The sequence below is a fragment of the Lepidothrix coronata genome, unplaced genomic scaffold (assembly GCF_001604755.1).
Source record: "Lepidothrix coronata isolate B3197 unplaced genomic scaffold, Lepidothrix_coronata-1.0 Scaffold353, whole genome shotgun sequence".
NCBI classification, from domain to species: Eukaryota; Metazoa; Chordata; class Aves; order Passeriformes; family Pipridae; genus Lepidothrix; species Lepidothrix coronata.
In genome coordinates this window covers 29920-164335 of record NW_016690533.1, presented here as the reverse complement: position 1 = coordinate 164335, position 134416 = coordinate 29920, and the positions used below count along the sequence as shown (strand labels likewise).

General features: G+C 41.9%; 5 protein-coding genes across 11 annotated transcripts in view; 4 read left to right on the top strand and 1 right to left on the bottom strand.

Moving 5' to 3' along the window:
- The first annotated feature begins 25925 nt into the window (after positions 1–25925).
- Positions 25926–26985, top strand: XCR1 (X-C motif chemokine receptor 1). Its single transcript, XM_017838702.1, has one exon. It carries the CDS (start codon positions 25972–25974, stop codon positions 26983–26985), a length of 1014 nt encoding a protein of 337 aa, XP_017694191.1. The 5' UTR covers positions 25926–25971.
- A 7465-nt stretch (positions 26986–34450) lies between these two features.
- FYCO1 (FYVE and coiled-coil domain containing 1) lies at positions 34451–80455 on the top strand. 6 transcript variants are annotated; one of them, XM_017838709.1, is made up of 19 exons: positions 34451–34536; positions 43888–44070; positions 45599–45705; positions 46737–46862; positions 50469–50575; positions 51454–51597; positions 52323–52416; positions 52810–55440; positions 56337–56429; positions 57467–57585; positions 58499–58666; positions 59097–59246; positions 60696–60901; positions 61248–61392; positions 70514–70597; positions 73505–73600; positions 74633–74843; positions 76114–76223; positions 76636–80455. In XM_017838709.1, the coding sequence occupies exons 2-19, from the start codon at positions 44016–44018 to the stop codon at positions 76709–76711; spliced, it is 4722 nt and encodes a 1573-aa protein (XP_017694198.1). In that variant the 5' UTR covers positions 34451–34536; positions 43888–44015; the 3' UTR covers positions 76712–80455. The 6 variants fall into 6 exon arrangements, with proteins under 6 accessions (XP_017694198.1, XP_017694199.1, XP_017694197.1 ...); XM_017838710.1 differs by lacking the exon at positions 34451–34536 and adding an exon at positions 35077–35302; XM_017838708.1 differs by lacking the exon at positions 34451–34536 and adding an exon at positions 35077–35458.
- Positions 80456–85027: 4572 nt separating this feature from the next.
- On the bottom strand, positions 85028–96113 carry CCR9 (C-C motif chemokine receptor 9). Its single transcript, XM_017838697.1, has 3 exons — positions 95937–96113; positions 86681–86741; positions 85028–86205 (listed from the first exon to the last, which is right to left on the bottom strand). The coding sequence occupies exons 1-3, from the start codon at positions 96111–96113 to the stop codon at positions 85028–85030; spliced, it is 1416 nt and encodes a 471-aa protein (XP_017694186.1).
- Positions 96056–134416, top strand: part of GLB1 (galactosidase beta 1) — a 42476-nt gene continuing 4115 nt past the window's right edge. Inside the window, exons 1-15 of the mRNA XM_017838715.1 lie at positions 96056–96165; positions 105650–105819; positions 113068–113218; positions 113527–113587; positions 114415–114509; positions 115779–115959; positions 117151–117209; positions 118101–118222; positions 118320–118360; positions 118798–118910; positions 121856–121930; positions 127200–127289; positions 128574–128687; positions 129635–129766; positions 133737–133976. Coding sequence (XP_017694204.1) covers positions 96112–96165; positions 105650–105819; positions 113068–113218; positions 113527–113587; positions 114415–114509; positions 115779–115959; positions 117151–117209; positions 118101–118222; positions 118320–118360; positions 118798–118910; positions 121856–121930; positions 127200–127289; positions 128574–128687; positions 129635–129766; positions 133737–133976 — 1698 coding nt within the window. The 5' untranslated portion in view covers positions 96056–96111. The remainder of the gene's footprint in view (positions 96166–105649; positions 105820–113067; positions 113219–113526; positions 113588–114414; positions 114510–115778; positions 115960–117150; positions 117210–118100; positions 118223–118319; positions 118361–118797; positions 118911–121855; positions 121931–127199; positions 127290–128573; positions 128688–129634; positions 129767–133736; positions 133977–134416) is intronic.
- TMPPE (transmembrane protein with metallophosphoesterase domain) lies at positions 96066–103029 on the top strand. Of its 2 annotated transcripts, XM_017838716.1 has the most exons (3): positions 96066–96165; positions 98194–98343; positions 98818–103029. In XM_017838716.1, exon 3 carries the CDS (start codon positions 98906–98908, stop codon positions 100220–100222), a length of 1317 nt encoding a protein of 438 aa, XP_017694205.1. In that variant the 5' UTR covers positions 96066–96165; positions 98194–98343; positions 98818–98905; the 3' UTR covers positions 100223–103029. The 2 variants fall into 2 exon arrangements, with proteins under 2 accessions (XP_017694205.1, XP_017694206.1); XM_017838717.1 differs by lacking the exon at positions 98194–98343 and having other exon boundaries at positions 96072–96165.

Sequence of the window (134416 nt, the reverse complement as noted above, 5' to 3'; positions counted from 1 at the left end):
TATTTGTATGCCTGTGTACAAAGAGGTTGGGTGAGATTTTGTGACCATGTGAGACTTTTTTTTGTCATCAAAAAAGTATATTTAGTTGACTAAAATACCTCTGAACGTTACAAGCTGTTTGGGAGTAGGATTTCCCCCTCCAAATCAAGCAAAGAAAAATAAAGAAGAGTCATAGTACTTTATTCTGACAAGTTTCAGAAAAACATTGCTATTTTTCATTTTTAAATGTGTCGTTTCCAAATATAGCTTTTTTTTTTAAACAAAACCTCCTTTTCTAACTCTTCTTCCTTGAAACTGAGCAGACTACAAAGCTTCAAACATTTTCCAGTAGAACTGAGATGTGTCTCTTCTGCTGATAGTAGGCAGAAATTTTTATTTTTCTTTTTAGCTTGGTCAGCAAAAATATTGACACCCTCCACCAAGTGGAGTTGTGTTACAGTAACAAAGTGCTTGTGTCTGCAGACACGTACAAGTGTGCACAGGAAAAACCGATTTGGCATTTTTCTGGCTTTCTCTCCTGCAGCAGATGCTCAGTGCAAAAAAAAAAAAAGGCTATGAGCCAGAGAGTCCTCCAAAAACTGTTGCTGAGTTTGTATAGGAGAAGCAGCTGGAGGTGTTTGGTAAGGTCTGGACCAGCTCATTCTGCTCCACGCTTTACTTTTCACTGCCGGCACCAAAGCCACAAGGATTATGGCTTTGACAGCTGCAGCCTTGCACAATCGCTTAGTTTCACCCTAGCAGAAATCTCTGCGTTGCAAAACTCCCAGCACAGTAACTCATTCAATAGTGGTGTCAGCAGTGAGTGGAATTTTCTCACTCATGCTTTACAACAGGGTAATTGTGGGACAGAAAGAAGTAAACAAATATATCTCTTGCATGTGTAGTCTCTGAGAACAAAAATCTTCCCCATCTGTCCCTTACCTGATGCTTTTTTCCCCTCACCCTAGAGCACTTAGATTTTTAACCCTTTGCTGTCTCGAACCTTCCATTCACCACTGCATGGGAACCTCTTAGATTTGCATCTGACCGTGCTTTGCCTAAGGAGGGAGAACAGAGAGAGATGCAACCAGTTAGAACAGAAAAATCACAGAAGACAGGGCTGCATGAAACACTGGGAGATCATATGTCCCCTGTCTTGAAGGCAGGGGCAGTGTCCTGTCCCACTGTTACTCTTGCTATGCTGTTGTTCAGCCTGTTCCTAAGCCACTGCTTTCTCCCCAGCTTCTCCTTACAAACCATCCCAGTGCTTCTCCAGACTCACTGCTAGTAAATTTGTCTTAATACTTAATCTAAAACTCTCCTGGTATAATTTGAGTCAGTTATTTACCGTATCCATGGAGGAACAATTACTTCTAGCTGTTCTAAAATATTCTAATATCATGTTTTCCTTCAATCTTAACAGCTCATAATCCATATTTTTTCCTTTTAGGTCATGCTTTCTAAATTGTTAAAACTAGCCACTCTTCTTTTTTGGTGACTGTCCAGTTTTCCTTAATCCTTTTTGCATTACAGTGCCCAGAACTGGCAAAGCAGACTGAAGATTCACTTGCCTGGGGTAGCTTTTTCCTTTTGCAATCATGTAGCACTAGTGACTCACAGTTCTCCTATGCTGCATGTCAGCCCCAGATCCTGTTCTCCAGAAGTGCTGCCCTCCCGATACTGTGTTTGTGGCCTCATCTGACCCTGCCCATGTGCAGAAGTGGGCATTAAGTTGTACTTAATGCACTGCAGCCCATCACTGCCAGGCTTTTTTGCCTGTCAAGGTCAATTTGAGAAGCCATCCTGTTCACCAATATGTTTGCACCCCTTCCCAAGGTGGTGGCATGTGTAAAAATGGAAAAATCATGCACCAGACCTTCATCCAGAGCAGCAAAGAGAAGCAAATGCTGGTCTGTGCCAGGGCAGGGCACAGCCCTGGATGCAGGATCCTTCTAGGCAGCTCTCCTGTCCAGCAGTGATTGCTCAGGAGTTTGTCTGACCACCTGTGCACCCACATGAAAGTTGTTTCAGGTGCTCAGAAAGCTTGCTAGCTCTGAGATATGGGATACCACTGCTTTGTCTGGCTGGTATGAGGCTGAAAATGAGGCTGGTTTGACATAGCTGCCTCTTGGCAGATCAGTATCAGTTCCTATTCTTTTTGTTTTCTTGCAGCCAGCCTATTGCTTCTAGTGCTTTCCAGCAACTGTAATTACACTGACTGGCACATAATTCCCTCTCTGGCACAAGCTGGTGGTTCCCCACCAGATTATCAGGGCTTCCTGTGCTGTCTGTCTGCCCAGTGCTCACCACCAGACCTTGGCACTGACCATACTGGCTTGGAGCAAAGGTGACCAGTAGCCACCACCACTGCTGGGTCATCCTGCACCAACAGCATCCAGCTGCAGCTGCTCCAGCCTGCCCAGCCCAGCCAGAGCATAGCTCTACTCCTAGCACCCAGCCAGGCAATGCCAGTCAGAGACCACTGAAAAGCACAAAAGACCTTCCTGCTGATGCTCAGGACTTTCTTTTCAAGGCTCATTGGCCCTTCAGGTGGGAATTCTGTGAGCTTCAGCACAGAAACCAGGCAGGATGCTTCCCACCACAGCCATGCTGTCTGACCCTGTGCAACACTTTTTGTTTCTGTGAATGAAGATAAACCAGATGCTGCTTGGGCATGCGTAAGGGCACTTAATTAGCTCCTCAGTTAAACCTGGCAGGGTTCAGGCTTGGGACCACTATCTACCCTCAGAGAGCAGCAGCAGCAGCAAGTGGTGCAGACCACCAGAGACTTGTTCCCAGGTGCAAGCCCAGTGCCTTCCCGCAACTGGGTGCCAGTGGTATTCCTGCAAGGGGTCACTGCCACACTGCAGTGGCTGCACCACTTCTGCCCCTCAGCTGGCCTCAGGTCATGCCATTCCCGTGGCTGTGAGGAATCGTGGGGCCTCAGGATGGGAAACTTCTCATGTGGGCACTGGTGCCCATGTCTGTCTCTTGAGTGCAGCTTCATTTTTGCCACAGGAGCCTCCTGTAGAAGCAACTCCAGATGCTTATCAGATTTTAAAAGGAAACCAACACATGAAACCATGCTCTTAAAACAGGGAAGTCTGTGTGGTTTAGGACTGGTTGATGACTCAGGGACCCTGGATTCAGCCAGCCAGCCACTGGCATGCTGCTCTCAGCACAAGAGCAATCACATACCAAAATCTGGGCAATGATCCCATCCTGCTGATGCTTCCCATACAGACCACAGTGGCTACAATCTCAAAGCAGGCATCTGCATAGCATTGTTCTGTCTTTCACATCTTCCTTTAGGCTTCTGCCCTCACCAGGGACATGAAAAGAGATTTTGCTAGGGTAACACACACCTTCTACACTGCTGTGGTCTGAGAGGAGGTGTGAAAAGAGCTTGGCAATGCTGCTGATAAATCTTTATCTGAGTTGCTGGTAAACAGGAAGCTGATGAGCAGCTTTATTATTTTTCTTGGGTTTTTAGGTTCTTTTGTCTGGTTTTTGTAACTATTCTTTTTCATTTAGTTCATCTCATAAAACACATTTTTTTTGCCACCTTTTGCAGGAAATGTGCAAGATACCCAAAGTGTTGAAAACCTCAAGGTTCACTCAACCCGCTCTAGGAGAGATGGTGAGTCAAAGGGCCTGGCAATGAGGGCATCATGATGGCATTGGCAAAAGCTGGAAGCTCATGGGTCAAGCTCACAATGGTGAAAGTAAGGCTAAAAGAGCAGAATACAGACACTTAACACACTTTTGTGCAGTGATTGTACGTTCGGCCTGGAGGGGCTTTTTACTGGTATCAGAAAGAAATTTCAAAATTTGCTGGTTGAGACAGCCAGGGACATAGGTCTCTACAGAGTTGTAGCACTGGTAGGCTCTTGGGAACTCATTTTCAACACCAAAGACACACCCTGTCCACACCAGGCACATCCACCATCCATGCCACTGCAAACAAGCACAGCTGCTGTGCTGAGCCATGTGTTGTGGCAGAGGGAAGGCCAGTGCTCAGCACCTCAGCATGGACCCAGCAAGTCATCCAGACACATCAGGAGCAAGCAGGACAGGCTGTTTAGCAGATACCCCCCGCTTGTCCTAGGCTGATGGCAGCAGTGCAGGTACTGAACCTGCAGGGATCAATTCTCACCATACTCTCTCCTGATCTTGCATGGTGCTGCTTGAGAGAACAAGCAAGTAATCAAGCCCCTGCTGCTTACAGAGAGACATGCCAAGGTTTGCCAGCAGTAACACTGGTTGAAGAATGGGGAAGTCAGGGGGAAAAGTGAGGCAGAGGGGAGGCATTCCTCACACCACAGCCTGAGGCTGCAAACGTGATTTTGGCCACAGCGCAGCTGACCTTGCACTCACTGAAAGGAGTTTGCTTTTTGCATCAGCCCTTCTTGCTCCCTCTTCATCATAGCAGCAGGGAGGATCTCTTAGGCTAGTCAGGGTAAAACAGAGCTCCTGTTCCCACCACCTATACCATCCTCCTTTCCTGTGAGCTGGGGATGGACATGCACAGCTCAATGAAGATAATAGATACAGCCCAAAATGTTTTGAAAAATACCACATCCAGCAAGAAGTTGGGTTGAAGAGCAGGAGGAGTCAGTTTCCGGCATGCAGATGCATGGTTCAAGTTTCCTTCTCATTGCCAAAATGCAGCTTCATGTTTCTCTGGTGTGGGTTTCAAATGAGTGGGACAAAACAGATGAACTTTTGCCACTGCATAGCTAAAATCTACATTTCCTTTTATGACACACAGATTTTCTTTTGCTGACTCTTTTCTGATATCCTCCAATAATTCCAAGGACCATCAAGCCTTCCTACCTTATAAGATGGTAGGCAAAAGAGTAAAAGGTCAAAAGTTTCATTAACCTTTTAAGGATCTTTCTGAGCAGGACCTAACTCAAGACCAGCTTTTATAGACAGGAATAATGGTAACATGTGTACATTTCTTGGACAGAGCAAAGGACATCTGAGAAATCCCAAAGCCAAGAGTGGAGACGCAATGCTCTAGGGAATCTTAGAAGAAAAAGAAAGCTCTTGAATTAATCTCAAATAAGGTCCAAAACAACAACAGAAAAAGTGTTTTGGGTGTTTGTATTTCCTTAACCCAGAGTGCTCTCTGCTTGCTTTATCTTTATTCTATCAAATATGTGTAAAGCCAGTGATTCCAAACTTGGGAAACCCTTCCCAGTGTTAGCTCTCTTTAAAGAAGAGCTCAGAGCATAGGTGGGGGCAGCCAGCACTGGGAAGTCTTTGCGCCTCACTTTGCCAATGATAATCACTGCAAGCTGGGATGGAACAGAACAACCCTCCTTTGTTCCTGCTATGTCTCATTTCAGTTTGGGAAAATTGAAAGCAAAATTAAAACGGAAATTCTCCTCTGTAATGTAACAAAATAGATCCACAGTCCAAGGCAGAAAAGTGAAATCACATTATAAAAAAAGAAAGATGCATAACATTTTGGAGTTTTCTTTGCCCTTTGCAATGTGAATAATTATTCTGATAAGACATCAAACAGCAGCTGACCACATATACTACAGGAGGTTAACATTTAATGTACTTCCCAGTGCAGCATGCTATTAAAAAATATGAGTGTGCTCCCATCATGATTTCACTTATGCCCTCACTGTTAAGCTTGGTTTAAAACACACCTTTTTACTCCTCTATTGCACAAAAGAAGGAAGTGAAAAGGACAATTACATACTTGTCTCCAGGCTGTCTAAAAATCTGTGACAAAAAAGGGGTCATTAAATCACTTGTGTTAAAAATTCAGCCCTGGGAATCATCTGCAAGCCTGACATCCAGTCTTGCTTTTAATACAAAGTTGGTTTTTAGTTTATCTTATGTCTAGAATCTTAAACTATGGTCTGAGGGTGCTGATGGCCAGCAGGATCATACAAATGTCCTTCAGGTGTTACAGAACCATATCAGAAGTAGCATTCAGTACCCTCCATCAAACTTCTGATCCCAAGGGTGCTTGGTGGTCCTCCAAGAAACTTTTCAGCAAATAAATTTAATAGGCTTTTGGGTATGCACACAACCAATAAAAAACTTACCTGGAAAGGATTTGGGGAGGTTGGTCTAATGAAACACAGCCACAACTACAGTTAGCACAGCTCCTGTTTCAGCACGACTGTGCTGTCCTGAAGCATGCATTACGAGGGGCACAGCAGGGAGGTCTGCCTGCTCTGGCTAAAAATCAATCTAATGAAAAAAGAAAGGGCATCCAATCTTCCAGCAAGCAAAAAGGTTTCAGCAGCATCAGCAAAGCCACTGGCTCACTGTGTAGTGCAGGGCTGAGCAGCAGACTGTGGGGAAGAGAGGCGGCTGGGCAGGCAGCTGCTGCCTGCTGTTGCCCTGACATCCCACTCTGGCTCCATCGTGCCTGCAGTGTTGTGGAGGGTGCACTGAAAGAGGAGGTTTATCTGTGGTGTGAGAGCAGGAGGCAGGGAATTGCTGCTCACAGAGAGAAAATCATGCTGCCATAAAAAGCAGCTGGTAGTCAGGGACACACAGGTCTTACACTTCATTTGAAGTGTTGGCAGAGACATAGACAGGTGAGAAAGGATCAGCCCTTTGGCTGTCACTAAAGTGTGAAGACACAGCACCTGAGCTGAAAACATCCCCAGTATGCCTGGGTTTCAAATCCTCTCTCATCTCTGACACAGGCACTAGGAACTGGATTACAGAAGGTGAGAAGCACCGCAGAGCTGACAGATGCACCAAGTCACCGTCATCCAGAGCCATGGGTGCAAAAATACAGGGATCAGCCAGGGGTGAAGGACTGACCAACTTTCAACATAGTCACTTCCAAGACAGTGCAAACACAGCTGCAGGAGGAGGAGATGTGCAGCAGCAGTCAGGCTTCCCAGAGTCCGAAAAAAAGAGGCAAGTGTCAGAAGGAAAACAGCAGGCTGTCCTAAAGATAAAATACTGCCACCAGTCAGTCCCCTTGTAGTAAAGCGCCAGATTTTGGGCAAGTTTTCCTCAATGCTGGGTAGGTAAAGCAAATTCCCATCCCTGCGAGCATTACCTACCTCCCAGCTCGGCTCTGCTTCAGTGTCCTCCTCCTCCTCAGCCAGCAGCACACACTTTAGTGTGATCCGTGCAGGAGCCCTTGAGGGAGCAGCTTTCAGTGCTGCAGTGTGGGGCAGCAGCTGCTGGCTCCTGGGACTGTAGGGATGCCCAGATGGCGGGAGCTGGAAGCTGGCATGGGGACAACACTTGTTGCCTTTGGGCATTGAGGTTTCCCCCTTACCAAATAGGCAGATACAATCCAGTTTTCTGGAGAGAGCATTTCTGTATCTTTCAATATATGAGGGCTGTTGCCTCCCTGACTGCTGCAGCTGTCACCCAGCTTCTCTGTCTCTAATTGTGAGATGGGGTCCTAGAGTGCCTATGGATTTCACGGTACACCATTAAAATGGGGAAAATGTTCCATGTTGGAGCAATGCCGGAGTAGGAAGCACAGTATGGGTTCTCCAGCTCACACAACTACAAGTTAGGTGTTTCTTCCCCTTACACAGCCTCTTTCCCTGTGTCCCGTTTACCACCCTGAATAGTCCTTTTGTCTCTGCTGGACGCCACCACGGGATATCAGGGGCAATCTCAAGCAGAGGATGGTAAAGGGCATAAAAGTGCCCCAGGAAGAGCAGAAGGAGGAGGGATACAGACAGCATATGCTGATGGCACTTCTGGAGTTCACCAGCCTCTGCTGCCCACAGCCCTCCAGCAAGGGATGTCTCCACAACACGACCTGCCAGTCCACTGAGCACAGCCGTTCCCCTGCCAGCTCCTCACTCATGCACACAGCTATTTGTCTGCTTTCGTTAACATGGGTTCAGCAGAGGGGTCAAAGAGATCTTTGCTCCTCTGTTCTGTCATCCCGGATAGCCTGTTAACCATGAATTGCAAAGGCAAAGATCTGAAATGAGCAATGAACTTGGACAAAGAAAGTGAAGCAACAGGAGGACAAGCTCATGGCATGTTGAGGAGAGATCTAGGGAGGCCACAGGCAGCCATTACAGGGCAGAATGGGCAGTTGCAGCACTGATAAGGAAACAGAAAGCAGGCAGTGAGGATGAACATTTTGCATGCTTCTTAACCTTGGCCACACTTGAGCAGATCTTTCTTTTTTTGTGCCCTGAGATGCTCCAGCACCTCTTCCTCATCTACTGCACCACGCTGACCCAAGGAACCAAGCTCTGCTGCCAGCATCACTGGCTGGGCATAGAACTGGTCTTCTGCAACCAGCTAACCCTTAATTTTACTTGTGGTAAACCGAGAGCAGGATCTGGCTCCAGAGCACCTGGTTCCCCTTTGTGCAAAACCTTTTTGACCGTGTGCCCTGACTTCCATTTTTGGCATCACAGCTGTGTTGCTGTCTGGCTCTGCAGAGCTGGTGACATGCTTTCTGCTCTGCTACCAGCAGAGTTCCACCTCACATGCTCTCCAGGAAAGAGGAGAAATCTTCCAAAACATACATACTTTCTCCCATTGCCCTGTAGCTCTCCAAAGTTATGCAGGCAAAGTACTATGAAGATCAGACTTGCCCATGGTGCTCATCAGAGGACAGGGAATCTGAGCCAGGTCATGGCAACCAAGGGTGCAAATAATCCTGTAAGCAAGTCAAACTCCCCCATCTACCTTGGACCAAGTTTGTTGTCTTCCTGCCTTGTACCTCACTCTCAACTGCTCGTTCTGCAGTGTAGTTTCTTGGCACCCTTAAGACATGTTATTTTCTCCAAGGAAGTGTTAAAAAATAAGCTGAGGTATCTCACGAAGAGATGAATTAGGGAAATCTTTGCAGGAGCTTTCCCTTCTAGGGACAGTTTCAGCTCACACCATCACTAGGATCCAGTCACAGCCCCAAAGATGAACAGGACATGGAGGCCTCTAGCTCTGATCCCAGTGGTCAAAATTAACTGAGGAGGAAGAGATGGGACAACCTGAGGCAACTACAGCAAGGTCTGTGCTGTAGCATTGCTCTTGTTTTGGAGAGTTTTCGAAAGAGCCAACAAAACTGGTTTTCTAAGGTAGTGTAAATTTGCTGGACTTGGAGCCAGCATCTGGCCTGAGGTCCTGACTGCAAAACCCATCCTACTTAAGTGTCTTGAATGTTCACCATCATGCATTAGACTCTGATCGTCATCACAACGCAGTTTGTGTTGCGGGCACATAGTGCAACAAGAAGCAGAGGTTGCAAAACAGCGTGAGGAAAGGAAAGGGCCAGAGCTAAGATTGCAAGGGAAGCACTGGAAAGAGGAAGATGCATTGTGGTCCAGATTGTCCCTGCCCACGTTGCCCCTGCCTGGTTTTATTTTTGAAAAAGTAAAATTAAGAATATATATTTTTGTTCATCATAATAGCTCCAATTCCACAGCAGAATGCCTGTTAACTCCTGGGTAATTCTCCTCCCTTTTAATTTTTCCTGTTGCATCTCAGCAGATCAGAGAACCACAGGGTTAAATTTACCCACAGGAGTGCACCACTGACCACAGTGATTTGTTCATTTTCCTTGTCCCACAAGCAGAACTGATTGCAACCCCAAGAGGTTTTAATGGGCAGGTCGTTCTTACCTAAGGTTTCAATTTTGTGGCTATCATCAGGAAACTGTGATTTGCTGAGAATAGTCTCTATTTTCCAATCATCTCCAATCCTGAACTCCAGCCAGCAGAGGTTAAGGTGTCCCTAGTGGCTGAGCTACCCAACCCTGCAGATTTGGAATGGCCTAAGACCCTCCATAGGGTCACATTGCTCAAGGGTGCATGACCACCTTCTGCAGCCCTGCTCTGAGAGGTCTGGGCAAGCTCCCAGACACCACCCAGAGCTGGACCACCCAGGCTCCCATGACACCCTCTCCTCCAGAATACCACCTTGTAAGGAGCCATCCTAAAGAAGAGGGGCTGGTCAGATGTGTGAGCTCTGGGTGCAGCTGTCCCTGTCTACTATTATCAGCCCTGCATGCACAGCCTTACACATCCCAGGAGGGGCAAGAGAAGACACCCCACTGCAGGCACCATGTGTATTTCAGCCAAGCAATCCACTCTATCCTGCAGAACAACCTGTCCCATCACCTGGGTAGTCACCAAAGGCCAGGAGCAAGAAACCTTTGGCACCAAAAATTCAGGAAGAAAGATTAAAATAGTGTTTTCAAATCTAATTTCATCCCCAGTTTATTTAACTGCCCAAGCAGAAGAGGAGAGCAAAAAGGGATAAGTGAAATATGTTTTTGACAGCAACCCATTGCTGCACTTTGTCAGGTCCTCCTAATGACCCCTAAACAGAGTACAAGTCAACTCTGCCATCTTTGGCACCTGGGGAAAATAGATGGGGGGACAAAATGGGGAAATTGCAATATTTCAGCTAAGTCTGTTTCTCAGTTTCATGATGACTTCAGTAAAAGTGCAGGAAGCAAACAAAAATGTACTAGTCTCTGCTCCAGGAACATGCAGTTATGCTTTGACTAAGTTTCTAGAAAAGATGAGTAGAGTATTTTTTCTTCAAGACAGTTTAAAAGCAAGTTTTAGAGAAACTTGTAAATGGTTACACTGAAGGTGATATAAAAGGCTTATATTAATTTAGTTTGATGGGAGGAAGGCATGAAGCTGATACAGAAATACATGAATAGATGAAACCAGATTTAAATCAAACTGAGATTTCACTTGCATAGTTTTGTAGTGCTTTAGCTAGATCAGCTCATAACCACCCATTTTGTGTATGGTTAGACAAAGCTTCATAACTTTTTCCCAACAGTTCAAATTCCTGTCTCTGATGGCCTGTGCTAAAGCAACAAAGGGGGGTGCTCAGTGATTGCTGGCAAAGATAGGCACCAGTTTAAGCTGTGCAGCTAAAACCGCATGCAGAGACTTTGAAGAAGGAGAGTTGCAGAGGCTGCTTTGGTGGTGTTTTTTTCAAGATGTGGCTTTATTTTTGACTGGCTCTTTGTAGCAGGAGAGGTAAACCTGCAGCCGTTTTAGGAGATTTGTTCACTCTCTGCCTCAGCTGTACTGGGATTGAGAAGCCTGATTTTAATTGGAGAGGTCCCTGCCTCCCTAGGGTCAAAGCTTTCTTCAGCTCCAAAGTGGAAATAAACTCAAAACTTTAACAAACATGCTTTCTTCAAATCATTCCTTTGCCATTTGAGGTAGAGAGATATTAACAAAATCAACCTACGCTCAGGAAAACCACTTCCACGATTAGTCATACTTAATCTGCCAGATATCAGAAGATCTCTACACTAAGCTGTAGAGCTTTCAAGAAAACCAGAAGAGTCAAACCTGCCGTGTGCTGTGGGCACAGGCAGAGTTTCCCCATCTTTTTTCCTATATTTAAATTTCTGAACTTCCATTACATCTGATAAGGATATACAAGCCGGAGTGCAAACTTTGTCATTTTTCCTCTGCCATCATTAAAAAAAGGTAGACCTTGCTCTTTCAGCATGAAAGAGCAGAATTATACCCTACTGCTCAGACACCTCCAGGAACAGTCCCATAAAATCCTAGATGAAGGATCGAAACAAAAATACCTAAATTTTGTTTTGTTGGTGTTTGTAGTGGGTTGACCCGGTGTACCACTAAAGCTGCTCTCTCAATCCCCTCTGCAACTGGACAGAGGAGAGAAAATACAATGAAGGGTTCATGAGTTAAGAGCTGGGAGAGGTCACTTACCGATCACCATCATAGGCAAAACAGACTCAAAGTGGGGATATTAATTATATTTATTACTAACAGGATCAGAGCAAAAGAGTGAGAAGTAAAATAATCTTAAAAACACCTTCTCCCCACCCCTCCTTCCTTCCAAGTTCTACCTCCTCCCCCCAGTGGTGTAAGGAGACAGGGAATGGGGATTATGGTCAGTTGTTGTTTCTGCCACTGCTCAGGGAGAGGAGTCCTTCCCCTGTTCCCTTTGGGGTCCCTCCAACAGGGGAGAGTCCTGCACAAACTTATCCAGTGTAAGTCCATCCCACAGGCAACAGTTCTTCATGAAACTGCTGTCCTGTGGGTCACTTCTCTATGGGGTTCAGTCCTTCAGGAACAGGCTGCTCCAGTGTGGGTCCACCACAGGGCCACAAGTCTTACCAGGAAAACCTGCTCCAGCATGGGCTTCCCATAGGGTCACAGCATCCTTTGGGCATCCACCCGCTCCGGCATGGTCTCCTCCATGGGCTGCAGGGGGACAACCTGCTCCACCATGGTCTTTACCATGGGCTGCAGGGGAATCTCAGCTCTGGTGCCTGCAGCACCTTCTCCCCCTCCCTCTGCACTGACCTTGGTGTCTATATTGTTGTTCACATGTTTTCACTCTGCTCTTCCCTAGCTGCAATTGTCATCTGCCCAACAACTTTTTTTCCCCTTCTTAAATATGTTACCATGAAGGCATTACTATCACTCCTGATTGACTCGGCCTTGGCCAACGGGGGGTCTGTCCTGAAGCTGGCTGACGTTGGATCTGCAGGTCATGGGGGTAAGCATCTAGCATCTTCTAACAGAAGCCAACCCTGTAGCCCCCTTCCCCCCTGAAAACCTGGCCACACAAACCCAGTACAGTGTTACAAGCTGTGACGTGCCACTCAGTTTGGTAACTAGATATTCACAGAAAGTATTTAATTGGTTTGTCTAATCTCTCCTCCACTTGAAGTCCAGTTGACTTCTGGCAGAGTTATTTACTTGTTATCTTAGAAGTATCACTGTAGCCAAGGGACTGTCCTTACACAGTAGATGACAACAGTTAATGACAACAGTTTTGTCATAACCCTTTTACCTCTTTCTGCTTTTTCTGTGTTCTTCTATCACTTGCCTTATGGAGATATTTAAGAACATCTTTAAGAATAATTCACTAATATTTTTAATAATTTTAAAGAACGTCAAGAATAATTTATTTCTTATTATAAGAATAAATTAGAGTATTTTAAGAATTATAGTGTTAATCAGCAATGTGGATACGCCCAGGTGAAACCCAAGATAGGGCAAGTATCACGGTGTCTTTGAGAAAGGGAACATTGAAACCTAATTATCATGTTATCAGGTTATGTGTTTTTTATCAGATAGAGTGTGAAAGTGGCTGTTGGTGGGGGGGCTGTAATGAAAGGACATGCTATCTTCTTATCTAAAATTCAAGCAAAAACATAACACTTTTGTCCATCAGGCTTGGGCAGGTGGTGCCTCTCATTTGAGACTCCTTCTCTTTGGAAACTCTGTGAGCAAGATTCTCCCAGAGAAGCTTCAGGCAACAATTTGTCATTCCTCCTGCCCAGGGGCAAGTTGCAGACAAGGGCAGCGAGGCACAAGGATGCATGGCTTGGATGCTGGAGCAAGGGCACCTTGCACCTCCCACGGAGCCAGGGTGGTCTTCACCTGCCTGAAGAAGGGGTCCCCGCTCCAGAGGGTGCCATTCTGGCCTGCCCAAGCAGAGGCGATGGGGCAGCACCCACCCTGAGTCAGCAGCATCTGCCACTGCCCAGCCACAGCCCTGCCCTGTCAGCCTTGTGCATGGATGAGTCACTTCCAGCAGGCTTCAGGGAAGTTGTGGGGGTGGGGAGCATTTAACAAATATTTTCAGCTGGAAAATAAAAATAAATAAAAGAAAGAAATAAAAAAAAGAAAAATGTTGTGAGAAGTCAGCACGCAAGATTTCATCTTCTAAATGCAAGGCCTGCCTTTCTTCACGTTCTGCCCTTGCGGTTTTGCTTGAAGATGATGTTTGCACTTTGAGAAATGAGAACACCACCGGGTAATTCTGCCTCCCCCCATGAAACAGCTTGCTCCTAAACATATGGGTGTTTTTCTCACTTTTTCAGTAAGAATAAACCCCAAATATTTTCATTTCAAGTGTACCTGAAAATACACTGTTGCTGCCGAGGTTTCAGTGCAGCTTCAGAAACTGAACCATAAATTACACATGCAGATACAGCTAGTGCTTAGAGCCTCTCATGCACCTTCCAGGACAAACTTGACTGCCTGGGGAAGACCATGGCCACCAGAAACATCCTGGACAGGTAGTTTGAAAGCAGCAGTGAGGGAGGAAGTGAGTCAGCAGCAAGACAGCCAGCATTAGGCTGGTGTGATGGAGTTCCAGACTGGATAGGAGATTAAGTCCTGCAGAGGCTCATTGAGAGTGACTGAGGAGAGTAGGGGAGGAATGAAACTCACTTCCCTTCCAGGAATGTCTTTATGGAGGGAACGAGTGTCACACACTAACAATAACTCCTACTAATCTCTGAATGTAAAACCTTAATAGGTAAAATTCAAAGCTACACCAATCCATGGAATTATCACATTTATTATTGAACAGTAGCTTAAATTTTTTTGTAAAATTGTAAGGTTCACTTGTAGGTAAAAATTCTTAAAATCCACTGTAGCCCACAACAAGCAGCAGTGCACTTTTTCAAGGAAATTCTGGGCAAGGGATTGAGAAAAGCTGAAAAATCTGACTTGTAACAACACATGTGCTGCTTGCATTGTCCCTGCCTCAGTGTTCACACACACTAGACAGAGGCAATCTGAAGGCAGCAGGGAAGAGGAGATGAGACAGCATTAAGATGGCCAGTCCCAGGCTGGTGTGATGGAGCTTCAGACTGGATGGGAGACCAGCTCTTGCAGGGGCCCATGGAGAGAGCCTGAGGGGAGTAGGGGAGCAGAGAAAGAAAGATCTTATCCCAACAGCACTGATGAAAAGCTTACCACCAGCACTCCAGTGCCCCATAAACAGCACAAGGGGCCGGGGCTTGCCTACAGCCACGTGTAAGACTCGATCAAATCTGGTTTCCCAGCAGCCCTGCTTATCTGCTGCTGGTGTAATTGTGGATGCATCTGCCTGCTGAAGAGCAGATGCTCATCTAATACTCCCTTTGAAATAGAGCTGTGTCTATCAGGGGACCTTGGGCTGCTGAGGGAAGGCAGGGGTTAGCCCTGTTCAAGTGTGCCACCTATAGCAAACCATCACCACTGCACACAGCCTGCACCCTGCACCCTGCTCCCCTCTGCAGTCACTGCAGACACAATGGGTCCAGGGCTCTTGTCAAATCTGTTGGTCCTACTGCGAAAAAACAGACAAATCTCTTGGCTCACAAGCCTTTTTTTTTTTCTACAGCTGTACTTACAGATCTAAAAAAATCAATAAAATCTATAAAAATGCTGCAAAACTTCAACAGACACATATTCATTAACCTGGATAGACCAGCATAGTACTGCTGTTGAAGGGCATGGGCAGGGTGATTTGTTGCCAAACAGGATGGTTATCAAAGCTAACAGCCCAGTAATCATTCTGGATCTTAGGGTATCTCCCACAACGTGTATGCGGTCTAAGGAACTACGTTATACCTGAAGCCATAGAATCATAGAATGGTTTGGGTTAGAAGGGACCTTAAAGATCACCTAGTTGCAACCCCTCTGCCATGGGTAGGGACACCTACCATTAGACCATGTTGCTCAGGGCCCCATCCAGCCTGGCCTTGAGAACTTCGAGAGATGGGGCATCCACAACTTCTCTGGATAATCTGTTCCAGTGCCTCACCATCCTCATAGTGAAGAATTTCTTCCTAAGTCCAGGGAGGCACAGGTACCGTGCTACTTGCTCTTACACTTCATATTCTTACAGATTGAGAAATATTTCTAATTTTATGGGCACTGGTTTTATCTTTTTTATGCTTTTTTTCCTCCATTTATTTCCACAAAATTATTTTTACTTTTATATGATTTAAGTGACTCAGCTCCCTGATTTGCTGTTTGTTTTTTTTTCTCAGCAGAAAGACAACAGAATATGAATGTGATTTAAAAAGGACAGGTTGCCATCTGCTAGGAATCAGAAGGGCTCTGTTCAAGTCAGGAAAAATGCTACCAATTTATTTCATCTGAGAAGCCCCTAATAACTGCCTCTTAATGGAGGAGACGCCCTGGAGTTCCTCCAAAAGCTGCAGTTAGTGACTATCATGATCTATCCCTACTAATTTATTCCTTATAGTCAAGGCTCAGTTTTTGTATCCTGGATAATGTCTGCTACAGGCTGAGAAAAGCCCTTATCAGCAAGACTTTACCTGCAGCAATAGACTGTATCTTTTGCTAGAACAAGAGACATTGGTGGGAAAAGCAACAACACAGTGGATGGAGAGCTGAGCTGTTTGATATCTCAGTCATAGAAGAAAACCTGAAAGTGAAGGACTCACTGAGATGCTTCTACAAGCAGAAAAGCTCTCCAAGTTTCTTGGTTTTTCATTCTTTGTCAGCTGGTTTTCAAAAACTTCCTTCTGCAAACCTCACTTTGCTCATATCAACCACCTAGTGTTACCAACAGCTTTATACAACAGCAGCTTGCAGTAGGGGTCAGCAGAAGTTGGCCTTTTTGGTGCTGTGGGAAATTCCAAAGTAAGGAAGAATTGCAGTTTGTTTCAGGAATAGAAGTGGTGGTTTGTGACAAAAAGAAACAAAACATAGAAATTGCTCTGAAATAATGCAAGTTTTAATTCTGGCTGAGATGGGAACTCTCACTTAGAGCTGAGGTCTGCACTTCCAGCCAGTTCTGGCATCCAGAGCTGAACAGGGGGCTTGGTGGTGCAAGGTCCTGACCCCCATTAGGGCAGAGTTACACAAGAGCTGAAACAAAGCTCAGGAGTGGTTCATGAAGTCTCCTTGCTTCATTTTACATGGCCACGACAGAACAGGGCTTTGGCTATGTCTTCCAAGAACGACAGGCTGCTGCAGAGCCCTGGGACCAAGTACTTTGCATTGCCCAAGTCCTTCATGTTTGACTGCCTCTTGCCCGGTGAAGGAGCAGCCTCTGCAGGCACACTGTGTGGTTTTGCAAATGCATGCTTGGCCCCACGAGCACCATGCAGCCTCACAAGTGTCTGCTGGGAGATGGGCGTTGAAGGTTTGCTCTTTGCACTGCAGTCAGCTCAGCTTCTGGAGAAGAGATGCCAACAAGTACGGAGGTACCTCTGGTCACTCAGGGTGGTGGCTAAACTACATAGCAAAATCCAAGAGTTTCGTCTCTGAGTCTTAAAGCCTCTGCAGGGGAACCTAAAAGCCTTGTCCTTCCTGGAGTTGAGACACCAGGGGTCTGATTCTTTGGACTGGGAGAGGGTAGGTGGGATCACATCCCAGTTTTGAATAAGGAAACATATTTGTTAATTCTATGTCCAGAGTGGATTCGTCATGTCATCCATGGATAATTAACCTGAATTTCCTTCTGAATTACCATCCATAAATGTAATTAAAATCTGTTTTAAGAAAGGAAAATTTGAAAAGGGAAAGGATACAAGGGGGCTGTTTTATAGATTATTTCACCTTTACACAAGCCTAAAGACTCGTGCTAACAGCTCCTCATTGTCTTACTGCCTTCAGCTTCTTGCCTTTAGGTTCTCTGCTCTTTAAGTTGAGTGAAGGAGTTGGCCATACTTCTCAGCTCACAAACTTGAATTTCCTTGAGAGACACAACAGTGGTTGTTTAACATGGTTGGAGCATAATATGACTAAAGAAGAAGAATATGCCTCTGCCAGGCAAATTGAACAGAATAGATGGCCTGAGCGACTGGAGCTGTCTTCAGGTAAACATAGTGCAATCTAGGAGCTAGGGAACAGTTTTGGGAAGAGCATGCTAACCCTTGTTGCATAAAGTATTGTTTGCCCTCATTGCACTTACCACAAGATCTTGCCAAAGGACAGAGGTGTTATGAAATGGCTCAGGAACTGTAATATTAAGATTTTGTCTCAGTTTACCAACGCTTCATGCACAGACCTCCTGATGTTACCTCCTGCTGTGGAATGCAGGCTACAGCTGACTTTTAGCTAAAGAACCCCTTATCTGGGTGGAGTTGCTGCTGCTGGCCATCTGCTTGCTCATACTTTGGTGCTGAAATATGTGCACACAAACAACATAGTGTGGCAGATAGAAATGTGCAGATGCCTTCTGCAAAGCAGTAAAGAACTGCGAGATGCCTCTCGTAACAACAGCGAATCTTCAATATAAGGAAATGAGCAAAATGCTAGAGAAAAAGATGTCAGAGTATGAGACCAAGTCAGGTCTAGCAGGATCCTAAGAATTGCTGGGCTCGGACTGAAGGTTTCAGCCAGCTGTATTTCAGCTCAAACCTTTGAAAGGAACAGCTGTGCTCACAGGGGTAGCCAAGGGAAAGGATTTCTGTTCTGAAAAGCCTATTGAGAGGAAAGCATGCACTGAGTCTGTCTGCCAGGAGATGGGTCTCACCTGGCGGCATGGACCAAGCACAGTCCAGGGCTATCTGAACTGCAATCAGTGCAGGATCAGCTTGAGAAGTCACTGTTGTTGCAGTTGTTCTGGGGAACTGGGGGAACCCATGTCTTCCCCTCTTCAAATGAAGCTTTGCAAATCCACCATGCCTGGGCTGTGCCTCTGGCCTGTGAGCAGACATGGCACACCAGGAGGAAGTTGCTGGTGTTTGGGGAAGTAGTGGCTGAAACAGCACAGGAGTGTTTTCGGTTGTGGTCAATTGTTTCTGGTGCAAGCTATTAATTGCCTCATTGTTAATGTAAACAGTGCTCTGAATGTACTATGTTTTGTAGGGTTTTTTTATCAAATATGTTTTTTTTTGCTTTGACTCATTAGACAAAGAGAGTTGGGAAACAGTGGTTGTGGTTTGGAAAGATCCTTGCACAAGGAAATTCCTCCTGCTCTGTCTTCTGTAGAACTTAATTTTAATTATGAAAAGCTTTGCTTTCCACAGTCAGTTTTCTTTTCCCAAAGTCTGACTGAGCCAAACCCATCACTGAGCCACTTTCCCACCACCGTTTGAGATGCTGTCAGGTTATCAACCCAGTAAAGCCTCAGACCATTTCTCTCTCCCGTTCTCCCTTGCAATTTTTTTTTTTTTAAAGCTGTTGTGCTCCTGACCACCCCTTATTTCTCTCTTTTCTCTGACTCCAAATTTAACCCAAAGAACAGTCCTGGCGTTTGGTTCTCTTCAGAAGCAGATGGTGACCAGGATCAAAGAGAATATTTTGCAGCATACAATCTGAAGGAAATGAATGGTCAGCGGTGAGCAGAATGGTTTCTTTTGTGTTTGTTTATTGTTTCATCTGGTTTTCTAGTATCAGCGTCTTCACAGGCTGCAGTGAGAAGTGGCAATTTTGGGGGCCCAGTAATTCAGTAAGGGGTAGCAGCAGAAAGAGCAGCAGAGCAGCAGTAAGGTATGCTCAAATGCGCTTTATCTCCATGGCAGGTCCACAGCCTCAAGAAGACTGTGCCAAAGATTGCCTCATCCAAGCTGCTGTCAGACCACTAGCAGCTGCCACCTTGAGAAAAAGCAGGGACAGCACAGCAGCCAACAAAATTGACCTAGTGACAGAAAAATGCCATGATGTGACTTTCTTCATGTTGAACCACCTCTGGGCACAGGAGATTGCTCATACATCAGGTCTTAGTCCTCACAAGAGCTGAAGTGTGTCCATTCAAGAGAAAAACTAGCAGTTCATACTGGTAGAAGAGGGACCGTCATACAGCCAATGGAGAGTGGGATACAGTGGTGCTTTGTTCATTGACCTGGCTGCAGCCCTTTGTTCTTCAGTCTCGCTTCTGCTTCTGCAAGAAAAGGCTCCCCTTCACTGTCTCAACTGAGTGCCACGCTGTGGGAAGTGTGCAGCAAGGGGTCCCAGCATAGCCAGGGCTGTCCACTGGGAGAGGTGGAGACCCATAGGGTGATACCCACTTGTGTCTGGGTGCCAAGGAGCATCCAGGATCGAAGTAGGCAGTAGCTGAGGCCAGCAAGTACCAATAGGGTAAATAAGGCAGACTCAGCTCTGTGCTGTGCTGCAAACTGTAAGGGATGTGATGAAGGAAAAGCAAAACAAAACTGGTTACAAAGCAGTGACATACACAGTTATGTTGTTTGCTTCCTTATGCTACACCCAGCCTTTCATTTTGTGCAAACATGGCACAGTGGGTAGCATTTTCTCTCTTTCTCTTCTTTCTCTCTTTGGCTAAAGCCTTATGACTTTCCTGGACTTTAGCATCAGAATGGCTTACAAGTGTAAATAGCCTGATACCAGCAAGCCCATTTCATAGTCAATAAAAACAGAGATGGGCTGCACTGCAGGGATGAGGACAGCCTCTGTGACAAAGCCAGGCTCCTTGCAGCAGTGTTGCTCAGCTCTAGAAAACACACCTCCTTCTGCCTGCAACCACAGGCTGTCCCCATCCCCTTTCCCCAGGTCACATCCCAGGGCTGCAGTCAAAAGCGTGGCCTCTGGAACAGGGCTGCACTCCCTTGTACATCCTGGTCACATCAGTGGCTGACAGTGTAGTTTCTGTCTGTTTCAGCGTCACTCCTGCACTAATGGGCTCAGCAGGAACACTGGAAATCCCATTAAAGATGTGGTACATAAATTCTCTAGACATATGGCTTATAATCCTTCTGAATTAAAAAAGGTGCATATAGCCTAAATACACCAGTAGCAATGGAATTCTATAGAAAAATACAACCCTGTTCTTCATGTTGTCTCTGAGCCATAAAAATGAGTTCATGAACTTTATATGGAGGCTTGAGTTTTGCTAAACTTTAGAGTGAAGACACGTGACTATTTCTCCCAAAATGTGTTGTGCTCCTTTGTCTTAATAGTTGTCTTTATTTTGCTATTGTAAGGATTTGTGAGAGAATAGAGCCAGCTTCTTTACACACATTTTACATAAAAGACTTCTTATTCAGCTTTAAGATTGCTATTTAAATATAGTGTAGTGTCTGGTGAGATCTTTTAAGGACAGCCCTTGTCTTCCAGTACTTTGTCAGACGGATATATGTAGACCTGCACATAGAGAGACAAAAGTGGGTGGGTGGATGTCAACATTTTGTTGGCAGAAGAAACCTGCAGATATGTTCTGCTTTAACCAGAAAAATAAGAAGTGGATTTGCTTGGTTTCTACTGCCAACAAACCCAGCTACTAAGAACCAAAGTGATGCTCTTTTCACGGCCAAATAATGGAACATTTATATTCTCCATGGAGCAGATGCAAAAGTGATATGTCATGTCACTGCTGTCTGGCCTGAGAGAAACAAGCTAGTGTTCAGTGCCTGCCAGGAGTGTTACTATTAAGACAAATCAGAATTACATGTCAGACACAGGGATCAGTGCAAGCTCTTTGTTTGCAAAAAATATACTGTAAGATCTCACTCATCTACACTGTAGAAACAGACAATTTCTCCACTCAGAAAATCCCAGGAAGCTCGTTTTCCATTTCCTCACAGCCAGTTATTACCAAAAGGACTATTTCTTATCATCCCTGGGACATTCGCCTACTCATCTCCACATGAACTACCAGTAAAAAAAAAGCCAAACCCTACCTGGCTGCAAGAAGGAAACTATGTTCTCCTTTGCACCATCCAGCCAAATTAAGGGGTTGGATTGCTTCTCGCCCTTGCCCTTGGGAACATGGGGAATACCCAGAGCTGGAACCACAGTGGCACAAAATCTGTTGGAGGAAACCACAGGCAGGATACCAACCATCCTCGCTTCCACACAAGCCTCCTTGGCTAAGGTTGCTCCAGTCTGTGCTTTGTTGTACAGCTGCTGCCCAGCTGCTGCCCAGCTGCTGACACCACATCCTTTCTGACCAGCCTTAGTGCCAATAAAACCTACTGATCAAATAGATATGGGGTTGTGGTTTCATTGTCACGCACCACAGACCTCCAGATCATATACTCTCACTCCAGCACCTCTTAAGGGGGCACAGAGGACTACATTTGTGCTTTGGTCCAAGTCTACATAGCAATCATGACTTCCAGGACTTTGCTGTCCATGTGACTCTGAGACAGATACCAGTCATAGTTAGGGTAGCAGAGATATTAATGTGTTTTAGCTTCCTTTAAATCAAATGGCTTCTCCATTAATCTGTTTGAAAAACTAAAATCTCTTCCTACCAGAAAAAGTCACATTTGGGATTTTTTATTCCTATCCCAATCTGGAACAAGAGATTGGCTAAGGAAGCAGCTACCAGATAAATTCCAGTTTAGGGGAACAGAAATTTATTTTCTGAGTCAACCTTTGTTGTCTGGGTAGCTAAAGTGCAAACCAGCCTACAAAACCAGATAACTTCCCCCCCGCCCCGCTCCGAGAAATCTGGAGAACAATCTGTGAAGTGCAGATTACTTTTTGAACAAAGTGAGTAACATGCCATCAGTGTATGCCTTATGGTAGGGGGCATTATTTTCCAATTAAGATGAAATTAACCTCAATTTGCCTGTGTAAATGCAAGGAATCCTCTTAAAGGGGGCTGTCTCAGCTTCCTCTGCCTGGGGAGGAGACTGGCATAGAACAGAGTGAGGGGTGATGTGGCTCCTGCTAGTGCCTCTCTGACAGTCCCTCAGCTGACTGCAAAGTGAGCAGACAACTCCTCCCAGCCACTCTTTCAAATGCTCAGTTTGAAAATGAAATAAACTGATGAACAATATGTACCTTCAGCTGATGGAATTATGACTGAATTTTCAAAGAAAAAGAAAATTGAACAGGCAGCCACTAATAATATCACTTCCCCATTTCTGTATTAGAATCCTTTGTTTTTTTGTGATGCCCCAAGGCAAAGCACAGCACTGCTAGAAAATGAAGGCTTCTGGAAAAGCAGTTTTTCTGGATAAGAGGGAAATGAATGTTGAATGCCTTGCTCTTTAGAAGGGCAGGAATGACTTTAAACTCTATGATGTGTTTTTCCTCTGTTCCTCTTTGTCTTGACAACAGAAAATAAGGTAATTGCCATTTTTCAGCCAACTTCTGCTCTCAGTTGTACCATAATATATACAATGAAGACAGTTGCATGATTTGTATTTCCTGTTTGACGCTAACAGGTTATTAGCCTGTTGATCCAACCACATAATTTTTTATATCCTTCACATTATCTTAACTGAAAATCCATGCACAGTAGGAAGGGGGAATTAAAATACAATAGAGTAAAAATACAGGGTTTGATTCCAGGAGTTTTGAGGTAAAAAGGAAAAGATCCAAGTGCCTTAGGTTTCTGCAAGGTTCTCCTTACCATTACTGACCTGATGGAGGGTTTCCCAGTTGGTATAAATGTAATATCAAAGCCCATAATCCTGATCAGCCATCAAGGAGGGCTGATGCTTTGTAGGCTACAGCCTCCATCTGTAATTCCCTGGAGCCTGTACCAGGCAATATGGCACAGCATGCTGTATCTATCATATAGATCAGTTATAACTGAGCACAAAGTGCAAAGCTGTGTTTACCCTGAGAACGCTGAGCCACTTCCAATGGCAAGTCAGCAGTGAAGAGGTCTTGCCTGCACTGGGAGCACAGTGCAGAGGTATCATGCTCCGGGCAGCCCGACATCACTGTGAACAACCGAGTGCAACATCTGCAGGGCCTGGCCCTGCAGCAAACAGGAAAGAAAGAGACAGTTTGAACGATTTCAGGTTCCTCATTGGATAGGAAGCAAGGAGGAAAGCTGAGGACACCATCTGGGAAAGGCACAATAGTTGAGGGAGAAAGAGCAACAGCTGAGGTAAGCAGAGGCATTACCACCTCTCCAAGAGTGAGCTGTGGAGATGATGCAACCTCAAGAGGGCAAGGAGTTGGTGGGCACTTGGAAACTGAGGAGCTGAATGCGATGGTGGATGTTGCAGTGCATCTCAGCCTCCTCCAGGCTACCTGGATGTCAAGGTGGTGAGATCTTGGCAGCAGGGTCTACACCTCGCTGTGTAGCTTTGCTCAGGCATGTCAGTAGCCCTCAAGTTTGTCTGCAGACTGACTGTTCAAATGCCTACTGTCCAGATTTATGGGTTTGGCAGTGACACTGAGGGAGAAACCCAAGACAGACAAATGAACTTGTTTTGTGAACTGTGGCATTATCCAAGAGCTAACTTTGTGGCACTGAAAAAGAAGCATTTTTCTACTTTCTCTGGAAATGCTGGACACAAAATCAGAGGGAGGACACTTGTCCTCTTGCAACCATTCCTCTGGTTTCTCCCAAAGTGCAAGACAGAGACTTTTGAGTCAAGTGGGTAAGATGCCAAGGCACACAGAGATTTGGAAATGGAAACAGCAAGAGTTTCTGACAGTTTCCAGTCACAGCTAGGCACCTGCCTTCCTAGACACTCAACATCAGTGCTCTCAGAGAAGATGGACACAGGAAAATGGAGATTGATTGGACTGTAAGAACTATTTACCATCTCCTATCATCTGAACTGTGAAGAAAATAGATGGGTTGATACACTTGTTTTATTTTGGCACTTAACTGTTACCTGACATAATCTCAAAATACCTTTGCAAAATGGTTCTTTCTCCCTTGCAAGTGTTGCTCAGCTCCTGAAAACAAGCAGGAGGATGAGCAATGCTCCACAGCAGATATCTGGTCTCTAACCACTGCCTGCCTTCCAGCAGGGGTGAGAGGAGCAGAATAACATGGGGTGATGTGGGACAGGACATGTGCAGGTCAGAATAACTCAGACAGAGGTAGGGAGTAGGGGCTGAGGTCTTTGTGAGAAAGTTCCTGTGTCAGGAGCCAGCAGGAACTGCAGCAGAGGCAAGGAGCAGCCCAGCAACTGCGCTGTTAACTGTGTAGCTCCTGGCAAGTGGCAGTCCTGCTCTGGGGCTTACTGTCACTGAGTGGCCAGCATGGGAGGAGAGTGTAAGTGGGGAAGACAGTGGTCAGTACTGTCATCTCATCCATGGAGCACCTTAACAATTTGTAAAGGGGTTTCTTTTCTCCCTTAGGACTGTTGCTAAGGAGAAGTCATATCCCCCAAGCTGAGCTGAAACAGCACATGATGACAGTCAGGACCTCAATCTAACCTATGTATTACTTAAGTGTCATCAGTACTACCAAGTAAAACCAGAGAATGTGACTGCCTTGACAAGGACTTATCCTGCATGCCTGAAGATTGCAGCATGGGGCCAGAAGCGTCTTTCCAGTTAGGACTGTGAATCTGGTGGCAAATGTTTCAGGGTCATTTGCTGTCACAGTACTGAGTCCCACACATCCCTTGCCTCCAAAAGTGTGTGACCACATCCCAATGGATAGATGGCCCCTGGACCTGTGCTGCCTGTGCTACGTTCTTGCTGAACTGAACCACCTACCCCCATGTATGGCATTAAATTAAATCAGGATCCAAACATGGTGCTGCAGGTAAGCTTTCATCTGGGATAAAGTGAATTTAGACTTTGAACCATTGGTTGGAGCCATTATTGATTTTTCTGGACCTATTTTTTAGCTTAATTTCATAAAGAAATGAGGCTACTGTGACCGTGTATATTCACCTGACTGTATGCCATCTTCTAACAGGAAGGCAGCACCTCCAGAAAAGGGGTTTGATGTGATCTTTGCTCCTGTTGCATCCTGGAGAGTCAGTAGGCCACAGAGATGCACAGAGAGCCCAGTATGATGATGGTTCTGCCAAAGCTTGGAGATGTTTAGATATCAACAAACCTCAGGACACAAAGCTGTAAGAAACATGGCTTTTCCCATTCGTAGTGCTTACTTGTTGATACTGGTACTGCTCAGATTTTTAGGTTTATGCAGTGCTGAACCTCGATGACAAAGAATCACATATACTGTGAAGTGCTTAGGAGTTTGATACCATTCCAGAAAACTGAAAAAACAGTAGCACATTTGAAAGTCTTGGCACCTCAGATATTTACATCAAAAAACGATGCACCCTCATCCTTCACATGATAGAAACTTAATAAATGACAGTTGTCACCAACCATATTGGTTCAGAAACATCTTAGTTTCTGACTTCTTAAACAATTAAGATCTTGATGTTGCTTTGAAGGTAAATTTTTTGTATCTATCTGGTCATGCTCTAGTCATAAGAAGAAATGAGTCCTTCTTCTCCCAAAAACAGGACAAACAAGGTAGTTTCACTGCTTCTTTTTCTATCTTAAAACAGAAGCCTCCACAATTGGAGTTTAGTCATTGGATTCATTTTCACGAAAGGTTTTTTTGGTTGTTGCAGTCCTGTGAAGTAGCTGCTGGACAACAGCGCAAGATTTCCACGGACAAATGGATGAAGAATATTATTCAGCCAATTTAGATGATAATTACTCATATGAATACACTAATGAAAGCAATGTCTGTGAAATGGGTGACTATTTCATATTTAACACCCATCTCACTACCGTCTTCTACACTCTGGTATTTTTGCTCAGCCTGCTAGGAAACACTTTAGTGTTATGGATCTTACTCAGATATGAAAACCTTACATCTTTAACAAACACCTTCATCATGAATCTTTGTGTCTCTGATTTAGTCTTCTCCTGCATGCTGCCTTTTTGGATAGCGGACCAGTCTTTCGGATGGATTTTTGGTGAGTTCCTTTGCAAAGCGGTGAATGCTGTTTTCTCCATTGGCTACTACAGCGGTGTTTTCTTTTTGACTCTCATGACTATCCTGCGGTACGTATGTGTAGTGAACCCCCTTTCAACTTTGAGATCCCAGACACGGTGCTACAGTTTTCTGGTGTGCTTGGCTGTTTGGACTGCTAGCGTATTAATTGTGGTTCCCGAGGTGATTTACACCACAGTGCAAGAAAACTTTGAAGGGAACAGGACCTGTGATTATGCTGACTGGAAATGGAAAAAGGTGGACATTTATCTGAGAAATGTACTCTTCCTGTTTTCCTTTGGAGTTATCGTATTCTGTTACTTCAAGATACTCATAATCCTGCTCAGAGCAAGATCTCGCAGAAAGCACAGAACTGTGAAACTCATTCTCATTATTGTGGTGGCTTTTTTCCTGTGCTGGGCACCCTACAACATCCTCAGCTTTCTGATTAGCTTTCCACCATCTACTTGTCAGTATGCAAGAGATTCCATTCTTGCCTTTCACATCAGCCGTAACATTGCTTTCTCCCACTGCTGCCTCAACCCTGTGCTCTATGTATTTATTGGAGTCAAGTTCAAGAAGCATTTGGCACAGTTATGCAGTCACTGCTCACACTGTGGCAATGGTCAAGTCTCCAGCCCCAGGATCCGCTCTCAAGGTAAATTCCAGCATGAAGGTGCGTCCATATACTGAAGCAAGACCTAACTATTAGGACTACTCCTGGAGGAACTTTCAGATTTTGCATGCCATATGGATAACCTCTAATTCTTAGAGGCACTTGCCTGAGAAAGACACACAAATTTACTCTTTGTAAACATTCTGTGTATGGAAAATAACAAAATGTATTTGCAGTGGGATGGAGAGCTGAGAATGCTGAGAAATTACTTCATTGGCCTGTAAATCTTAACTTTAAATTTTTTGCACAGTGAGATGGATTTTCTCTCACTTATACTCTGTTTTTAAAAGAAAAAAAAATTGCCTATTCTTTTGGGCTCTAAAACATCAAGTTTTAACATAAATATTGTTGCATATCTCTTTCTTGCCAGACTTAAAATACTTGGATTGTATATAGCAATGGACATATAAGTATTTTAATAGCTTTTAATGCTTTTCAGTGCTTATCAGTGCTAAACTCATTGGACTTTCTGGAGGGGGCTTTGAGGATTAACTGTCCTGACAATGGCTACAAGACCTCTGAATTTCTGAAGTTCTCAGTGCAAATGTTCTTTTATCTTTTGGTAGACAAATATATATATAAAACTAGATCAGTATAAAGGCAGTATTTTGAGTCTGAAATGGAAAGTTTGGGAGAGTCCTAGAAGGAACACAAGCTGTTAAGAAGACACTTCAGTAAGGTACTAGTTTTCCTCCTGTTACTGCTTCTTGCTGCAGGATTCTTCCAGTCTTTGAATACCCCCTTCAGGTGGTTGCAGCAGATTGACAGCCCATCTCCTGAGCAGTGCAGGAGCATATTTGCCTTTAAATGCTCTTTCCCTCCTTTTCTCCCTTTGCAATGGTACTGAAAAAGAATTAAACTTCTATAGTGCAAGAACAAATGGCTTCATAAATAGCAGGATAGAAATAGCTTGCTTTATTTGTAAAATTAATGTTTGGCTATTTTTTTTAATGGAAACTAATATTCTTCTTCCTGCTAGCTCAGTAGGTCTTTCTTCCCCAGGGAGGGTAACATATGGTGTGTACTCCAGCGTAGCTGAATGACAAAGCCCCTGGAAACCAGAATATTTCATTTCCTAGCATTTGTATAGAAAGCCAAGGTAGTTTTGCTGTGGTATCAAGCAACGGTTTGGCAGTGGTTCTAAGCAACAATTTGGCTTTTTGGGCATCCATCTTAAAATGTCTGTGTTCTTTCTGCACTATTTCATTTGATCTCTAAAAATCATCTGAAGCAGACTGCAGATTCTTCACAGCTGTTCTATAGTTTACAAAAAGCAGAAACTCAGGTATGCCCATAGTACAATATCCTATTTATGAGTAAATCTAGAAGCAATAATACCTAAGGAAAAGCCTAAGAATGGGGCAAACATATATGACATAATCCCAAATAGTCTTCCTAGGGCTTGCCCATGGTTTCTAGTTTGTGCTTCAGTTTACTTGCCAGAACAAAGTGATCATATTATGTCCCTTATCATCAGATGAGTCTTTGTGAACAGATCAGTCCTGGTATCCCATTACTACAGTTACAGACTAAAACTTAAAAAATTAGAGAGGTTACTAATTAACACCACAGGGGAACTCACTCGTTCAAACAAACCACAGAAAAGTAGAAGTTGTCATTTTTGCTGGCTATGGTAGAGACTTGCCTTTGGATCTTGTCTCCTGATAAGAAACATTTGAAATTAATGTGGTTGCCTCTATGCACTTCAAGAGACTTTGGACTGGGGACTCAATAGCAGAGATAACCTATCGAAGGACAAATGAGTCCAAATTCTTCTTCTGTTCTAGTAAGCCAGGACCACTTCACAGGCACCAGCAAAGCTCTACAAGACGAAAATACTGTGACCACGAGCATAAGAAGGAAGCATGGAAGACTGAAATTATCCTGCTCTGCCCAGTTTTTAACAAGTTATTTTAATCTATTTGTTGCTTGAGTATATTTTGTTACAGTGTATCTGAGCATGTAAAGGGGATGCTTAATATTACCTGACTGTATTGCTGCCATAACCAAAGTCAGAATGTGGATATTTTGCCTCCTGATATAATGAAGTGGTACTAATAAACATTCAGAAATTCAATGTACTTACTACATTGTAAGTATTGTTCTCAGCCTTTGATAACTGTCTATTATAAAAAAGTTATTTTTAATTGAAGAAGTAATTATGAATTTTCATAGCTTAATTTGGCTTGGAAGATACTTTTTGAGGTCATGCACTCCTCCATGCTGCTCACAGAAGTTTTGTCTTTCCTGTCAGCAAAGGTTACTCAGGGCCTTGTCTGGTCAAATTCTCAAGATCCCTAAGAACAGGGACTCCATAATTCCTCTGGGTCCTTGTTCCAATGCTTAACAACTCTTAGGGTGGATTTCTTTCCTTTTACATGAATAAAATTTCTTTTCCTGCAACCTGGTGACATTGCATTTTCCCTTGCCTTCTCTCTGTCTTCGCATTATGTAATGGAAAAGAGCCAACAGATCTCCCCTAAGCCTTTTTTTTTCCTGGGACTAAACATATCCCAACCAATCTAGTCTCCTCATACGTCATGTATGCCAACTCCCTGTAAGGCACTTGGAGCTGTATCCACCGTCAAGTGGAAATCATGGCTAGGCTTCGTGAACGAAGATTTGGGAAATATGTTGTTGCTCATACACATATGCCATTAAAGATTTGTATTACTAAAGTCACTGGATATGTCTGGGGATTGGCAGTCTGTGCATCTCTCTCCTTCTGGGAATTCCAGATGCTTGGAAAAAACAGACTGTTCTGGATACAACATCATGCTTGGGACCTTGAATGTTTAATTTCAATCAATCAACTATTATGTGGTCTGAGCAAACGCAGAACAGAGAGAAAGAAGTTTGTGAAATGAAAAAGGAGAAACTAATTGCTTTTGGAAACCTATTTGGGGAGCAGTGTCACATTGAGCAGTGACAGTACTACAATTACCGTATAGTGTCAGGGGTGCCCTTATGCAGGATGGCACCACTAACCCTAATTTCAAGTTACAATTAAATAGATATGCTCTTGCTGCTCTGGTTAAGTACATATTAAGTTCCACCCAGCGGGAATGGCAGAGCAACAGCTTCTCTCACAAGCAGCTTAGCTGGATTAGGCCCTTCCCTACCTGTATTTTTGGCAGGTTAACACAAAACTGACCCTCATTGCTATAGCCTGTTGGAGCTCCCACCTTCTGTGCAGCCATGGGAGCCTGTATCAGTCAATGATCTGCCAGCAGGGAAAATCCTCACTGGTAAGGATTAAGGCAGGTAACCAAATTAATCCTTTCCATCACTAATGCAAACTGTCTTAAACAAAACAAGCAAACTTAAAATCTACACGTTTAAGAAAGCATCCTACTCAAATCAATGATAATTTTGCTTTTGCAAGAATCAGACTCATAATATGTGCAATGCATTGGCAAAGCACAGCACGCACTTCTTACTGCCAGAAATATTTTCACTGAGAGTCAGGATACCTTCATTTATATATAATTTCCAAACATTGAGTTTATTGAAATCATAAATAAAATTCTATTTTATCTTCTCCTTATGGTTACTCAGCAGTTTAAAATGCCCTTGCTCATCCAGTGAAGCAAGAAACCAAGAAGAACACAGGAAAGTGTAGGGAGTGGAGTACTCTCTCCATATTCAGGAACTGCTGAGGTAACAGAACTAAAATATTTTTGAGTTTGTTGAGTTTGTTTCATACCTCCAAACAATGCTGCTTTATAAGGTCAAGTTCTGTTTCTTGATGGCGGTATCATTCCAGTCACCATAATTAGCTCTTAATCTCCTAAACATTAGTGTGCTCTTTATCCGTGTGCCATCCACCTACATGCACGTAGGGGACTTGGGTTCATTTAAACTGCACAGTTCAGAGTCCACATCCTGGCTCTCCCATATCATTGCTGATTCAGCTGAATCAGCACCAACAGCTCAAAATCTTGGTAGCTACTTTGTCCGCACAGGAGTGAAATGCAGCCAGCCCTAAGTAGTGATAACTGCTAAGCCCAGTGTGCTCTGGTGGATTCTGGATTACCAGACTGACCTGATATTAGCAGAATACTCCTCCAAGCTCCTCAGCCATCTTGTCTAAAATGCCATATTTGCTTCTAGAGGTTTTCCAGAGCTTTGCTGTTTCTTTTTATGTTGTCTGTTTCCAGCTTTACACCTACTGACAATTATTTGTCCACCTATTCAAAACAGAATGCAATCAAATGCAAAAAGTGCTTCCAAAGCTTTCTCCCCACAGTCAAAGAAGGTCTCTGATGATGAACAGCAGCCTGTTGTTCAGTCTAGCTACAATGGTATGTTAATCCACTGAGGGTGACCAGGGAAACTGGGAGTTTTCCACTCTCATAAAATACCTCAAGCGCCTAGAGGAAGCAAAACCCTCTCCAGTCATTATATAACATCAACTAACTCTTTAAAAACTCTAAAGAAAATATGTAGCACATGTAACAATAATGTGAGACGGATGGAAAGAATGTATTCTATGGACACATACTCCGAGACCATGATGAAATATTTCCAGAATCTACTATCCACAGGAGACCATATTTTTTTTCTGTTATTCCTTGTTTGGTTGGTTTTTTGTTTTGACTTTTTTTTTTTTTTAATAGATCCCAGTTATTTAGAAGGTTTGGTAAAGACCTGCTCTAGTCAATGAGGTACCAAAGTGTTGCCAGCATTAAATGGTTGATGACAGTGTATGATTTTTTCATCACAATTAAAACTAAAGGATTCTATATTTATTTGCAAACTTTGTATAGAAATAGTGGCATCTAGTGAAATGGGGAAAAAACCCCCACCCAAACCCAAACCCAAACCAGCCAACATTCAAATTGTATTTTCAGAATCACTCTCAAAGAACTGCATCTAATGTTAGATTTAACTTCTGATGTCAGAAGTCAGTTTCAGCCCTGAAATATTTATCTTGGCCTACATTTCAGCAATATGGAACAGAACGTAAACACGATCTTTAAGGATCCTTAATATATGTTAAGCAGCAATTTAGTTATTTGAGTTGATTGAAGTGGCTACCTCTCTTACATTCCACCGAGTAGTGAAAAGATTTTTCCCAACAAAGGCTTTACTTTTGCTAGGATGACTGACATTGCCTTTCCCAAGCAAGTAAAATTGATAATAATCTCCATCCAGCTTACCACAGTTTATGAAGAAGTTATTAAATAAATTTTATCAGAATAAAAATAAAGGAAAGCATCACACATGGAGCAGATAACGCATTTTTTTTCTAGTGCAGTTTCCAAAAAGGAAAAATCTTGAACTTTTTTATTGCTAAGAAATGAGAAAATATAGAAAATTATAAGGAAGTGTTGGTCAGCTATGGACCTAGTTGGAAACGGCATATTTTCCACTGAAGAAATTGATGTGTATGTAAACAGGCAATGATTCAATAATTAATGTCAATAATTAAATATTTCAGAAAGTAGTTTGTCACTACATAATTAGAAGGAGGAACAATTCATTCTAATTGATTAATTTTAAATGAAAAGTAGAATTGCACACTGACTTTTTGAAAATATGTTAAAAAAAATCCATTGCAGTGAAATTATATGGGATTTGATTTACCATTATTTGCATCTGATGACTCTGAGATTACTTTTGGAAGACAGCCAGTTGTCTACAGATCAATGGAAAACAAACATTTGTTTTCAGTAGGTGCTCCTGGCACTGTGCTGCATGATTCAGCAAAGCATGCCAAGAAAATTCAGCTTGAAGGTTCCTTCCAAACTATGCAAGGCATTCCATTGCATTTCACAAGTCATGTGCCCACAACATGTGAAGCCCTATAACCTGTATTTCTGAGGACATTAAAATGCTTTTGAGCTATTCAAAAACTATACATTAGATTAATCACCAAAACTTAAGGTCACTTAGTCATTCTTCTGCATGGAGGATGAAAAAGTGAGGATGATGGAAACCATGTACAATGACTATGTACAAAACGTATTTCCTCAAGAGTCTTGAAAATGGGATGCTTTGATCTTATGGCTGCCTAAACTGAAGTTCATGAAACTAATAAAGTCACAAGCATTGTGGCAAGAATTGATGACAAACTGCTTGCTCACAAGTTTTATTTAAAATCATTCATTTACCAAAGCCATGCAGAAAAAAAACCAAAAAAAAACAAACAAAGGAACTTAGTTTTCCAGTACACTTCAAGTATAAAACCAGCAGAGCCTATTTCAGATGCTGTGAAAGAAATGTCCTTTCAGAGAATCATATGCCTTATGGGAGGGTTAAAATCTGAAGAGGGGAAACAGTCTGCTTGTAGAAGGAGCTCGGTGCTAGGAGATAGTGTGCTGGGAGTGTTAGGAACCCCATGCCCCACGTACCCCCCACACCCTGCCTCAGAAAGCACCCTCTTGTTCCAGTTTCAAACTCGCTTTCTCCCAGTCTTTTACTTTCCGTGGCCTTTATTAATCCCTACCTACATCTTTCACAGAATCACAGATGCATTCACATTGGAAAAGACCTCTGAGATCATCGAGTCCAATCTTTGACCAAACACCACCATGTCAACTAGACCATGGCAATAAGTGTCACATTCGGTCTTTTCTTAAACATTTCTGGGGGTGGTGACTCCACCACCTCTCTGGACAGCCCATTTCAGTGTCTAATTACCCTTCCTGTGAAGAAATTCTTCCAGATGTACAATCTGAACCTCTCCTGGCGCAGCTTGAGAGTATATGGTCTTGTCCCTTGATCTTATGGATGAGGATTTTCCTTCTGCCAGCCAACAAGGGAAGAAGGGGGAAATCTGCTGCTAGATTTATTGAACCTGACTTTCACATTTGCTTCAGTTGTCCATGCAAAGAGCTTGATGAACTCATCTAGCAAACCAGGAAAGAAAAAAAAAAGAAAAAGAAAACCCATCCATATTGAAGAGTCCTAAAAGCAAGCAAAAGTTGGTATTATATTAAAAAGTTATTGTATTAAAACAAACAACCAAAAGTTATCATATGAAAAAAATCTTTTCGGTGGTGCCTAGCAATAGGATGAGGTGAAATGGCCATAAACTAAACCACAGAAAATTCACCTCAACATGAGGAAGAAATTCTTTCCACTGAGGGTGGCAGAGTACTGGAACAGGCTGCCCAGGGAGGTCGTGGAGTCTCCCTCTCTGGAGACATTCCAAACCATCTGGATGCGTTCCTGTGTCACCTGCCCGAGGTGACCCTGCCTTGGCAGGGGGGTTGGACTGGGCGATCTCCAGAGGTCCCTTTCATCGCTAACAATCCTGTAATTCTGTAAAAAGCGACCTTGTCTGAGGGTACCAAAACACACCTCCTGAGAGGAAACCACCCCAACCCTGCAGCTGTAGCCGAAAGGAGCGATTTTTTCCCCCTACAGCCACTTAAACCCCTTCTGTTTTCACCACAGACCTTTCCCCCCACGGCCTCCGGGAGTCCCGGGCGGGGCTCCAGCCACCGCCCCGGGGGTGGGGAGGCCCGTCCAGCGGCCTCACGGGAGTTGTAGTCGGGCGGGGAGCGGCGGAGCCTCACCCCGGGCCGCCTCTCCGCGACATGGCGGCGGCGGCCGCGCAGGTACCGAGCGACACCTCCCGCACAGCCGCCGGGGGAGCGCGGCGGGGCCGGGGGGGAAGAGGCAGCGGCTGCCAGAGGGAGCGGGGGCGGGGGGGAAGTAACTTCAGCGGCTTCCACTTGTTGCTGCTCGGAGCTGGGTTTCGAGGGGTGGAGCCCCGGAGGGGAGAGAGATGCCGGCGGCCTTTGGGGTGCCGGGGTCGGCCTTGTGGCGGGGTGAGCGCAGGCAGGGCAGGGGCACATCAGCCCAGGGTGGGCTCTGGTTGCTGGCCTGGGATACCCCTCGAACGGAGATTCCCCGGCCCTCAGGGGCACCGCCGAGGCGGACGTCGGCCACCAGCCAGAGCCAGTGCCCCCAAGTGTCATCGTGTCCACCTGGTGAGGGATGACTTTAAACCGACATGAACACCGTCCTGTTTTCTCCCCTCCTGCGGCTGTAGGAGGAGCGGAGTCACCCTGCTGGAAACCAAACACCCTCCCGTGTCCGTGCCCTCACCCCGCTATAAAGTGCTGACAGGCAAATATTTGCCGCTTGCCCCTAATCCCGCTTTGCCCTTGTGTCGGCAAATCTCCGGCGGATGGAAAGGGAGAGAGTTTTGCTGGCACACGGGGCGGCTGGGTCTGTCTCCAGAGCAGATGCCGGGGTTGCAGCCTCCTCCTCCGGCTTATGTTGATCCTGGTAATCCAGAGTGAGCAAGGAAAAGGGAAAAAAGAAAGGTTTTAGCGAACTGGTTGTCCGCCGCTTTTGTGCTCTGGATTCTCCTCGGTGGTGAGTCCTGCGGTGGTGAGTTGGACTGTGGAGGGGCTGTGCTGTGTTTTGGAAGCTGGTGAATTCCTTGCTGCTGCAGCTGCCTGTTCAGGAGCTCAGGACCCGGCTGTTTTCTGCCTGGGTCATCGCACCCACCCTCCTGCTGATGTTTGCAAGGTTTGTTTCACATACAGAGTTGGTCGGCTGCAGGTGTCACAGTCCTGGTTCTGCTTCTCACTTGAAACCAAGTTTAAATTAGTTTCAAGTTTAAACAGAGGGAGCAGTACCAGGCCTTTGCCTCTTTAACGCTGAAGATCGAAAGTGGGTGTTTGATTTTATCCAGCTCAGACTTCATGCACACACGAGGCAAGCTAGGATGAAACTTTGAGGGTAAAACATGTTCTCTGTCTTGTCAGGAACAAGGCAACATGTTCTTTCTTGATGTTTTTCTTATTTTCAGTTCTGACATGGTGTTTCAGAACATGCGGCAGAGGAGATAAACTGTCTTGCAGTAGTGTGTTTTATGTTTTCCAGATTTTATTGTGTACAAGGCAGTTTCCTGTAGTCTTTAAATGATCCTCGTGGGAGTGTTTGAATTTAAAAAATGTGCTAGATAATCCAAATAGTGTCTCCAAACATTCACATTCAGAAGACTGCACTGCAGTTAAAAAGTTGTATTTAAGATGCTTTGGTGCAAAACAAGTGATAGCCTATTTTGCTCTGCTTGTTGTAGTAAAGACAATGCAGAAAGAATCGTGTCCTGCAGAATATACCACCTAAGGAGTCTTTCTGCTGTGCCTTTTGCAATCAGATATGTCTATCTCATATTGGCCTCATTAGCCACCAGCGTGCTTGTAACAAATGTGGATAGAGCCTTCCTAAATCTTCGTTCACGAAGCCTACCCATGATATTTGACAGCATTTGTTGTAAACATGGTTTCACTACTTCTTCTGAAGAGCCTGTTAGTTCGTTATGGAGTCTAATTTTCACATATAAAAGAGTCTCTTATGTACACCATCTGATAACAGTGAGTGTATTGTATTTGCAGTCCCTCTCTCCACTGCTAGAGGGTTACATAAAAGGAATAGGAATTTGTCCTAATGTCCTGGAGGCCAGGATCCTCTAAGACTTGTTCTGTGAGTGATCCAAATCTAAACAAACAACTAGGGAGAGAAAACTCTTAAAGATGTAAAGAAAACTATGTAAAATTGTGGAAATTATGCGATGCACTCAAGGAAAATAGTGCTGATTTTTTTTAATCTCAAATTGTTATTTGTTTTTCTTAGTTGATTACATTTAAAAATTAACAATTGCCTATTTGTCACATAAACCCTGAACTCTTCTAGTATTCTTTAGATGTTGTTGAGATTATTAAACTGAAGGGAACTGTAAGAGCCCTGAGTGCTTTCATTGTTACATATTACTGGGTTTATTTATTTGTATTACTATGTTTTTATGTGTTTGGTTTTGCCAAAGCAAGGAAACTTTTTAGCAGCTTGTATCCAGTCTAGTTCATATTTTCATGTAGTAATTCCTGTTTGTCCAGGGAGTGGTGGCTGTTTGTGTCCAGAAATTCTGTAGTAGTACTAATTTAAAGTACTTTACCCAAATGTATTCTGAAGATGGTTTCACATTTGTAACACTGGTAGAAGGAGCAGAGCCTTTTTGCAGAGTGCCTGGATCTCAGTGCTTGGTACAGTGCTGGGAAACTTGCTGTGCAGGGCCTTGACTTGTATACCCTTCCCTGTGATTTAATATTTTTGTCCATCAGAGTATTCTGTGTTTGTTCATGGTATAGTGATCTCAGCAAAGATATTTTTAAACAGTTAACCCCTGAATGTGTCCACCATGACATTTAATTTCTTGCTGGGAAGAAGGATGAGAACAGGAAAGCTCTTGCTACTGCTACAAGCCAGTTTAGGTTTTGAAAGTGAACCGGTTGGATCAGGGTATCCCTGAATAACTGGGCTCATGCCAAGCCTGCGTCATCTGTGAGCCTGTCTGTTCCCAGCCTGCCCAGCAGTTGCAGTCTCATACAGGCCTCTCTTCCAAACTTTGGGGCTTGAAACTCTGAAATTTCCCCTTCCCTACAAAATGGTGACCTACACTAGAAAACCCACAAGAAAAGAGGGAGAGGAAATACTCTGTTCTTCCTGCTGCAGAGGAAAGGAAAACAAGAGTTCTTTCTGTTGGCTCTGGGGCAGCATGAAGCACTTGGTGGCCTGTCAGTTTGAGTTGTCTCAGCGTGCTTTTCACTTGCCTTGCCCTCTATTTGATCTCCATGCATGTGACCAAAACCTGTAATTTTCAGTGTTACAGGTTGCTAGTTCACTGGGAAGTATATACAGGCCAGGAGTTGTCCTAGGGAGCTGCCACTGCTGTTGGACGTGTGCAGTGCTAATGGTGGGCAAGTCTCAACACCCACCTGCCAAACTTCCCAAAACCATTAGCTGGAGGAAGCCTTTTCAAGTGCCTTTGAAACTTTGTCTTGGAAAGCCTGTGTGGAGTGGTAGATACAAAGGTAAAAAATCCTGCTAAGGAAAGATCCCATTCCAAAGAGCCGGGATGTAATGGTTGTTGGTTTTAACCTATCCCAAAGTCTCGGAGGTGGCTGAAATGCTTTAGTCAGGCTGAGCTTGCTGAGGGAGTTAACAAAGCTCAGAGACCAACTTTGGAGACCTGAAAAACATGAGAGTTTTTGAAATCTCCAGGCTTGGACAATGAGCAAGTTGGGTGTCATGAATCACCAACACTCCTTTGCAGCTGGAAGTCTTCTGCTGTTTCTATTTCTGTAGGTGTTCTGTAGGTTTCTATTTCTGTAGGTGTCTACAGGGTGCTCCTCAGAGTAGCACCCGAGCATCAGGTGTATGGCTTGAAGAACGTGTAAATAGTTGTGCAAGTTACGGAGAGGAAGAGCAGGTTTTGTGGCAGGGAGGGTACATGGTGACATGGGGGGAATGGTTTGGGAGTATGAGAGCACAAATGGGGAAAAGCCTTTTAACTTCTGAATGAAATTTATCTTTTCAGCTCACCATCCAGGCAGAGGGATACCTTCTCGAGGGGGAGTGAAATAGGATGGAAGCAGCTGAGAAGAACCAAGTCTCTGGGAGAGTTATGGTTAGGTTAATTGGTAGATATTAGTAAACAAGGTAGAACTCCTGACATGGGGCAAGGTCTGGTGTGTTCTAAGGAAAAAGGGCAGACGAGTTTGTTAAAAGTGATACTAGTGCAATTCCTGTTATCAGAAGAGTGCTCTTCTCTTTGTAAACTGACTGCTTCCTCAAACAGGGAATTTCTCTGGTCATGAGATAGGGCTGAGACAGGGTTGTCTTAGTGAGATATGTACAAGCCTGTTTGAAGGAAGTGATTGTTTGAGTTCATGTTGTTCAACAGGAGTCTCTGTCTCTCCTCTGATGCAAAGTCTGATCCCTCGTCCTGTGTGGCAAAGTTCAGTGTAAGGTTTTAAAGAGTTTTAAGCCAGGTCTTAGAGTGGAGGTGCAATTCAGTAGGTGCAGCATTAAAAAAAAATTGTTAGGGTTGCCAGCTTTGCCCACATGAGGTTAAAAATTAACTATGTCTCATGGAGTTCTTACTGTGCCACTAGTATAGTCATGTCTGTTGCCAAGTTTTGATTTTTTTCTAAGAACAGGTTGCAAATACAATGAATAGAGATGGAATGCAGGTCAGTTGTTCATAGAAAGGGAAGATTGTACAAAGAAATTTATAAAACTTTACTGATTCTTCTGTGTCAGTCTCTCTTTCAGATTAGGGGTACAAGCAGTATTTTATGAATATTGTTAGTTTGTGAACCTATGCTGTAAAATGCAAATATCCCTAGAGCACAAGAGCCTTCCCACAAAAACAGCTTTACTCTAAGGAGTCCTTAACTATAAAATGCTTCTTCTCTGTGAGGCATTTGTGAAATACGTGATTGTTTTTATGCACTTCATCTTGTTACTCTATTCTGCTATGCCAAAATAAACTTCAAAACAAGGTTTGTGTGTATCAACATGTGGAAAATCCAGCATGAGTTTGCAGCATGGTCTTATACTTGAGGTACTAGAAGAAATAAACATTCCTCTAAAATGTTTTTGTTTGTCATTGAAATGTGAAGGTTTGTTGGTGTAGAAAATGCAGGGGGAAGATTAATTTAGCAAGAAAATTTCACTTCTCAGAATGGAAACCCTAGCTGACATTCAGGCTGTGCCTGCCTTTTGTTTTTAATTGTCCTGTGTATTGTAGTCCAGCGTGTGTTTATATCAGTCACATTTCTTTGTATGCGGTGTTAAAGCACAAAGGTTTGGGTTGCCCAGTAAAAGCGTGTGTGTGGTTACGACAGAAGAGTCACTCTGTCCTTTTTATAGCTCACTTCAGACTCTTACTTCCAGCAAACAGTTCTTCAGATTCATGAATGTGCAGCTTTATGTACCTGCGTGGTACAAAATGGGAAAAACTAGCAGCACAGTTGCCAAGAATTCCACTGGGGCTCTGTTTCCTGTAACAACAAAGTACCAAGTAGTTTTTCCAGACAATTACTGGAATGAAATTATTTAGCTAAATCCAGTGGTGTTGCGGTCCTGAGAGTTAGGGATTTTCTTTTCCCAGTTCCTTCTTCATCTTTGCTGTGAGGTTTGTATTCAGTGTTCTTTTGTTAGTGTGTCTTGTAGCCAACTGTATGACTAGATAGGTTGGGGTTTTTTTCCACAGTGTGCTTTGCTGTTATCAGTCAGTATCTGCTTTTATAGGACAAATCATGTTCACACCACACAAGGGAATAACACAGTTAAGGTTGTTGTGACTCAGAAATATAAGTTTTATCTCAGTATCCTCACTTGTCTGTTTCGTTTCATATGGAATGTTAGAACAGGCATAGGACTGCAGGCACCAAATATTTAAAGGTGTTATGATACCGTTGAGGGACATGTGATGAAATGTTCTTATTTATAATGGTTAGACCAGAGTAGTTATGTTAACAGGAAATATTTCTGTAAGCAGTACAAAGTAGTGGATCTTGGTTTCCAGTGAGTAGTTCTTGTAAATCTGATTTACTGCTTAGTTGAATTACACTAAGTCTGCAGTGTGAGCTCTGCTCTTAGAGTACGCTGAAAATGCACGAGTGGGGAGTGGATTATCTGATATCAGGCTATAACAGAGGTCTCACTGCAGCCTTTTTATCAATGAAGGGACACTCTGCTCATGGACTTCCTCCCAAATTACTGTTCCGATTGCGCATGGGGGAGTGTAATATTTTGAAGACAACTACCTTCTGTCAAAGTTGACCAAAATTGACCAATGAAGTAAAAAATAATGTACCTGCTGGAGATACAGACATGATGTAGAAAATTTTATACAATCAGATTAAAAGTAGGTCATTGTAGCTACTCCACTAACCAATTTAATTACAGTCATTAAACTTTGTTTCCTGTTTTATATGTGTCTCACTCCCCTTCAGGTAAATCTTTTCTTTTCCTGGACGTGGGCTATTTCCTTTCTGCTTCTTTCTTTAATCTCCAGGATATCCTCCTCTGTAAAGAAGATTGTCACCCCCACACTAGTACTTATGCCAGCGAGAGGCAGGAACCACCTTCAGAGATCAGCAGGCACAGCCCAAGAGTGTGAGGAGGGACTGATGACATGTGTTGTCTCCTCTGTGCCACGTCCTTAGTGTAGCTGCACTGATGTCATGGCAGCTCTGCAGTTCTTGTGCAAGTTAATGCCATCAGCCTTAGTCCAGTGCTGTTATGTTGTTATGTAAGAGGTAACGATGCATCATCTGAAAAGCTTTTGACCCGCAGCAGGTCATTTGTGCCTGACGAATGTATCATGCTGTTTTCGCATAGCAGATATTTACAGGCGTACATAATAGGATAGGAAATGCTGGAGGAACAAGGTTGTGCTCCAAAGAATTCTGTGATCAGGAAGGATTAGATCAGGTGTTTACAGAAGTTCTTCCTATTTTGAAACATTGAGAAACCAGCTAAGGTACGTTACCAGCTTTCTTTGCCACTGGAAGTGGGAGCTCTGCACCTTTCTGAGGGATGGACTGTGTTTTCTAAGAACACCTCTGGAAGGACCATGGAGGGGAGAAGTACCTTTCTCCCCGTTTTGCAGAGGAGAAGGCAAGTAAAAAAGTTTCAGCACATTTGCCTTATGTAATAACCCAGGTCAAAAGATCCCCTTCACCTCTGGGAAGAGAAGGGGTTAAATGCATGTCTCAGGGTTGGGAGCTGATGCAAGGAAGGGGGAGCTGTGAGACCTTGCTCCAGGTATTGAGAAAAGGGGTGACAGGGAGTAGACAGAGGAGCGGGCTGTGCAGCTACATCCCTCCAGCTGACTTGTGGTCTCTGTTCAGGATTTTCACATTCTGCCTAGGAGATCCCAATGGGAATAAAGATGCATGTCTTGGGCACATTTGACACAAGAGAATCAACCCATTGGGAACACAGCCTTCCCCTGCGCTGTGCCACTGAGCTGTTGTGACTTCTGGGCAAACACACTCATTTAAGCAGTGCTAGTGGTGCTGGGGAAACTCTAAACTGCCTTAGTCCTCCTCCAGTGAATATCTGACTGGGCACCCTGCTGGGAATTAGCACTTGGCAAAGTCCCATGCTGTGCCTGTCTGCTGTAGGATGCCCCATATCCTCCTCCCTGCTGGTTATTGCAAAATAAGGGCTCAATTCCCAATTACCTTCTCTTCCAGGCTCTCTGTACATGCCTGCTGTTGGCCTGGTCATTGTTTTCCTGGCATGCCTCTTTGTGCCTCTGAAGTCTTGAATGGGAGCTTGTTCTGGCCTTTGGGAAGGACAGGCAAGATCCCCTTGTTTGGTCCTTGATCTTTTCCTTCTTTGTGTGAGGAAGAGCATTTGGTTTGGTCACACTTTTTAGCTTGCATTGCCCACATGGCACAATCTTCTCACTTAATCTCCTTTTTGTAGCAGTTGCCAAACTGAACAGCTATGACTGATGTTACTGTGTGTGCTTAGAAAAGGAAACATTGACTCAGTCGGATTGTTATTCTTGCTTTTCTTTGTTGGTACCCAAGCTCAGCAAGTTGCCCGGAAGTGTGGTAGTTCGTATGTTCACTCAGTAGAATCAAGGTAGGAGTCTTGGGTATGTAATGTTGTTGATTTAGGGTAAAAAATTGTGTTTGACACCACAGAAGGTCATCTGACCTTCTCTCCCTGAAGCTACCTAGTTGTGGTGGCCAAGGCCCTTCACCGGACAGCACATGGCCCATGTGACACTTGAGTCATAACATAACAACTGTCATCAAAATATGGAAATGGAAACTAGCAGGTAACGAAAGACAAGTATTCAGAGAAACACACTGGTAAGCCTAGTTTCAGCCTTCTCTTTATCGTGTTTCTGTCTCTGTGGCTTTGTTAAGGTTTGCTTTGCTTCAAATGGAAGAGAATAGATCACATCAGGATCATTTCGTAACAATACCGTGATACATAGGGAAGGATGGTCCATTTGATTAATTCAGACACCTACATCAGCCATGCCAGTTTAGTTCTTTTGGGAGTGAAAGAAAGGAAAGAGAAAGGAGATGTAGTAATTTCACCTAGTCACATTAGATTTCAAAAATTTGTAAGATTTTAATTAAAACTTAATTTCATCGTGGTTAATCTTGAATTATAACAAAAGCACTGAAGCATAACAGCAAATTTTCTAAAGATTCAGTACTTTGGGTGTTGTGCTTGCTTGAAAATTTGGCTGTACCACTGCAGACGGAATTCTGAACAACCTTTGAACAGGATGCTTAGTAAGTTCCCTATGCGGTTTCTGTGTGGCCTTTTTTTTTCTGAATGATTGTTCCCAGATTAGTGCTTGAAAGTTTGGATCCCCAGACATGGTTATTTTAGTAAAGCATTTTAGGCTTTTAATTAATTTTACTTACAGAAAGATTATCTATGAGTGCTAGGTATAACTCATCGTTGTCCTAAGCAAGGGAGGTGGTGCAAGGTATGTTTATCCGACCAGGGATGTTGTAACAGAGCTTAAAATAAAGTGGTGTCCTCTTACATGTGTTGGGAACAGTGGGTTCTGAGAACGGGATGAGAGGTGTTTCTCATGCTAAAACCAGGCTCCAGTACTACATCTTTTAGTAGCTCTTATGCATTAAAAGTACTTTACAGTGCCAGAGAATCAAGAATGCATCATTTTTTGATTCCTTGGTCCCTGCCTACTCTATGTCTTGAAAGTCTCCCTGAAATGGAAAAGTTGTCATATCTTTTTACTCTGCAGCCTGTAGGGAAGATCTAGCAGAGGGCTTCGAGAGGGAAAATCACATGTCATTGGAACCTCCATCAGGGTCACAAGATGGATTGCATGAAATGCCAGCCTGAGCTGGGCTGTACAACTGACTGTGTTGTATCTACAGTAAGAGAAAATTGCTCTCTGAGGTTTGCTCAGTAGTTTTGAAAGATATAACTGAAGAAATAACTGAAATGGAAAGTGAAATCTAGAAGGAAATAAAAAAGGAGATTCCTGGAAAAGAGTTGACCTTGGAATTCATCACTAAACAGGATCTAAAATGCCAAAGCACCTCTCTGATGCTCATTTGAGCTGATAAAAACTTTCATTTAATTTTTGATTTTTACAGTTGCAGGTGTTACAGAGAAAAATAATCAGCGTCAACCCAATGGTCATCAAGGATATGAACTCTGCTGTTTTTATCTAGATGGATGAAAAGGTTAACAGCCCAGAAGGGGAGTTCCTTTTGTTTTCGAGATGGCAGCAACTAGTGGTGAAAGCCAACTGCAGCGGATTATCAGAGACTTGCAAGGTACAGTGCCATGCTGGCAGAGGCATTCTGTGGGCTGGACTGCATCCTCTGTGTTTTAGATAACACAGAGTAGAAGTTGTGTTTTCAGTTGTTACTCTTTCATGCAGCCATTATAGCAACATAATTCAAGGTGTGTGATGTGACTGACTTTTTTTGTGAAACAAGTGCTGTACCTTCTGCAGGACCCTAAATTCCTAAATCCTGCAAATTTAAACATACGAGATAAGAAATATTTTTCATGCAAGATAAGAAATAATTTTTAAATATAATTTTAAAAAAGGTGTCTGTGGAGTGTGCATTGGGGGCTAGGACTTTGTTGGCATGCCTAGAGCTATGCTGTTACAAGACTTCGTATGAGATAAGAAGGCCTGATTTTTAGACCCTTCCTTGATGGGAAGCTGGTGTGGAGTTGCTGCTAATGTGGGAAGGGAAAAAATCCAGGAGGCCAAACCAAACTAGGAAGGGAGATCCAGAGGAAGAGTGCTGGCGAATTGAACCTGCTGTTCTTGCTGCAGTGGAACCTAACTTATCCTCCACTAGAAGTAGCCAACCTAATTTTCAACAGTTCTGTTGCAGGCAGAATTGGCAGCAGATTCTTAACAGTTTGCCTGCTCTCTGTCCAAATCAGCTGCTTATACAAAGATCCAGATATTTTTCCTTTAAATTTTTATTAAATATAAAGTATATGCACCAAAACTGGGAACCTTAATCTTCCCACAATATAAAAAAATGAGATCTATGTACCTGCTAACAAGAAGAGATTTTAATTTGCAAAGGCGATCGAGTCGGACTGGGAGCTGAGACTCACTCAGTCACCTGAATTAAGTACAAAACCCAAGTGGAAAGCAAATTCAAAATCAGTAATTTCTGATGCTGAGAAGTACACCTGTTGGGGGTTAGGGTGTCCAGGAGGACAACAGAGTTTGTTTTGACTTGAGTTTTCCTCACCCACTACGGCTGTACATTTGAGGGAAGAGAAGTTGCTGTATGCTTTTTTTATGTAAATTATTTTCCCCGTTTGTGTTTGTAACCAGCACAAGCTGAACCTTCCTGAATAAAGCATGGAGAAGATAAATGTGCTGACCGAATGACTGTTCTCGTGTTACTGATCCCCTTTAGCAGATTACATGCTTTGTCCTTTCTAATCAGAATTCTGTTTGTTCTGTGGCAATACCTTAATGTGCACATGAAACAGCAAAAAGTTATTTCTCTTTCCTCTGCTGACGTAGCAGTTAGCAATTTTCTGTTACCAGTTTTTGCTATGTGTCAGAAGTGCTAAGTGTCCTTTTAAGAAGAAGAAATAGTCCACACAGCAGGCTGACATAGCTTGAGCTCTAGTTTTCTTACAGGTGGTCTTAAATTGCAAGCATATCAGTAATTTTTTTGCCCTGTCATTAAGACATTTCAACTAAAAGAAACTGAATACACATGCAAAATATCCATGAGGAAACCGTTTATTTAGTTGTTTATGGATTCAGTGCTATATATCATTTGCATTAGTTAACTATTTTGGTGTCTTGTTTCACAGATGCTGTGACTGAGTTAAGTAAAGAATTTAAAGAAGGAGGGGAACCGATCACAGATGACAGTGGCAACTTGCAAAAATTCTCCTACAAGCTTGAGTACCTTCTACAGGTAGAAAATGATGTGTGTCATTTGTAATCCACCAACGAAGCTCAGCCTTGTTTTCTCTTACTGCCTGTTCAATATGTGGGGTTTAACTCAAATAATCATAAATGTCCAACTGAGTCTCTTTTTATTTTTTTTTTTGTGTGTGTCTGGTAAGTGGACTGAAATGCATGCTGCTTATTGTACTTATTTCAAGTGAAAATAAATGTAATCAAAAGGAAGAGCTGGCAGTTTGATTGAAAAATGTAAGGCATTTCTTCATGAATCTGGAAGATCTGAGCTTGATTTTAGAGATATATCCTGCTAAGTTATCCTGGAAAAACTGTGGTAATGAGTTCTTGACAACATTTTGATGCAAAATAAATACTAGTGAGCTGTTCATGGTGCAAATATAGTAGTGTGAGTAATTTACAGAATTTTTGGCAATTTCACTTCGGAAATTCTTTTTTATTGTATGGAAGGCTTAATGCAAAATGCTGATTTTTAATCTGGAATGCTATTTTTTTTCCCCATCCTCAAAATTTAAGTAAAAGAGAACATTGCTGGGCAAACTGAAATTCAGCTTGCATAGTGTCTTGTCCACATATACTGTAATCGTGTCACTGATTGCAACAAAGACATGCTAATCTAGCTTTAATCTAGGCAAGGGAGTTTTAATTGGGTTGCAGAGGCTTCAGCAGAAGCTGAAGAATCCTTCGGGGTTTGAGTGGCCCAAGCTGCAACTGGTTGTTAGTTCATTGCTCTTGAACAGCTGCCGAATCTGTTGTAAATCTTTGTTTCGGCAGTTTTGAAAGGATGTCTGTATTTTAAAGAGACTCAAAACATTTTTATCTGTTACTGTCTGTAAAGTAGCTTTTGTAACTGCTGGATTGCATCAGCACAATGCAATGTCTCCTTCCTTTGTGAATACACTGTCTAAAGCTAAGAGGAGTCATGAAAGCTCATATTACTGGGAGAGGAACAGAATTCCAAGTAGCTATATATAAATATATTTATAGTTAAGTTTTGCTCATTGCATTCTGTTTTCCTCATTTAAGTTTGACCAGAAAGAAAAAAGCACATTGCTGGGCAACAGAAAAGACTACTGGGATTATTTCTGTGACTGTCTGGCAAAAATCAAAGGAGCTAATGATGGAATCCGCTTTGTCAAGTCTATTACAGAAGTAAGTATATCAGCTAAGTATTGTAATATGTGGTTTATGCTTTGGTAGGTCTTTTTAGAGAGCATTAGAAACAAACCAAAAAACTCCACTGCTTTTAACATATAGCAAAAAAATAGGGGATTTTTATTTGTTAATTCTCATGTAAAGTATAAAAATGCAAGGTTACCTTTTTTACTAGAGCATTAAATTATGTAGGATTAGATAGCTTGACTCGAAGACCACTTAAAACAAGTGAATGGACCTGTTTAGTTGTGCCTTGCCTTTTCATAAACTTAGTGCCATTTTCTCTTAAAAGAAGTGAAAAATTAAGTCAAGGGCAGAGCCTGCCGTCTTTAGCACAGCTTACAGCAGGCTCTAAGAATAAGATGAAAGGTTCACCGTATTTGACATTTCTTAAGACCTTTTCAACTGGTCTGTAGAGTTGAGGAGGACTGACTGAGAGCAGCAATTTCATCTTCTGTCTCAGCTTTGTTCCTCTGTGTGAAATAGCATGATGAAATGACTTGGAATGGTTGTCTGTATTACCTGGGTTAAGCTGTTATGAACAGCACAAAAAGCCTTGTTTCTGTTATATACAGTAATAAAAGCTTAATCTTGTAAAAGCCATGTTATGTCTTCAGCTCAATAAGTGGGTGGAATAAATACTGTGAGAAGCTTTCTGTGTTGATCCTGTCTGAGTCCTTAGAACCGTCTGAAGATTTTCCTTGTGGGTAGAAGAGGCGGTGGTGTGGTGGTGCCAGCCAGCATTGTCGTGATGCTCGGTGCCATTATCTGTGAGCAGGGTTAACTTGTATTGGCAAGTTACTATTTACAGCACTTTTCCCTATTAGCAACTCTTCCACAGCAGCTCTAGATAATATTGTTTTGATCCATCTGAAAAAGAACCATGATACTGTAGCAGAGGCAGACCCTGAGTTCTCTGCCTTGCCTTCTTCTCCCTGCAACTTCAACAGTATTAAATTTTGCTGTTCCAAGGTGAACAATCCAAGGAAGGGCTCCAGTTTGTTTTACCACTGGGAAGGAAAAGAGGGGAGAGACATGGAAATTTGATTTGAATTTCCCATTACTTCCAGGAAGACTGGCAAAGTAAGGACAGTAACTGCTGCAGCAGGAAAGATCCTCTGACTATAGATAGTGACCCCTAAATTCTCAGTAGCAGTAACCAATCTGACTTCTCTGCAAAGGTGATTGTGCTGTAGTCTTTAACAGTCTGTTGCCTGTGGTATCACCTGCATATTACCACACGTAAAGACTTTGCTTTTTCCTCCTTCAGTACCTCTGGCTGCTTGATTGTTAGCACAGTATCAGAAGTTATTGTTTGGAAGTAGGATACTTTCTATTTCAAATTATGTGCAACTATAGAATTTAGCTTGTGGGAAACTTCTTTTAACTTTATTAACTTGCGCTTGAGGAATATGAACACTTAAAAAAGAATCAATCAGCCATTTCAGATAACTGAGCTGGCAGACTTGGGTCCATGACACAAAAATATGTTTGTTATTTCCCTTAATTACAGGTAGAAATCATCAGCCAATCTTTGAACCTGGCTGGATAGAACACAAAGGTTTCCAAATGTCATTTATTTGCTCATGGAACAAGACTTTGACTTTCAAAGGTGGAAGTGAACAGAAAGGAAAAAGCAATGGCAGTTAATTTTAAGAATGATCAAACATTTAACAGCATAATGCCTCCCCTTCTGCTCTGCCTTTAGTACTTCTAATATTAGGGTGCATGATAGGCTAGAGAGGTGGAGCAAGGAGCCAAATGGAATACCCTGGAAACTGTTATCTGTTAATTACAGAGGGCTTTATTCTTTATGGCAGTAGGTGAGCAGGGAGTTCTGATCATTCTCCTTTTCCTTTCGAAAAGTGTTTACACTGAATACACATCTTTCCAAATCTTGACAGCCAGACATTGCACCTTAGCTACAGTGTTTGCTGTCTAAATGGAAACACTGCCAAAGCCAGATGCTGCCTGCCTCCCTGATTGCTAGTAGGGCTCTAGCAGGCGGTGGCATGGTTTTGCTTCCTAGCCAAATAGTCTTTGGCTATTTGTAGCTGCATATACATTTTCCTCTAGTCCTTATCATGTACATTTGTTCTGGTATCTCCATGCTCTAAAAAAACATTGCAATTTAAATTGATAAACCAATGGGAGTAAGGATAGGATTAATTCTGTGGCTTCCAGTGGGGTTTTTTTTGGACAGTTCTTAACGTATTCACTAAATGTGCCTAGTTAGGAAAAACACTTGTAAGCTTCTGTGCACAGGGTGGGCATAGCATCTCCCTGAAGAAATCTTCAGACATCTCCAGGGTGAATGAAGGTGAAAACCTGTTGGTAAATTAAACTTACTGTTTCTGGGGTACTTAGTGTTTGGGGACCATGTTTTTTGTATTTTGTGTCCTATAAAATTCAAAACAGAAAGCAGTAAAAACTGTTGCTTTCTTTGCTCCACATTTCATTTATGTTCCTTTTATAAAGAACATTTTTGTATGTAATGGGTTACTGAGCTAAATGAGGAACCTGTGTCTTACTTCAGAGCATAAGCCCAGTAACAGCAAAAACATGGAAGTTGAGAGTTTTAGGTATTGCTGTCACTTCACCACAGTGGAATATTGATCAGCAGTAGAGAAAGCTTGTGTGGCCTTTGAGCCTTCTTTTACACTAACTTTTCAAGCAAAGTTTACAGTAACCTACCAACTTGTGCCTCAACCCATCTAATATTTGTCTTGTCTCTATTTTAGATAATGAATTTATTTGCTTTGTTAGTTGGATGAGCAGTTTGGTGAGAAATTCTTTCATCACGTTCCATTTCCTTTCCTAAATTGATTACTGATTTTGATGGAAAGAAAAAGTGAAACACTACTATTCAGAGTTTCACTATTTTGCAGGACAGGAAATGGTTCAGATGTAAAAGACAAAACAAAATATCAATCCCTGAAGCCAATAGCTATAACAAAATTCAGTGCTGAGTTTTGTGATTCCGTTTATGTTGACTTAACAACTGTCTTCCTAAAGAGATCCATCAGTTACAGTCATGCAGCTGCTCTTGGTCTGAAGTAAGAATTAAGAATACTTAACGGCTAAGTATTAAGAAAGGCTTTTTGCATCATCTGGTGTTACTGTGTCCATGGGGATGTATATTTGTATATGTGTACATTTTTGTTCTGTGACTAGACCTTTCCTAAAGCTCTTCCAGCTGTGGCCATAAACATCTTAAGCATCGTTCAGCAGTCACTTCTGGCTTTGCTGGGCATATTGAGGTTTTGGCTTACATTGGGAATTGTCCTTAGCATAGTCTGTACTCAGGTACTCCATATATTGTATGATTCATTGGTCCTGTGATGCCTTTTTTAGTGTTATAAAGTGGACAACAGCCAGCTGTAGAAAGAAATTCATCCTTCAAAAAAGATTCCACCCAATGACAGGCTTGGGAGAAGGTGTCTCTCAGTGGCAGTTCTTCCTGCTTTCCTTGACAGCTTTTTCCTTTACAGTGGCTTACTGTGAGGTTTTTTTTATGGTGCTGTGTAGACTGTTCTGGCCATGTTTCTACATGATTACAAAGGATATTTAGAATTTTCTTTTCTTGTGGTTTCTCCCTTCCAGCTAAGAACATCTCTTGGAAAAGGAAGAGCATTTCTTCGTTACTCCCTGGTTCACCAAAGACTAGCAGACACCTTGCAGCAATGTTTTATGAACACCAAGGTGACCAGGTGAATAGCAAAGTACCTTGTTAACTAATGGGTGTTTGCTCAGTGTGATCTAGCAACATCACCTAGTAGCTATTGAAAGAAGTTGAATCCCTTCCAAATGGGTGACTTAGAGAGCTGGTAATAGGATATGAAGGATAATAGACCTTCTGGCCTAGGTCACTGGTTCATATCTATCTTGGGCTTGTAAAGATTGGAAGTTATTATAGCTAAATGTGTGTGGAATGGGTGGTACTGGTGCTTCCGTGTGTCGATCTCAAAGGTCATGTTTTCATAAGTATGGAAGATCCTGTGTTTGATCAGCTGCACATCATGAGGGAGGATTAATTTGGATATGTTGCACAAAGCCCTAGAAAGCATTTCCATATGCCTCTGGATTGTCATACAGAGGAACAACTTGCTCCTGGCCAGGGAACACCAAAGGTAACTTGTAGTTGTTTGGAGGGACACTGCTAGGGCATTTAGAATAAGCCAACTATTTTCACAGTGTATTTAGCTCTGGATGCTGCTTTCTGTCCCTCATTTTTGATGTACTAAGTGAGTGCTTTAGGTATTTACTGTGTGATTTTCCCATGTATAGCAAATATATTTTATTGTCAGTGATTTGCCCAAGCACTAGAGGAAAAAGTCTTCTGTGCAGGGGCTCCTCTGAAGATATTTAAGTGGAATTAATTAAAGTTGTATAATTTTTTTTACATCAAAGGGATGGGATGTAGTTTGGTGGGTCTAGTTGCTTTCAGTTTGTGTTTAGAATAGTGTATCCTAATTTTTCTGGGGTGGAGTAAATAATGATGTTGTTGAGGTTTTTTGCAAGAGAAACTACTTCTTCTCTTTTGCTTATGAATAAGTATTAATTGTTTTTTGTTTTGTTTGTTTTCAAGTGACTGGTACTATGCAAGAAGTCCATTTCTGAATTCCAAAATGAGTTCTGACATTGTGGGTCAGCTCTATGAGCTCACTGATGTTCAGTTTGACTTGGCATCAAGAGGCTATGATTTAGATGCTGCTTGGCCAGCATTTGCCAGGTAAGATAGAACCACTTTGTCATTTTGTATTAACAGGGCCATAAACCACTTGCCTGTTAAAGAACCTGTAAAAGTTTATGCTTTTGAAGGTACGAATACTTGTGTTAGAGCAGGTATATACTTTTCCATGTAATTATTCTATGAACAAATTGGCCTGTTTTTCCTTCTAGTATACTATGTCCCAGCAATCAGAGCTGATGCTCCGTAATACAGTACTTTCAGTAACAGCACTTTAGGCCCAAATCCCAAGCTATTCTCATCTATACAGGCACAAGAAGAAATGTCCTTGGGTTCTGTTTTAAGAACTGAGACATACAGTGGGTGGACAGGCTAGCAGCAATGATGATCCCAGTAGACTTGGGGAATAACAAAAACTACTAGGTCTGGTCCAGATCCGTTTGTATCAATGAGAATTTTCTAGGGCCACTTGCTGCCACCACCTGGTTGAGCTGCTGCCACACAGCAATACAATTCCTTAGAGTAAGACTGCACTGGTTCTTGTGGATGTGGGAAGTCATGGCTACCAGCCCCATAATCTTTTATAGGTGCCTTCGATATCCCTATTTTATTTTTCATCAACTTCAGTGGTTGTTGGCCAAGGCAGCAGGTGCAGTTATGTCTTTTTGCATGTGGTAGATACCAGTAGATAAATCTTACGTATACGAGTGGAAAGACATGTATATATGTGCTCAGAGTTACATATTGTTTCTCTGTGTGATCAACAGAAGGACACTGTCCTCGCTTGGATCTTCAGCATATTTATGGAAGCCTCCAAGTCGCAGTTCCAGCATGAGCAGTTTAGTGAGCAACTATTTGCAGGTGAGCAGATTGCAAATAAGTATTTATGTGGCATGGTAGATCTTTAGTTGGCATAGTTCCAGAGAACTTGGTGGTTTTACCATGGTTGTGACTCTTATAATGCTAAACTGCGAAAAAGGGTTCTTAATTAAAAGTAAAGGGAATTGTCTGGTAGCTGAATCAACTGAATGTGCAAATATTGTAAAGGAAAAAAATATATTCAGAAGACTGCCTGAAGATAGGTATGCTTTCATCTATCTTTTGGGAAAACAAGTCCCATTTCCTGTAAGTAGATATCTTGTAGTGCTGTGAACACAACGTAAAATGTCACTGTGTGTTAAGAATCTGAACTTGCATTTATGTACATGTCTAATACTACTTAAACGTTCTGGTTTTTCCCCTCTGTTCATTTAGGCCCAAGAGTTTCCCTCCAGCCCTGATGTAAATAGCTCACTAAATGCTGAACACCTTGAGGGCTATGAAGAGATGCGTTTAGAACTTGACCAGGCTGAACTGAGGCAGAGGGAACTTCAAGATCGTATTCACCAGCTAGAAATGGAAAACCAGGAGCTCCAGGCAGCTGTCAGCCTTCAAAAAGAGCAAGTACAGGTAGAAAAGGAGAAGAGCAATAACTACAGTGAGGAGAACTCCCGACTGACAAAGATGATCACAGAGTTACAGAAGCAGTGTGAGGTCTCACACTCCACTCAGAGCACTGTCCATGACCTGCAGAAGTGCCTACAGTCATTGGAATTAAATGCAGTGGAGCAGCAGAAAGAATATTCAACAAAAGTGGAGCAGCTGTTGACCAGCAAGGAAGACTATGCCTCAAAATTGCAGGTTTCAAATCAGGAGCTGGAGACCTCGAGGGCTTTGATTGCTGTGAATAATCTTTGCATCGATGAGCTCAAAGCCAAGCTGAGTTCTGCAGAACAGAAGAATCTTAGCCTCCTTGCGAAAGTTGATGCTGCCTTGGATGAAAAGGGGCAGCAAGCCACAGCCCAGTGTGACTCTGCCCTACAAATACATGCACTGTTAGAGAAGCTTCAGGAGATGGAAAAGGAAAAGGCAGATATGCAAAGACTCAATGATGAACGTGCGTCTCAGCTGAAAGCAGCAAAGGAGGAGCTGCGGCTGAAAGAACAGGCACAGAAGGAACTGGAATCCAGATACAATCGCCTCACTGCTGACTCCAGAGAAGAAAGTGAAAAGCTGATTGGGAGCCTGGAAACTATGACAAAGGAAAAGGATGCACTTCAGGAGGCCCTGACTCTGAAAGGAAAGGAGATGGCTGAGCTCCAGACCCAGGTAATGGGGTCGCTGGCTCAGGTGGGGTCACTGGAAAAAAGTCTTGAGGAAGCCAGGAAAGAAAAAGAGAAACTTGAGGAGGAATATGGTAGGAGGGAAGGAGCACTGAAGCAGGAATCCCAGTCACAAGCAGAGCAACTTGCACTACAGGAGGGTCACTTAACAAAGGTGAGTCAGACTGTGTGTAGCCTTGAGGAGCAAAACCGCAAACTCATGTCTGAGAAAGAGCATCTTGGGCAGAAAGTCAAGGAGCTGGAGGAGCAGATGGAGCAGCAAAACTCTGCAGTGACCGAATTGGATGAGGAGAGCAGGAAGCTGAAAGCAGAGAATGTGAATTTGCAGCAGTCCAAGAACAAGATGGAAGCGAAGCTGAAAAATCTGGAAGCTTCTAAAGCTTCCCTGGAAGCTGAGGTAGCCAGGCTGAGAGCCTCTGAGAAGCAACTTCAGAGTGAGATAGATGATGCCCTGGTGTCAGTTGATGAAAAAGAAAGAAAGCTCCGGGGCGAGAACAAACAGCTGGATGAAGACTTGCAGAATGCTAGGAGGCAAAGCCAAATTCTGGAGGAGAGGTTGGAGGCTTTGCACTCAGAATATGAAGAACTAAGGCAAAGAGAGGAGACCACCAAGGAGTCTTATGCCTCACTTGAAGGACAGCTAAAGAGTGCCAAACAGCATAGTTTAGAAATGGAAAAAAGCTTGGGCACCTTGAAGGAAAGCAAAGAGTGTCTCCAGTCACAGGTCACAGAGAAGGAAGTAGAACTGCAAGGCTTGGAGAGCCAGTGTGAGCAGCTGAGAGCAGAAGCTGAAAGACACAGAAAGAAAGCAGAGACTCTTGAGGCAGAAAAGCTCAGTGTTGAAAAGACATGCCTTCATCAGACAAAGCTTATAGAATCCCTCACATCAGAAAAAGAATCAGTGGAAAAACAGCAACTACAGCAGGCAGCTTCCCTGGAGAAGGAGGCAAAAGAGCTGGCCTTCAGACTGACCATGAGTGAAGAGCAGTTGGAGGTCAACCGAGGTGAAGTGTCAAGGCTGCAAGCAGAAGTCCTCGACCTGCGAGTCAAGCTTCAGCAGACCACTGATGAGAGAGAGAGGATGAGAGGTGAGCTGGCAGTCACTGTGACTGCCTTGAGTGAGCAGAAGGTGCTTGTTCAGCAGCTGAAAGAGCAGAGTGAGTGTCTCAACAGAAACCATGTGCAAGAACTGCTACAATGTAAAGAAAGGGAAGAAGTGCTGAAAAAAGAGCAGGAGACAATAGCCCGTCAAAAAGCTGAGCTGGAAAATAATTTGCTGAACTTGAAGGAAGAGCTATCCAAGGTTAAGCAGTACTTGGAAAATGCTAGAATGGAAAACGAAGAAAACAAAGATCTCCTCCACAGGACCAACACAGATATGGCTGAACTTGGTATTCAGATTTGTGGCTTGTCCTCTGAAAAGATGGATGCAGAAGAGCAGTTAGCCCAGGCCAGAGAAAGGCTCAAAGAACTGGAAGAACAGGCGGCAGAGCAACAGAAGAAGCTGAAGCTTGACATCTCTAATCTCAAAGAGGAGAACAAGAGCTTGCAAGAGAAATTAGAGGAGGCTCAAATATGTGCCGCAGCTGTCCCAAATCTGCAATTGCAGCTGGAGACAGTAAAGAAACAGGCACAGAGTTTCCAAGAGACCAGCCAAGAAGAGCTGTCTGCAATAAAATTTCAAATGAGCACAGAGATTCTAAATTATCAGACAAAATTCAAGGTAAATTAATGTAATTACTATAGCTGAGGGAGCCGCTTTACCATCTGCTGCAACAATTACTGCATGAAATCCTAAGTTTTGTGTAGGTCAGGCTCTGAGACTAGCATGCAACTAACCTTAGCCTGGGAATCTGAAAATGTCTCTACACTCATGATCTAGTCCTATCTGAGATAAAATCACTCTTCAGAATGTTATGGACTTGTACAGTGTGGCTGTCCAAGCCCAGTGGAGAAGCCATCCACTCCTTGAGAGGGTGATGATTTCTTATGCTGGCACTGAAGGTGGCATCTGCTGTAACTATTCCCTCTGGTTACAGCTGTAGTTGTTCTCTTTTTTGGTAGGAACATTGCAAGACCTGTTCCCCACACCTCTAACACTGCTTATCCTTAGAACTGACTCTGATGAAAGCAGACTTAAACTGAAACCATATACTTTCGCAGTTAATTCTCTTATGTATTTTTGCTTTCAGCTGCTCAAGGTAGCAGCTGAGAAGATCAAAGTTTGGCTTCCAGAAAAACCTGAATCAGCCCTGTATATGTGAAACAGCACACCTAAAGGCTGAAGATTTTATTGTGGATTTTTTGCCATTCTGAGATAACGTCTAAGACTGGTGGTTGATCAGAAGCTTATGCCATTGCATGAGTTTGACCTTTTTGTTCAGAATTGTAATAACCTATGGAAAGTAGCAGTAAAACACAGCTAGTGCCACCACAGAGGGAGTTTCCTTGATTCCAAGAGTTGAATGTCTTTTTAGCTGTCTTTCATAAGCCTGACAGTGGTGCTGCATTTATCACACGCATGGCACTAAGAGCACTCATGATTCACAACTGGGAATTTTGTAAATGAAGGGGTGGCCGCTAGAAGGTTTCTAACTCCTGGCTCAATCTCTCTGCTAGGCAGTCAGTGAGGAGTGTGGGAAAGTGAGAGAGCAACTTGAAGAGCAGAAGCGCCAACAGCATGCTGCGGAGGAAGAGATTAACGAGTTACAGGTAGGTGCTTGATCTGATTTAAAACCAGAGGCGTTTGTGTCAGCAGGCATTAGTGTTATAGCTGAGAAGGCAAGCAGCATTTTGATGACTGGCTGTGAGTCTGAGAATGCCCTTGAATAAATACACCACGCTGCAGACAAAATACTCAGCAGCTGACAGCCACCAAAGCAGAGATTATGAAAGGCACAGCTTCACTTAGGATTTGTTCTCTTTTGAAAGCTAGCCAGGTTTTCTGTAAGACCTGGCTATGTGTTCTCTTCTTGAATGGAAGTGCAGGTTCAAAATGTGTCTTTCTTAGGCCCTGCATGCCCTAGGCCCTCCCACTGTTCCTTCTGTTTTCAGGCTTCAAAGGGCACTGAATCAGAGAGTTAATCTGTCTGAGAAATAACCCAGCCAGAAAAAAAATAGAATTTTTGCAATAAATTTATTGAACAGTTGAGTTAGGAGGGTCATACTGAGTTGTAAGGAATCCAGAAACAAGGAAGTTAAGGTTACTGAATGTGGCCCTGCCTGTTAACAGAAATACACATACCTTTAGATGCAGTTGGATATGTTCCCTGAGGACTCCAAGTTTGGCATACTTGGCATACTCTGGAGAGGCTAGCTGTGAAAGGAGTTGGTTTTGTTGTCCATTGTTCTTCATATTCCATATGGCTTTAATAAACAACATTTTTCTCCTACTTAATTTTTTACTTTTGAATTTTTTAGGTGGTGAAAAAGCTTTCAGGGTATATTCTTTTGCCATTATCTTTGAGAGATTTTCCTTGATAAAGAGGCAAAAGCTCAACTGACATGAAGTAATAAGAATTACAGGCTTAATGCTCTCTTAGTTTAGAGTTTATCCCTTATTCAGTGTGACAGAAGTAATCAGTCACTAGTACACAACTAATTACTGCCTGCTTATACAATAATATCTTAATTGGTTGTGTGGCTGTAACTGATTCTTCTGAAACATTCTTAACTGTCCTAGTAATTGTCCTATGCGTGGTAAAGTGTTATTTTTATGTGTAAGGAAATACAGTCATTTATTTTACTAGGCTGCAAACACGAGTTTGTCCAGAAAGCTGGATGAAGCAAGAGAGCAGCTGTCTGAATCAGAATCTGCTCGGCTGCAGAGGGAAGAGGAGGTGACATCTCTTAGAGAACTCTTGGAAAGGTGAGAGTTTAGGTTCTTTACACGAGCTGTTAATTGTAAGCTCAGCAAGGGAACAATAACCAAAATGTAGCGAAAATCGCTGGGGTTTATGAAGTACCGTGTGCCACAGGGTTTATATAGGGCAAATGATGTGCCCTGATGAGGAATATCAGATTGACACTTCAGATAAGAAATAGATAAATTACACAGTACACATGAATGAGCGGTTTAGATTTTACTGTATTGTTAGCTGAGGACATAAATTCATTGTATGTCTTCCTTCATGAAACTTAAAGATGTTCTTATAACCTTCTTTTACCTTATAGGTTAAGCACAAAATTAAAACAATATTGGGGAGGGTTGTAAGGAATGAAAAATTTAAGGTTTTGGGCTGTTTGTTTTTTCTCTCATCTCCATGAGCTTCAGGAAATCAGCAAGAATTATTTGAATGGGACCACATACTGCTTCTCTTTACCAGGTTTCTTATCAGCTTTAATTATCTAACTCAGGCTGTGTTTTCAAGGTCTGTAATGTGGGCCTGTGTGGTGTGGATAATCTGGAAATCAGAAATAGAACTCTGAGGCGTGGACTCACACAGAGTCTAATGGGTTAACCAAAGCCTATGTATTTTTATGGTTTTTGCTGATATCATCTGTTTTATTCCCAGTGTGGTAGCCATCATAAGCTTTACTATAAGCAGGCTATCCAAGAAATTGCTGGTTGCTGACTATGTTCACTAGATGGTGGACTATGTGCATTTTCAGTGATGCAGAAAAGTGGAGAGATTCTGTCTATCTCTAAAAAATTAGCAAAATTGAGAACAATTTCACTGAAACTACCTGTTTATCAGAGTGGAGTAGCCCGTTCTTCCATGGGGAAGACTTAAATGCACATGAGCTAAAAATGATTCTTAATTGCCTTTATATTTGATCAGGATCCAAAAAGAAGCTGATGAAGCAAAAGAGAAGATCCTGGATTACACTGAGAAGCTCAGCAAGGTGGCAGCAGACAAAGATAGCAGTGACCAGAAATTATTTGCTGAACTGGATGACCTGACAAGAACAAAACACTTCCTTGAAGAGCGTTTGATAGAACTTATCAGGTTGGCATCAAAACAAACAGCAAGCAGAAATTAAAATCCTAGCTTAGGATATTGAGGGATACTGCCTAGGTGGTCCAGTCTTGTATTCCTGAATTAAAGGTACAAGTAATAGCCAAATTCATCAGCAGCTGAAATTTTGCATTTCCATAATACAGTAAAAAAATGTAACACCGAATGTTATCTCCTTAATTTGCTGCCTGTTTTGCAAAAATATGTAGTTCTCCACATGGCATGTGTTCTTCTCCTTGTCTTCCCAGAAGCTTCAGGAGGTTTTTATATCTATCTTTATTTCTGAAAGCTCCTCAGAAATTTAGAGCAAAGGAATTTTTACTGTGAAGCTTTCACCAGTATTCCATTTGAGGTTAGTTAACAGTAAACCAGCACTGATAACTTCTGTGTGTTTTTCTTTCCTTTAACTGTGTCTCTGCAGAGATAAGGATGCTTTGTGGCAAAAGTCCGATGCTCTGGAGTTCCAGCAGAAGCTTAGTGCAGAGCAGAGGTGGCAGGGGGACACAGAAGTTAATCACTGTCTGGACTGCCAGAGAGTGTTCTCATGGATGGTGCGCCGACACCACTGCAGGTCAGTTTGTTGAACTGTATTGCACTGTTCAAAAGCAAAATTCAGTATGATCATCTACATGGATGAAAGATTTCTTAATGTTTGCAGTTCAATGATCAAAATCATTGATATATGACATTATAGAGGCTGAAAGAACACACGAGCTTAGAAGGGAGTAAGAGACGTTAATGGAAAGGTCCCTTAACATGTATTAAGGCAAAGATCTGGATGCAACTCTGATCTGGGGAGTCTGTTAGTATCTCATTTCTGGAAATAAAGATGATCACACCCTACCTGGTGTGTTTCTTTGAAGGACTGTGCACTTCTCTCTTCATGCTCTAAACAATATTCACTAGGATGATTTTGGTATTGTGATGTAAGTATTCCAGAACAAATTCCAACCTGCTGTGCAAATGTAAATTTTTTTACTTACACTAGATATGTTGAGAGATAATTACCAATTGCAGAGTAATCTTTTTTTTAAAAGTTGATATTAAATTATTTCCCCTACAGTTAGTATTATTTATCCGATCTAGATTTATTAAAATATTTTTAAGTGGATACATTTCAGGGTCCCAGTGATATGTTTGGTTTGACTCTTCACTGTTCCTTATTCTCATGACCTGATTTGTCATGTAAGGAAAGAAATACTGGGACTGTTTCACCTGCATATAAATGTAAACAGCTTTCCATGGGGATTAGTGAATAATGAAGTCATTTTAGGTAAAAACTTCCAAATTACTCATTTCTACTAAAGTCTGTGAAAGGTATTTGTGTTGATGATTTAAATGGTTATGAAAAACAAAACCATTAAAACTTCATGAGTAGCAGTCATCCCTGCTGGGTGCTTTTCTTCATGAAAATCTTTAAATGCTCATTAAAAAAGAGTTGACAGTTTAATACTGAGAGACTTCTGAGTGAAGAGGGCAGGAGGGATGAATGTACATGTATGAGTCCAATACTGTTTTTTCTTTCTTGTCTGAAGGGGAGAGGGGTCATTATGAAGCAGAGACATATAGATGTGTTCTAACAGTCCTTACAATCAAATAGAGTTTTGCTGTACCTTAGTATGAGATTTGGGCTGTGCAATATTATTAAGCACATTTCCTTTCTATATACTTAGTATAAATATTATTTATTTGTATTGCATATTTGTGTGCATTTGGTTGTTTTATGTCTTTATATTTAAATGCAATTTTATTTCTTTTTTAGTACTTTTAGTTTTTTCTGTTTTCTCTGTTTATTAAGGTAGCAAAATGTGAATGTGAATTTCTGCCCTGTGCTTGTCAAGAAGACTTGTTTCACTTCAGAAAGGAGCACAGTCTGTATAATGAGTTCTGCCACGGACGTAGTTTTCACTCTTTTGCAGAAAACAAGACTGTTATGACAAAGCCCCAAACTCTGTCACGTAGATATGTTCCAGCTGTATGTGGTGCTTTTCTAACATCTTTGGTTTTGAATCATTTCTAGAATGTGTGGTCGCATTTTCTGCTACTACTGCTGCAACAACTACATGGTGACAAAACCTGGTGGAAAAAAGGAGCGTTGCTGCAGAGCTTGCTTTAATAAGCCTAGAGTCATCGTGGACAGTACAGATGACTCTGGATCCAGTGCCAACCAGGAAGGATCACCAGCTTCATTGGAATCGCCCGTGTCACCATCTGAGAGGACTTTTGGTTAGTTTATTGTTTGCATGCTGTGGAGAAATAAGTAGGGTTCTTTGACAGTCTCCAAGAAACCACACGGTCACCTCCTGCTCCAAGGACCTGCAGTAGGTCATGGAGTGTTTTCAGGGTGTGACTGATCCCGTCTTTGAATTTGATTGGTATTGACTGAAACATGTATGTATATTAAATGAGTGTCAGTCAGCCTAAGGTTTTATACTAGTTCTGGTAGTTACTTAATGCTTCTGTAAAGGTAAAGGAATGGCCCAGTCTTCCCCCTTAAGGGCTTTGCTTGTTTATTTTCCAGACAACCAGCTAATATTGTTTATGTTTATTTTCATGTCCTTTTATGGCACAGTTGCAAGTGAAGCCTCTAAACCACCAGATGATGCAGCATTTGATATAATCACTGATGAGGAGCTGTGCCAAGTACAGGAAACAGACTCTCTCCACAATGAAAGTCAGATGGAAAGAGTGTCTCTGGATCAAAGCATGACAGATTTGTGAGTAAACACCGGTTCATTGAGAGGAGACTCTTTTGGGTTTGCTTTAGAATGTTCTTTTTTTTTCCCATTGAGAACCTCTGCATAAAGAGAAGACACCACTGTTCCGAGGCCACATGTTCATTAGACCAACACTACATAATTTTGACCTATTTGAATAGTCAGCATCAAATCTAGTAAATATAAACAGCTCCATCCTCTCCCTCCACCTGTTTCTCCACAGCACTGGGGAGTAGTCCCAGCTCTGTGCTGTCATCAGGCCAGCTGTCACCTTTAAAGCAGCATTCAGGCCACGCTGGATCACTGGTCATGCACACGACTTGTAATAAGAGCTAAGTGATACTGTCAGACTCACCACTGCGTAGTATCAACAGAACAAGGAGGTGGGGAAAAGTTAAGGAAAGCTGTGCTCTTTTTATGACAGGCTTCATTGAACTAGATGTGAAAGAACCTGTCTGTGTCCATAGGATTCCTTTTTACCTTAAGATGACAGCTCACAGAAAAGAAAAAAGAACAATCGTGTAGCTAAATCTGGCACAAGTTTGTTATTTCTTTCTTAAGAAAGGGAGAGTGAATGTTGGTTTCAGTAATTTTTTTTTACATCTATTTCTACACTGAATTAGCAATGAAGAGGATCTCATCTGAATATCTAAATACTTAGTTTGCAAATTATGTTGTAGTATTATAGTGTAATATATATCAAGGTTTATACAAAATGTTGATTTACTATTGTTCAAATATTTCAAGTATTTTACAAAACTTCTGTAAAATATATTTTGAGAAGAAAAAAGAAAGACAAATTTCATCTAAATGATGCACTTGCTTTGCTTCTGAGCAGAAAAATAAACTTGATAAATCAAAATGCTAAACTGAAAATAGCCACAGAGTAACCACTCTGTTGCTGAGAAAGCAGTTCTAGACTCTTTTGCCTTCAGGAGACACATTTCTGATATAAACCACAGTGACTTGCAGTTTGTTTATTTGGTAAAAAAAACTTTTCAAGATTCTATGTTTTTGTTTCTTGGTAAATAACTTGTCTGTATTCTGCCTATTTTGTATACTGTTGACACTGACAGTATATTTCTGCTTGTGATGTGCTGAGCATACATGAATGAACTGAGCTCCACAATGCTCTTATGAATTGTTTTGCAAAGGGGCAGTTTGTGGTGGTGGGTTTTTGTATGTTTGTTTGTTTTATAAAGAAAAAAGTGTAATGTACTACTAATTTGAATTTGTGCTGTCTGCAGAGTGTATATCACAGGTGAATTAGCTCTGGAGGAAACAACCAGAAGAAATAGGTGTGGGTCACCATTTGTTTCAGTTTGGGATTGACTAGCTTCATCTTGTCCCACAAAGTATTCAAGCTAGAAGGAAGGATTGCCACTAACAATGGAATACTATTCTTGAAGAGTGCCCACGCAACAACCTACTTGCACCATGTAAACTTTTGCAGGTTGTCCATCTCCCCTTGTTCACATATTGTAGGTAGGCGGGAGAGCCAGGAAATAGTGTTTTGTCTCTGCTGCTCTTGGTTATCAGTTTCCTGAGCAGGTGGGAGAGTCTACTATGGTCATACTTGGAGCGAGAACGGCCTTCTTACATTGCAGATGACTTGATCATCTCGTGTTGATTGTGTGGTTTTGTGTTATGGGAGAGATCTAGAAACTGATAAATGAGTCAAGGGGTGGTGTGGTGCCGGTGGTCCGTGTTGAGGGGAAAAAAGTGTTGATTGTGACAGCACAGTTTTCTCACTTGTTTCTGTGGCGAGGAGTGTACGTGTACCTGAAGCTTGAGTGTCGCTTAGCACATGAGCAGATAATGCAGCACAAGATGCTTTGGGGGCTTGAGAGTAAATGTGCCAGAGGCACTATACTGAGAACAAGCAAAGATTCTGCTAACCCTCTGTTCTGTCTTTGACAGCAGCCCATGGCAGATGTACTGAAAATTTCCCACATTTCAAGGATCTGCAGTTCAGTTACTTTCTGATTTCTTTGCTGCAGATTTCTTGGCTGTACTGGACTGAACACCCTGAACCTCATATAGACCTCTAGTCCTTTTATTGTTTTTTGAAAGTGTCCAGCTAAATGTGGCCTCATGGAAACTTTCGATAGTCTCCACTGGCATTCCAATAATGTTCTCTTTGCATGAAATTGAATACTTTGAGCAGAATTTACTTTGATACTGTGCCTGGGGAAGACACGAAGGATCCAATATTGTGCTTGCTAGATGCAGGTCTGAGGAATACATACAAATAAGTAAGTTTTCAGGCCAGACTTCTTTGTTGAGATCTCCTGAAAATAATCGAGTCTAGTTGGGTTTTGCCAGAGATGTGAACTAATTGGTGTGGCTCTATAAATGAGGGAGATAAGCAGCCAAGAGAGGGAAGAGAAGAGAAGCTTGGTGTCCAAATAGAAGATCTGCGATAGACATGCTCTGTTGACATAGTTTCTTATGACCTTACTCTGACTGACTGGCAGTCACACTGACCATATCTATTCTAGGTGTGAGTCCTTTCTGGATTGGCAATGCGAGTTTCTGCTCAAAGAAGTGAATTATGTTAAAGGACATTCCTGTTTCTATTTGTCATCCTTTTGGCGCCTACTGTACTGTTACTCTATTTTTCACTTGTTTTCTTCACCTAGCCTGCCACTGTAGTTCTTTCCTTGAAGTGACATGAAGCAACAAAATACAACAAAAATATTTCATAACAGCAAATTTTGAGAGTCTGCCTTTACTGGTATAGGTCAGTTGAGAATCAATTAAAACTCAACTTGGTCATGAACTGCACAGATGTGTGATAAGATAGTTGATGTACCAGCATAACTCTGGCTAACCTTGAAGCAACCTTTCCTACAGGTTAGGATTAAGCAGCAGTTGCTTCATTCTTTCGAGTCTGTTATGTGTGTTTGGAGCAACCTGATAAAAATCTTAATGTGAGAAGCTAAGTTGTGTAATTGTGGTAGATCCCGCTACTTCAAGGCTCATCGGTTTTCTTTTGAAGTGTTGTATTTTTAAACTCTTTTATTTCTAAAGCATTCACATTTGCAGATTGTGTTCTAAAACAGAGGTCAGGACAGTGTATAGCACTGGATCAAAGTCCTCAGGGTAAACCAGTGCACTGTGTTTCCAGTTTTACATATCATAGACATTACATGCCTGCTATACATGTTGCAGCAGCAGAACCAAGATCATAGACAGCAGAATAATAAAAAAAAAACCAAACAAAAAAACCCCACCAACAAGAAAAACCAAGAAAAATAACCCCTTGCCACCACCCTGGTACAGAAACAAAGAGTTTATTCACACGTTGGCAGTGGTATGAAGAACATTTCAGCCTATCTGCACTGTGGTTGCTTTGGTTTGCATTCTTTTTTTTCTTAAAAAGGACTCATAACACTCTTTGCTAACCTAATTACTACTAACATGGCCAAGTGCCAGTGTAGCCAAAAGGGGGAACTGAATGTGGCAAAGCATTCACTGTGCAGAACCAGCCAGGAAGGAGTGGGGGCAGAACCTCTTGCCATCCTCTTGCTGGCAAAGCCTGCCTTGCTGTCTATGGGGATAGCAGTTTTACTTGCCACACACATGTAAAAGCACAACATCTTCCTTCCTAGTTTTACTTTAAGGATATTTCACTGTGGGAGGAATGAGAGATTGTATAGTAAGGAAAGGATTGCCTAAGCAGCTGTTTTCTAAGGGGGAAAAGGGACATGGAAACAATAGGTCAGGTACCACTGAGCTGCAGTGCTCTGATAAGAAGGACTGAGAGTTAATGGGGATAAAAGGAACATCCAGAGTGAGTGTGATTATTTAAAAAATGGTTTGAAACAGTTTAAACTGGTATTTTAAAGCTGTAATGCAAAGGACTTTCAGCCTTTGGGCCAGACCCAACCCTGCCTTCATCACAGCTGCATAAAGCCTCCTTCTGCTCCTCTCCAACATCCCTTCTTTTTCCTATTCCAGTCTGTTCTCCAGCCTGTTCTCCTACTCTCTGCAAGAGCTTTTGCATACTTTCGGTCCCAATCTGCCCTCCTCCCTGCACACCTTTTTGCCTCCCACTGGGAAGTGAAAAGGCCAGAGGTGGAAAGGGAGGACTGGAGGAACAAGGTTGGAAAACAACTAAGGAATCCACAGTTTCATGGCAAGGGAACCGGGGTGCCAGGAGAAACAGACTGGAAAGATGTCACGGGGCAAAAAATGTGTGGGAATGGGGATGTGAGTGTTTGGATCTAGGGAAGCAGTGCTTAGTGTTGGAGACCACATGTGACATGATGTCCCTTGTGTTTACAAGGGGTCTGGTCAACTGGCACCATGAGCTCTGTTATCAGAAAAAAGATACAAAGATGTGTAGGGGATGTTTAGACCATGAACCTGATATTAGATGAAAGGCAGATGATACTGCTGCTTTATTACAGAAATTTTAGACAAATACTAAAGGATTATGTGTAGAGAACTCCCAAATGGGAAAAAAAACCCCACCCAAAAAAACCCAATCACACAGGAAACCCAGCATGAAGATTGAAATGTATATGTTTTTAATCCAGGAATTCTCATGAAATGAGAAATGAAAGGCTGAACTAAAATATGTAATATATTTGAAACAAAATTCATAAAAGCTTTTATTAACAAATACCATTCATGGAAAAACAGCATGCCAAAGGTTTAGGAGTCAGGAAATTCAAGTTAGCTTTATGTCATGAAGCGTGGGCTCTGCGTAGCTAATTCAGGTACCAGCTTTGGCTGGAAAAGCAGGAGACACTGAAGTATCATGATTAAGATAGGTTGGTCTAAAGTTGATCACAGTGTTTATTAATGGCATTGTATTTCCTCTTTCATTCAGGCTACCTATCTCAGCATTTACAAAAAAACAATGTGAATCAGAAACGGTGAAATAGTTGACAGATTTTCTAGGCAGTTTTTGTAGCTTTTGACATCTGCATTATTTGAAGCAGTAGGTTGAGAGTCTTCCTGTTCAGTGGTTTGCCACTGTTTAGCCATAACTTGTTGTTTGATACATCTTGAGATTTTAATAATTTCCTGTAAGTACCTTCTGATTTTCATCCCCATGAAGAAATGCAGAACAGGGTTAAGACAGCCATGGAAATAAGCAAGAGTTCCTGTTGTGATAATTGCATATTCAAAACTGCTATTCAAGTTAAAGCTCCATTCTGTGTTAATTATCAGTCTCAAGAAAGTATAGGGTAACTGAGAGGGTATAAACGGGACTATAGAAAATATTTTTTATAGATTTGTTCTTTTGAAGAATTCTGGCATGCAGTAAAGTTCTAATAATTAGTGAGTAGCCAATGAATATGGCTAGCATAGGAATACAATATGCAAGAGTCACTTGGATCATTCAAGAGCCAATTCTGTGCAATGGTTTGGCTATTCTTCCTGACATAATGCCTTATCAATATTAAACACCTCACTAAAAAGCATGGTGTGGCAAATGCTAGTGTGATCACTGAGATCAAGACACAGATTAATTTGCCCCATGTCATTTTTGTTTGGTTTGGCACATACGTGTTTCAGTGGCAAAAGTGATAGCAACAAGTCAGTCAAAGGTGATAGACATTAGAGTTAACATTGAAGTGTATACATGCCATGGTGCCTAAAGTCCACTCCTGAGTAACAGAATATCCCTAGAGTGGCAGCATCCAAAGGAAGACCTGTCAGCTATAGCCAAGTTCACCAAAAACATGTCTGTCAGCATCTTCAGTTTCACGTGGAAAACTAGTATGGCAAAGACAGTGCATTTTCTGCTAGGCCAAAGATGAAAACAACTGAATACATACAGAGCAGGAAGACTCTTGTAAATATGAAAATTCTCACTTCTGTTTTTACTGGGACCACTGATGGAGAAGTTATAATAGAAGTTAGCAGCCTCTGTAGTTGCCACGTTGCCTTCTTTTTAAAGGCAGCCTGTAAGGAGATACATTGAGATTTTTTTTACTCAGCAAATAATTAAATCCTAATGCATCCAGGAGACAGGAAAAATCCTAAGTGCTAACAGATAAGAGTTGTAATAAAGCATACATGACAGACAAAAGCAAATCTATTTATTTGCTTAAGAGGATTGGCTTGACAGTCAAGACCCAAACACAACAGCTGGTGGATTTGAATACATCATCTGTTACCAGATTTATACTGTTGGGGACTCAAAAGCATACTTAAAAGACAATTACAAAGAAGCTTCTGAAAATAGCGTAAGGATTAAGCTTTCAAATACATCAGTGCTTTAGTGTTTGAATTGAGGTCTTCTGGGGAAACCCATGAGAGAAACAGAATTCATTTTGCCAAATCTAGCCTCTAGGCTCAGGTTGCAGGCTCTGAGTGCCAGTCATTTGTGTTGGGTTGGACCTGTCCTGAAAGGCATGGTTTGAGTCTCAGCAAGTGAGCACCTGTGGTTCAGTTCAGCCTCATCTTGTTTTTTAGATGTTAGTCACATCATCAGATGGTGGCACTTCTTCCTTTCCCCTTCTCAAGTGACTTACTGGAAACATGGAGGATTTTCATTAATGTATTTCTAAAAGCCATCTTTACAAGTTGTTTACCTGGTAAATTAAATCTTTCATAAGACAGATTTTTAAAGATTTAGTCCAAAAGTTAAATGTCCTCTCTCTTGAGCTACAGCGAATGTTTCTGTGAGACTAATCCTACTACAAGATATTACTCAGCATAAGATTAGCAGAATTCACCTCTGAATCATTAACATTGGCTGAAAGGCCTTAACTGGTGTGTTGTAACGTACAGCAGTTTGAATGTCTCTTGATTCTGCAAGGGAGGGAAACAGTATTCAGAGAAAGCAGCCCATGCAGTTAGATCTTCGCAGCAGTCTGTGGTACCATTGCTGGAGTGCTTCTGGGACTCTGACTTGTAGAGCACTGTGCTTGTACCTCTGAGTACTTGAGTTTGGAACCTGTGAATGTGTATATAAAAAAAACCCAAACAACTCCAAATTTGACTTAATCCTGCAGCATCATTTACTAAAATAAGACTACTGACACAAAGCTCTGCGATGCCCTTTAAAATGGAGTTGTTCCTTGTGCTTCATTGCATGTGGTAGCAATTCTCTGCCTCTGAAAAAGAAACTTGAACAAGGTGCTAAATATTCACAAACTGCTCCTGTCAAATAGAGTAGAAATGAGTTGTGAAAACCACCTGCTTTTATCAGTTATTTTCAGATGCAGAACAGAGTATGAGGATGATACAGCAGTGGTTAAGCTATGTGGTAGCATCTGTACCCTAAAGCAGTGTGAATGTCTGCCTTGAGAAAAGATAAAGTTCCCACTGTGCTGCAGAGGGCCAGTGATTGGCCCTTTCTAACAACGAGGCCCATTTAAACTCCTTAAAACCAGAAAATGTCACTTGTGAAGTGTCTTAATCATGCATTTATGGAGAGCTCATCTAAGCTACTCTGGTCACCCTAGTTCACAGTGACCTCAAGTCACCAGAGATGCTTCTTTCTCAGACTGTATGGGCAGGGATGGCCTTCCCATGGAGATTACTACTCTTCCTCCCAACATCCATTTGCCCTTATCCATACACAATAAATCTTGGGATCAATTCTCTAACTTTTAATAAACTCTTTACCAAAGATGACTGCAGTATCAGCAGTATTCAACCCTTAGTCCTGCATTCGGGATCAAAAGAAACTCATACATACTTAATTTCTGCTTGCTAACCTACCTGTAATTTGATCTGTTTCCTCCTTTGTTTCATAATCTGTGTTTCCATATAATAGCTTTTTGATGGACTGCTCAAAGAAGCCCTCTCTGGCATAGAAATGGTAAAAACAGAGGTGGGCTGTGTGAGTTCACCTCAGGTAGTGGGCTGAGAGATTAGCTGTTACTTCTGTACAGGTCAGTCTGAAAACATTTAATTGTATAGCTGTGAAGCTCCCTGTGTGCAGAAACCACATCGGCTGCAGGGAACCTGCAGGCTCTGGGATGGAGCAGCCTCTGTGGAGGTACAAGCTGGGCATAGAGGGCTAGGGAGCAGCTCTGCTGAAAGGGCCTGGGATCCTGGTGGATAGTGATGTAAACCCATGCCAGAAACAGCCTTTGCTATACCTCTCCTATAATTCTGCCTCAGCTTCCTTGTAATAGCCTCTAAAGAACTGTGCAAAGAAAAAATTCAAAGTATCTAAGCTAGTGTTACCCACAGAGGTGGCTGTAGCCTTGGTGATCTACAGACTGTGCAGTATTTGGGATATTTGGGCAGCAGCTTGCCAGTGTTTGTAGTGTTGATTCTCATAGTCATCTGTTTGCTGCCTCCTGCTGGGGAGGGGACTTGAAAGTACCGTGGTGATCCCTAATCACTTATTCTGTACCTCTTGCAAATGAGCATTTGAAAGCTGTCTGCATCTCAGAGCCTTTGCCAAACCTCTTCCCTATCACAATACTGAAAAAAGAACCATCATAAGATTTTGCATGTTGTCCCTTGAAGCATGGAAATATTCCTTTGTCGTGATTGTTTCCCTAGCTTGCTTCCTCTGTATTGCCTCTGGTCTTACAGATAGAGTGTAACCAATTTTAATACCAATTTTAAGGCAGGAGAATCCTTTTGTATTGTTTCTTCTTTTGTTGTTTTTTTTGTGGTTTGTTTGTTTTTTCATACAGGATATGGCGTAGTTAAATCATACAGAGTTTTTTTTTGAGAAATAGATGGGATTTCCTATGTACCAATAAGCAGGTCACCCACAGCACAGGGTGGTAGATCTTCATGTCCATCCATGGTTTTTTCCCATCAGTTATCTGTGTAATGCTTTCCCATCCCAACATATGTCAGGGTTCGCTCATAACCTTCCCATCCCTTTCCCATCCATACACCATGCAAGACACTGTCACGCACCCTGTTAAAAACAGTGAGCTCTGTATCCCCCATGCTCCACCTCAAATCAGCCTCTTTTCCTGCCCTTGTCAAGGGCAGTCTGTGGCATCCTTTCTTCCAATCCTTCACCATCTTCTTTATTTTTCTTGTTCTTTGTTGGGCTGGAGGGGAAGGCTAATAACTAAGTTAGGGTGCTTGGGGTGGTTCTGACCTGCTAGATAACAGCAGGCCCAGGGAACCTATGGTGCACTTCAGCATAATGCCTTTGATTGTTTCTTTGCATTTTCAGATGTGTTTGCTGGGCTAAGCAGCTGTTAGGGGCTCTGTACAGCCTCCACTCTCCGTTTCAGGTTTCTGGCTTTCACAGAATTCGGTAAGATTCTCACCCTGGATGACTGAAGTTCTCTCCAGAAATCACTGCGCTGCTAACAGGCTTTTGGGATTTCACTGCTCAGCCATGTGAAGCCAACACCTCAGACATGTAGCTATAGCTGTCAGAGCTCAGGTGTTTATGAAAGCAGAAAATTGCCAAGTGCAGAGTTGAACCAGCTTCTTTCAGGATTTAATTCTGAAAGGGACTTCTAACTCCCAAAGCCATTTATGATGTTGACCACAGCATGTTTAGAATCATTTGTTAGAAATGCTTTCCATGTATAAGAACAGGCATACTGGTCAAGACCATCCACCTGAGGGACAGTGACCAACAGCAGGTGCCTGAGGAAGACCATAAGAACAGGACAGGCATGAAGTGATACTTCAAAGTGCTCCACCAGCCTGTGACAACCTGTGTCTTGAGGATTTGCTGAATCAGAGCTGTTCTCTTCCTCCTGTAGTGTCTTTTCCATGCTTCAGTTCTTCCTGCTTTTCATCCCCACTTCATTTCACTTAAAAAAAAAAAAAAAAGAGAAGAAAAAAGTGCAAACTGTTTAAATACATAGAGTAGAGGATACGTACTCATAAGCTGGGGACCTGGCAAGCTGGAGGAACATCTTAATGCTGCCACATAGGGTGAATAGGTCATGCAAGAATAAATTCTCTGGTCAGGGGGACAAGAGCTTCAGTTAAATCCCGAGACTGTTTCTTATATTTTCCACATAGGCTAGCAGACCTCAGTTTAGACCGTTGGACTGAATGGGATATCATTGGACTGAATGGGATATCATCAAGAGAAGGAGGATTTGCTTTGTGATTATAATGCACTTTGGTTTTAATACACAAAGTGAGAGACTTAGCATTTCCTTAGCCTATAGTGAGTAAATGTGTGGTGAATTTATTTATTGGAGCAGCCAAGTGGAAAGCTAACCACCTAACCATGTACTGGGTTGCAGCAGCAGGAATAAGGAAAATCACATGTTAGAGGAGAATATGGAAAATATATTGGTCCTGAGATTTAATTTACATTTCAGAGTTCCAGACAAAAGGTGAAATTAATGAATTAAATAATGAACTCTAATGGTATTTTGTAATAAATCATGGAGTTTGACACTTCTGGAAGCCTGTAGTCATGTAGTTCTCTTTGTCTACATTAATTCAAGGCTGTGAAATTAAAGCTGTGTAGCTATCATGGTGGGAAGGGAGACTTATACGGATCACAGCATGAAATCTGTTGCTGTTACCACTATGCAAACAAAATATACATATAGGTTTACAAGGTACAGTTTAGTTTTCTAGGTGTTGGTTTTTTTTTTTCCAGAATCAGTTTTCTTATCTAGTTGTATAAAGATAATTAACAATGAAATTATTTTTATCACTTGCTAAGTATTTTCATAGATGTTGCATTAACCTTTATGGGCCAGCTTGTAGTATGTCATTTCTACATTTCAACTGGGAGGTAGTGTTTGATTATAGCTCAAGTTCTGGCACTTAATTACAGCTGTGAGTGTTCTGTACGTATCCCAACTGTCTCTTTAGAGTATTAACAGTAGTGGCATGAATCTGAAGAAGTCAAAAGTTATCCAAGTGGCTACAGGAATAAGAAAACAGGAATAACAGAACATGAATTCTGCAGGTAACAGTGCTTTGACTTCAGGAAATATGTAGACAGTGAGTGCAGCTTTTTTTTTGCTGCATTCATTTGCTGCATATTGCAGTCATAAAAGTAAATTCTTCATGTTTCCAACCAATAATACCACTACACTAGACTTACACCTGGTTGCATGTGCTGCCACAGTATATTCTGATGCTGCTAGTGACAAGCTGAAGGAGTTGTTACCTGGAGATATTTTCTCCTGCTCTTGTGGAGAAATGTCCCACTGGATTTAAAAGGAAATGCTAAACTGTGCAGTGCTTTTGAGAATTGCTCTACAGCAAGTATGGCAATTATGCCCTTTTGGGGCGTAATTACACTTGGTGGTTCAGAAGTGCATATGGTATTACATTTTATTAGATTCCACTGGTTTTTGGAAGGAACTGACCAATTGGTTTCCTGTATATAAGAATCCTTGGCATTTTTTCTGGGAATGACATTCTTATTGTCTCAGTTATCAACCTGCTGAAATGCTGAGAAGCAAAACAAGAACTAGTTAGAGAAGCTCTAACTTACTTGGAAACTATCAGCATTTGTTTACTGACTCTCAAACTCATTCTACTCCCTGTGTCCAGCCCTGTAATTTCTAACTGATGCTACTCCATTGTTCACCCAGAGCATACACCCTTTTGGGGGTAAGGAGTGGATAGCAGGTTCGTCCATCCTCTTCCTCTGCTCTTCTGGACACATCATGGTGTGGAGGAGAGGTCCTGCTTTGTCATCTCATATTCCTTGTATGAAAAGAAGACACACGGTAGTGATTCTACAGTGATAAAATATGTTTTGTGTACAATTGTCAGAGTAAGGAACTGGATAATATGCTCAAACACCTCACAGATTAAATCCAGGGAAATGTCTTATCCCTTTGCCAGCTTTGATTAAGGGACAAGTGCAGACTGTTTTGCTTGTGTCTGGCCTCCATGAAGTTTCCACCTGCCAGGGAATCTTTAAAACCTGACAGCATCTCAGTATTATCTTATGATTGCAGAAGAGATGTTTTGGATGTACTTATGTATTCTTCTTAGCTCATGAAATCAGGATAGGAACAGTTTTATGTTTGTGCCCAGTGGTGATCAAATAGGGCTGCAGTTTTGCCCAGGCAGTTTTGTTGCTAGAATGTGCAAAATAAGAACCCTAGAATTTGGTATTAGAACTATCAAAGTGTTTCTATTTTAGGAAGGCATCAGCATGCAGATGGTATTTGACCACATACTACTAAGGTAATCATGATTTTCCTTTTTTCCCTTGTTCTAGAAACAGTACCTGTAATTCTTCAACCTTTGATGAATCTGAAGAGTGGCAACTTGCTCAAGATGCTGAGATATGCTTGTTGAAGTCAGGAGAAATCATGTAAGCAGAACAGTTTCGTTACCTCCAGGCTGAAAGAATAAAGGCTGAGATCAGATATCAGCTATGTGAGCAGAAGTCTTGCAGGCTCCCGGAAGAGCTGATCCCTTGTGTCCTGCAGTAGAATTTGATCTGAGGAGGATGAGAGAGTGTAACTCAACTACACAGAGCAGCAGCAATAAGCCAGGTCCTCCCTCTTCAGTCCTACAAAACTTTAGTGCAAGTGGGGAACGAGAAGGAAAGATGTAGGTCCACATCACACCAGAAAATCTTCCTTTCTATTCTTAGAAGGAGGTACTGTCAACAGGAAGGGGGCTTAGAGGGCTGTGCAGTTCTAGCAGTTGCTGAAAGAGACTGCAGGGACGAGTCGGGGAGTGCACTGCTAGTTGGACCTGTTTGCAGTCTGAAATAGATATCTGAATGAGGTCAGCTCATATAATGCTTTAGGACTTTAGCACCGAGATAATGCTTCATCTAGGTGCTAAGAACTTCCTTTTTAATTGGAAGTATTTTGAGGCAGCTTTTTTACAGCTTGTTTGGGTAAAATAGACCAAGATGTAGCATTAAGTTCTTCATAGGATCTAGAAGGATCTGCTGTTCACATTTCATCCATCCATCCCCTCTGTACTCCTGATCCCCATTTCCTGTACAAATGATACCGAGAAAGGTGAATAAATTAGGTAACTTATTTTTTGTTTAAATTTATGTTTAAAAAGAACAGTAGAGGGCAGCAGACTCCTTTTTTAATTGTAGTGACTCTAAAAGGCTTTATTGCAGGTTTTCTCTGGGTGAAATGAAATAAACAAGTGAACAAAATCCACATTTGCCAGAGCAGTGAAAGTTCTTAATATCAGTCAGCTTTTCTGTAGTTTTTGCCTTCCTCTAAGGCTGAATTTTCATGCATTTTGTGGACCTGTCCAAAATATGCTGTGGAGTCTTCCTCAAATAGATACAAAATAAAAAGCAGTGATTAGTGGGTTTGTCTGAGTAAGTCGATTGGATCTCTTCAAGTAATTGTATTTTTCTCACTCACAGGATCAAATTACCCCTTACAGTGGAAGAGATCGTAAACTTTGGAGAAAGCAACAAAGAGCTGTTCATTAAATCCAGCACCTACAGTATCATTCCCATCACTGTTACAGAGATGGGGCTAACAATTAGCTGGATCTTTTCATCAGACCCCAAAAGCATATCCTTCAGCGTTGTCTACCAAGAATCTGAAGACACACCGCTGGATCAGTGCAAAGTAAGACCTTTGTTTCCTTACTACCTTAGAGACTGTAGTACTCTACAGTTGGCTGCCTAAAGGAATCAGCAAGTATCACTAGGAGGTCTCACCAAAATGCCAGTTGCTATTGCATTAAGGATTTGTTTCTCCAGTTAAGCTGCAGTTCTGCTAAAGGCAGGGCTACATCTGTAGTTATTTAATGTCGCCTGCAAAAGTTCAGTTGAAAAGCACTGTAGCTTCTCCTGGTTGCATCTGAAATTCACCCACTATTATTAAACAAACCCAAAAGTTCCAAGCCTGCAAAATTCTTCTTTTTTTCCCCTTTTTCACACTTACTTAATTTCAAGCCCTTTCGGGAAAATTTGCCAGGTCTTGAGCAGAAGCCACAAAAAAACATAAATTGCTTGGGTTATCTACGTTTCTTACAATGAAGCATAAGCTTGATGGTGTTCAAAATTGCTTTGCTAGTGACCAAGGTACCAGTTTTTATATGTGCTGTCCATATTTCATGAGGATTATGGATTAAGTGAATCTATTTTACTCAAGTAATTGCAAATTTTTACTGAAGACAAGGCAGCTGTTGGTTTAATCCACCATGGTAGAGGGAACTCTACAGCTGTGATTTACTAGGGGAATAAGATATTTATATAGCATATGTTAATTCACTCCATGGTTACCAACTCCATGTAAAATATCTCTTAATCTGAAAGCCAAATGAAGTGTGAATGTTGCTTTTGTCTTGATACATTTATTTGATATAACTTCTGGGTTTTATGGGGTCATTCTTGATCTATGTCAGCTGCTCTTCTGACAACTGTGCTAGGGTTTTACAGCAAGACACAGAGAATCATAGATACACATGCTTTTGCTGTAAGCTCAGATAAACAATTAAGATTTGCTGAGAAAGCTTATTTTATAATACAGGGAGTATAAAAGCATATATTAAAAGACATTTAGGTAAATCTTGCTCTTCAATATATGGATTTAAGGCAGTGTTAGTAAAGTTGCTTAGATTAACATTTAAAAAAGATCAGGATTTGATTCTATCTCTAAAGCAGAGATTTATAGGTTATTGCTGTAAAGAGATTATCAGAGGAAAACAGGTATCTCACTGTGAGATTTTAGCTTGGGTGAGGTTTTAATGCTCATCAGTTAAAATAATTAGTTTTGCAGGCATATATGCACTTTGGGAGTTTCTAGATGGCTGAAGTCTAAATACTTTTCTGAAGGCAAATGTCAATTTATAGGGCAAATAGCAAGCTTCATTTTGATTTGTATTGAATTCCAGGTTCTTATCCCTATGACTCGCTGCAACTCTCATAAGGAAACCATCAGAGGACAGGTGAAAGTCAGAAACCCTGGAATCTACACACTGATATTTGATAACACATTCTCTAGGTAAGTCCTAGCTGGGTGTAAAAGGTGAAATAAGCTTAGTTTTAGAGACTGTGGAACTGATCAGATGTATCATTATTCTTCCATTCAGAAGTAAGTATGAGAAATTGGCCAAGAGATCTTCAAGGTTGAGTTTTGGTTCTTGTTCTTGTTTGGGTTTTTCTCTCCCCAGAACAGAATTCCACTCTTCTGTTTCCACCTCTGGGAAGGTAAACAGAAGTAAGCAAGACAGTTTGGTCAGGATTGTCATTTTATTAACAGGAAGCTTAACAGCCCTTGCACAGGCAGACTTTCTTTTGACAACAGTCAATTTTTTACTTACATATAAAGTGAAAGACTGAATACACTTTTAAGGCTTCTTGCCTAGTTGACTTCAGCTAACATGATCCTTTTGCTCTCTCTTCTTCCTTGACAGGTTTATCTCAAAAAGAGTGTTTTATCACTTGGCTGTTGAGCGACCCGTCATCTATGATGGAAGTGATTTTCCATAGCCTTGACTATACTGTGTTATTTTTAATTAAATTTTTAAGAAATTATATTATTTATGTACATGTAAGCAGACTGATTACCACTGTGTTTGAAGACTCTGAAACTATGCAATAGTTATAATGCACTTAAGAAGAGATGGATACACTAAAAAATGGAAGCCTTTTCAGGAACACTAATGGTTCTGTACTGTGTACAGATTGCTGAAAAGCCAATGTTTGATTTAACAGGTCAATAATAACCAATTTTTTTTTTTCAGTGGGGAGAAAAATAAGTGTGTGGGTGTCTAAATGCAAACTGAAATTCTCTGCTGAATTATCGCATTATTTTTTTTCCAAAAATATCCTTCAAAAGGAAATTTAAAGAAAAAAGTGTATTTTTGACCTCTTCACTGAGGAGTAAACATAACCATTTCTGTTCTGCTACTCTTACAGTCAGAACAACAATTATGCAATATTTCATTCTTCACAGGCCTATATTGTAATCCATCTAGAATTTTTTATCTTTTCCAAGTTTTATAAACAGCAAACATAGGAGTTTTTTAAATTCTGGGCTAAGATTTGGTAAGCCTTAGCTGGCTTTTACAAATGCTTTATCACTACCAGTTACGAAACAATACAACATGAAGCAGCAAATCCTTTCACTTTCGCTCACCGTACTCTGTACACTGGTCCATTCTTACAGTACCAGTGGCAGAACAAGGAGTATCCTCTGTAAAGTACTGCTCACTGTGTGATATTACGAGGAAGAAAATTCCTTTTTCCTGCCTTAGCACCTTAGTCATCAGCAGTCATAGGAAAGCACAGTTTCTGAGGACATGAGCAGTGTCTCTCTCTCTCTAGACCACGTGGAAGGCAGCAATAATGTTTGAACTGGTCTCAAAACGTCCATCCAAACTGAATGAATATCCAGGCCTGAGGAGCTCTCCACCCAGTGTTAGTGTATTCTCTCCCTTTCATAAACCTTGCAGTTGCCCTATCCAACTGCTAACTTTTCATCTTGGATCTGGAGAAAGAGCTGGCTGTAAACACTGCCTCTTAAGGGAAGACTGGGTTCTCATTTATACAGAATTTCTACACAAACCATCTGCTTTCTATATAGAATTTTATCCTTTTGTCAAAATATCTGAAAGCAGATTTTTTTGTTTTAAAATCCTGTCCTCTGATGTAATGGCAAAACATTTGGCAGGATAAAGGAGAAAAGCTCTTTCTCCCAACCAACCCTCCTCATCATTTTAGGTGTGTCTGATTTCTCATGTCATTGTTCTCCCAAGGAAACCTCAGACCTGGAAGGTTTTAGTGCAACAGTTGGTAGAAGACCAGCACAGCCTGTCAGGGACCTGTAGAGACCTGGTGGCAGCTGTAGCTGATATACAGGAGTCATTGTAAGAGACAGAAAGTAAAACATAAGGGGAAAGAAGAAAAAGAGGCAAGCACAAGCAAATGGTTTAGGGGAGGGTAAGGAGGCAAACTTGTAAATGTAAAAGCAAGGGCAGGGAATTGGAAGGACTTGACTAGGGAAGAAAGTCAGGGGAGTCCAGCTGGTGTTTATATGTCGCTGGTCCAATCCATTACCCACAAGGGATTTTCAACATCTAAAGACTGGTTGGTTGTTTAAAAGATGGTGATCACAAACAAGTCTTGGACATTTACACAGTAGCAGCTGAGGTAAGAGGGAAATTTATGATCATAGGAAAGAAAAGAATTGCAGATAAAGCTAAAGGTTGCTTATCATTTGTTCCAGTTCTTAACAATATATAAATGAAAAAGACTGTGAAAGAATAACAACTTTTCATGGAGCACCTGGATTTTAGGTGTCCAGTTAATGGATAGTGTTTCCCTCCCTTCAGCTGCCTTCTTGCCCATACCAGTGGTGTGCTCCCCAGCCTCTGCCAGGCAGAGGGGTCAGTGCAAAGTACAAGCAGATTTATTCCTCCTCCTGAGGGCTACAGTGCAATTAAACCTATACCTGGCTGTGTGCATGAAAATGAGATGGACAAAGATGGACATGGGCAATAAACAGGCCATAAATAGCACACAGATCAGTTCAGGAATTATGGCATATTTCAGTGTTGAAGCTATGTTTTATATTTAATTAGGCAAGAAGAGATTATTTATTGCTTAAAAATGGAGCACTGTGTACCATATGCTATGCAATTTCACTGAGCTGTTACTGAAGTCTGCTGCAGTTTTCCTTTAAGCTTTTAGGTGTGGTTTTTAAAAGCATTTTGCTGTTCTTAGGTAGAATACTAATCTTACTGGGATATCTTTCTTAAAATGCCAAATGTAAGGTAAAGGGACACTGTCAAGTAGCTTGGGCCAAAATATGACATCTCTATTCAAAAGTATTTGAAGTCTCTCTATTCAAAATTATTTGAAAAATATTGAAAAATTATCTTCATTTCCTCTCCACATCCAGTTCTTAACATTTTTTCATACTGTGGCAAATATTTTTAAGCCACTGTTTATGTGACTCCTAAAGTAATTGTCTCCATCTAGTAAGCTAGATGTTTCCCTGAAGGTCTTTCATGTTGACAGTCCTGAGACTGGCTAAAGCATATGTTTGGACGGAGGGGAATAAAACCACTGGATTGTTTTCATTTAGCATTTGAGTCTTTATGGTACCTTTTCTTCAGGTTTTCCTGCCCCTTGAGAGTAGTTTTATGGCTTTTTTTTTTCCTCTCTGAAAGAGGACTAAGAGTGGAAGCCAGAACCTGTAGTTTAAAGATCAAAAGGTTTGCTCCTAACCAAGGAGAGTATTTAAGGAGGAAAAGTTTCAAATGATGAAATACTCAGGATGCTAAGGTACAGGTACAGGTAAGGACAAGGGTGCAGCTGTTCAAAACCAGCTTGTCAACAACAAGAATCCCATCATACCAGCTAGAAGAGGCTGTGCAGAGAAGATAGTAAAGAACCTGACATTAGTACTGACCTTTTGTTTGAATGCCACTGGAGCTATGGAAACCCAATAAAGGACTTTGCACAAGTGCAGGTTTGTGCAAGAGATTATTTCATTCAAGCACCTTACACCTCCATTCATAAGGCACTTGTTTGTGTGAGCTGTGCCAGTGATGCTGAAAAGTCTGTTTATTTACAGGTGCCCAGGTGATTTGTTGAATTGGGCTTTTTATTACCTGCAGGAATGCAATTAGGAGAAAAGAAATATTTAAAATTGATCATAAAATTAATTGAAGGGGATGTCTCACTCATAGGACAAAGAGATTATATACTGTGTTCAGCATAAGCAATTGGGTGATTTTCCTGGGTGCTGGAAAGGGTTAGGGTTAGGAGGTATGGAGGGTAAGATTTTTGTTATACAGAGGTTTATGTGAAGAAAAGAATGTAGTTTCTTTAAGAAAACGACAGTGTTCCTTTACTCAATCTTACTCAATGTTTCTTAATGAAAAATGACAGAGATGTATTGCATGAGAATGTACCATGTTACAAAATAGCAAAGCTACAAAAGCCTGACTTTGCTCCTTCCTCAAAATTGAAATTGCACTATAGTTTTAATCATGCTCAATCACTGAGGTTGTAACTTGTTCAGAAGCATCTTTTGGTCTAAACTGCCAAAGAATTGCAAACCCTGTTCACATCAAACTTCTTGCTCCAGATATGGGAAAAATTATGTATACCAGTGTCTGTTACAGAGATGTAGACGGTTGTGTACTGGAATGTTTCTTGATGCTTTTTTTTCCCTTTTTTAACCTCAGGAATTAAAAAATAAAATTCTTTATCGTTGTGAATGTATGTCCCTTTCCGGCCTTGTCGAGATAGCTTTGTGTGGAAGATAAATCTGATGATTGTATGGTCTACTTCTAAGCGGGAAAAGCTTTTACAAAATAAGGAAAATAGAAAATAGATTGTCAACTATTTCACAAATAGTGGTGAAAGGCCACATCTGTACAGTACAACAGAGGAACAGTGGAGATCCTTAAGTGAGCCAGTCCTCAGAGGTAGAACCAGAGCAGCCTCAAGGACAGCAAGTAAAGTCACTGTTGCCCCTGACAGTGAGCCGTATGGTCCTTCAGCTTAGGGCTCCCATCTGGTTTTCCCCAGGTGATAGCTGGCTCTGTACGCCTGGGTTATGTGGCATGGCAGCGAGAGGCCAAGAAGTGCTGTGTGAGTCACAGTCACTCTTTGTGTGTCACCTCAGTGTTTGCATCTGTAATCCCAGCCCCAGGACACATGGTAAACACATGAGCTGCTGGGGCCATCCAGATGGGTCAGGGGGACAGCAGGCCACATCACCACCAGTCATTGCTTGTTTTGTCAGCTTTCCTCATAGGAGTTTGCTCCTGGGGTGGAGGCTGCAATGCAGCCTGTCCCCACACTCCAGCAGGAATATATGTGACATGAGTCTGTGTTTCAGTCTGTTTCAGACTGATCTGTGTTTGTGGAATCTTCCTTCTTCTTCCCATCTTCCTCAAGTTTTGTTTTTATTATTCGTTTATTAAATTAAAATATGAAATTCAAGGTTATCCTCATATTGTGCGATCCCTCATTTCAAAGCTACAATTACAAACAGAAGTCTCAGAGCATCTCGAGGAGCATCTCCAGAGGATGACACAAAGCAGCCTTTTATTTTCAATGCCTATGTGAAGAATTTAGATACTGCATGTGTCTTATGAATATTCCTGATTTTGCTTAAGTCTAGAGTTATCTTGCTCTGCAGAAACATCAGAGAGTGAAATTCATGCTGCTGCCTGATAGTGCACCTTGTCACTTTATCACTGCTGAAGTGATATAGTCCCAGTTCCACACTCAGAAGCTTCTCTCTAGGACAGGGTCGCCAGCAAAGCCTAATCTGGAGTACAAGGGATCTGCCAAGACTGAGTTTTACAAATACACAATACATGTGTGAGTGACCTTACCCTGCTGCACATCAGCTCTGCAGGGAAGGCTGTAGCTATTGAAAACCTTTGTGTACATTTCCAATAATCTATTTTTACCCATGTTGATTACCACCTCCCTTCCTTGGTGCTAGCGGCAAGGCTCTCCCAACCCAACTTCTGCCTTATATTTCTATTTTGCTGTGAGGAACGTGTGAAGCTGCCACAAGACAGCAGTACCCTCTGCATTAGTCCTTCAAGTGTCACGGGGATGCTTTGAAGCCCAAGTATAAGGTTTAAAAACATGGCCCAGGAGACTTGGAAAAATCAGGCAGCACTCGAAGGCACTGGGAACCACAGTATCTGTTCAGTTAAATAAAGGATAATTGATTCAGAACATACTTGAGTTTGCACATACTGAACTCAGATCAATGGCTGACTTTACCATCACTTGAGTGATGCTTGCAGCTTTAATTGCTGTACTTTCACACCCTTCCATCACTTCCCTGCTCTCTGGAAGAGGCACTGGTATAAAGCATTTCTGTTTCAGGCAGGAGCAGACATCAGGAAGGCAGGTTTGCCTGAGGAGAGTGAAAGTTTCTTATCGGCTCTCCCAGCTTCCTCTCCCTGTACCACAAGCAGCGTGGTGCTGTGCTACGTGACTGCCTGCACCTTGGTCTCTGGGTGACAACACTTAGGGCAGACAAAGTCAAGCTGCTCCTTTAAAGAAAAGCAACAGCAGAGGAGACTACAACCCAAAACTGGGAACATCTATGAAAAAATGGCCTCAAAAAGAGCAGAGGGGAATGAAGCCATGGAAGATCTTAGGCCTTTCCTGGGCCTTCCAGCAAGTGCTTAGTGACCATCCTGCTAGAGCTGTGGGTAAGGCATGAGCAGTGTCCCACAGGAGGCGTGAAGGGACAGGGGCGGGGGAGACAATACCCTTTGCCTTCATGGAAAACTCCCCTCCTGGGAAACCCCCAGGAGGGCTTGACCACAAGGAGCTATGCTGCTGGCAGATGGAGGCCCTCAGCAGATGGAAGAGGAGGTAATGACAGCAAACATTTCCATGACTGAGCCCCTGCTTTGTGGTGGCCAGCAACAAGGGACCCCACCAGTGATGAGGCTACAGCCAGAGGGCCTGTAGGTGGGCAGCTTCCCTGCAAATACATGAGGCACCAACAGCCTCGGAAGCCACCAGCAGCTGCTGGACTGCAGGCAGCTGTGGTGGAACAAGCCCAATGAGGGAAAACCCATCCCAGAGGGGCTGGGCCCTGGCAAAGTAGCAGGGAGCAGCCTGACTCAGAGCAGGATGTTCATGACCCAGGGATGACCCCATCACCCCAAACTGCTCCAATTTTGTTGTCGCTTCACCACCCTCAGCAGTTTCACCCGCTGATCAAGCATGAATATTTCCCATGGCATTTTGGAGAGTGAAGAAGCTTTTGTCTTCTCTGAGAAGGCCACAAAATTCAAGTTCCTGGGACTGGTGAGATGCTATGCAGGGAAGAGGAGCTTGAGGCCCCCAGACAGGACCAGAGGTTGGCAGCCCCTAAAGTTTGCACACTTGTTTGTTTGCATAACTCAGGGGCTCTTTTGGGGCCAGGAGGACCCTCTGGCTAGGAGCACCCTCAGCCATGGGAAGGGCTGCTATGGGAAAGCATCTGCCCCCAGTGTTCTCCCTCCTCCCCTGCCCTCAGAAACCTGCCTTCCCTCCCAAAACTCCACCCCACCCCTCGTCTCAGGAGCTTAAACCCACTGGTGCCTGCGGAGTTCTCAGCTGCCCCCCAAGGATTAGATATGTGAAGTAAACCCTGTTAGAAAAGCTTTCCTTTGGCCTTTTTGAGATGGGTAAATCCTGTCATTGGAAACAGGTCATGTGTATGGATCCAAACCTGGAAAGGACGTGTGGGCAAGAAACAACCAGTTCATCCTCTTGGGACATGTGACAGTGCCTTTGTTTAGCAGAATTTCAGCTTCTGTTTGCTGAATACAGATTGCAAAAACCCCCCAAACCCTTCTTGCACATACAGTAAAAAATATGTACATTTTTGACCATTTTTTTTCCCTAAGGAAAAGTTAAAAAAATATTTTAAAGTCCAATAAATTTATATAGAACTAGAAACCTATCTGCTTAGATGTACCCTGTCCACTAGAAAAGCAATGCCAAACGATGCAGAAAGCTTGTGTTTATCAACACTCTTTAATGATAAATGCACAATGAAACCACTTTTTACCTGGAAGAAATAATTAACCAGAAGGCAAACTAGGTTAAATGAGATTATTTAAAACAAAACCTCCTAAGCACTATGACTTGCAATAGAAGACTGGAAAGTGGAGGCTTGCAGTCAGGCAGGACAGGCAATGCCATGTCCCTGTGAGGGGATGAGCGAGGCGCAATGGACACATGATGTCCTGTGGCCTCAGGCACTGTTACGGCACCAACACCGGCACTCCAAAAGTCCTATAGAAGTTGTGGGGTGCATTACAGCACAGCATTTTGGGAACTGCTGCCTCTGCCAACCTGAAGTCTCATTCCAAATGTCGTTAAGTTTGACACTTAATAATGCTTTGTCTTACTGGCACCAGGCTAAATATATTTTGTCACTGTTAGCAAAGATACCAGCACATAACTGGCAGTCAGCTGAACCATGGGTTTGGTTTTTGTGTTCTGGTTTACTACAGTTTTGCACTATTCAGAAAATATCCCTGGGACAGACAGTGCAGTGTCTCTGATACCCTTGAATTTTTACTGTGAGGTGTGATTTGTTTCCAGTACCAAAGTAGGAGCTATAGCATTAATTGTACCAAATTTCACCTGACACCACACAGCTAAACTATAGGAGAAAGCCAGGTCAGATTCTGAACACAGACCAGTTTATGAACACAGACGACTGGCTTTTCTTTGCAATAAGAACCACATGAGCAGCCAGAGTTGCATTTGCCCCTGCACAGAGAGCAGCATTTGCCCCCTTCAACAAACCAGTGTTGGAGCTAAAGGCCGTTTTCCTTTACAGGGGAGGGGTTCTGGTGCAGGAGTCTGGCAGGGCACTGGAGTCTGGCCACCTGCATAGGAGACCCTGGCATCACAGCAAATAAAGGCTGAACTCCCTCCTGCTGCTTCCTATGAGGAGGAGGAGTGGTTCATCCTGCTTTATCTGCCTCTGTTGCTGCTGTAACTGGGTTTATCACCTCCCTGTAAGACTTGTTATTTCAGGCTGTGGTCGGAGCTGCAGATGGGCCAGCTATTTACAGTTGTCACAAAGATAGCTTTTGTCCTCTGTCAGTTCTGCTTATAGCAAGTATGGTTCCACTTTGCTGCTCTCTGCCAAAGGTTTCCTATCTTTTCAGCAAGCAAACCTCAGTTGGGTCCCACACATCAAGGACAGGGCCACCAACCCTTCCTGCTCCTCTGGGACAGTCTTTGGGGTACACAGGTGCTTTCCCAAGAGTCTCATGTTCCTCTGGAGAGGAGAGAGTGAGGACTAACTTACAAGAGGACTTTGCAAGGAGGGGACATAACAGAGGAGGTCAAGTGAGCGCTAAGGATCAGGGAGTTCCTCACCCGCTGCCTCCCCAGCATGGTAAAGGACCAGTTTGAGCTGTGCTCCTGGCTGTCGCAGGCAGAGGAGAACTGCTTTTGGACCCTGCTTCGGCAGCAGCCACTGCTTTGCACCATCCTGCCCAGCGCTATCCTGAAGCGCTCACCAGCAAAGACATAGAGGAAGGGGTTGAGGCAGCTGTGGAGGAAGGCGATGGTCTGGCTGACCTGCAGCCCGATGTCCAGCTGGTTGGCAGCCTGACAACTGTACACTGCCCCGGTGTAGGTGCTGATGGCTTTGACCAGCAAAACAATATTGTACGGGAACTGAGAGAGGAGGAAAGCCGTGATGATCATGGTGATGATCTTCACCGACTTCTGTTTTTGGGATCTTTTGGCTTGTAGGAGGGTCTTGATGATAAGAGCATAACAAATAACCATGACAAGGAGTGGGAAGAAGAATCCAATTGTGACTTTCAAGACCAGCATGGTAAGTCTGAAGATCCTGCTGACATTTGGTGGGTATGTGATTTTGCAAACTATTATGTCACCCACCTGCATGGTTTGGCTGTATATGATTTCTGGGATGCACATGCCCAGCGCTGTCAGCCAGACAGCCAAGCACATGAGGTTGCTGCGCAGGAGCCACCTTCGCTTAGAAGTTTTAGCTTTCATTGCCTGGACAATAGTGATGTACCTGTCAAAGCTGATGCAGGTCAGAAGCAAGCTGCAGCCATAGAAGTTGATCTTATACAGACTGTTGACGACTTTACACATGAAGTCCTTGAAGATCCAGCCATCAGAAGCAGCCTTGGCCCAGAACGGGAGGGTGAAAAGGAGCAGCAGGTCTGCGATGGCCAGGTGCAGCAGGTACCGATCCATCATACTTCTCCTGAAGTGGTATTTGCAATAGACAAGCACAACCAAAGCATTTCCTACTGTGCCCACAGTGAAGATAAGCCAGAAAAACACCGGCAGGAAGGCTTGAGAGAACTGCCTGACCTGCCTCTTGTCGCACATAAAGTCTGTGTTGTTCACTGGGTTTCCACACAGGAACAGCACTGCGCTGTCATTCCTGTAGTAATCCAGGCTGGTCTTGTCAGGGTGGGTGACCTGCAATACGACATCTGGTAAATTTGTGTTGAGAGGCTCAGTAAAACATGCATTTGTCCCTCTCCACCAGATGCATTTGAAGATGCCTAACATATTCAATTTAAATGGGAAAGTGCAAAGGCTGCCAGGGAAACAGTGCGTTTCAGACTGCTTGAAGTGTTCAGCACAGCAGAGACCTCTAAAAAAGACCCACTGAGTAACACACTCTTTACAAAAGAGTAGTTCACCACCTCCAGCCAACTTCAGTTATAAAAACAGCAGGTGGTGAAAGCATTTTCTCTGTCAGCTCATTCAAAACATGGTTGGATTGGCAGCTTCAAATACAATACAAAACGCAAAATGCCCAACTTGGAAAGAGGTGGGGAAGAAGGCTTCGTTTTACTGCTACAGTGGAATGGCACCACTGGCTTGAAAGAGGCAGAAAACTGATGGAGGAAAAGAGGGGGGAGAGGAAAACAGTGATGAACAGTAACATAGCTGTATACTCACTATGCTTGCAGCTGCCATCTTCAGCCAGATTGTTACTCAGTATTGAAGGAGGCTCCGTAGCCTGGAGAGGAAAGATCAGGGAAAACAACTGATTTGAAACAGCTCTGAAGTAGGACTGTGACTTTTTTCTTTCTTCCTCTTCTTCTTCTACCTTTAATAAAAACCTCAACTCTATGAAACAAGTCTGGCCGGAAGATGAACAAACCACACAGAAATTGATGTTACTGATTTGAATTATTTAGCTATTTCCATTTTACAGATTTACACTTATCCTACTTTAGGTCTTCAACTTCTCTATGGCACTGTGCTGATTAAGTCCTTTGATGTACTACAGTCACTGCAATCTCGTTTTTAACAAGCTGTAGACTGCCCAGCATACACATGTAATAAGGAAGTAATCTGAAAGCACCATATCTTCAAAAAGATTCAGGAGAAAAAATGAAATATGTCTCTTAAATATCTAGCAACCAATAAGGAAAAGCATCTGCCTTTAAGGTAGTTTGCAATCTTAAATATTTGCATCCTCTGCAGCAAATGATTAACCTCTGCCTGCAACTTCTCTTTCTCATCTGTGACCCTGAGATTACCTCAGTTGGTTAGAACATGGTGCTAATAATGCCAGGGTTTGGGATTTGACTGCTGTATCGGCCTTTCATTTAGGAGTTGGACTCGATGATCCATGTGTGTCCCTTCCAACTCAGACCACTCTGTGATTCTGAGTTTAGGCACAGCACTCATTGCCATTGGCTTGTGAAACCTATGCCCCAGTAAACAAGTAAATATTGGTTTTTTATGCTGCAGATTGTTTTTCTGGTCAGTCCGCCATCACAAAAGGTAGCTGAGTCTCACAGGCTTGATGCAAAACACATGCACCCAAGTATTATTCAACATGGTCTGCACTAGCCTGTCTGTGAAAGTGCCTGGGGATGAAGCCTGGGGCTACTGGGAACCCTCAAACAGCACAGACCTTCCCTCCAGAACCCTTCAAAAGCAGGTCATGTAACCAACCGAGAGGGCGCCTTGCAGAGCCAAACCTCTCGCCACAGCAGAAGCTGGACAGAGCCAAACCTTCTCCATGGAGAAATGGCCCATGTTCATGCTCTGGCTTCCCTCTGGCTGCTTGTTGCCTGTTGACTAAAAGCACCTGTGACTGTGGCTGGCACAGGTGGTCAGCGAGCTACTGATTTCTCCCCGTACCCATTTCTAACATGTTGTTGCAGCATCTGCTGAAGAGTGCAGAGCTGTGCAACCCCAGGTGGCTTTATAATGTCATTTTCTTTTAGCCGTCAGACCTACCCTAAATTGCAGTCACAAAGATGATTGTAACTGGGCCAGCTGAGTGGCAAAAAAAAGATGATTGTAATTCTGTTTCCTTTCCATGGAGGTTGAACGTGGGAAAGACAGATATGAATAGTGGAGAAGGCGGGGGACTCCCTTATGAGACAGGCTGAGAGTTGGGGCTGTTTGGCCTGGAGAAGAGAAGGTTGTGTGGAGACCTCACAGCAATGTTCCAGTATCTGAAGGGGACCTACAGGGAAGCCAGAGGTGGACTCCTCATCAGGAATGGTAGTGACAGAACAAGAAGAGTAATGTGTACAAATTAAAAGAGGGTAAATTTAGGCTAGAAGAATTTTTTTACTGTTAGGGTGGTGAGATACGGGAAGAGGTTGCCCAGGGAGGTTGTGGATGCCCCAACCCTGACAGTGTTCAAGGCCAGGTTGAAAAAGGCCATGAAACCTGGTCTAGTAGGAAGTGTCCCTGCCCATGGCAGGGGGAGGTGGGACTAGGCAATCTTCAAGGTTCCTTCCAACCCTTAACATTCTATGGGTGTGACCCACTGGCACAGTCGCTGGTGGGGGGGCAGGGGGGCAGCCTGGACTTGGTGCCCAGCAGCCACACCTCTGCATGTTTGCTCTTTAAACCTGTAATCAACCTTTGGGCTTTTTGTAGGCTGAGCTGGGTGTGTGCTCCTGGGACCCCAGGCTGATTAGACCTGTCACAGACTGTTTATTCTGTGGTTTGCAGGGTTTAGGTGGCTCAAACACAGATGGCAATCTTCTTTTTTTTTTTTTTCCCTTTTTTCCTGGTAAACTCTTTCAATAGCAAAAGGACAACATCGCATACCATCGTTTTTCTGCTCATGTGCATCATCTAGCACAGGGCAAATCAGAGGCTGCTCCCAGGCTGTGTCCTGCTGCAAAATGCTTTCACTGGAGGAAAAAAATATGCTGGAACAAGAACTGGGTCTCTCTGGGCAGCCGCCAGTGTACCCTGGGGAAGCTGCAACAGGAAGGAGGGTCTAGTCCTGCCCACTTCAGGCTGACCCACAGGCACAGCTTCCCATTGTTGCACACCAAGGCTGCAAGCAAGCAGGAGCCAGGGTAGCAGGAACTGCATCATGCCTCACAAAAACTGGTGCTTTGCAAGCAACAGCAAAATGGAGCAAAACAAAAGTACACCACTTTCAAGAGGAAAGGCCAGGCTATTCCTGCTGCAGAAAGTGGAGAGACCCAGGACGGGACTGCAGATAGTCATGAAAAGTTCCTGCTGGTGACAACCATCCAGAAGAGTGACAGGAAAGATTTTGAAGAGGAAGGCAGTGAGAAGTGGTTAATAAATACATGAATTTGCACATCTTATGTCTTCTTTCTGGTAAGCTGACATGCAAATTATTCTGATTTAAGTTCCTGTTTCTGCAGAAAGTCCAAGCATCACAATATTTTGCTTTAATGATATTATTCAGCTATGACTGATGCTCGTTCGACTCACACTTCAAGGAAACTTCCAAATTGCAGTTCAGGCTCAGTTCCAGTTAAGGAGAAAACAATGATTCTGGCTAGGTTTTAGGTTGGGCTCCACTGTTACTTGGCATTATGCTCCAGTGTCAACAGTGTGTCATCTTCTTCCAAAGGGAAGGAGCCCCACCTGCTCCATGCTCCACCACTAAGGTGTCTGCATATGCTTAATACTTAGTTGTCATCCTGAAACTCTTCCTGAAACAGGTGTAGGTTTGTATGCGATGATACCTCTGTATGACACTTGGCCTCTCTCACAGCCTGGGCCCTCCAGTAGGAAAACAGAAGTGAGGGAGTAGTCTCAGGTAAACTCCAGGGTACCTGCTAAGGAAAGCACAGGTGTGAAAGCACAGGCATAGTCTCTGGGCTCTGGCACAAGTTACTCTGGGCTGGCAAATGGCTGCCTGACAGGGGATCCATGGTAATTATTCCTAATTCAGGTTTGTTTGGCCCTTGGTGTAATGCAAGCTGATTCAGCACTGGGAGAGATACATTAACTTCAGTAGAGTAAAGGCATGCCCATGGGTAAAGCCTCTGATGCAAAGGATCTTCACATTCTTTGGTCTCTCCTTCATGAATCTGAGCCCTTGTGCTCAGGATTTAAGTGACTTTAATCAGACTTAATTTAATTCTCCCTCGAGGCAAAGTAATAAATTTATCCTATCCCACCACTTCACACAGCCTGTTCCGCTGTATTAAAAGTCCCTGGGGCAGATAAATGTCCAGACCAGACCACAGGGAGCTGCTCATCTTGTTCATTACTTTTCTGTCAAATGCTATTTGTTAAGTGAGTGTTGCTGACAGCAGCAGCTTTTTTGCCCCTGAGGGTGGGAACAGAAGCAGAACGGTGTGAATGTTTGTCCATTTGCCAAATTTCTGTGAAACTTGCTCCTTATTTCTATCTTTGCTCAGTGCCATCCATAGTTAGTTCCTTTCAAACAAAAACTGAGAAAATGTGGTCAGTTCTTGCAATACCAGCATGCATCATGAGATAACTTGTGATTTCCCTTCAGCTTATATCATTACAAAACTAAGCATCTCTCTTTTTCTTACAAATATGTTGCTTTCATGTTCATCAAGAGGACTTGCAAGTGTAATGCTTTTTTGTTTGTTAGTTTAAAGTAAACAGGAAAATTAAACCCACCAGCATTTCCTATATGTCTTCTTTTTAAATTCAGAGTGCTTAATACTAAGCACAACTTGAGATGATTTTTAAAGCTCCTCATTTATTGCTCCTCTGTACTAAGGGCAGAGATGTACCCAGCTTGATGTGCTGATCAGGTTCTGGAAAGATTTTGCAGAAATAGAACAAAACTTGGGATTATACCCTCTGCTGAGGCTGATCAAGAAGTTTCCTTTTGCCACAGTGAAAACTGCACTGTGTTTACATTAAATCTGGCTTTTAGTATATCTGTTTTCCACTCCTCAGTTAAGAGGACATTAACCTGCTTCTTTCCAAGCAGGCTATTTTAGAGGTTCAACAACCCCTCAGATGGTCTGTTTAGGAGAGCTATTCACTGTCCTCTATGAGCAGGATATTTTACAGACCACAGGATCACAGAATATTCTGAGTTGGAAGGGACCTACAAGAATCATCGAGTCCAGCTCTTAAGTGAATGGCCTGTATAGGGATTGAACCAACAACCTTGGCATTATTAGCACCATGCTCTAACCAACTGAGCTAAATCAGTGAGATCAGTGTCTCTGAGTGCCTGCTTACATAAACTACACACAGGGATTCCTGAGGATTTCCATGCCAAGCAAACAAAAGAGTGTTCTTATTCCCATTTCCAGTGTGAGTAGAGTCATTAAATTTTTCCTTCTCTTTAGAAAGGTGGAGAGCTAAAGTAAAAAACTGTCCTGAAAACTCTCTGAATTTAGAGGTAATTAGAACAGGTAATTAGAACATCCAGCCCAAAAATGCACCAGCCTAAGCCTGCCCAAGTGAACTTCTAACAGTAGCCAAAAACCCACTTAGTTTTGGCTGTGAGGATGGGTTGCAGACACAGAACTTGGAAGAAAAAAATATTATTTACACTACCCTAAGTGTAGTATTACTTTTCCTCCACAAAAATAGGACAGGTTTAAAGTGTAGAATTACTAAGTACTGAAGATACACAGTTACCCATTTTCTACCACAAATATATATATCTATATTTCTGTGAACCCAATTGCTGTTTGCTGCCAAGGTACGCTTCAGCAGTCCCTGTGCAGAGCCATATAACCAGCAGCTGCTTTTACAGAGCACTGAGATGTTACAGAATATCCCTGAAAATCAGCAGCATCAAGTTTAATGTGAACAGGGTTCCTAATGTTAGTAAGTAGTTGGGAATTAATGATCTTATTTAAATCAGCAAGGGTCACAGCACTTTAAAACAAATTCTGTAATGAGTAAAAGCACATTTTGGTGATGGGGTTGACTGCTTTGTTGTTTCAAAGTTATTCTACAGAGTAAGTTTTTCAAAACAGCAAATAAAATTGTGTGCAGCACCTACTGCACCTTTCATAGTGAACAGGATGATGTTTTTATAGTGGAGCAGCATCTTGCACAAACTACCAGCAGTTTTTCTACCACTTTTTCAGTCTTTCCCCCCTCATCTTCGTATTTCTTGACTTTTTTTCTTATTATTTGAGCTCAATTCTTGTTTCGGGTTTTTTTTCAGATACAGTAATAGTCAACATGCCATGACATAGTCTTAGCCTGAAGCTATTTTGAGAAAAACAGAAGGAATCTGTAATGGCACTACCGTATTATGTATCATAGTAAAATTATAGCATGTAGTAAAATATGTACCATGTGATATAGTAAAACATTTAAGGCACAGATATGCAGCAAATCCATCTAGCAGTTTTTCTTTCCCCCATTCTCTCTGCGTATCACACCACAATGTGCCATGTAGGCTCTGGCACACATTTGGGCGAGACTGGACAGAAAATAAACTTTTCTCTTCCAAAAAGGTTCTAAGAAAGGGCTTGAAGGGCAGACTGTGTTTTTTCACACAGATGATCAATATAATGTTTTGTTATTATTTTAATATTGCCAGAATTTGGTACCAAGAGATACTAAACATTCCATTGTAATGACACAGTAGGACAAATAATGCCTTTTACTGGTGTCCTTTTAGCATTAAGCAGCAAACAGTAAGTTTCAAATAACAGGATTGTACCCCACAATTCAAAATACAACGTTGTGGGTTAAAACTGCCAATACCAATAGCCCTAGGTGACCCACCTCAGCCTGGCTTTACTTTCTTCTGAATCAGGTAAAAATCCATCTTGTGTTCATGAAAAGCCTTTTTAAACAGGCTTTAAAGGACTGTTTGTTGAGAGGCATCTAAGGATCTGAACCCGGAAATAACAGGCGAATTATTAGATCATACACAGCTGAAGAGAAATAAGCACAATTTATTATTCACATATTTGCCTCTGAAAAGCAATTAACCGAACCCACCAGTAAATTCATTAGCAATAGCAGCAATTACTGCCAGCAGAAGAGCCCTCTGGGCTGTAAAGCATGGGCATAACTGGAAGGAAGAGTGGACAGCAAGAAGTATTTTAGTAGTGCCACATTTTGGTGTGCTTTTCCTGTTGGGTGTCACTGCAGGGTAGGGCTGAGACACAAGAATGAGGCATTCCCCATGAAAAAACACACTGTGAATACACATAAAGATATAAAATCTGAATAGAGTTTTTTGGGTGTGGGTGAGTTTTTGTGTGTGGGTTGGGTTTTTTTGTTTCATTTACACACTCTTGCACTTAACACTTGATAAAAGACAAGGATTTCCTCTTCAGAAAAGGTACTAATGATAATGATTTGGACTTTGTAAGTCCAAATCTTGACTTTCTTGTAACAACGTGATAATCTGTTCTGACTAAAAGGCTTTCTTTTTGTTAGTTACTGTGTTCTGTTCTACAAGCTGACAAGTTAAATAGTTTTATAACCAGTTATTGGCATGGAAAAATAACAGTTAGTTTCAGTTGCTGTCATTCTTCAGTTTTTCCTCATCTGTTGCACTTGTTGATGGCCCAAGTCCGTATCAAACACAAGTCATGAGCCAAGAGATGGCTATTCTTTGGAGCCTGATGCTTCAGGCTGTGTCACCAGAAATCACGTGGCTGAGTGCTGTGGAATTCTGAAAGCTCTTCCGAGTGTGTACATCTGTTTGATGCTCAGCTGCGTTTGGCTCCACTGGCCTTGAGGTTCAGCTCTCTTGGCCTTCTTTTGCTTGGTAGAGATACTTTCTTATAGTAAAGACACTAATGGTGCCTTTGGCACTTGGCAAGCAAGGACAGACAGACCAGACCTAGCTCCTGTTCAGGGGGTAAAAAACCCAAGGGCTGGTGTTGAACATTCTCATTCCTGTCAGGTATTCACATTCCTATGCTGTGTATTCTTAATTAATTTGGGAGCTGTCTGTGTCTGCTTGCCTAGTTTGGAGTACCCATTTACAGTAAATGTTCTGTTGGCTGCATTTGTCCTCAAGGGATATAAAAACTTGACAGATCTCAGGTCCAACTACTATTTTAGCAGAATCATTGGCTTTGTTACTCACATTGTAGGCTGGTTCATACAGCGGCTTTTAACTCTTGAATGTTTGCCTGCATAAATGTGCAGGGGAAAGGGATAAAACGAGACTCGCCAGCAACGAGCAATGGGGTGGCACACCAAAGTTTGAGGGATTGTGTGCCGGTGAGATCCTCAGCCGGCTACACAAGGTGCTGGGTACAAGGAACTGCATCTGAAATGTTGCTACACCAACACATACAGCACAAGGAAAAAGCAAGAGGAGCTTAGAAGCCTTGGCTCAGTCCCAGAGATGCACCAGCATTGGCACAGGCAAAACCTGGGGGGATGAATCCTGTGGCTGATGTGCTGTAATGGATGGTTACAGGCTCTGTAGGAGAGATAGGCAGGGCAGACAAGGCGGGGGAGTGGTGTTGTATGTAACAAAAGGGCTGGAATGTACAGAGCTTCCAGATGGTGATGGCAGGGTTGTGAGCCTTCAGGTAAGGATTAAGGGACAAACAAATACAGCAAGATGTCATTGCGAGAGTCAACTATAGGCCACCCAGCCAGGATGATGACACCAACAAATTAGTCTTTAAGCAACCAAGAAGTACCTGTAGATCAACACAGCTGATACAAACAGGTCCAGAAGATTCCTAAAACACCTGTACTTATTGGTACAAGTACTATGGGAACTGATTAGGAAAGGTGCCTTCCTTGATTTGTTACTTGTTAACAGACAGGGTCTCGTGGATGAAGTGGTGATTTGGGACCATCTTGGCCACAGTGACCATGAAACAATCAAGTTTAAAATCTCCACTGTCAGGAAGAAAAGTGACAGCAAAACTTCAACTCTGGATATGTAGTGAGCAGAATTCAAGCTGCTCAGGGAACTAATTAGTGAGGTCCCCTTTTGAAGGTGCTAGGGTCCATCAGTGATGGTCAGTTTTCAAGTGCCACCTCTGAAGAGCACCGGAGTGGGCAATTCCAAAATTCTGGAAGTCAAGCAGCCGAAGTAGAAGGCTGGTTTGGCTGAGCCGGGATCTTCTTCTGGAGCTAAGGAGAAAAAGGGAAAGTGTATGGCCAGTGGAAGCAAGGCCAGGGGACATGGGAGGACTTCAGAGATGCTGGAGTGGTGGACAGCCAAACTGCCAATCATGTGGCCACTGCTTTGGTGGGAAGCTAAGCAGAGGTGGCCCCACGATAGGAGAGTGCCAGGGACGACTGCCTTCTTGCTTCTGCCTTTTGCTTCTGCCCCTTTCCATTTTGTTTTTTCTTTTCCATTCCTTCCCTTCTTCCCCTCCCTGGCCCTGGATTTTGTCATCCTCCTTCTAAAGCATCCTCGCCCGCGAGGTGGAAATCAGTCGCATGGATGGAAGTGAGAGTACGGCCATCTCCCCATCCTCTTTTTGTCCCTTTGGCATCCATGCCACTGTCGCTGTCCTGTAGACTGGGAGATCGCTCTTGCATTTCCTTTGCACGGGTGTGCGAGGCATTTCTGCCCAGCCAAGGTGGTGGGGGCGGGTGTTCTGTCATCCCCTCTGGGGAGCTGGGCCAAGTTCCGGGGCCTGGAGCCTGTGTGGTGCTGCAGGCAATCGTCTGCCCACGGGAGATAAAGGCCAGAACCAGCCTTCTGTCCGGGCACCTTTTCTGTGGGAGCAATCTTTGGAGATGTATTCAGTATTGGAGGTTGTATCTTTATTTCGGTGCTGGGCTCCTGAAAGAGGATGACAGTGCTTTTACATGGGAAGGAAAGCACCTAGCCCCAGTGTGAATGATGGGCTGCCCAGGAGAGGTAAAGGCCAGAAAGACCTTTCTGTCTTGGAAACTTTTGTGTGGGAGCAATCCTTGGACTTACACAATATTGGAGGTTATATCCAAAAAGTCTGCTGTGAGCTCCTGAAAGGGCATGACTGCTTTAACACGGGACGGAGAGCACCCAGCCCCACCGCACCAGGGGCAGACGACGGTCTCCACAGGGGAAGTCTCCTGGGAGGTGGCGGGAGGCAAAGGCAGGAGGAGTCAGGGCGCTGAGGGCGGTGCCGTGGGTGCCGCTGGGGCGGGAGGAAGGATGCCCGTTTCCCGGCGGAGCCGTCAGCTGACGCCGCCGTTTCCTGGCCGTGCCCGCCATGCTGCGGCTGCTGCTCCCGCTGGCCGCCCTGGCCGCGCTCCTCCGGGCGGCGGTGAGTCCCTCCTCGCCTCTCCCTCCTCCAAGCGCACCTGGGGCCGTGGGGGGCGGCTCCGAGGGGCGCGGGGGGCCGGCGTGGCTGAGGGCTGGGCAGGGGCCTCCTCCCGCCGCTGGAGGAAGGCGCTCCGCCCTTGATCCGTTTTTAATTAAACCATGAGCGATTTGGGGCTCATGGGCGGCGAGCAGGGCGCGTGTGCCGGGATTGTGCTGCGCCGAGGGGGAGGTCCCGCGGCAGGGACGAGGAAGGGTCCGTGCCCTTCTCCCGAGCAGGCCGTGTGGAGCTGGGGAAGGGCTGGCGGTGGCGCCCTCCGGGGGGGGATGGCCGGGGTCGCGTCTGGCCCGGAATGGTGGTGCCAGCTGTCCTCCGGCCAGCGCCGGGGCTCCCTGCGCTCCCGGGAGTCGGGGAGTGCAGGGCCTCGCCGAGCAGCCAAGGGCGGTGCGGGAACCGGTGCCGATCCCAAGGGAAAACTCGCTCGTCCTGTGGTGTCTGAGAGGAGGGAAAGGAGTTTTTCCTGTTCTGCATCGACTCTGTAGTAGGCACTTTGTCCCATACCACTGCCTAAGGACAAATCCTTGGTCTTGACGGTCTTGTGACTCATGCCTTGAGTTTGAGGCAGTGTGTCGCTATTACCTTGGTAGATGGTGCAGTTGAATCGTGCACGGGTGGTTAAAGTTGTATGAAAAGCAGCACAGCCTCAAGTGAGACCTCTATGGAATGGGTGACAGTAAATGTGGGGGAAGTCATGGCTGAGCCTTCCAAAATTCTGAAGGTTGGTGGGTAAGAGGAATGGAGAACGAATACTCACCAAATTTGGTAGTATTAGCACTCCTGGGGAACTTAATAGATTAGTTTAAAACAGATTAAATACTGTAAAAATATATAGTGAGTTTCAAGAATTTGCTGCCATGTGAGGTTGTAGAAGCAAACAGTGTTTACTGGATTCAAAAAATTGGATTTGCCAAATTTAAATTTATCAGGTTCATAAACAACATCCAGAAATGACTAGGCAAGGATTTGCTTTCGAACATCCCTAGTGTAGCAGCTTTATCAGCTGGAGGAGTATGAGGGAGCAGACCACAGACAGTGGCCAGGGTCATGTAATTTCTTTAAACAGCATTTCTTGTTGCGGTTGTCCAGACAGAATATTACCTGGTGTCTAGAGGACCTATGGACTTGGATCAGTAGATTAGCAGGGCATTTTTTATGCTCTTATCCTTTCTAGCTTTGTTTGTGTAAAATAGCAGTTTTTTAATATGAGAGCTTGAGGAACTGAGGGTGGCAGACACGGTTTTTCTTATCAGCCCACATTTCCCTGACACAAGCAATGAGGGAAGGGATCCTTTTAAAACTTGCTCTAGTCTTCGAAATAGAGCAGGGTCCTGTTATCAGGGAGCTGCTAATGTTCTTTTAAATTAGCTTGGGAAGGTATATGCTACAAATAAGCAACCTGGCAAACTACGGTTTTGAGACTTCTGGGCTCAGGCTCACTGCTGAGCCCACCAAGGCTGCTTTTGCGTCCTAGTTCTGAGATATTTTTGGCTGTAATGATTGCTTTTTCTCTAGTTAAAGTGTGGACTGAGAGACAGGAAGTGTGTTGAAAATAAGCATATGGCACTGCATGACTGTTATGTCAGACATGATCTCTATTGTATATTATGAAAGACCATCCAAACTTTTTTCATCTACAATCAAAATGAAACAGTAGGTTTGTTTTAAATAGAAATATGCGTGTGTAGAAACACTGTGACTGAGCAAAATACAGAGCAAAGCAGAGAATTCCGGTGCAATTCAAACATAATTGATCCTTGTTTGTTTTCAATCTGTGAGCAGATATGTGGTAGACTCTGCTCCCTTCTAAAGGAGCAGAGTGTGGGACGTTTTGATCCCTTTTCAACTAATCCCTGTTAGAATAGGATATGCTGAAATAGCCATTGAAACTTGGAAACTGTACACGTAGTGGAAGTGGTCTGGAAGCGAGTAGCAAAACACAATGTGAGTTTCACTGATCCTACTGATTTTCAGGGCTTTGGAGAAGTCTGATTCGCAACTGCAGGCAAGGATATCTGCTGATACATCATCTGCAGTTTCTGGGACCACAGTTGCATCTGGTAGCTGTTCCAGTGGGGATTTCACTGCTGCTGTAGCATGTGTTAGTAGAACCTCTTGCATTCGGTAAGAATGAGGTAGGGTGATGCCTGCTTTTCGGATGGAGCCAACTGCTTGGGAAGAAGAACAGAAAACACATGTTAAATTAATATCAGAAACAACTTAGTCCCAGAACATGTATGAAATTTCCAAATACTATAATGATTGTTTCCAGCACTCATTGCATCCCTGTTGCGATCTATTGCCATCTGCTATAAGGAAGTCTTAATGAGAAAAGAGCATATTAAAAAAAAAAAAAAGGGTGGGGGAGGAATCATAGAGGGCTGCAGGCAGGGAGCTTGGAAGGGGACAGCCAAAATCCAGTCTTTTCTGTTGTCTGATTTATTCCACATCAGGACATCTCCTCTGTGTCTTTATAACAGTGATTCTGCATGACCCAGCATCTTGGGTAGTACGTAGAGTAACATCCTTTATTGCAGTCTGGGAAAAAGGGAATGTGTGTAATATTTTAAAACGGCTGATACTGGTTCCTGGTTGCAGGCTTTGTTGACCCAAGGCACCCCTTCATAACCACATTATTGCCTACTGGAGACTTCTGCAGAACAGAAGGGAACGGTCAGGAAGCAAGATGATCTCCTTCAAGCAACTGCCCCTTGAAGCAAAGGCTGCAGTGGCTGCAGGAATGGTTTTCTTCTCTATGATGCTGTCACGGAGTTACCTGGCAGAAAAACTCGATCTCAGGATGCGGCACTGGGTTCTAAGGCTGCAGATGGCACTATTTACCAATACACTCATGCTGATGGGATCTCTTCATGTTTGGAAAAGCACAGTCACCATGTTCACCAGGTCTTCAGCTGCCAACTCCCTCTGTTTCATGCTGTGGAAAATAGCTGTGTTCATGTTTCTAGCTTTGGCTCATTCAAGCTTCTTTACATTGCTATTTCTTGTTGCAGAAGAGCCCTATTTCTTTTCTTTAGCTGCCTACACTTGCCTTGGGGCCTATATCATTCTCATCTTCTTCCTCTTCACTCTAGGCTCTGTAGAGCAGGCTTACAAGTTCTTGGTGGGGAGAGGCACTAAGGCAGGCACTGGCAACAAGAACAGAACAGCAATGAAACCAGTTTTGGCAGTCATGCTGACTCTTGTGCTGACTGTTGTCGGGCTGTTAAATGCTTCCCAGCCTCCTGCTGTGAATTCAGTGGAGATTCCAGTTCACAAGCTGCCCTCAACCATGACTAACCTGAAAGTGGTGTTGCTTTCAGATATCCATCTGGGGCCTACTGTTGGGAAGACCAAGCTTGCCATGATAGTGAGAATGGTTAAGGCTTTAAAACCAGATATCACGGTGATCGTTGGGGACCTGACTGACGCTGAGGCAGAGATCATACGACCTGCTGTTGAGCCTCTTGGAGAACTTGATTCCCCTTTGGGGACGTACTTTGTCACAGGAAACCATGAGTACTACACATTAGATGTTAGCAACTGGTTTGAGCTGTTAAAATCATTTAACATTCAGCCACTGCACAATGAGAATGTGAAGATTGTTTCACCAAAGAGCACTGATGACTGGTTCTGCCTGGCTGGCGTGGATGATATTGAAGCAGATGCATTACGCTACTCGGGACATGGCATGGATTTGAAAAAAGCTCTCAGAGGTTGTAGCAGTGAGCATGCGATAGTGCTTTTAGCTCATCAGCCAGTTGCTGCAAAGTGGGCCCTTCAGGAGAGACCAGACATAAATTTAATTCTCTCTGGCCATACTCACGGAGGGCAGATTTTCCCTCTAAATGCTGGAGCTTATCTTCTGAATCCATTCTTTGTTGGCTTGTACAAAGTTGGGCAGAACACCTTTGTCTATGTCAGCTCAGGGACGATGTACTTTGGAATACCCATGAGGCTGGGCAGCAGAGCTGAAATAACGGAGATAATCCTACGTTCTGCTTGAGTTTGCCATTTGACAGACTTCTTCCGTTCTTTTTTTGGTCAGTATATTGGCTCTTCTGCTGTGAAAGCAAATCCTTTTTCAGGGAAGCCAGAGAAGATGTATTGGGCTGAACTTCAGCAGGTTCTATTGAGTTTGAGCAGAAAACACTAAACTGTATCTTGGGCCTATGAAAGAAATTTGGGGCATGTTAAAATACTGAAGAAGTTAGTTCTTTGAGTTCACTATCATTGAGATTCTGCATTGAAAGCTAATGCTGATGTCATGCAGATAATGTGTGTCCTGTGCATGTTTAGTAATATCTGTTTCCTGCGCCTACTTGATTTTCCAGTGTTTGCTATCTATCAGGCAGCTGCCTTATCCAGTCTCAGGCAGGCAAAGTTCTGATCTCATGCAGCGAAATCACTCGTGCATGTTTTGCAGAAGGGACTGCAGAGTGCCCACTGAGTATGCAGAATCTAGAAGTCTTATGCTAGAAATGTTAGGGGAAGGGAGTAGTTGAGGATTTTTTTTTTTTTAATCGAGGCTGGATATCCGTATCCTTCTAGCTGTCTGCAACATGCACGAGGGCTTCCAGTCTGTGCTTACTAGTACAGTAAGTTGCCAGCCATCAGTTCCTGAAATCCAATTTTTTCCAGTTAAAAAGTTGGTGAGACTGACATCAAAGGATGAAAGTAGCAGTCATTCTCAGGCATTTCCCCAGAATAGCTGAGCATCTAGTAATTACTTACTGAAAATAGCTCTAATAAAAGCAAATGAGAAAGAAATTTCAAAATTAATTTCTGTTGCTGTCTAAGCATGCAGTACCTCCTGATGTAGAGCACAAAATCCGAAGCTGAAATACTAAGTGTCTTTTCATTCTATGTTTTTTTTTCTTTCTACCTAATTTCTGCTCTGTCATTTTTCTCTTGCAAGAGTAAGGAGATGCTATTTGAAAACAATGCAAATAGGTTAATGCTTGAACTTTGTTTAAAGGCTTTAATATCTCAAGTAAATTGTGCCCTTTTTCAAGGAGACTAAGCTCTGCAGTGGGTGACTTTCCTTAAGAGCACTTGCATATCATTGTCCTGGGTGTCTGTAGCCACAGGGCTTCCCTTGCTCTGCCTTTCTGCCCACCAGCACCTGGGTTCCTCTCAGGCAGACCCATGTAGCATGGGGCAGAAGAGAGCAGTTTTTATGTGGGAGACTTGAGGATGGCAAGACTAGAACTGAGGTGTTCAGTCTTTTCCTGTGTGAACCTGAAGCACACGACCATACACACTTCTGTTTTGTTCTTCAGCTTCCATTCTCGTTTTGAAGGAGGTGTATTTGAAAAGTGCTATAAGCTTTGTAAAGTTGAGTTTTTCTCTGAGTTAATAAATTTTGAAGTTTCGCTTCATCCGCTTCCTTCAGCCCTCCCCCAGGCAGAGTTTCTAACTGCTAGGTTGGTTTTGTATCCTATTCCTATGTACAAACATCTTGCCTTTTTACTCAGGAATATTGAGAAATACTGTAAATGTGTCATGAAGGTCAGTGGAATTGTTGGAGAAGTCAGTGTTCTTTTAATCTGAAAACTGAACACCTGACCAGTCAGGCTCTCTACTTGCCAAACTAGATAATTTCTGTTTCCTGACACCTATAATTTTGTGAACTTTTTTTTTATGCTCATGAGATGATACCTGCTTAAGTATCCTGAAGTTTGCATGTATATTTAACGCTGCCCACTGTCTGTGTGGGCAGTGAGTGCCACCACTTTGCAGTCGGTGGCGTAGTGTCAAATGGTCTTAGGCAGTGAGAACTTTGATAGCCTGTAACCCTCTGTTTACTTACCGACATGCCTTCAGTTAAAAGCTTTTCACTTGTTGCACTGAGTGCTTTACCATGTAAAGAAGACTAATTGTTAAGCAAGTTTCCTTGACAGGAGGCATTTGTCGGACTGATTTTAGATGGTGTCACTTTCTCAGTGAGTTGCTAGTATTACTTTTTCTTTTATTTTTTTTTCCTTGCCCTTTTTATTCTTCTCTTCATTCTGTCCAAATGTGTGCAAAAACCTAGCTGAAGAGGTCTTTCCATTCCAGGATTTCTTAATTACTTTTTATGTGCCTCACTTGGAATATTGTAATATGTCCTTTCAGAAGCCAAGATGCATCCTTTTAGGAGTGGTCATATTGTCATTTCATAACTTTATTGAGTTCTCCCACTGTAATTTAGTTCTTGTTCAATTTGTTTTCTGTAAGTCTCTCCCTCTGAAAGCTTGTTTGCTTGATGATTACTTATTACTTAACATGTTTTCTTTCTGTGCCAAAACATTTCAAAGCCTTTTCTTATTTTGCTTCTTAAATATGAATGGAAAGTATCTTAGATCAACTTTCTTCTTGATAAAAGGAATTAGCTGTTTCTAAAATCTAATAGAGTAATATCTAACTGTCCTTCAAGGTTCTTCCTATACATTTTCCAATTTGACTTGAATGTCCACAATGTAGACCCATGTTCAGTATTCCAGGTGAAGAAAAATCGCTGTGCTGCTTATTTTGTAATTTTTTTTGATTTTTTTTTTTTAAATTTTGTGTGTGTGTGTGTGAAATGTATTTGATCTGGAGAACTTAACTAAATGAATATGTATTTCTTTCTATAAAAGGCCAGTACACCGGGGGGTGGGAGGGCAGTTAATTACTGTCAGAATTAATAGCAGAATAGATTAGTATCATCGCTTTGTGAAAGTTATATTTATTATGTAATTACTATAGAATGGATTAAAAATATGTAAAATGTGATATAACAAATGCTTTAAATGTTGGGATTTAATAAAATTTTATTCTTATATCAAGAAATATGCCTCTAATGACCTCTTATTTTGTACCAGTATATATTGAGCAGTTCATGCTGAATAGTTTTAACACACTCGTATTTACTAACAAAAAGCTACCGACAATAAACCTGACTAGTTTTGGAAAATCTTGCACCCACACTGCTAAGCAAGCCATGGTGAAAAGTGGGAAAGGTAAGGCCACTATTAAATTTTCCTGAAGCATATTAGGAGAAAAAGGTGCAGGCTGAAGAGATGAGAATGTGATGCAGAAAAAAGAACTGCTGCAAGGAAAGAGAAGGGTTATTAAGACAATTTCTTGGAAAGAGCAAAAGTGGTTTGTGGTTCTCAATTTTGGTACTTAAGCTTTGGGGTAGAGGAAGGGCTGTTTTGTGTTTGAGTGGTCTAGATAGGAGAGGCCAGAAACCTTCACAGGTGGAGAGGTTTGTTGAGGATTTGTATCCACATCTGCTTGTTTTCCAAATAAGGAAAAAACCCTGCTTTGTAAATTTGGAGAATGAGAGATTCTAGCCACTGTTAAATAAATTTGTGTGTTGAAGATATGTATTTTTTTTAATATCAGGAGACATACACATTATAAAATTACAAAATAGTATTAAGACTGCAAAATAAATTCTTCCTTCGTTTAAGAAAGGACAAATTCTTTAGTTCTTCCCTTTTTCGTGTGAGGATGCTCTGAGCAAGTAAGATGCAACATTACCTCTAAGGGTCTGAATTTTCAGCTGGCACTGATGTGATTTGCTGTGAATGAGCTGGCATCCCAAACAGTGCTGTTAGGGTGTGTCTGTTGAATCTGCTCGCCAGATGAGCAGACCCCCTACCCCATCTAGGGAGATAGAGTGGGAATGAATTCCTGCATATTTGCAACCATGAGTATGCAATATTGACTGAGCTAGACATAAATTCATGATGAGAGCTCTCTTGTTTTCATTGCAAGCCCTGGGTCATGAATTAACAATAAAATACTGTTGAGTAATTGATCCTGAGTGGAAGTCTGTTTGCAGTGGGTGATGAATGAGGTAAATCGGAAGTACTCTGGAATCTTCCTCCCTCTCTTCACCCCTGTAATAACACTGTGTCAGGAAGCATATGTGTTGGGAAGGTGACTTACAGCTTTAGAAGCATGACTTCTGAATGGTAACTGGTTCAATGATGACCACTTTCATAATTAATACCTTCTTTTAATTGTTTTATTGCTTTAAGGGAGCCTTGGTTCTCTGCCAGAGCTGTCTGTCCCTGGGGGCGTGTAAACAGTTGTTTCAACATTCATCATCTCAACAGTTATCTGCCACAAATGGAACAAGTGTCTTTTCCATAGGCCTCTTGATGTAGTCTAAAGTCTAAATGAGAGGACTAAAATTCTCTTACAGAGGGAAACCACAGCAATTTTGACTCTCTTTATTTCCAGGGATAGTGGCCTCTTAATGTGTAATGTGCTTTTATCCCTAATGATGCCTTTGTTTTTTCCTCTTACAGCATTGCAGAACTGCATTGCTGCACCTGGGTTCTGAGTTCCATTTAGTCATGATCATTTGGAACACTCAGCTCTGCATTAGTGCTGTGATTTGTCACAGGGCCCTACAGTAAAAAACATTTGAAGAATGTGAAACATCTGCTTGGTGTTTGTAGGGGAGAATGGTTTTGTCAGGGGTACACACAGTACAATTTCATCCTAGTGCAGCATGCCCAGGAATCAAGATGCAGGTTTTAACTGAAAGATCTGCAAAAAGCCACATATATTTGAATTGACCAGAAAGTAAGCATCTTAGCATCCTTTGCAGTGATAGTTTACTTGAGGCCTAACAGCCTGGAGTTACTACAGAATAATAATTTCCTATGGAGAATCCCAGCCTTTGAGTTACAATTGTTCCATAGCAGTTGGTTTGTATTTCTGAGCTCTGTAAGGCCCTGATTTTGTAGAAGTCTGGCATGCCCATGCCTTTTTTGAGTTCAAGATTTATTTCAACTTTCACGGAACTCTCTGTTAAGTAATCTGAAGAATGGGTCCGTGTTTATGGAATGAGAGCATGAAGAGCTTCTGCTGTGCCACACTTGGCAATCCCTTGCATTTCTGGTGTCCCTGCCAGCTTGTTGTATCTTCCCATATCTGTTGTTATATGTTGACCACACTTTCACTTGTTCACTATTGGCAGAATGTTTTGAATTGCTATGTGCATTTAGGACATTTTCCACAACTTTTTTTAGGTTTTCTGCAAAAAATTGCCTCTGTTGCAGCTGCAACACAATGTTGAAATTTGTAATCTTGAAATGTTTGTAGAGAGTTATCTCACTCAGTTGCTCCATTTAATGACAGTCTAGGGATAGGCATGTTTGCTGAGTAATTTCATCCTCAGTTTTTCAGGAGGGTGTGTTTTTATTTTGAACTATATCTACTAGTTTGTACTCTTGTTCTTTTGTCCTGTGACACACTGTACTGGTTCCTGTTTGCTTTTGTGTTGTGCTAAGGCTCAAGTGGGCTATAGGTAGCCAGTCATTCACCATCTGTTATTTTAGGACCATTGTATCTTCTGTTATAGGCAACCCACAGGTGTTGTATAGACTGTTCTCTGTGTCTTTCAAGGCAGGAAAAAATTACATCGTGTGTTTGTTTGTTTTGTACACAGAATGTACCCCAGAGGAGTTTTGGGATTGATTATGATTGCAACTGCTTTGTCAAAGATGGGGAGCCTTTCCGTTACATCTCTGGCAGCATTCACTACTCACGGGTGCCCCGGTATTACTGGAAAGACCGCTTGTTGAAGATGAAGATGGCAGGGCTTGATGCCATTCAAACGTGAGTAGCTGATGACTTTCCAAGAGATTTGTAGTCCTGGGAGCTGTATGAGAAGTAGTTAAGTGGAACGCTGCCATTTTTACTTGGTTTATTATTTTTTAAGTAACAGGTGAGAAAGCTCTGGAGAAGTGAAGGGTGGTACAGGATGACCCCTGTGAGTGTAAACTGAGGCAGTTGGGCAGGTTATAACTAACAGGCAACACCTATTTCACAACCCAGGGTGCAAATGTGACCTGAAATAAATTGTTGGACTGTGAACTTTGGCAGCTATGAAACAGTTGTATGTGCTCTGCCTTTGCCAAGGACGTTGTATTCTGTGGTCAAAAGGTAGATCAGGTGAGAGGACACAATAGCCTATTTAAAGCTCTTTCACCAGGAGCATTTAAATTTAGAAAAATGGTTGGGAACTAGGTGTTCTTGTTTGGAAAAAAAAAAGTCTAAAAGCTTTCATTTTTGTGTGAATACCAAACCCTTAGTCCCTCTTTCTTGTCTTTCCTGCTTATTGCAACAGGTGAGGCACCGATTAAAAAAAAATATGAAGCTTAGTCTTATTTTTGCCAAAGCTTTCTTGACAAGGGGAGCGGTGGAAAAGTGTAAGGCACAGTCTTTTCAAGCAAGGGTTGTAACTCCCAAACAGGTTTGGTTTTATTTCTTAAATCATTGCAAGGCTTAGAGCTTCTCTTTGAAGCTGCCTGCTTTTGTGCTGTGGACTGCCAGACAGTGTTGGTTCTGGCAGTGCAGAGCCTGTAGGCCAGGGCACTTTGCTCCGTGGGAGTGTTGCACCACCTCTCCTTCCCTACCCTTGAAATCGGTGTTTTTGTTAGACCTGCAAGTTGCCTTGTACACTTGGGGGTGTGATTAGTCAGGGTTAGTATGTGAAGAAAATACAGCAGTGAAAGAAAAGAAGTTGTGTTTTTCCAAATTTAGGATTCTCTATTATTTTTGTGTGTGATCTTCTCTGTCTTGAGATGATGCAGTGACTGGTGAGTGGGTTTTGGGTGTTTTTTTGTTGTTTTCCATTAAAGCAAGCAAGCTCTGTCTTCACTCACATTATGAAACAGAATGGGATTAAGTAACACACTTGCTCAGGACAGGGTTTCTGGAATTGCCCATGTAATTATTTTTTGCTGCAGTAAGAGTAATCTAAAGTGGACCTGAAAATTAATACCTTTTGTTGTTTGACTTGAAGATCAGCCTGGGTCCAGATAGTGGCTCTGTGACTCATACTTCCCTTATGTCTCTGATTAATTTTCCTCCTCCTCCCAACACCCATTTTCAGCTTTTAAAAACAGTCCCTTCCTTTTTTTTTGTTTGAAATTGCCTGTTCATGTCTCTGCTGTGTCACAGACCTTTTGAGATAGAATATTTTCTTTCTCGTTCACCCTATCACTGTTGTTTAATGGCAAAATTGCTGCAGGGCTGGTTTGTTTTCTTCGCTGTTGCTTTCACTCTCCTCCTTTATAATCTCCCACTAAAACCACGGGGTTTTTTCTTATTTCTTTTCCTTTTTTTTTCCTTGTTGAAATCTCTGCTTTACTGCTTTGCATTAGCATCCTTCTGCTGTGCAGGAAGGAGCGGAGATTGTCTTGTTCTGCTGGTGCCAACTGTTGGTCTTGGGAGGGCTGAGTTTTGTCTGTTTTGGCACAGAAGGTGCTGTACAGCTGGCAAGTGGTTATGGGACCTATGGGCTTAGGTGTTGCTGGATAACAAATGACAGATAACAGTTTTATTACAACCTCCATTTCTTTCTGTAAGAGCACACTGAGATTCTAGAACTTTCTCCCCTGTTATTGCTTTACCTTTGGATTTTTTTCTGCTGTGGTAAAAGATAAAGTCCTAAATGTGTACCTTAGAAGCAGAAATGACCCAGTGCCTTGCGTTTTCTACAGGAATGAAATCCATGCATTTTTCCATTTGATACCAATCTTTCTCTCTTTCTCTTTTGATGCTAAAAAACCACCTCACCCACCAAAAACCCCTTTTGTTTTTCTTAGAAGTTTGCCAATAATCAAGCCTTACTGTTCTTTATTATTTGAGATAAAGCAATAAATGTTCATTATCCCAAAAAAATCTGCTGTGATTTTGTGGTTTTATTAAAAAATGAAAATCAATGTACATGATTATTTAGTTGTGTTTTTGTTTTCTCTTCTTCTACATACTTTTTCCTGAATAAGTAATGCTGTTGGCAAGGGACTGTGAAGTCATTCTGGAATGGGCAGCAGCACTGCTAGACTTCCTGGTAGAATGTGGTAGTTGGACTCCCAATCTTGAGGCCACCTCTGAAGATTGTGATTTTGCAACTTGGGGTTTTTCCCATGAGATAGGAAACAGTCTTGCTATAATTTGAAATACGGGAGCCTTCCTTGTTCTTATCAAGGTGTTCCCAGTAAGGCTTACCACTTCAAGGGACACAGAATCCTTTTGTTATAGGATTGTTCTTGTAAATACCATGTGGTCGAAGCCAGCCAGACCTGTTCTCCTTCCTATTCTCTGCAGCTTCTTTTCCAAAAGACTCACTATGCCTTGATGCATCTGTGATAAACAAAGTCTCGAGTTTCTATAAGTTTCGAATAATAGTTTATTATATGGTAAAAGCAAGCAGCTGACTGGGTGACAGAAATGGAACCAGTTTCCCAAGTCTGCACACCCCTACTACAGGGTACATTTAGTATTTATCTTAGCTACTTCATGCATATACATTATATCATATACATATACATTCTACAGGTTTTTGCTAAGTATTTAATATATGGGTTTTCTTACAGCTAAAGCTAAAAGGGGTTATCTCTACAACCAGTCATAATTCTTGTATTCTTGGATGAACAGGTGCCTAAAGATTTAGTTCTACTATATTTTATTCTTAGGATAGTAAGGAGGTTTTAGGCCTCTTGACCTTGTAAGGGTCTGTTTTATTTCTTTATGGGGGTGTAATTAAGTTTTACAATCCGTTTGTTTTATTTTGATGTAATCACCCATTTGTTTAATGAATCACAATTATTTATATATCACACATCTTTTGGCTCCTGACTGAGTCAGCAGCTCATCCTGGACTCTGGAATAGGTGAAGGCAGTACATATATATATAACTGCCTGCACCTGGTAGCATCTTAAGCAATAACAGAACATGAGAAAACGGGTGACAGAAAGCTTGATCTTACATTAAAGCTTAAAATATCAAGGCATACACCTTCTAAATAGCAGGTTGAAATTTAATGTTGTGGTTGGTGTGACATCCCAGAAAATGATGGAAAAGGACACTGAGGAGCTCTACTCCCCACCTCAGCAGGCAGCACACAAAAGTGTCTGGTCACACGAGGGTAACTCCACGTTTTCAGTTCCTGAACAGTGTCTGTCAACTGTACACGTGTGCTGTCAAAGACATCTGGAAAGGACTGAAAGTTAGGAGTTTGTTTGGTTGGTTTTTTGGGGGTTTTTTTGCATGGAGGAGGTAAGCAATTAACCACTAGATGGAGGTAAATATATACAGAATTTACAGATCGGTTGTGAAGCTTCTTGGAAGAATCCACAGTTACCTTTATGGGCTCATAGAAGGTTAAAGTATGTTGAGCATTTTCTTTGTTGGCTCCATTTGTTGACTAATGAGTGGAAAACTGTAAACCTGTAGAAACTCCTTCTAAGAAAGAGCTGCTGTTTGTCTCTTAAAATTACTTAAACACAATTTACTGTTTTTAAATACTCATATATGTGTAATTTAACTAGCTATAATATGTATATGTATAATATGCTGCTCATTTCTGAAAGTAGTACAAGTTACTTAATTTTACACTTAAAAAAACCCACCCTGATATTACAGAGAGAATTATTTTGTACATTAAGGTAGTTAAAGTATGGGGTTTTGCCTGTTGAGAGCTCTGTAATAGGAGAGGAAAACTGTGACTTCTGAAAAGGAGAAGACTATAGGATAAAGCTTAGAAATTGGGTGTAAATGGAAAGTAAATGCTATTACACAAATACAGAAGAAATACCACCTTTTAGGTTTGAGAAAGGGATGTGGCTTTCCTATATAAATTCATTATTCTGTGAGTAAAGCAATACAGCATTAATCACTGACTGTAAATTTGTACAATGGTATATAAGAATTATACTCATTAATGATAACAATTTCAAAGTAAAATGATTTGAGGCCATTGCTAGCTGTAGAAAATATTGGGGATTAAAGTGTCTTAATAACAATTTTTAGACCAGTGTTTATAATACGTTTATATCATGATTCATTCTGTAAAAAAACACTTCACCTAAATTTTTTTCTGAATTTTCTTCCCTCCTTCTCCACTAGAATCTACTTTTTTTCCAGCCTTGTGGTGAAGCATGGGACATAAATGAAAACTGTTTCTGGAAGAATTTTTCTATCTTCTTCCATCTTGGAAGAAGAGCTGGAGAAACCCTCCAGTCCTCACCTCAGATGCTATTAAGCGTATTTAAACCTTGAGACTTGTTTCTAGAACAAGTTCATAAAACTCTCCAATGAGTATATTTTCATAACTAACAGATGACAAGGTGTAGTTAAATTGCAGCTAGAATGCTTTTCTCATATTAACCTCTAATTTACTTACCAGTGATAAATAACTGGTTTGGTAGACTTAAAAAAAAATAGTATAAGTGGTTGCTGTCTCTCTGTAGTCATATTTTAGGCAGTGAGAAACTGTTATGAAGTTAATACCCAGTCATCTTTATTGAGCTCAAACAGGTGCAGTGCTCTTATAGAAGCATTTTTCAGTGAAAGAATTCCTACATCTACCTCCCTGATGTACAGGAACAGACAAAACTTTGCCTCTTACTGCAGTGTCATGTTGGTGATTCATAGTCAGATGGTACTTCTCAGTGGAACTTGCAGACCCTTTTCCTATTAATACCACTTCCGTATGTCTTCTTTCTCATTTTGTATTTTTTTTACTTTTTCTATGCAAGAGAGACTTGAAAGGGGATAACTCTTAATCCCTTGTTGATTTCAGACTACGTTGCTCATTAGTTAAAACCACTTAGAATCCTCGTCGTGTTCACTCATCAATTTGCAAGTGCTCCCCATTTGCAATCATGCAGATGTCAATAAAAGCTTTGGATATAGTTAGACCTACCAAAGAGACTTGGGATACTCCTCCAAATAACCCATTGCACTCCCAGCATATTGTGGGTTGTTGTTTTGTTGTTAATTTTTTTTCTGTGTTGTTATCCCGGTTATGCTCTTCTTTTTTTTCTTGCTCGCTTATAGGGATGTGGTACAGCAAAGTACCAAAAGTTTTGTTAAGTCAAGAGACGTGAATTTTTTTCCTTTAATCCTTTAGGCAAATTTTCCAAAGAACAAATAGATTTAGGTTTATTTGTCCTTGACAAATCCTTAGTTACATATATATGTAACTTAAAAGAATTCTGCATTCCTAAGCAATAGTTTTGAAAACAACAGAGCTGTTATAGCTTATAGCAAGCTATAATTATACTGCAGTGGTAGCCTACATGATGGTATGTGGAACACGGAAAGTAAGTACAGTACGATACTCTGGTATTGTCTTTTTTAGGTAGGTTGGGCATTGGTTTGTCTTAAATAGTTTCCTACTTTATCCACTTTGACCTTAAATGTCAGCAATCAGCTTTCTCCTCTGCTTGAAAATTAGACAAAGTGCACAAAACTACATTAACATCACATGTATTTTCACAGGATTCACGTATTCATTAAATGCACATTTAGTTTGTTTTACAAGCGAGTTATTCGTGTGCTTCAGAAACAATTAGAGCATGTTGACAAGGAAATAAAATATACCACATAGAGGGGAAAATCTGCATTATGATGCCTGAGTGCACTGCTTTGACTCCATCCTGGCATATGACTTTTAAGCTTCATCATCTCAAACAGAAGCTTAATATTGTACTCTTTCAAATTTTGACATTTGAAAGGGTATGATATTAACTAAGGTTGAAATATTATAATTTTTTGTATTTGATGTTCTTGTGCTTGTTTGTCTGTGTATGGCCATTTCAGTAGTGTACTTATTTGAGGGTTCCTATTTTTCCTATTGAAAGTACTGTTTTATGCACTTTCTTTCCCTCTTGGGTAGTTTTTACAAAATTAACTGTGGAACATATAAACAAATACAGACAGTAAGACAGCGAGAGGATCTTTGCTTGACTGAACACAGTTTTGATTATAGAAATTTTTCTCAGATTTATTCTTTCTAGAACAGTGGCAACAATTCTCCTAAAAGGAAAATGTGCAAAACAAACCCGTGTGCAAAACAGTAAATGCATGGAGAATGAGTTTTCCCATTCCCTTGAATCCTTGCTCAGGCTGTACTCATCCCTGATTTTAATGTCTGTCTGTGCTGTGATAGCCACTTAGTACTATGCCAAGCCAAAACACTCATGGCTGTCAAGAGGTTGTCCAGCAGGGACCTTAAGCTACAACACCATGCATGGTAGTTGGTAGGTTACATGTTTCTTTGTTGTCTTGCAACCAAGTGTTTTTTTTTTGTTTGTGTGAGATGTTCAGTGCCGAGGTTGCGGTTTCTTAAGTCCTGGAAGTAGGAGAGAGGTGTTCTTTCAAATGGTGATCTGCTTGTTTGGTGGCTTTATTACTTAGTTGAAATGAAGTTTTACTTTGTCCAGGCTCTTGGGCACCTTAACATACTCCAACTTGACCGTTCTTCCCACTGTTGTTTTCCAGAACTTACTTTGCTCCTGGTCAATGAAAACTTTCAGGACCAAGATGCAGTATTGTTTGAGACTTAGGTGTTTTTCAGGTTCTTTATAGTGGCAGCAGCATGGACCTGTCAGCCTAGTTGGTGTTTCTTGTGCAATCTGGGTGTTTCGTTCACGAAGGGTCATGCACTGTTTTGGTTCCTGACCTCCTCCTTTGTGAGTGGTTTACAGTATTCATCTCCTCATCAACCTCCCCCCACAATATAGCTGGCACCTGACTTGCTAACTTCAAAGCTATTAACTACTTAAATTTTGCAACAGACATCATAGTTTCAAACCAGCACTACCAAAACCTGTCCTTGCATTGATATGGATTCCTGGAGACATACTGCAAAGTACTAAACCTAATTTCAGTATTAATTTCAATGCCTTCTGCCATATGAAGTAGCTCACAGAAGGAAGGTTGTCTTGTCTTTTACCGACCTTAAGGACCAGTTCAGCATTACAGATCTCTGGGGTGGGTAGTACAAATAGTTGTTACTCTGAATTCTGGTTAGTCTCAGTTTCCTAATGGAAGGTGACTTTCTCTCTTAATAGGTATGTCCCGTGGAACTACCATGAAACCCAGATGGGCGTATATGATTTTTTTGGTGGCAAAGATCTGGAGTATTTCCTGCAGCTTGCTAATGAAATTGGATTGCTTGTTATCCTGAGAGCTGGACCTTACATCTGTGCAGAATGGGACATGGTATACAGCCTTTTGTGACAGTTAGCTCATTTCTAGGGTAAATCTAATGCAAGTATTTCTGTCTCAAAGTAGACAAACATACTTGATGTATCCCTTTGACAAGAGTCTTGCTTTAGTATAATTAAATCTATGCATCCTAAGTGACTTCTTACAATACAAGCTTCCTCAGTATTTGTTTTGTCATTAGGAATTACTACTTTATTGTAGAAAATCAGTCTTCATGTCTCACTGTATATTTTGATAAAAGACTAAATTCTTCTTAGATTTCCTAAAAATGTTTACTGAAGTGTTTCCCTTTCTTTTCACAGGGAGGTCTTCCTGCATGGTTGTTGGAGAAGAAATCTATTGTTCTCAGGTCTTCTGATGCAGGTAGAGACATGAAAAAGGTTATCAAAAATACACTTTGGCAGCAAGGCGACTTGCTGTTTGAGGCCACTGGTAGATAATTCATATTTCAGCTTAAGTTTTTTTGTGAGTAAAATTTTTCAGTACTTTTACTCAGACGTGTGCATTCAAGAAGTATATAGAATGAACAAAGTAGGGTAGAAAGTATCCGAGGTATTGACAAGTGGGTGCCAAGAGGGAAATCATTGTCACCGTTGAGGAAAAGACAGTAGCTTCAGCTTTGAGATCCTTGGTTTTTGTCATGGCCAACTGGCCACTCATCGTGCAGATTCCTTCTGGCTGGGCACTGTCCACGTAATTCCAGAACTAGTTACAGCTTTCTCAGGTGCTGCCTGGTCAGGGACCAGTTACAGAGGGATGAAATGAGACAAGAGATTAATGTGTTTATTGGAGTGCGTGTTGGGCAACAAATATACAGATGTCAGTTTTGCTCATTGCAGGTTAAATTATCTATTTTAAAAATAGTACACCTAGCAATGTTTGAATTCTTTTCCTGTTGAAACATGTTAGGACAACCTGTGTGAGACATGATGAAGTCCCTTTGGTGATTTTCCAAGTTCATCAGTATTTAAGTGTTTTATTTTTTAGTAAACGGTACTAGATGCTGATATTTATGAACAAGTATAAGAACACATCTATTCAAGTATAACAGCAATCTGTTCATTAAATACCATTCATAGTTTGTATAATTAGAACCATGGTAAAAACTATCCCTGTGTAAACAAAAATAAATAAAACAAAAATAAACCCCCAGAAATTTAGGTGAAATGTTTATGCTTTGTGTATCACAGACTACCTGGCAGCAGTAGAGAAATGGATGAGTGTCCTTTTGCCAAAGATGAGGCCTTACCTCTATCAAAACGGAGGTCCAATCATCATGGTGCAGGTAACTTTCTGGAAATCAGATGACTCCTAGCAGCATGAATGCTTATACCACTCTTTCAGACACTCCATGGGTCTTGGGTGGTGGTGTCACAGATGTTCCTTAGCAGTTTCAGGTAGCTGAAATTTTCTGCTGAAATACCTTATCCTAAAGAACCGAATGCACTGTTTCCAGAATTCAGAGAGAGCTCATCTGCTCTGCTGAAGTTGTTTCCCACGACCATAGAAAGCAATAGAGGGAACTTGTGTAGCTTTTTAGATCTGATGTTCATGCCAATTCTCACATAAAGCCAAAATACATTACAAATGCCTGAAACAATTTGACAGGGAAAACCTGCAGATAGAAGAAAAAGCAGTATGGAGTAAGCCTAAACCACATGACAAAAACTGCCTGAAAACTTAGGCTTTTTAGTTCTTAGCACCTAACTTAAGTTGTAAATGTTTCCAGACACAATCTTGTACGTTTGTGGTGAGTAGCTTCTCTCTTAAACTCCTTCTAGATGCGCAGGAGTGATTGTTCTATATTCTTAGAATTTGACCATAATGAAAGCATTATTTCAATTTTTTTTGAACTCTGTGGTTGACACAGGATGGGATAAGAGGCCCTGCTTGTAATATGCCCAAGATCATTTAGCTGAACAATGTGTTTTGTCTGTTGAGCAGAAGCACTGGGAAAAATTATTCTTTGGCAAAAATAAGATGCTTATAACAGGATTTTCAGAAATAACCTTCAGGTCCGTGTGGTGTTGGAGATCTGGAGCTTGAAAGTCCATCTCCTTGAGAAAGGGGCAAGATGTGTACCTTTCAGCAGCAGCATTGTCCTTCTGCCCCAAGTCATTCTGAGTCCATTGCAGGGCTTAACAGTTCATGAACCCTTTGTAGATGTGCGGTTTTGTTGCAGTTTTGGTCATATCACAACCTGTTCTATGGCTTTATTGTTCTGCTTGGGAAGGTGGTTGTAGATCTCAAATTTTAATAGAGATTGTGTTGTGATCACTGTAGCTAAGTAGCAAGGGTAGATACTTCTGGTGGGAGTTGATTTTGTAGGAAAATGGCTTAGCTCTGCTCAGTGATTGCTCCACTGTAAGATACAAGTGAGGGGAATCAGTGCCTAGAAGTCTTGTCTTCTCTTACTCCTCAGATATGGAGTTAAAATGACGTTTTCAACATTGCTGTCAAAGGAAGAAGAGGGTTGGGTTTGGGCTTTCTGGTTTTGGTATTGGATGCAGACTGAAACTGGCTATGGCTTTACTGACTTGCTTTTACTCTACAGGTAGAGAATGAGTATGGAAGCTACTTCGCTTGCGACTATAACTATCTGCGTTTCCTTCTGAAGCTCTTTCGCCTGCATCTTGGTGATGAGGTGGTGCTTTTCACAACTGATGGTGCAAGCCAGTTTCACTTGAAATGTGGAGCTCTTCAGGGTCTCTATGCAACAGTGGACTTTGCCCCAGGTTGGAGACTGCTGTTTGATACCAAAAATTGTGTTTTGTGTGTGGTTGTGACAGGACAAACTGACTTGACTGCTTGACAAACCTGACCGCTTTGTTTAAATGGGGTAATAGGCATTTATGTGTATTTGATGTACTCTTAAACTTACAAGAATCACCCATGAGCACCCAGTTAAAGAGTCTTGCATCTTGAAATCATGAATTAACAATTTACACTGCTCATAGTAAGTATCTCCTAAAAATAAGCAGTAATAGTTGTTGTTGGTTCCATGTATTTTTTTAATATTTCTTTTTGGTCTTTGAGTTTTTTAATGTCCTCGTCTGTCTTAGAATCCAGCTGTCAAAGTACATTTCTTTTTAAGCCAGTGATTATTAGAAAAAAAGTACTGCTGAAGATGATAATTAAAAATGTGCACACTGCCACAATTTGGTGTGATATCGGTCTGAAGAATGGCTTAGCAGCAGTAGTGGGATCAGAAAGTACCCCTTTAATAGGAAAGTTAAGGATTTAAATGTTCATATACTGCATGGACTTGGCAAAATTAGGCTTAAGGCAAAAATAGGCTTAAGGAACAAGAAACAAACTCCAAGATAGATATTTTCTTTTTTTTTTAATATGTGGCCTGTTCTGTACATTATTCTCTCTACAGCCAAACGTGTGCTTAGCAGGATCTGTTTTCTTACAAATAGAATGAAATTGTGAACTCCTTCATGTATATCATTTATGAGATGGCGAGCTACTCATGGAAGTGGTTGTTTCCATTCACTATGGTTTCAACCACTAGGAGTGATCAGAAGTGAAAAGCCTCTTTAGAGACTGCCTGGCTTCTGTTCTTCCCCATAGTCTTGGTAATGTAACCCCAGACCTAGACTTTCCAATGATCAAGTAGCAATTCTGACGCACCTCAGACTTTTTTTGTGCCAGAATGTCATTGCTGAGAAAAGCTGGGTTTTCAAAAGATGTATCTCAAAAGCAAAGGCCTATACATATGCATGCATACATGTATGTATATACTTTAAATAAGTTCTGCAAATGAAACACTGGAATCAAAAGTATTGATTTGTGTGTTTGCTGGAGTAACTTCTCATGATTTTTGCTAGGTTGAAAGGGAGATAAGACACCTATCTCAGTAAAATGAATGACCCAGAAAGTCACAGATGTAGCAACTCAATTTTATTTCTTTCTGTTTATAGGTGGCAATGTCACAGCAGCATTCTTAGCTCAAAGGAGCAGTGAACCTAAGGGCCCTTTGGTATGTCTTTTCACTTAAATTTCTTGTATACTTTCTAATCTTGAAGTTGTTAATAAGAGTTAATAAGAGTTGACAGCAGTGCATTGAATAGTTTTAGAGACATGTTGACAAAGACGTAATTTCCAAGTCAGTCAGAAAAAGTGAATAGAGGAGCTTCTGTGGGTGTTTGTCAAACCCACATTAACTGCTGTTCGGCGAATACTATTTTAGTCTCAAAATGTATTAATTTTGTTTCAGTAGTTTTCCTTGCTAAGGCAAATGTTTACAAAGCAGCGGAAACGCTAAGTATGATTAGATGAGTTAGTGAGATATGTGTGTAGGTGGAAGCTAAAAGCAAAATTAAAACAGCAGGTTAGAAGTTGTTTCCTGTTTTCAGCTACCCTAGAGGTTTTAGGCAAGCCATAATGGGATGTAAGATCACTTTTGACAAAGGGAAAAGGCCCACTGAGGGTACAAGATTATCTCTGTGCTATGAAATTGTTTGTAATATTGATTTTTCATTACATCTGGTCTGTGTATGCTATTCTGCACAGAATATGTTGGATTCATCGTTATTTGAATGCCAAGCGTTTGAAACATTCATGTTGACCAGTTCCCAGGAAATCCATGTTCATTGATACTTAAGCATTTGTTTTCAAAGTGTCCCTATAAAATTATTGAAACGATCCTTTAATTTCTTTGACTCAGTAGTCTGAAAGTTTGACCAGTCTGCTGAAAAGGACTGATTTAGTATATATTTTGCTGTATTTGTAGTAGTTTAAAAATGGCTCAGATGAGTCAAGGTGGCTTTTTTTCCTTCCCTCTCACACTTAGTAACCTTAAATCACATTGGATTCTGTTCTTGTTCCCTCTTCATGTTTTCCCTTCCTCTTTTGCCCTTCCTCCTTTCAGGTTAATTCTGAGTTTTATACTGGATGGTTGGATCACTGGGGGCACCGTCATTCTGTTGTGCCCGCACAAACTATAGCTAAAACACTTAATGAAATCCTGGCACGTGGTGCTAACGTTAACCTGTAAGTGTGTGTTCAGTAGAGCTTAATTTTGGGGGGATTTTTTTTCCCAGTTCGGCAAAACCTGATTTAAGTGGATGGCTTTTTTTTTCCTTTTTAGGTACATGTTTATAGGTGGGACTAATTTTGCCTATTGGAACGGTAAGAAATTATTTAGAAGATACTAATGATGTAGGAGAACTGTTTATGAATTAGGTAGTAATGTATTCTGTGAAAGAATAAGCTATACCTACTTTCACATGAGAAAAGATTACTGCACTGGCTATTTTCTGTCTATTGTCCTAAACCCACATAGTATTTGTCTTTGCCAAGGCTACTTCTGCCTCACTCAGTGCTGTGAAACACTGTTTCTCTTCAGAGTATATCTAAAGACTCTGTAACAGAGCAGTGCGAGCTCACAAGGACATTGTCCTCCATCAGGAACAGTTTCTCTGTGTCAAATCCCACATATCAAGGCCTGCATTGAATTTAAAAATGTAGCTGAGTCTGTGATCGGAAAGAATTCTCAAAGTTGATGCCTTTGGAAAAAAACCAGCTCTTCCACTGCTTCTATGGCTTCTTTTTTCCTCTTGCCTTAGGTGCTAATATGCCCTATATGTCACAGCCCACTAGTTATGACTACGATGCTCCACTGAGCGAAGCAGGAGATCTGACAGAAAAATATTTTGCCTTGAGAGAAGTCATTGGTATGGTGAGTGCCCCCAGAACATTTTTAGAATGGTTCTTTGAAACATGCCTGGTGTACTGCAAACTCTCTTGTTCTTGCATTGGTATAAGTCACTTCTGAATTTACTGTTTTCTGCAAGTGGTGGAAATGAAGTAGAACAAGACAATGAGTCCAACCTAACTGCTTGTTGTTAGAAAAGGGAAAAGGTCTTGCACCTCTCTGGCTATCCCTTCTGTCCTGATGGATCCCTCCTTTCTTTTAGAGGAGAGGATACAGATGTAGCTCTGACACCAAAATCATTGAGCTGTCCTTTCTTAATGTATTTGCTTTCTTTCAGTTGAAGGTCAGTAAGCTGAATCCGCTCCCTCAGTCGGCTGAGAGCCAGTGCTGCCACAAGGGGGGCAGAGAGAGCCAGGAAGGATTTGGCTGGGAGTAGAGATGGGGGAGGAGTGCATAGAGCTTTTTCCTTGCAGCATCAATCAGCCATTCAGTCAGTTTAGGCTCATGGCTCAGTATCAGCCTGATGTGTGCTACAGCTTAGTATTTTGGCTGCCTGTATCCCAAGCTTCATGCTGTGGTTTTGGGCCTCTGTGAGAAGAAGCATGCTTATCCAGCTTGGTTTTGTGATTTCACAAACTGTAGCTAGTGGGTGGGACCAGCTTTGCATTGCTGTAAAAATGCAGTGTCTCTACAAACTGGAGACTGAACTGAAACATGGAACCTGTGTCCAGATTTTGAATAGCTTTGCATTGGAGGCTGTTTAGATGAGGCTTAAAAACAGATTCCACATGAATTCCAAGGCTGAGGCTTGTATTCGTCCTGTTGCATGCCAGCAACATTCCTATTCGCTAGAAGACATTTTTATGCTGGGAGTAGATCTCCCAAAATAGTACTACCCTTCCTCTAGGGTTGAGCATGCCTGTATCTCTGTAAATGTGGAAGGCCTGCTGTGGATTGTTTCCTTCAGTTTCTCAATTTTCCCCAAGCTTGACGGGTTAATTTGATGGGATAATTTTGATGGCCTTTCCAAGGGGAACCTCCTGTCTTGATACAGCCCTTTTCACCAGAGACATCTCCAAACTTCCTGATTTACAGTTGTTTTCTTCAAGACAAGGTCCCTGTCTGAGATGTAAGTAGTATGCTAGTGCAGTGAGAGAGCCTTGATAAGATCTGAAATGTTCAGTATAACCTCAGGTGTGTTGGGTCATTTTTTGGTTTGATTTGTTAGTTTCTTACTTTCCATATCCATAGGTTCTCATGAAGTTTTTCTGTCTCTGCTATGGGTTCTAAACCTGTAACAGTCTATCTACTTAGTTGCAGTTTCAGGTGAATCTGATGAAAAAAATTAAAGTTGCCTGTAACTGATGACTGAGTTCAACATGTTAGCTGTGCTACAAGGCTAACATTATAATCTTCCTTTACAGTTTGCTTTGGTTAAAAATGTAATGAAGAAGAGTTTCAGTTCACAGCTTCTTTCAATTGCTTTCAGCATTCTCTAAGTTTTACTATTTGAACTGAAATTTCCTGCTTTTGACTTCTTCTCTTGGGTGAATACAGTTTTTGTTTTCTTTAAGTCTGGATATCTCGATTATTTCCAAATACAGAGAAGAAGGAATGAACTTGTTACCGGAAATATAAATCAGGCTTTCATCCATCCATAACTGACACTTGACAGGACAGCATTGAGAATTACACTGCTGTGATCTGTTAAAAAAAAAATAAGCCAATTAAAAAGACTCCTTGTCTTGGTGCCAAGGCAAGCTTTTGAGCCTGAGTTTTATGCTGGTTGTGTAACTTATTTCACTTATACCATGTGTAAACCTAGAAAGTCATACCTTGTCCTAAAACTTCCAAGCTGAAATCAAAGTAAAATCTCTTTAGAAAAAAATCCCTTTCAACCTCTCACCAAATTCATTTTTAAAACAAAATCTGCCAAACTGAGCACTCAGAATGTGCAGATGTGCAGCCTTCACAAGGGCAGTCATTTGTGATATGTATTAAAATGTAGGCTTAGACTGCTTGTTTACATGGGTATCTTGTCCGCAGAAGGTTTTTCTCTCTAATGTGCAGACAGGACAATGTTTAGTAAATGAAAGAACAGGTGAGAAGAGTGGACATTACATAAGACAAGTAACGGCAGGAAAGGGAGAAGAGGATGATTGCAAGGAGAAAAGGTTGTGGGCTCACAAAAGAGAAGGCTAGGTTATGGGGCAGAAAGCCTGGTCTGGTCTGCCTTTCCTCAGAGTAGTGGATGCCCTTCATCCCTTCTCTCTGCTGATGTCAGGTGGTTGTTCCTAGAAATATAAGGCAAGAAGTATACAGAAGTAGATCCATGGTCAGTGTTTCCTTGTCATGTTTCCCTGTGATTAATTGGACAGTTGTCTAGACCAGGACTAGAGGAAGGTAAAGATGGGACCTCAGAGGTTTGTGGAACTGTGGTCTCAAAACTGTGCTTCTCGAAGACCCCAGCCTAGGAAGTAATGGATTAGCAGGAAAGGCACAAGAGTCTAAAAATTCCCATATGGAAGTGCTGCTAAGGAAGGGTCAGGTGGAAATACTATTTTACAGACTTTTTGAAATGTTCACTCAAGCCCCTATGGACTGGGGAGATGACTGCAGAAGAGTTGTAGAAGTAACTCAGGCTGAAGCCACAGGAGGGCTCCAAGGGCACTGTGATTCTTTGGCAGCTCAGTTTATTTGTTATGCCTTTTACCGTTACCTCGAGTTGAAATGTTATTAAAAAATTTTTACCATATGTGATCAAATCAGATTTTTTCTTTAGAAAAAGTTCCTCCATCTTTAGACTAGATACATCTGTAACCTTTAGTGAGATCATTTACTTTTAACCAAAGTTCTGTTTACGAAGTTTACAAAGTTTGTAAGTTGTAAAGTATAAAGTGAGAATTCAGTTAAAGTGTGTTTGTATTTAAGTTTTTAGTGTGTTTTTTTTTTACTTCTTCTCTTTCCAGTATAAGCAGTTACCAGAAGGTCTTATCCCTCCAACAACACCCAAATTTGCATACGGGAAGGTTCGCTTGCAGAAGGTAAATTAACATCTGTAATATATATCTCTTGTAATGCTCTGTGTTTGCTTTTTACAAAAAACTGTTTATAAGAGTGTTATGGCAAGCTCTAGATATACTACAAAATAAAGAGGAAAACCTTGAAAGCAAACTTTCAGGAAGGAGGGAACAGAACTTCAAAGTTAGGAATCATGCCCATGTTTGAAAATGAGAAAATGCATCTTATCTGGACACAAAAAGGTGATTTTTACAGTATTCAGTATGTACCTGAAGATTTACTTAACTGAAATTAATATACTATTAACACAATAGAATCACAGTTATTGAAGATAACTCATGTATGAGTAATGTAGCTGGGGGAATGTTACCATAAGAGCTACGAGCAAAGATTGTTTCTGTAGCTGGTGATGCCTCTGAAGTAGAGGCAGCAGGTAGGATATATGTATCTTTTAAGTACTTCTATATGTTTAAATTTTGAATATGGAATATTTTTGATAAATTTTGGAGTCTTAGGAAGTTTCTTACAAGATTTGTGCAAATCTGTAGCTGACGAGAGAAATTAAGTTGGTTTCTTGCTGAGGGAGAAGCACACAGAACCTAGCATGCTGAACCCAACCGTGCTGTATCCTGTACAACAACAGAGGTGTAGCTGGTCAGCTTGCAGGTATCTGGAGTTTGTCCATAGCACCATTGTTTTAGGACCAAGGACAATTTTTTGTGAGATATGGTTGAGAAGTAGGTTCCTGCAGTGAGTGAAGAGGGTGGTTTAAAGGGGAGAGAGCAGGTATGAACTTCGCTATATTCCTTCTGCTGGGCACAGACAAATTTTGAGGTGGAGGATTACTGCAGTTGGTGTGCTGGATACGGTAACTCCTAATGCTCTGATTTTATACTTTGTAATTTAGTTTGGCAGCCATTTTTCCAGTTAGGGATATATCTGATCTGTTATGTACTGCAACTGAAGCATTGCAAAACTTGGTAGTGATAAGGCTTTGCAGGCATTTTCAAGTCATTCTGCTCAAGTGGTGGGCAGAAATACTTAAATGCAAGAAGTGGTTCACCAGTGATGTTGAAACAGATCTATATTATGTTCAGCAACGACTGGCAGTTGTGACTAATTATATGCTCTTATCGGTACATCCACCACTGTGGCTGCTGTTTAGGGTTGCCAGCACTTAGGAGCCCAGCTGTCAGATTTTGACTCTGATCTCATGGATCATGGCTCTCAGATAAGGCTGTCCAGTTTCACTAGAATGATGAACTTTCTCTTTCATGCCTTAAATGAATGCTGCTGGGTCCCTGATCCAGACACCCATCTTACAAAGGAGTCAGATGACCAAACTTGCTCAAATATCACAGCTTTGACTTGGCCATCGCATGGAGAGCCCTGTTCCTTCACCTTCTATGCTTCCTGCTTTATTGAGAGGAAGTGTTTTACTCTCCACAGAGCAGTTTTAGGAATCCAGATCGCATGTGTAAACTGCCAGGCATGAGGTTCCTGTCATGCCTGTACGTATACTGCCATCTGCACTGAAAGCCTCCAGAACTGTCTTCTGTGAAAAAAGCAGCTTTTTGCTCTCTGACCCATTGCTTAACTTCAGCAGCTGTTTGCTCTGCTTGGCTACCCCACAGCATGGGATGAGTCTCAAATCACAGAGGGTTTGTACCATCCCAGCCAAAGCCTTCCTCCCAACTCCATTCTAGCCCCTGCTGGGACTAGGTCCAATGCACCTTGCTGTATGGAGAAGTGTGAATGTATTTGGGTGAATATCAGAGAGGGAATATTTTAAATAATAGGACATGGCTTTGGTAATAGTAAACTTCCCAGCTATATCATTTGCAGTGACAGTGCTAAAACAGGTACTGTGTGAAGCTTCACTGTGCAGCTGAGGTCCAGCAGTCCGTCTGCTATCCAGAGCAGTGAATCTACTGCAGCGAACCAACTCCCTTGTCACTTTCTCAAAAAGGAAAAGAGAAAGGAGACTCCAGAGTATTTTCAGGAGTCATATGTTATACATAACAGAGGTACATGTAACCAGAGCGGGCTGTTCTCTATTGATTCTTTTCCCCACAAGATATTCTGTGACAATTCAGTCTTTACGTACCAACTCCCCTCATCAGGCAGTTGTTCATTTGAGCTCATTTGAGCTATTAAATTATTTTGAAGAATCCTTCTGGGTGGGAAAAATATAATTTATTAAAATATGCTGGAGACACTGATATTATATAAGACCAGAAGACAGGAAAGCAGGTGATAAGTAAAAAGTCTTGTTGCATAGATGCAAAAGAGAAACACTGAAGATGATGAATGAGGGCAAGCAAAGGCAAAACAGCAACTGGAGCTATTTTGTTTCTTTTTTCTTTCATGCTTGGTCTTACACTTCAGTTTTGAAGACTTTGCCCTAAAGTATTGCTATTTTTTATTAGTAGTCATTTGTTGCTTTTCAGGTTGTTTTTAAAAACTCCTGACAATATTTGTGATTTTTAAATTTACTGTTAGGTTTCTGTTGTGATGCTGATTGTCCACTAAGTAGCAGTCGACAGGAACTTACAGCAAGACCAGATCTTGAGGGGTTTTTTTGTACGCACAACTCAAGACTGAAAAGCTGAACAAAAGTAATACTTTGATGTTTCAAAGAAACAAGCTTCTACCTGCCCAGTCCCTGAGTGAATCATATGTGGTTGAACTATATTAACAGAATAGAAGCCCCCTTGGTAGCAGGAACTTAAACAGCCACATGTACAAGCTGCTGATACTCAGTTCAGCAAGGCACAGAGCAGCACTTGTTGCCAGTTAGTAGCTCGTTCAAGTGACAGTGTGTGTCTTAATGCTGCTTACATTCATTTCTAATTTCGCTGTCCACCTGGGCTAAGACTATTAACGCTCATAGGTTTGTTGTTTAGTTCTATAAATTAACTCTGCCAGTGTCTGTGCATCTCTTGCTTTACAGCTGTTGTAGAAGACCTGGTAGTTCAATCTCTACTGTAGCCTGCCAAGTCCTGCATATTACTATAACATTACTGGCTCCCTTGAAGGAGCACGAGATAAGCACATACACAGTATGGAATATTTGGGGAATTTTATTCTGTGCAAGGTGACACTTATTTTAGGTACAATGTTTAAACTGAAAATGTAAGAGCAAACTACCTTCATGAAAATTTTGCAAGCCGTTGTGTGACCATCAGCCTTGTTGCCTGAGTGAACATGCTTAGCTGTGGGCTACGGCCTTGTTGCCTGAGTGAACATGCTTAGCTGTGGGCTAGTGAGAGTGACCCAACCTGCCGGTAGTGATGACCATTACCTTTTGTATACTTATGGCATCCTTCTGCTTTCTTGTTCCTAGCTAGAGTTAAGATAAGCTCATTTTAAAAGTTGGTTTAGATCTGTGTCTACATGCTTGTTGTGGTTTAATCCTGGTAGGCAGCTGAGCACCACACATCTGCTCACTCGCTCTCCTCCAGCGAGGTGGGGGAGAGAATCGGAAAGGTAGAGGTGTGAAAATATGTGGGTTGAGATAAAGATAGTTTAGTAGATAAAGCAAAAATTGCAGGCATAAGTGAAGTGAAAACTGCACACATAAGTAAGGTGAAATAAGAAGTTCATTTACTACTACCTATCCACAGGGAAGTGTCCTACCATCCCTAGGAAAACTGGGCTCCATCATAGAATCATTAAGGTTGGAAAAGACCTCAGAGATCCTCACGTCCAAGTGTTAACCCAGCACCACCTTGTTCACCACTGAACTGTGCTCCTGAGTGCCACATCACACACCTTTTGAATAGTTCATGTGTATTGGTTACTTGCCAAGATAAAAACACTGTCACTCCAAACATCTCCCCCTTCCTCCTTTTTCTCCCAGCTTCTCTTGCCAAACATGACACCATATGGTACGGGATATCCCTTTAGTCACTGGGGGTCAGTTGTCCCAGCTGTGTCCCCTCCCTACCTCTTGTACACCTGCAGCCTGCTCTTTGGTGGGGTGGAGAGAGAACCAGAAAAGCCCTTGACTCTGTGTAAGCTGGACTCAGCAGTGACAAAAACATCCTCGTGTTATCAGTGCTATCTCCAGCAAGAATCCGAAACACAGTCCCATACTAACTACTGTGAAGAAATGTAACTGTATCCCAGCCAAAACCACTACTATACTGCAGAGTTAATTATGCGTACATAGATGATACATGCTGGCTTCTGTTACATCACTGCAAAATGCTGTATGTACATTTTAATATTTCAGCACTGGTTTTGTGTATGCACACAAAAAATTCAACAATTCTGTTATTGAAGTAGCCTCAGAAGTTTGAATTGCTGTGAATGCTCTTGCAGTACAGTTTTACAAGACTGTAAAAACCTAAATTTTTTTGCTGTTCTTTTTTTCTCAAGCATTTGAGAATGCTTGAGATCTGTGCTCAAATCTGTGTTCGAGAAGTATTTTGAATGTGAACTGAACACCACTGAACAGTGACGATAATTCTGGTGAAACAGATTGACATCTTGCAGGAAAAATTTGATTTTTTGAGCTTGTAAGACAGTAGGCATATTGTGGGCATTTTGACTAACCTCAAATTGATCATGGACTTTGAGACAGAATTGTAGATTGGTAGAAAACTTTGTAATTGTGAAAGGAAATTGGGGATGGCAACAAAAGGCAATTTAATTGTACACATCTAAGTCCTTGTTCAGCAAGGTATTTATGTATCTGACTACTCTAAACCTTGCTCCCAGTCTTACTAAAATCAGTCCAGCTACTTACATGTGACAACTGAATGACAGCCTTGAAATTTCTAAAATAATTTAAGACTAAATAGGGTAAATTCATCTTGGATAGCTCTTGATGGAACCAAATTGTGTCCCTACTTAGCTCAGAATGATTTCAGAGTAACTCAGTAGATATCAGTGGCACTTTCCCTACCTTGAGTCTAACTGAGCAAAATTTAGATAATGTAGTTGTTTTCTAATAATTGTCCAGAGCAGTTGTGTTTGTTTATAGAAATTTGGTGAGAAAGTCCTGGGTTAGTTCTTGTTAAATAATAAAGGGTCATTTTTATTTTTATGAATGTATAGCAAATTTAGAACATCTGCTCTTTTAAAACATTGCTCCGCATGTAGCATGTTTCTTTCAGAGTTCATCAGTCGTCTGTACTGTACTGTATTATTAATGTGTCTGCAAGGATGATGTAAAGATTTATTAACTTTCTAGACAGATGCAGTGAGCTGGCTTGGTGGTATGCAAGCTGTTATATTTGGACTGAACTTACTGACCTTCACATATCTGCTTTTTCTGTTCTGCAGGTGGGCACTGTGGTGGAGGTTCTTGATGGGCTGTCACCTTCTGGACCAGTGAAAAGCACTTACCCATTGACCTTTGTTCAGCTAAAGCAGGTAAGGATTCCTTCAGCAGGCACTCTGCAGTAATTTTGTAAAGTTTATTTGAACGACCCTCCGTGGTATTACTCTTCTTATGTTATGTCTTACACCTTATTGCAGCACAGAAGTAATAGTATTATACAGGTATCCAGGATTTTTGCATTGCAGGCCTTTCCATATTCTACAGTGCTCCTGTTTTGCACCTGAGGTTTTCTTCTTCCTGTGTATGTAGGTATCTGTGCTGTCCAGGCTTCCACCTTTATTTCTCTCCTCTCTGAAATATTGACTTTCAGATTTTTAAGAGACTGTTGCGTTTCTTTTTAAATCATCTTCATAGCCCTCTACTGGACCCTCTCCAGTAGTTCCGTGTTCTTCTTCAACTGGGGAGCCCAGAACTGGACACAATATTCCAGGGCTCAGCCTCACCAGGGCTGAGTAGAGGTGCAGGATCACCTCCCTCAACCTGCTGGCAGTGGTCTTCCTAATACACCCCAGGATACCATTGGCCTTTTTGGCCACAAGGGTACACTGCTGGCTCAAGGACAGCTTGTTGTCCACCAGGGGCCCCAGGTCCTTCTCTGCAGAGCTGCTTCCCAGCAGGTCAGCCCACAACATGTACAGCTGCATGGGGTTATTCTTCCTCAGGTGCACGACCGTGCACTTACCTTTTCTGAACTTCATTAGTTTCCTCTCCACCCAACTCTCCAACCTGTCCAGATCTCAGTAATGGCTATGACATTTTTTTCTGTTCCTGATGATGAACTTAGTGAAAAATATTCCTAAATGTTCCTGATGTAAACCATGCAGTATTTAAAGATAATAGATAATTAGATAGATAAAGATAATAGATAATTAGATAATATTAGATAATATTGACTTGATGAATATGTCACTTTATGGGCAGTGGGTGACCGGTGAAGTCAGTTATGAAGGGATTTTCCAGCTATCTTTTCATTGATTTTAATGAAGAAATAATACTGCTCGTCATTAACTGCTTTGTTTTTATTGAGGAAATACCTCTTAGAGAGTGCCCTATCTTGTAAAGTTACGTAAATCTTCTGATGAAATTTAAAAGTGGAAACTCTGTGGGACTTACACCCATTGCCTAAAGGTCAAAGTGAATTTTAATCTGAAATGGTGTCTGTGATAGATGCTGTCTGAAGTGAATGAAAGTTAACATTTGAATCCAACCACGTAGGCAGAAATATGGGATATTTCTAATTCTGACCTGAATTGAAACTACAGAAATATTTGGTTCATGAATCTGCTTGGGTTTTTTTCTTTCTTTTCTTTTCCTAGTATTTTGGGTTTGTACTGTACAGAACTACACTTCCAAAAAACTGTACGGAGCCAACGGAACTGTCTTCACCTTTAAACGGAGTCCATGATCGTGCCTATGTCTCTGTCGATGGGGTAAAAGCATTGTTTGCTGCTGTTCATTTCTGCCATGAGTGGCCTTCATGGAAGTCATGGATGCAGTCTATGGGTTTTTTTTCCTCCTTTCTCTAGATTACCAAGACAACCCTGATCTTACTGAATCATACAAAGGAAATAAGGAAGTGTATATATAGTTAATTCATACCAAATGTTCAAGTTTGTATTTGAGAAAACATGACTATTATCTTGCCATTTTTGAAATTTGAATGTTGACACAGATTCATGACTTAAGTGAGCAAAAGACCTAGAGAAAGGGTTTACTTGCAGGTTCATGAGATGTGTTAATGATATATATGCTTGGTGGCTTTCTGCAGTACTTCCATAGATTTTTTTTTTTTATTATTATTCTCTTATTTTTTCCTTTGAGGATGGGAGGAAGAGAAAGCCTGAGCCTATGTCTTAACTTATGAAACTGGCTTCTGATCACAGTTTCAGGACAAAAAAAGTTTATTGTACGGAATGTGAAATTTGTCTTTCTCCCCATAAGCAGGGTTTTATTCCTGCTTAATGAGAATTAATATAAATTCATAGACTTTTATCATCTATTTTTTAATTAATATTTGACCTACGCTGAACTCTCATCACCTTTATGTCCAAGTCAAGCTCTTTTTTCCTTATGTTATGGGAATAGGAACAAGTAAAACTAAATATTGATACATGCTTAATTGGAAGATGAAGCCCCTTTAAATCACTGATATTGCCAAAATCTTTTCAGTCAGCAGGCTAAATTTAGGAACCTGCTTTTTTTGAATCAGGTGCATCAAAACTCACTAGCACATCTATTTGATGTGTACCGAAATGTGAACATTGACGTAGCAGTTCGGGAAATTTTTTTTTTTTACTCATTTTTTTTTCTTTGTCATTTTTGTTTTCTTCGTGCAAGTTGAAAAAACAAATAACGGGGTATTTTTGTTGTTTTCTAGGTTCCTCAGGGTGTCCTTGAAAGGGACAAATCACTTGCGATAAATATAACTGGAAGGGCTGGAGCAAATCTGGACCTCTTGGTAGAGAATATGGGCCGAGTCAACTTTGGTAGATACAATAATGACTTTAAGGTAAGTAAAATCAATTGAGTTATGGGATTGTAATGGCTTTTATTCTTTTCCACAAGTTAAAAAAAAAAAAGTAGTGGGATAGAAAGAGCAGAAAGGTCAGGATTACACAGCTGGAACTTTACCTCAAAATGTAACTACTCACTAGTTTTCATTTGAGTTTTTCCAGTCACTGAAATCAATGTGAAATTAAAAACTGCCAGACATATTTTAAACTTTTTTTGTTGGTTCACTTACGTTGTCGCCCACAAGACTTTCAGATTGAGTTGAGCCTGTACCTAACATTTTAAAATGTGTGAAAACTGCTTGTATAAACTCCATAAATGGGTTGGAAATTGGTCTAGAACTTGATTGTACTTGGAGGTTTGTGAATCCTGGGATTGCATTTGGGAGGTTGGTGGGTTTGGGGTTTGTATATATACATATATACACTTTTGTATCTCTCTCCCTCTCCCATTTCATTTGTCAGCAGTGTGCCCTTGCAATAATTTCAGTGTGGCTGGGAAAGGCTGTCTCACAAGCACTTTACCATGCAAAAGTGCCAGTTCAAATTTGGATTGGTCAGAGGTTAGAGATAATTTTTAGAAAGCTTCCAAGTGCTTCTGGGTCTATGCTGCACTTTGGGACTGTCAACTCCATGCATGAGTGGCTGTGGTGGGTTGACCTTGGCTGAACCATGTGCCACAAAGCCACTCTGTCGCTCCTCCATCAGCAGGAGAGGGGGAGAAAATACAATGACAAATCTGTGGTTCGAGATAAGACGGAGATCACTCAGCAATTACCATCATGGGCAAAACAGGCTTGACTCGGGGAAATCAATTTATTGCCAGTTAAACAGAGTAGGATAATGAGAAATGAGAACAAATCTTAAAAACACCCTTTCTTCCCAGGCTCAGCCTCACTCGTGATTCTTCTAACTCCTCCCCTTGAGTAAGGAAAGGGGACAAGGAATGTTGCAGTTAGTTCATGACATGCTGTCTCTGTTGCTCCTTTCTCCTCATATTCTTCCCTGCTCCAGCATGGGGCCCTACCTATGAGAGACAGTCCTTCACAAATTTCTCCGGTGTGTGTCCTTACTATGGACTGCAGTTCTTCATGAACTTCTCCAGCATGGGCCCCTTCCACAGGGTGCAGTCCCTCAGGAACAGACTGTTCAAGCGTGGGTCCCCACGGGTTACAAGTCCTGCCAGCAAACCCGCTCCAGCGTGGGCTACTCTCCACGGGTCCACAGGTCCTGCCAGGAGCCTGCTCCAGCACAGGCTTCTGCAGGGTCACACCCTCCTTTGGGGGCATCCAAGTGCTCTGGCCTGGGATCCTCCTCATGCTGCAGGTGGATATCTGCTCCACCATGGACCTCCATGGGCTGTGATGGGACAGGCTATGTCACTGTTGTCTGCAGGGGAATCTCTGCTCCTGCACCTAGAGGACCTTCTCCCCCTCCTCCTCTACTATCTCTACTACCTGGGGCTCTTTGTTTTCATTTTTCTTCACTCCTCTCTCATGGCTGCTACACAGTTTTGGGGTTTTTAGCCTTTCTTAAAAATGTCATCACAGAGGCACTCCCACTGTCACTGATGGGCTCAGCAGTGGGTCTGTCCTGGAGTCAGCTGGAACTGTCTTTGTTCAACATGGAGCAGCTTCTGGCATCTTCTCAGAAAAGCCCCACCTGCAGCCCCCCTTGCTACCAAAACCTTGCCATGTAAACCCAATACCATGGAGGTGCCACTAACGTAGCACTAGGAAGGGCGGGGCAAAAAATAAACTTTTTTGGTTTTAGACTTAATGGGATCCCCAGTGCTGTGTGATAGTTGATAAAAGAGAGGAGTGCTGTAGAGGCCAGTCTTGTGTTGTGTTTGTGCTGTGTAGAGTTCACAGCATTCCTTTATTTTTTTTTTTATATATTATTAGGACACAAGTGGGCAACAGTAGTGCCAACCCTGTCCATGCTGTCTCTTCAAGGCACTTCACCGTTATCTGAGTGGTAGGAGAGGGAAGCTAGTATCCCACTGTTTTGCTTTCATGCTGAAGCAGCAGCAATATTTTTGTGTATTTAATAACAGGCAGGTGATAAGGAAACTTATGTTCTTAATGCTAAACTAAGGTAACAAAATAGAGGGTTAGAGGTTGGATTAGGGAGGTGCTCAGTGTTGCTGTGGTTGAGCTGAGATTCACACTTATACCAGGGTTTCAATCGTTTAAAGATTTAAGAGTGAAAGCAAGTTTAGGAGATGTCCCTGGTGAGAATAATACTCTAAAACCAGGATCCTTCTGTGTAGAAAAGGTGGCCTTTCTCAGGTAGTTTTGGACTGTGCATTGCTTCTTCCCATAAAATTCCTCCATCATGCTGTTGTTTATGTTGATTTTGAAAACTGGAAATAATGATACCTTGGGTTTTAGATATTTTGTGCTTTTGAAAATTACGTTAGTTAAAGAAGTTCCTGCCTTGTGAAGCCTCACATTTTTAAGCAAACAGGATGACTTCCAGGGTTTTGTTTGGCTGGAGTTTTATCACTTTTTTGAGCTTGAAATCAAAATAGGCATTTAGCTTTTGTGAAGGAATCTTAAAAGGATTTTGGTTTTAAAATGTCCTTCTGACCTAAGTCTTGTTGTTGAAGGACACAAAAGAAGGAATGGTATGGTTTCTGGTTTTTTCTATGTTTTCACATGCTGTGAAAACAGCATGTGTCTCAGTTATACTTCGAAAATTTATATCCACATCTGGACCGTTGAATGTGCATTCTTATGCAGACCAAAGTAATAATGTTTAGTAGGCAATTTATGTAATTTTAAAAATCCCACTGTTCATAGTGCCTACAGATGAGCTTAAGGAGGCAGGTTAGAAGGTTTGACCTGAAGTGACATTGCATTACTTCAGTTGATTATTAGACAGAATAGAGTCTAGATTGTATAGAAAGATTTTGTCACTTAACACTCTGCAGATATTTTATTTTGACATAAGAAAAATAAGCTCCTGTTCTGCAAAGTGGACATTTAGGTAAAGGAAGAGAAAACCAGTTAGTGCTCGTACAGGTGATGAGGTCTGTGGAGTCAATGCAATGCTTATTAGACATCACAACAGACACACAACATAGTATCAGCCCTCCAAAGCCATAGAAACTGTGGTTTTACTTGTTCCTGTTTGACATGTGGTGTTTGCAACAGAACTTCAATCGTGCTGAAAAACAGCTTCTATGCAGGGTGTATTCAAGCAGTTAAAATCAACCCCTTGCATCACACTGAAATACCACTTTAGGAACTACTACTATAACACAATTAGGATGTGTGGAGGGGTGACTTAATTTTTCTTTCATTCTTCTTAAATCATGGCCTTATCTTGCCTTTGCACTCATTATGCAAGTACCCTGGTGTGCTGTGAACCAATGTGTACGTGGTTCCATGGAAACGAAATGGGACTCTGTGGGCTTAAAGCTGACTGTAAGCTTAAAGTATTTCACTGAATTGGGCATGTGCTTTGGTTTTTATGATACTTTATCTTATCTGGAGATTTGTAGGAAGTAAATACCACTTTCTCTAGTATTGTGCAGGTTAATGTCTTGGGCTAGTGACTCAGTGTTACCAAATGATGGTATCACAGACTTAATGATACTTAATGTTGCTTCTGCTTTTTGTTAAGCCCTAGGTTTTGTAATCATGTTAACGTTAAAGCAAAATAGATATTTTTCCAGTTACAGGAAAAAAGTTTGAAAACAAACTCTTGGGTATCAATGAAAGCTTAAAACTTTGAGGAGTAACAGATCTCTCACAGAGAACAAATGAAGCCCTTTATTCTTAAGCAAAGCTTATAACTTGGTGAAGACCAGATGCTTGGCTTTTTCATACACAGATTGGCAGCCAGCTGTTGCAAGTACTTTGATTCAGTTTTTATTCCTGATTTATAGTTGCAGACAAATAACTTCAATAACAAAAGCTAATTATCTTATGTTTTGATGTTGTTTTTTCTTCTTCCTTTTAGGGTCTAGTTTCAAATTTAACTCTTGCTCAGGATATACTTGTTGGATGGGAAATGTATCCTCTAGACATAGATGGAGCAGTGAACTATGGCATCGTTTCTCTCTTTGATCAACCGGAGAGATTTGTTGGCAATCCACTGAATGATGAAGTACCTACGTTTTACACTGGTAGTCTTTCAATTCCTGGAGGGATTCCAGACTTGCCACAAGACACCTATGTCAGTTTTCCTGGCTGGACAAAGGTACAACTTTTTGCTGTAAAAACTCAAAGTCTGCTTAGAAAGCTATTGAAACTTCTATGGACAATCAAAGTCCACCTCTCTTGGATGGGTAAAGTTGGTTGTAGTGGTGGGGTGTTTCAAATATATTTAAATAACTAAGAAATGGATTCTTTGCTTTAGGTAAATCTAGAAATAAAATATTAAGAGAAGGGAAACACACTCCAAAGACACGTGGTATTGGTCTAAAAAGTGGAGCAATCACAAAAAGAACCAAAACGACACAACCAACCCACCCTGGTTTTTCAACAGTGAGGAAAATCAAGTGTCAGGCTGTTTAGAAAGGCTGCATTTAGTGGTGAGAGGGTTTTTTGTGTATTTTTTTCTTGAGATGTGAAGCAGCTTGTTGTAGGGAAGAAAGTGAATACTTGCCTTGAGGTAACAGTTTTTTATTCTAGAGAAAG

What these genes read in the sequence shown, in the direction of transcription:
- XCR1 (XM_017838702.1), top strand. Translation starts at nt 25,972, where the DNA reads ATGGATGAAGAATATTATTCAGCCAATTTAGATGATAATTACTCATAT.
- FYCO1 (XM_017838709.1), top strand. Translation starts at nt 44,016, where the DNA reads ATGGCAGCAACTAGTGGTGAAAGCCAACTGCAGCGGATTATCAGAGAC. An exon ending in TAGTGAGCAACTATTTGCAG is followed by an intron (nt 52,417 to 52,809) that starts GTGAGCAGATTG and finishes CTGTTCATTTAG; the next exon opens with GCCCAAGAGTTTCCCTCCAG. An exon ending in GATCAAAGCATGACAGATTT is followed by an intron (nt 61,393 to 70,513) that starts GTGAGTAAACAC and finishes TTGCATTTTCAG; the next exon opens with ATGTGTTTGCTGGGCTAAGC.
- CCR9 (XM_017838697.1), bottom strand. Translation starts at nt 96,113, where the DNA reads ATGGCGGGCACGGCCAGGAAACGGCGGCGTCAGCTGACGGCTCCGCCG. An exon ending in GAGACCGTCGTCTGCCCCTG is followed by an intron (nt 86,742 to 95,936) that starts GTGCGGTGGGGC and finishes TTTCCTCTCCAG; the next exon opens with GCTACGGAGCCTCCTTCAAT. An exon ending in AGATGGCAGCTGCAAGCATA is followed by an intron (nt 86,206 to 86,680) that starts GTGAGTATACAG and finishes CAAATTTACCAG; the next exon opens with ATGTCGTATTGCAGGTCACC.
- TMPPE (XM_017838716.1), top strand. Translation starts at nt 98,906, where the DNA reads ATGATCTCCTTCAAGCAACTGCCCCTTGAAGCAAAGGCTGCAGTGGCT.